Source organism: Anolis carolinensis, chromosome 4 (assembly GCF_035594765.1).
Source record: "Anolis carolinensis isolate JA03-04 chromosome 4, rAnoCar3.1.pri, whole genome shotgun sequence".
NCBI classification, from domain to species: domain Eukaryota; kingdom Metazoa; phylum Chordata; class Lepidosauria; order Squamata; family Dactyloidae; genus Anolis; species Anolis carolinensis.
The window spans coordinates 64,902,487-65,046,665 of NC_085844.1; the positions used below are offsets into that span (position 1 = coordinate 64,902,487).

At 39.0% G+C, this 144,179-nt stretch overlaps 2 long non-coding RNA genes across 6 annotated transcripts; both read right to left on the minus strand.

Moving 5' to 3' along the window:
* Nucleotides 1-39,230: 39,230 nt before the first annotated feature.
* LOC103278547 (uncharacterized) lies at nucleotides 39,231-97,501 on the minus strand. Of its 5 annotated transcripts, XR_010006052.1 has the most exons (5): nucleotides 95,682-97,501; nucleotides 94,455-94,644; nucleotides 78,034-79,250; nucleotides 77,169-77,287; nucleotides 74,386-76,493 (listed from the first exon to the last, which is right to left on the minus strand). It is a non-coding gene; the product is annotated as an uncharacterized LOC103278547 (long non-coding RNA). The 5 variants fall into 5 exon arrangements; XR_506130.3 differs by lacking the exons at nucleotides 74,386-76,493; nucleotides 77,169-77,287; nucleotides 78,034-79,250 and adding exons at nucleotides 39,231-41,082; nucleotides 43,077-43,232 and having other exon boundaries at nucleotides 95,682-97,478; XR_010006053.1 differs by lacking the exon at nucleotides 77,169-77,287.
* On the minus strand, nucleotides 84,730-86,730 carry LOC134298931 (uncharacterized). Its single transcript, XR_010006050.1, has 2 exons — nucleotides 84,840-86,730; nucleotides 84,730-84,805 (listed from the first exon to the last, which is right to left on the minus strand). It is a non-coding gene; the product is annotated as an uncharacterized LOC134298931 (long non-coding RNA).
* Nucleotides 97,502-144,179: the final 46,678 nt, after the last annotated feature.

Here is a 144,179-nt window from a genome sequence, read left to right on the forward strand (position 1 = left end):
AGTGAAGAAATGATATCTGCAGATATGACAGTGGCAACAATACATAAAGCTTGTCTTGTCAAGCTTTGAACACAAGTTTCTGCAGTGAAAGAAATCAGCATGCTGTGCCAACTTCAACAACACAAAGCATACAGCTAGGAAAAAGTACAGGATACAGGTAAATCACAAATTGACATAGCTTTGTACTTAGAAGACTTAAGACCTTATCTCTCCCATCTCCCCTTTTTAAAACATTTATAACCTATAGAGGGTACGATTTATGATGGAGCTCTTCCCATAACACAAGGAAACTTCTTTTCAGCTCCTTCAGGATCCATTAGGGAAATGTCAGAAACAATCACAAAGAGAGAGGGGAGAAGACAGGCAGAAATTGTCTTCTGGACTCTGGAAACGGGATATAACTGGAGAAAACACCCAATAACATGTGGGATGAATCGCTACAGTAACGGGGAGTAAGGGGCATTCCTTTGGGTGGTCCCCTGCCTATCATTGACCTTTCTCTCCCAAAATACTGCTTTATAAGCCTGGTGTGGCAATTTTTTAAAAATTAATGTAATAATTCAAAATGCTAAAATTTCAATATACAGTGTTACTTCACTTATTGTGCGGGTTAGGTTCCAGGACCACCCACGTTAAGTGAAAATCCGCAAAGTAGGGACGCTATATTTATTTTAATATTGATACATTATTTTAGTAGTTACACACTATTTTAAGTCTTCAACCAATCGTGTGTTGATAAATCGCCTCCTTCTCTTCCCGTTGCCACTTGGGCTCCTTTTTTCCCCCTTTAGCTTCTCTTTCTTCCCTTCTTTAGGTTGTAAATTGTAATTTTTTATGATTTATAATAGTCTTTTAGAGTTTATTGAAAAACCGTGAAACAGCGAATCCGTGAAATGTGAACCGCGAAGTAGTGAGGGAACACTGTATCTTTGTTTTTTTCTGCCTGCACTGCTAACTTTTTACATCTTGGACTTCTGCCATGGATAGTACTGAGATCAGAGAAAAGTCAATATCCTCAGAGTGCAGTCTCTTTAATTGTTCCTCACACTGCTTTTTCTGTCTCTTCTCCATGTAAATGCAAGTCAGGAAGGAAGACAGTGACTGGTCATCTTTTGTGAGTTCTTTAAGCTTCAGAAATAATAAATCCCCCACATTGTAGTGCTTTTGTATGGGGAGTTGTAGGGCGTAACTGAAAAACTGAAAGAAAGAGGGAACAATGAGCTTTGTTAAATTCTTCTGCCCAAGTAATGCTTTATGATGCAAGAGACACCCCAGCAAAACCTGCACTCCCACCTCCCAGCCGTATGAGGCCACTGTTGAAATGGGTGAATTCCACTGGGTTGTTGCAAGAAAGACTTCAAAGGAGCCCCCAGCTTTCCCCCTTCTCTCTCTCTCTCTCTCTCTCTCTCTCTGCCCCCCTCCCTCCCTCGCTCATTCAGAGATCTGAATTCCAAGAGATTTCTATATTGCCAGTACAATAAATTAGTGTCTCCCTTCTCCTCCAGAGCATCAAGATTGGGAGAAAAGGTAAAGCCAGAGTTTATTTTTCCCCAAGGTTTTCTTTTTTTAAAAAAATGAAAGAAACTTTTTTCCATATTTAAGAACTTTGTAGGATCTCTCATGTACGTAATTTGATTGATTTTCCAGGTGAGAAAGTTTGAAAGGAAGGACTTTAAAAACAATTACTAGAAGACATTTGTGTGATGAAAGAGAGAGGGTTTTTTTGGAGCCACACTTCAGAAAAGTTTCAATGGCTTAAAAATATAGCATTCAGCAAGCAGTTAAAAATACTTTCAAAAAAAAGAAAAGAAACAGAAGTTCTTAGGTTATCAAGTGGAGTAATTAAGGCCCCTTCCATGCAGTTGAATAAAATCCCACACTTTCTGCTTTGTTCCAATCAGAGCCGGCCCTAGGTATTTTTCAAGTGTAGGTGAACAGAATGTTGGCACTCCCCCCCCCAAAAAAAAACAATAACTGAAAAATAAAAGCGTTGGATAAGCTAAAATGTTGGATAATAAGGAGAGATTAAGGAAAAGCCTATTAAACATCAAATTAAATTAAGATTTTTCAAATTAAGCACCAAAACATCATGTTTTACAACAAATCAACAGAAAAAGCAGTCTCGACTGCACCCCTGTATGTTTGGCGCCCGAAGCGACTGCTTAATCTGCCTCATTGTTGGACCTGCTCTGGTTCCAATATATGGCAGTGTGGACTCAGATAACCCAGTTCAAAGCAGATATTGTGCGATTTTCTGCCTTGATATTCTGGGTTATATGGCTGTGTTTAAGGCCCTAAGTTATTTATCAATGCTTTTGTCTCTGTGTTGTATTGAAACAGAACATTTTAATGGAAAGTGTATAATTGCACAGGTTGCTTAGTGAGGCTCTGGTCTGCTCCCTTCCAACAGCTTCTTTGGTGAACCCTTTCAAATGCAGTTTTATTCTTTTGTCTGCTTTATTTGGCTAATTATTTTTCTAACAAGCAGAGGTTCCAGGTTTTGTTACAACCTTAATTTATCTCATTTTCCAATTTCATTCTCTTACATAATATGGCAGTATTAAAAATTAAATTTGTGTGCAGATTATTTTGGGTTAAACACTTAAGCACGTCTGTAATTGCCAACCATGCTATATTTTCAAGCATGCCATCATAAATGAATGTGTAATTCCATGTAATTGAAACCCTTCAAACACATGGCCCATCTATTTATAGCAATATGGATTAGTTTTACAATGCTAAGGTATTACCTGTATATTGATCTTATTACACTTGCTTGAGTATGTGCTGAGATCGGTTGCAGTGGGGAAGCTTCAAATCTGAATCCAATCCGTGTCATAAATGGATCTGCTAATATTCCATTTCCAACCAATTTTATGCCTTGTAAAGTAGGGCTGCTGGTATCTAAAAGCTGCCTATATATGTATTCAGAAACAATACTCCCATCATAGCAAAAACAACATGTTTTCAAAGAAATAAAAACATTCTTGTTTTATAAATTGAATATTTTCCCCTCAGACAGGGGGATCTAATATTAAAAATCAGTCACAATACAGGCACCTTCCACTTATGTGATAGAGTTTGGACTGGAGCATTGTCAGAAACTGGAATTGATTGAAAAGTGGAACACAATTATTTTAGTTTGCAAATGCATTCTGGCAGTGAAAAACATAAAAACACACTGTATACCACTTTTGAATGTGTAATAAAGTTAAAAATACTTTTGCATTCATTCAAAAGTGGTTCAAGCAGGGGTTCACTCTATCCGTAGGCAAGACTTGGGACCACATACGTGCATGCAAGCAGCCCCAAGTAAGGGGGGATCCCAAAGGCCAGATCCCAAAGAAAGAGAGCTAACCCTCAAAGAGTGAGTTATAGCCTCTGACTAGAGTCAGTACAGAGTAGGCAAAAAGACAACCACTAGAAAATTGAATCAAGGATAACATTGTTTACTCAGCTCGTAAATGACTAGCAAAGCCTATGCTTAAAAGGAACATTGGTGGCAATCCAAAAGGAGTGACCGATAGCTGAAATTAAGGTTATAAAGCTTCACCTGCTATAAGAACAACCCTAACTTTGTTGTTGTTGTTGTCGTTGTTGTTGTTGCTGCTGTTGTGTGTGTGTGTTTTCAAATAATTTCTGATTTTTGGCAATCCCAAAGCTTGGGGTGTTCTGGTGAAATTTGTTCAGAAGTGGTTTGTCCATATCTTCCTCTAATATTGAGAGAATATGACTTCCCGGTGGATTTCCATGATCAAACAGCTTTCCAGAGTCATAGCCATATTCAAACCACTATACTGCATCTGAACGTTTGTACTCAGAATTATATTTAGTGACTACATCATTGGGGGTGGGGTGCTTTAAAGAAATTGTGTGCATGATTATATACTTGTTTGGTTGACTTTGCTTTCTAATTTCATTTTACCTTGATTGTAAAGTGTGGATGTTTATATTGAATTAGGCCAGCCTAAAGTCCTAAAGTTAGACTGTGTTCTAGAAAGCTGATTAAGTCAATCAACTGGTGATCAAGGTAAATTAACAAAGCCTCAGCTAGGATAGCTAACCAAAGCAATTTCACTCCTATATTTCCAAAGGTCATAGATGCCCTCTCTTTATGCAGACTAAAGTCAGAAACAGGATCTCATTGGTTCTTGGATTATCTAAAACAGAATGTGTTTTAATGATATGCTTGTGAAAGTAGGTATTAAACCTGAATTGCTGGTTGCAGCAAGCTGATTTGATTAATATTGGCTGCCATTATATTATTATGTGAATGTGATGAGAATTGGGGGAGGCACAGAACACTACATGACTTATGTTTCGCAAAGCAAATTCCATTAAAACTTGTCTACCAAACAATTCCTCCAACATATTCATTTTCTTCATGAGATAATGCAACACCTTAATTAGACCATCAAAATCATCAGAAGTCTGTGCTGCATTTGTAGGATATGGTATGGTATCATAATTAAGATTTCATGTTATATTACCAGATTAAAGTATTAGGCAACTCAGCAGGAGGCCAAGGATGTTCATTTTGATGAAAGCCGTATAGGTCCAGACAATAATATTTTCAATGTATAAACTTTAGGGTGTAATTAAATCAAAATGTACTATTATTTATACAGTTATTTAACACTGCAGCAGGTTAGCTTTTGATAATAGGTTTTAGCTATGGCTTTGTTAACCAAGGGCCATGTTTGGATGATGTACAGTAGAACTGTAATGTATTAATATTTGTGTTAATGGCCAAAGGAATACAGTCTCTTAGGAACAGTCAAAAGGCTTTCTTGGCCAGAATCACAGGGATCACAGGGTAGTTGTGTGTTTTCCAGGCTGCATGGCCATGTTCCAGAAGCATTCTCTCCTGATGTTTCACCCACATTTATGTCAGGTATCCTCAGAGGTAGTGAGGTATATTGGAAAAAACTAAGCAAGGTTTGTATATCTGTGGAAGGTCCAGGGTGTGAGAAGGAACTTTTGTCTGTTGAAGGTCAGTATGAATGTTGTAATTAATCACCTTGATTAGCATTAATGGCCTTGCCAGATTCATGTCCTGGCTTCTTCCTGCCTGGGGGAAACTTTTGTTCAGAGGTGTTAGCTGCCCCTGATTGATTCATGTCTGGAATTTTTCTGTTTTCAGAGTGTTTTTCCTTATTTACTGTTCTGAATTTAGAGCTTTTTTAATACTGGTAGGCAGATTTTGTTTATTTTCATGGTTTTCTCCTTTCTGTTGAAATTGTCCACATGCTTGTAGATTTCAATGGCTTCTCTGTGTAGTCTGACATGAAAGTTGTTAGAGTGGCCCAGCATTTCTGTGTATTCAAATAATATACTGTGTATAATATTTGAGTACAGAGTACTCTGCTATGATTGACTTCTCTGGTTCATCAAGTGCTCTGCCAAGGTTGACTTCTCTGGTTGAATCAGTCTACTGTTATTTAATGTTCTGCTGTAAAGAAAGGTGAAACAGCCTATGACGGGCAAATTGGCCTGTCCTGAGAAACTACTTTTCTTGCTCCAAAAAGAAAACAAGGATTCCTTTCCTGTCCTTTTTCTTGTGCTTTCTCCTTCACTCTTTCTTTTTTCTTTCTTTCTCTGTCTCGACCTCCCCCACAGCTGCAGCAGGCATGATCCCAACTGCAATATTCTTCAATGGAAAAGAATCTCATGGGTGACAGAAGAAGTAGCAATAATGAAGATTGGTGTGGAGATGACTCTGAGCAAATAAGTAATGCCAATCTGAATTTGTACAGGGGAGATGTGTGACTATCAATCCAATATCAGTGCAATATATTATGAATAAGTGTAGTGCTAACAGTGTGACTCTCAGACACATCTGGGAGAGAAATTTCTGAATTGCAGGAGGGTAATTTGGTCAGAGAACATACTAAAATTTAAAGTGAAATGTGTCCCATCCAAGGAAATGAAACTGATATATTGTCCCATAAGAGTCTTTCTCTAGCAATGTTACAAAAGTAACAACACAAATAAATTAACACAAAATACACAGGTTAAAACACAATAAGGTAATAAAACAAAGTTAAAACAAAAGTTAATACAACAGTAATAATATCAAACAACCACCAATACCAATTTTGAACTGCTTTCAAAACACTGCTGCTATACACATAATGATAATTTGAAAGAACATTAGGAAGAACCTCCTGACTGTAAGAGCTGTTCAGCAGTGGAACTCTCTGCCACAGGGTGTGGCGGAAGCTCCTTCCTTGGAAGCTTTTAAATAGAGCCTGGATGGCCATCAGTCAGGGGTACTTTGTGGTTTTTCTCATGGCAGGAAGCTGGACAAAATGGCCCATGTGGTCTCTTCTAACTCTATGATTCTATGATTCTATAATGCTATAATTATTGATTAAAGTACTTTAAAATCATTCTTCAGTAGCAACTCTTTCCAAACACATCTTTATTAATATAATGATATCCCAGAAGCCAATTTTGTATGTAGAGCTATGCTCACATTTTTCAATTAGAAAAATGCAATGACATTTTAATGAATTAGTGGTCGATTTTCCACCACGGCCAGTTCGCAGATATGCTTTTCTTTCACATATTTTTTTACTCTGTGTTTAGGTTGGCACAGGTTTGAATTATTAGGAGGAAGATGGCTTGGCCTTTCACTCTTTTGTAGTAGCTTTCAGTGAAACTAGTCCCTCACTAGAGACACACCACCCACCCTCCGCTGCTCAGACAACTACAACTCTTTTCTTTCTTAAACTTAACAATTCTTATAATGTTTAAAGAATTTTCCTGAACAGGCTGCATGGAGTGGGGAGGAACTGCAGCATAAAAAGACAAAAGACAGCACTTAGAGGATTACATTTTCTCTGCAAAAATTATTAGACATTTTCTCTTCTAGGAAGCATGGGTATAATTTCATGTGTTTTTCATGTTCCCTGGGCCATTTTAGATTTTTCCCCCAAAAGGAAGTGACTATGAAGCCGTTTCCTTGATCTCTTTCTGTTGAAAAAAATACTTCTTCTTGATCCAAAATGGCTGTGGAGTGGGTGTGTGTGACAAAAATGTACTCATGTCCACAAGAGCCATTTGAGTTCATCTGGGGCATACATTGTGTGAGAGAGCCATGGCATATGGCCCACTGATCATACTTTCTTTATCTCTGGTGTACAAGCAATGAATGAAGCCAAACACTACTCCAAAGCCTATGCACTCACTTTGGGGCTTTGGGGCTGATTGGTGACCAAGATTACTGTTGCCTCACCCCCTGAAGCCAAAGGGAGAGACGGGTTGCAACAGTGGGCATCACCAAATGCCTATGCACTCACAGGATTTATGGCGTCTGGTGACCGAGATTGCTGCTGTGCCACTCTCCTGAAGCCTTGCAAAGAGTGGACCAACACTGACGGGCATCACCAACAGCTCTCTCAAAGTCTATGCACCAATAGGTTACAGGAGCATTAGTAACAGATTGCTTCTGCTCCACACACTCAAAGCAGTGAGGAGAGTGTGGGAGCGCCATCAACGTACATCCTCAATTGCTCTCCATAAAATTAGGCAATGAAAGTCTTTGGGATAGTTGATGTTTTTGTCAGCTATTGCTCCACCTCCAAACACAGTGAGGAGAGGAGAGCAGAGCAGAGCAGCAGTGATGGACATCACTAACTTCTCCTGCAAAGCCTATGCACCAGCAGGCTTTGAGGGGCAGTTGGTAAATGAGCCCTCTGTTACCCATTCTCCCAAAGTGGCCTTTTGAACCTGCAGAGAGAGTGTAAAGCCTGCTAGTTCCTAGGTTATAGTGGAGCTGCTGTTCTATCTCTCTGCCTTAGGTTTAGCAGGGGCGATTGGTTACTGAGTTTCCTTCTACCACTTTCCCAAAACTACAGAGTGAGCTGAGCAGCAGTGATGGGCATCATCAACCAGTTAACAGAAATCTGCCAGTCGGTAGGTTTTGGGGTGATTGGTGACTGAGATTGTTGTTGTCCACCCCCAGAGCCATGGGGGGAGTGGAAAAGCAGCAATGGCATCACCAACTGCTCCCACAAAACTCACATATTAGCAGAATTTGAGGACTGTTGGATAACTGAGATTGCTGCTGGCCCACCCCTAGAAGTAAGTAAGTAAGTAACTTTGTTCTTATACTCCGCCACCATCTCCCGACAGGGACTCAGGGCGGCTAACAAAGCAAATACAACAGTTAAAACACATTACAGTAAATAAAACCACAATAAAATCGACACTATAAAACAATACATTACAATGATCATAAAACTCATGTAAAAGCATAAAATGAGTACAGACATAGTAAAATGGAATGAACCACCAGGTTAATGGAGGGGGGTAGTATGGAGGGGACATTTGAACTAAATTGCAGTAATATTGTTATAAAGTGCTGTGGGACAAACGACAAGATGGGAAAAAAAAATAATTGTTTACAGGGGATGGGCGTCCGGTTAATTATAAATCGGGAACAGAAGTCATTTTTTTATTGATGTTGATGTTTTTTACTGGGATAATTGTTTTATTGCTTTGTTATTGTTATTTGTTTGTTTTATCGGGCCAGGCCCCATGTAAGCCGCCCCGAGTCCCTTCGGGGAGATGGGGCGGGGTATAAAAATAAAGTATTATTATTATTATTATTATTATTATTATATGAAGAGAGTGGAGTAGTGACCATACATATCTCCAACTTCTCCTCTGAAGACTGCGGGCTTTGGGAAGGAGGGTGGCATCTGAATTTTCTGATGCCCCACACCCAATTCTGTAGAAAGATCCAAGCAGCAGTGATGGGCATCACCAACCACTTTCCAAAGCATGGCCACCAGCAGGTTTCAGAGGGATAATTGATGACTGAGATCACTGTAGCAGCCCCTCACAACAATGGGGAGACCCAATCAACAGCCATGGGTGTCACTAACCACCTGACAATTTGGAGGATTCAAGTGTCAGGTAATGATTGTGATTGCTGTTGGGCCTCCCCATCCACACCCACTAAGCTGTGTGGAGAGTTGATCACCAGCAATTGGGGCTGCCAACACCCCCCCCCCCCCACACACACACACACACACACACATACACACACACAAAGCCTATAAACTACAAGGCTTTGGGGCCATTGGCGAGTGAGATAACTGCTGCTCTGCCCCCTGAAATCATTCTCGCTGCTGCAGGGAGAGCTTAGCAACAGCAATGAGCATAGCCAACTGCTTTCCCTGAAGCCAATTGGTTTAAAGGTTTGTGGGGAGGGGCAGTTGGCAGCTGAGACTGGTTCTGTCCTGACCCCCCCAAATAAATCCATAGGGAGATGTGAGCAGTAGTGATGAATGTTACCAATTGTTCCTCTGAAGGCTCTCAATTCATAGGCTTTGTGAAGGCATTTAGCAACTGAGATCCCAGTCCTGTCTCGCCAAAGCTGAAGGGAGAGCCTAGCAGCAATGATGGTGTTACCAACTGTTTCACCAAAGCCTACACACTAACAGGTGTCAGGAGACAGTTTGTGACTGGGATGGCTGCTTCTGCACATCCCCCCTTTCCCAAGCCAGAAGGAACGAGAAGCAGCAATGATGGGCAATACCAACCACCCTCTGAAGCCTACACACCATCAGGCTCCCAGAGGAGGTTGGAGAGGGAATACTGTTGCCCTGCCCCCCTCTAAAGACCCAGAGGAAGCAGAGTGACAGAAATTATCTGCCAGCCTCTCTCAGTAGCCCACTGGGGCATGGGGTCCTGGAAGTGACTGGCAAGGGAAAGCACTGTTGCTGTGCCTTCCATGAGGTCCCAAGGAGAGCGGTGATGACCCACCAACCACATCCAGATCCCCATGCAGTAGCTGGCTTCCAGAAGTGGTTGATGAGGTGGATTGCTAGTGCTGTCCCACATGAAGCCTGAGACCTCTGTGCACAAATTTACACAGCAGCTCTGGGAGGTGCTTGGCAGCAGTTATAACAATCATTGGTGTTTCCCCTTCCCAAATCCCAAGTAGCCATGTGAATGGACTTCTAGATGGATGAGGCAGCAAAGCCACAAATAATCAAATTCACAAATGTCAAATCTATGAATATAGTGAGCCAACTGTATTCACTCTGTTTAGGATTTTCTTCTTCTTGCATAATACAGTTTGCAGAATGAAGTGCATAACTTGTCAGTCAGTAGCAAAAGGAACCAAGAATTTTCAATCTGCAGTTGCATAAATTACGTGCTTGAAGAAAGAGCCCCGAGGCACTACAAAATGTAAAGTGGTAGACATTATTATAATTTGTAAAGTGGAGATGTCTTCTTGTTTCTTTCCACACTCCCATAGTTTTAACACAAACTGAAGAAAAGCTGACTTATAAAACACGCACAGTCCAATGCATGCCTATTCCTATAATCTGTTTTCAGGTTTAGTATTAAATAATACATTAATAAATCAATACTAGTTTCAGAGACATTTAGGTCATCCAACACGTTCCTTATGAAGGTACAGCAGATTGGGAGTGGGGAACTTATGGTTCTCAGTATCTCATGAATGGCAGCTCCAATCATCCCCATTATTGGCTGTCTAGGGATGCTGGGGGTTACAGTCAACAGCATCTAGAGGTCCAAAAGTCCACCCTGCAATGGAGCGGGAGGACAGTTTTCTTGTTCCTCTGCTTATTTAAAAGGACGAAATCCCCAGTAGACTGCCTGCTTATTTGCATGCCAGTATTTGAAACCAATTAATCAGCTTTTAATAACTGTTATTATACACTTACTATTCCGCTAAACATATATAAACATAGTACTTAAGACTCTGCTGGGAGAACCTTGGGGGATGAATTGATATTGGAGCCAGCACCATGGGTGGGTAAGATTATAAACCATTCCATATGAATATTTCCAATACAATCCTCAATGTACATAGATGTGGTATCAGTTTAACAACATAATCAACCCCTTGCTTGATTTTTTAAAAAGACGCACATGTGCTTGCATGCACACACACGCACACACAGAGAGAAAATTCAACCCAGACAAATTATGATGTTGATTCAAGTTAAATAGCTTACTAAAGAAATGTTCTTCTGGATGTGGATAAAATTACATTTCCAAAAATAATATAACGTGTTACCTGCTGTAACAACTAACATTTTCTATGCCCTTTTAATTGATATTTTAAGTCTTAAAATTACTTCGGCGGGATCTTTAATAGCATTCCTTATTTAATCCTGTTGTTGTTGTTGTTGTTGATGATGATGATGATGATTCTTAAAATGACAAAATGTTATAGTTAATGCAACAAGTAAGGGAAGGAATTGTAAATACTGGAAAGACTTATTAAATATTCTAATGAATTATGACAATGTTCTGCATATATCAAAAGTCCCATTTAGTGAAGATCAATTGAATCAATTGCTCAATGGTGTATCAATATATAGAATCAGTAGGTCTTCTACCAATTGTCCTGAGGCCCATGAGGAACATTTTGAATGACAAGTGACAGCTTTCCTTGGTTTGAGAGGGTTTTAAGTCTGGAGTAGTCTATGAAGCTTCATGCCCTAAAAGTGTATTTGGTTTCATCAGTGAAGAAACATATTTCATCCTTTGTGTTGTGAGCCAAGATTTTACAGTTTTGCTACTGATACTACTGATGAGTTCTGATTGTTTCAAATGTTGACAATTTAAATTATTTTCCCATACATTTCTTCACAATGCAAGGAAGAAAGAAGGATTCCCATTCAAGAGTAACCAGGACAACTATAACATTAAGGCTTCAAACTGTCATGAAATAAGAGACAACAGCTATTTAGTACACAAAAACAGCTTGTGCTCATAAGAGTAACTGAACAATATTTAGAACAAGAAATGAAAGGGGGTCATGATAGTTGAATAAAGCATTAGGATCCTGGGTTTTAGGCAATCAAAACTGAAATGGATCACTGAACTGATGTATGTCCAATCCTGCCAAACTGGAATTTTTTTTTACAAAAAGTCACTAAATTAAGTGGCATAGTATTGTGAAGTCATTGCAGCATCCTTATTTAACAGCCTATACCACAGTAAGTCACATAGAGTACGTGTAAAGAATAAAACAGATGGTCAGTTCCTTGCAACCCACACATTGGAATAAATTCCCAAAGTCAGATTGAATGACTGTAATATACAAAATGTGATGCTGCTCACATATTATTTCTACACTTCATTTGTGGTAGAACAACTTGATGAAACCAAGCTATCAGGAGGGAAAATCCCCAAGGAGTCATTATTATTACATCATGTAGCTGCTAGTGAATCATATAGTTCCATTTAGTTACAATCTTCTTAACGTGTGGTTCAGCATATATTCTCCCACCAAACTTACTGAAACACTGCTTTTTTTTTCAACTTTGCTAGCTTTGGAAACCTCCCAGTGATTCTGCTTCAGGCCAACTGTATAAGCAGATGAAAATAATTTGAAATAAGATATTTCAGGTTAGATGGGGTTTGTTAAATAGATATATTCCTCTAGCTCTTTTGCTTCTCATAATATCCCTAGGAACCCAAATGTCATATTTAATGCCTGACTTGGCATATATCTGCAAGGAAACATCCAATCTTTCTTTTATATTGGATTGAATGGCAGCATTTGTTTCTTGTCATATATACTTTATACACTTTAACTTGTACTAAAGTTGCCTGGGTTAGTGGTCATTTGTGCAACTTTGAAATATTGTGGACTATCCGTGTCTAAGACATTATCACCATCTCTCATGTGTTTACAACATGGAAAGTGTATATGCGTATCTGGCTGGATATCTATGCTGGGAATAATTCATTTTATGATACTATTTCCAATTCTGGCCCCATTGCCAGGGCCCCAGGTAGTAAATGTCAAGGAGTGCAATCTACTTGCCTATTGAAAATCTGATTTGAATAGGAACAATTTCTCTTTTAAGGAAAAACCATGCCAGAAAAATCCTATAATACCAAGAATAGTGCATTTCACATTACTCAGTGACACGTTACTGTTGACCATGTAAAATTTAACTGTCTGTCTCTTTTTAAATTTTGCAGAAAAACATAAGAAATTAGCTCTCTGCCTTTGCCTTTCTAGAATATTGGATCATTACAATCGGTGGAATCTTGAGATTTCCCCTCTGCAAATTTCCCACTTTAAGCTTCTATGCTTTCCTATCTCCCTTAAAATCTAGGCCAGCCCTCACTTATCGTATCTGCAGGACTGTGTATTTTCCTTGGCTTCCCCTCCAGATTCACTGTTGCTGTCTATTCTCTAATTACAGTATTCCAAGGCCACCGGGGCAACATCAATTTGCACGACAGGAAGAACAGAACAAGGCCGAACATCAGATAGGAGAATTCTAACAGGTCAGAATATTGGAAACCTGTCAAAATAAGATGTCAGGTCATAGGGGGGAAAGCAGGTGACAGCCCCTGGAAGCATCCTGAATACCATCCATATCAAACCAGCTCATTTAGCCTTCTGGCAGAGTATTTCTTTTGAAAGCTATAATGCTTACTCAGAAAATGTAGGCTGTGCCTTGATACAGCTTCACAAAATTCCTTAGAGCATTAGAGGAGATGTAAGCAAAGCTTATGAATACTTGCCAAGTTCCTAACCTTATTCAGTTGTTACTGTTTTGTGGGCCTACAAACTCTGTTCAAGTTACTTGATATTATCTTTACTTATGGCATCCTCTCTCTCTTCTCTTACTGCCTTGCTTCCCTTCTCCACTTGTCAACATCAGAGGACATCCCATTTTCATTCCTGTCAGTTTTCTGGGATAGGTATGTTCCAGGCATTCAAAGTCTTAGTTTCCAAAGACTTCTGCTGAGAAATGTTTTTTTTTTCCAGATAGGGCTTGTCTGCATTGATTGGGGGGGGGGGGGGGGAGGACGGCACAGATTTACCTTGACTCCACCACAGACTGTCTGCATGATGCACAGGAGACATAGGTGTGTCTCTCAGGTTTTCTGATCTTAACAAACTTTAGGCAAAGTTGAGTGGGGGTACTCTTGATTTGAAAGAAACTCCAGAGTATCCCGGGGCTGTGTGGCAATCTGGATCAGGTCCATTTTGTCCTGATTCCCTGTTCAGATACCACCATCGTGTGTTTCCTGCTCTGATCAACAAAAGGAATTAGATGTTTCATTTCCTATGTGTTACTACCACCACTTCTTGCCAGCAATTGAGCTTCCTGAAAACACCTGACCATCATCTTCCCTGTCTCTTGATGTCAGCATGAAATATCAATTTTGTTGTGGTAATCTCTGAGCGGTTAGACTCAATTTAACCCTCTCTGGGGAAGATTCCACCAAAATCAGCAGAGTAGCAAAAGCAAAGCTTTCAAATGCAACAGTTACTTACACGTGGGCGAGCAAGAGAAACCTTTGTCTATTTAGGATTGCAATGACTGCAGAGTCTCAATAAAAGTTCAAAAAGAATTTATTCAGGTAAAAAGAACTCCATTGTAGATAGAAAGGCTGTCTAGACTACTCTAGACTGGTTTCTAAGGAAAAATAAGAAAGGAAAAATAACAAACATCTAAATAGTTACATCTTGCCAAGAGAGATGGCAGGATGCTTCTTGTTAGCTTGAAGAACAAAGGGAGAAGAGGGAGCCAAAATGGTTCCAACCTCATGGTCCAGTTTATTGGGGCCATAAAAGACATTCTGACCAATGAGAAGTTAGTGTCCCTAGAGATTCACATTTCTACTAACTTCAAAGTAAAGAATGTGACGTATACAGGATAGAGTGAAAACACGGTAGAGACTGTCTAGGCATGCTTTGGAAACAGGGAAAGGATTCCCTCAATCTAACTCTATCATCTATCTAACTACATCTAGACTTGAGTAGTCCAGGATGATTCCCAACACATTTAACAAGCAAGAAGGAGAGGGTTGATCTACTCCCTCCTTCTTGTTTATCATGCAAGTGCCCCATTCAGAAATCAGCAGAGATGACAGGAGATGACCAGGCACTTGTAGCAATCTCTGCAACTGATGGGGAGTGGTGGTGGCAACAGGGAGGATGAAATGACATCCTAGCAGGCCCAATGTAGTCCTGGTTTGACTGGACCAACTGGACACCAGGCTCAGATTGAGAATGTATATATTGAATCCAAGGATGCTCTGGGGCAGGTATAACCAGATAACCGGCCCAGTGAAAAACTCTTAATAGCTACATTTATACCTACTTAGAACAATAGTAGGGCCACTTTATTTTAAGTATGGAAAAACACTGGTGTTCTAGAAGGCTTCCAGAAGAAACCTCTGTTACTAATACCAATAGTAAAGGGTTATGGTAGTAACAGTTCAACATGTTTGGTGATGGAGTGGAACTGTCACAGTGTAGTGTTTTCAACATGAGATTAGAACTCCGAAGAACAAAGTTAAATTCCCATTTGGTCATGGAAACCCACTGGTTGACTTTGGATGGGTCACATATTCTCAACCCCAGAAAACTCTGCAATAAGGTTGCCTTAGAGTAGCCATTAATCAGAAACTACTTGAAGGCACACAGCAACATGAATCACCACTCCTGATGCTTCTAAATACTGATATCTTTTATTACTAGGGAACTGTTGTATCTGTGCCCCCTGTAATTTATCTTTTTTCAATCAAAAAGTATGTCAGCAGACTTAAACCCCAAATGACAAAGTATTCAAAACTAGAAGAAAATTCTGAAGGGGAGGGAAGGACTTTAACAGTTAAATCTGTTAGTGAAATAAACCCAAATCAAAAGATTTTTCCCTTCAATAAAAGATTGTTTTGACAGCTTTCAAATTCAGAGGGTTCCTTTCTACATTTCCCAGAGCAGACACTTAATGCAAATATGACTCCTGTTTCCCCTTTTAATGGAGTGACAAAATGAAGGAATGCATTACAACACATCATGTTCGTTCACTTCACCCATCACTATTTTTAGAGAGGCTGCTGAAGTTGTCAGGGTTGTCATGAGCAAGTGTTCTGCTCTTGTTCAGGAACAAGAGCAAGGACTCGAAAAAGTAATAAACTTCAAGGAATTTGTATTCGGTAAGTTGTGATACCACCTGGCTGAGTTATTTCTCTGCTTCTGAGGGAGAAACAACAGAAGCCAAACTAGAGTCTCTGGATATTACATTTCTAGTACATGATTCACCTCAGGGATGTAATAGGTGAAAATAAACCAACTAAAGAAAAAAATCTCCTGGCTTGTAGCAGCAGCAACCACTTACAACAAAGAGAATAGTGCTGTGACAGCATCTGAATAATTAAGGGCAGATACTGCACATTTCTACACGATTTTTTTTTTTGAGGCTGGGTTCTTTTTCTTGTCATCTTTCTTTCTTTTTAGTTTTTTTTACTAAGTCTTTCTAAGTATTCTGTACACACAGTTTTAGTGAATTCAGGGATTGGGTTTGAGGACCTTTTAGAAGAATGGTTCCCAACGTTTTGTCTTCCTGATATTTGGGACTTCAACTTTTCAAAGCTCCATCCAGCTTGGCCAGCTTTCAAGAATCCTGGGGGTGATGCCCAAAATACCTGAAAGACCAATAATTGGGAGTCACTGCTTTAGGCTATTATTGAGACCAACCTATTAGCTGACGTATGACATCAAGATCAGTGGTTACAGCACCACTAAAATAACTGCTTAGCCTCCCCTGCCTATTCCATCATCTTTCTGGATAATCATTACTATCTTGGAACATCAGTTATCAGAGTTGTTCTATAGAATTGATGTATAGAGGTTGTAGTTGTTAACCAATAGTTTATTTTAAGCTCCTGTGAGTTACTAAAATCAGAACATGTTATGAAATATAGAGTTGAGTAAAGTTTGGCTCCAATGTCTTCAAAACATTTTGTTCATTTTTATACAAGTCTAATCTTTTATTTCTTCTTTGATAGATTCTGGAATTGGAGATGAGTTATTTGAGTTTGATCCAACTGGTCTTTTACCCATAATGGCTGTTGCGAATCACCAGCATATAAGGATGAGGGTGAAATTTAATAAGGATGTTTCCATGGATCCAGGAAAACAGAAGTATGAATTTGCCAATTATACAGACAAATGATTTTTCCCAAAGCATTCACTAAAACTATATATCAGCAAGTTGAAAAAGGTCTGAAGTGTGGCTTGTCCATCCTTAATTGCCCATTATATTAAAACAGGATTGGGTCTCCCTTGAGATAACAAATGTTTTAATCTACAACTTCCCAACTCTGTTTTTCATTAGCCATGTTGTGTGGGCAGCAATTTTTGACACTTGAAATATTTGGAAGACCAAAGATTTCCCATCCCTGTCTCCTTAAGCCTCACAAGGTCTGGATGTAATGGGCCGCTGATGTTTCTTTGTACCATTTCTGATCCTTCTGCGATTCACATTATATATTTGTGAAATTCATGTGCAACTCTGACTGTACCTAGTATCTCAGGTCGTCTTCTTCCAAGGCTACTGAGGACTCAGCAAGGCATATTAGTTATGATATCTGCAAGTCATAAGTCACTTGATGGCTTTTGAACATCAGCATAACTTACAAGTTGAGATGGTAGTGAACTACTCACTTTCTCTCCCTCTTAATAAATCTTCTGAATTCCATAGTTTTAGTTCAGAAACCTTATCCTCATTTCAGGTTAATTAGATTTCTGCAAGGTATACTCTTAACACCACTTTGCAAGTTATTTAGTTGGATTTTCGCCCTTAGGCTTCATGAGTTAAAATGTGGCATACTTTTCAGTAGGTTATGAATCTTTTATGCCTTTTCTGCTTGCCAAATCACATGGAATTCTATTATTTAATGAGTTTATATCGGATCAACAAGAGTTTACAAGCCAGGATATTGAATTCAATGTGTAATAGGATTTCTTCTAAACATGGACAGAGATCTCATCAAATTTCACGAAGTAAATTGGTTTAATAGGGGATTATGCAGAAAGTGTGCTTTGCAATTCAGTCGGTGGCACTTTTCCTTCTGTCAATACAGATCAAATTCCACAGTGTGGAGTTAAGAGGCTGCTGAATCTGTTAATGGTCCTTCCTCCACCCTCCACGAAGAAGAGTGCCTGCAGCCTTGTACACTTCTGCTCATTAAAGACTCGATAATTGTTGATGAACAGAATCTGTCGGATTCTTTCCCTCAAATATAATGGTTGCTGTCTAAGTCCTCTCGTATGCTTTTTAAAAATCAAGCTGTTAGCAGCGCCACTGAACACTGCTTTCATAGCTTCAGCATTTTGTATTACTTTGAGGGAAATTATTCCTATATGCAATCTGATGCTGCAAAAGGAACATCAGCATTATGCCATTAGAGATACTGAAAAGAAGCCCACCGAAGACGGTATGGCCCCACAATGTTCTCTCTCCATGTGGTCTTTGTAATTTTCTTCCGATGAAAATTATTCAGGAGGTGACAGATGCACTGATAATTTTCTTATATGGCAGCAACTGAAAAACTGAGCTATAGTACATTTTATTATGATAATGCTGAATTATTTTTCCTGCTTTTGGACATGCACACAGTAGCTTTTTTCATACACACACACACACACACACACACACACACACACACACACACGAGCTTAGGTACCCAGTGATGGGTGAGTTATGCAATTTGGAATAGTTAAATATTAGAAAAAGTTATTGTTTATTTTTGGATTTATGAATGATCCCATTACAAAATGCATAAGGATATGGGTGGGCTCGTCGTCCTCTGTCATTTCCTCCAAAACCCTGCCAGCATTTAAAGTAGTCATGGGGGGAGGGGGAATCTGTGTGCCAGATTTGGTCCAAATCCATTGTCGGTGGAGTTCATGGTGATCTCTGGATGTGGGTGTATGTACTGCATCTCCCATTGTACAGAGTCCATCCCCATAAAATCCCAGCAGGACTTAAAGTTGGTTGGGGGGGGTTGTCTGTGTGGCAAGTTTTGTCCAGACAACTTACTCACATTTTAGTGCCCCTTGATATGTTTAATGAAATTATAACTCTGATGGCGATTTTTGATCTTTTCCCACTTACGATCCACATACCTGTGCTTTGGATGGGCATTTCTGAATCATCTTAAAACTTGGTTGTTGATCTTTGGCTCTACTTCATAGAATCATAGAACTGGAAGAGACTGGAAGGGTAATCCAGTCAAACTCCATTCTGCCATGCATGAATACACAAATGAAAGCATACCTGACAGATGGTCATCCAACTTTTGTTTGAAAATTTCAAGAATGAAATTCCACCACACTCCGAAGCAGCATCTTCCACTTTCAAACAGTTCTTACCATTAGGAAATCTTCCTAATGTTCAGGTGGAATTGCTTTTCCTCCCATTTTAATCAAATGTTCCATATCCTAGATTCTGGAGGAGCAGAAAATAGTTCCATCTTACCGGCAGTGATGAATTGTGGTGCCCAGAATTGAACATAGTATTCCAGGTGAGGTCTGACCAAAGCAGAATCATGGTATTTTTACTTCTCTGGATCTAGTCACCTCGTTTGTTTTCTCCTCAGAAACTGAGTTCATTTATAAATGGCTAAAGCAGCTTAGTCTCAGTAGTTTATTTCAATTATATCATGCCTTTTCCACAACTTGGGATTGCTTACAATGTAAGTTAAAATAAGGCATGATTAAAAAGTTTAAAAACAATTACATTAACAAAACTTTAATCTACAACTGCTTGAAAAATATATAATATAGCAATTTTTATTCATGTTGATGAAAACATAACACAGTTCAGTTATGCTTTTAACAGTTCAGAAGAAGCCACTGGATAGTAAAAGGCTTGGGTATAAAAAAATGTATTTGCCTGCCAGAAGTAAGACAGTAGAAAAAGGGAAATGACTTTCAAAATAACCAATGTTAACCTGTAGTCTCCTTTTTTCTACGAATTCCAGAAGAAATCCAATGCCCAACTTACTGGGCAGGAACGTTGCAGTGGCAGGCACTCCTGCCTGCTGGCCAGTCACAAACAGGTCCCTCCCCACCTGATTGGTCAGGTCAAGTGCCAACTGGATCTTCCGGTAGAGTCAAAAGACATGGCCGGGCTGCTCACTGGCCAATGCCTTCTCAGCTGTCCCATCCCTCTCACCCTAAGATTGGTTAACTTTGTATTAAGATGTTGTTCTATTCCGGTGATTTTTTGTCACAACTTGTGGGCATTTGGCATGGGCCCTTGATCTGGTTTGTGTAACTCCTCCCCCCCCCCTCATTGTGTGTGGGGGCAATCAGTGGCTTACTGGGGGTGTAGAGGTACCAGTGTCTCAGCAAGGAACTGGTTGGTTAATGGCCGTGCCCCCTGACATGATTATTTGGCATCAGTCAGCAGCATGCTTCTTAATCCAAGACCTATGCACAGTGGCCAACCCTGTAGTCATTTGTAACCAATAAACAAATTGTGACCTTTGTTATCCCAACACTTTGTGCTTGTTTTCCTTTGGTTCTGTGGCAAAAGGAGGGTGGTCACCCCTACCCATACAACAATCCTGTGTTTAACAACTCCCTCCCTAAAATATTTCAGAATTAGTTAATCTGGATGGGATTCAATTTGATATATCCTACATTAAATAAGATTTTTAAAAATTGTTAAATAGCTGCATCTCCTCTTGATTTAAGGAGAGCTAAGATTTCTCGTTCTGTAGGTTTCTGGAATCTCAACTTTATAACTGAATAAGGAACTCTATACATTCCTGTACATGCAAATGTGGCACCAATAAATAAAAGAAGAGCAAGCACGGCAATCAGGAATATATGCACACCTCCTGGTCACATTGGCATTTCCATTTATTGATGAGGCATGGGATACTTGGGATTTTCCAGTCTTCATATTTTCAGTTTCTCACTTATGAAACATCAGACAACTCACTTTAATTACTGTGAACAATTCAGTTATCTCAATGGCCAGCTCACCTTTCATATTTTTGTACAGTAACTCTCAAGGCATTTCACTGTTTGAGGTTGAAGATTATGCTTTCTTGAAGTTGAAAAGACCTGCATGTCACTACGCATTTAACTTTGTTCACAATGTGATCTATTTTATCTTTCAAAAGTGTCAAGAAACATCTCAGTAACCCTCATATGCAGACAGATGGATACACAAAACAATATAAGCTTTATATGCTCATCCTGTGTTCATTAGATCGAAAGATGATCCACTGTGAACAACTTGTTCTTACTTATGAATATTGCTGTACATATTTGTACGGCAAAGTAGCAGAATAACTAATTGCACTTGCAGTTATAAAACCAATGGACCAAATTAGACATGATGTGGGCGATCCTTGCCTAGGATATTCAACATTTTGTTTAACTAATGAATCGCTATATGGGTTGTTGGTGGTGATTGTGGATGATTGAGCAGCTTGTTTAACTCCTCTCCTTGCTATGCATTTTGATACAGTTCTGCTTTTTACCTTAAGATAAGGGATACATCTACACTATAAAATTAATGCATTTTGCCATGGCCCAGAGTCATGGAATCCTGGAAATTGTAGTTTGGTGATGCACCAGCTGAGTTTGGCAGAAAAAGCTAGAGACCTTGTAAAATTAAAACTCCCATGATTCCATAGCATTGAGCTATGACAATTTAAGTTATGTCAAACTACATTAATTCCACAGTGTGGATGCATCTAGAGATTACTGGAAACTATTGGAAAAGTAATAAAATAAGAACTACTGAAGTTATTAAAGAGACATGCTGGCAGAAGGAAACAAAAATCTTTAAGACTTCCAGCAATCCCAAGATAAAAATACTCCAGAACTGAGACTACTGTGGATTGATTGATGAAACAAAGTGAAATCATGATAAACCCTTGGTTGTTCCTCCTGCATCTGGAAATGTTAACAGTCTCAGTTCTGCGAAACCAAGCACTTACAGGTCCATTAATGCAATGAATGAACAAAAGACTAATGTAAAGATTGCAAGGGGTGAGCAGACATTCTCAGCTGGATTTAAATTTATAAAGACAAAACTTAAATTGGAATGGAAGATTTGTTGATCTCTACTTACATGAAAAGATGTCTGAAACTAGATTACACTAGAAAAATAAAAACGTAATTTAATTATCTCTATTAGTAATTAAAGTGTTGCTCTTTTTTCTTTCTTGATAATGCTCCTGGGAGTAACTCATTTGTCAGAATTGCTAGCATGGGTATAACTGCAGGGTGGCAAAATGGTGACATTCCCCTCAAAATAAGAGTTTTGCCCTCCAATAAATTTTTGTTTTAAACCCCAAATTTCTAGAGATGTATAGTTTGAGACATTCGAAATCATGCATATCTATATCTAGTTCATTTATATTCACTGTGCTCCTATTCCCTTGATAACTTTGCCTTTCCCCTTTTTTGAATGCCTCACCAATATTTCTACATGCTCAAATGATATTTTGAATGCTAAGAATTTGGGTATTGAAGGAGAATTTCATTCAGATGAACTGAATTCTTACTGAGAAGGGAATGCCTTCATTTTGGCCCACTCCCCATAGCTACAATTCTGTCTGTTCAGACTGATAAAAGAACTGAATTATATTTGAAGAATTAATATCAAAATGCCCCCACAAATACCTGGGACTTCCATTTAAAAGTAAGATGTAACTAGAAAGCATCAGTCATTACACCAAAAGGGTAAATTCATTCCTTCTAGTAATATTTATTTATTTATTTACAGTATTTATATTCCACCCTTCTCACCCCGAAGGGGACTCGGGGCGGATCGCATTATATACATATAGGGCAAACATTCAATGCCCATATACACATAGAACCGAGACAGAGACAGACGCAGAGGCAATTTAACCTTCTCCTGAGGGGCTGTTCGATTCTGGCCACAGGGGGGAGCAGCTGCTTCATCATCCACTGTGACGGCACTTCCTCATTCCAAGTCCACCAAGTTTTATAATGTTTCTTTCTCTAAACAAACTCTTTAAAACAATCCCTCTTTCCTCCTCTGGCCCTGCTCTCTAAGTTCTCCAGGAGCAGCAGCAGGAAGGAGGTAGGGCAGGGCACCATTCCTTCCTGCCAAATGTCAAAGATGCTCAACATACCACACACAGAGCCATACCCAGCCCCACTATTTCACTTCTTTAACTGGTGGCAATGGGGTGCAGGGGGGGGGGGGAATTCTCCTCTGCTTCCCATCATTTTTGGCAATTGAATGGTTTGTCCTTATATCCTTCATTATGACCTGGATTAAAAGAGAGCATCAGAGTTACTTAAGATACCACTATTTCTGTGATGCTTTCCCATCTGTCGGCAGAAGAGAACTGAGTTTAAAGAGAGGGCTTAAAATATTACTTTTTCTGTGATGCTTTCCCCTCCGTCTGCAGAAGAGAACTGCGAGACAGGCAGCAGGCGAGGTGGACACAGTGTTCTTCTCCTCCAATTGGCCCAACAGGCAGGGCTCAGGGGGAAATAGCAATTCTCCATGGGCTGCATGAGGAGCACCACATGGTCCAAAAAGCAGGCGAGGAAAATGTACCCGCTCCTGCTTTCTTTCGTATTGAGCATATTTTCGTTCCAAGGAGGGGTTCCCATTTTGTGCTCCCACTCAAAACAAAAGTAACAAAAAATGAATGAAACAGGAGAAACAGGTACTGCACACACCTCTAAGAATACCCTGTAAAACTACAACTCCAATGATTCCATATCATTAAGCTAAGTCAGTTAAAGTAGTGTCAAACTTAATCTATTATACAGTGTAGATCCAACCTTCAGTTACAAAACACAACCACACATTTCTGGAAACAGGTAACTTTGATACATGAAGGTCATTATTCTGGGCCACAGAGAGAATGTGTTTCTGCTAATGCTGATACGCCTTGATCTTCATATTTCGGGTAATGTTTAGTCGAAGGCATTACATCATGTGACACTTTTGTTAGACGTTACCAAAGAAATGCGAGTTGACATCAGTCACTCACTGCGAGTGTTTTTGATATGTTTGTGCCTGTAATCTTCCATTCTCAGAACATTAATTTTGCAATGCTTAATTGAATAATCTGAGAAGCTGTTTCTGAAACAGGCACATATGACATCAATCCAGCTCTCACTATGTGGCCATGCTGCACAAACATACTGTGCTAATGCAATTAACACACTAACAAGTTGAGAAATTAATTTTAGTTCACAAATGTGGGAAGAAATAAAGTGAAAAGTATGCAATGTGGGTAGATTAAATAGTTATTATGAAGTTTATGAAGTTTATATTTTCTCATTAAACTGGGATTTATGTGACTTCTAACCTTTTGCAGAGGGAATAAGTTATATTGATTCCAAACAGTCAGAAAGTCAAATGTGACTCAAAATGCCATAAGTGCAGTCTTGCCCATCAGAAACAACACAGGCATTTTTGATGCTCAGCTCAGGGTTATAGCAAGCCTGTTGCTGTTTCATTTTTTCCCCTTCTGCCTGAGAAAATATGTGTTCTTTTAAAAACGAATTTATTAGCTGAAAGTTCCCATTGAAAGGTACACACTGTAATATCTGATGTTCTGTCAGTTTCAGAAATTGCACAATAATACAAAATACAAATGGTAACAATGTGAATTTTGTGATAAATTCCCTACTACCCTGATTTCACATATGAGCAGTAGTGGTCCATGTGGGGAGCTCCCCTGTTTATGAGTAATATTATTGCAGAACATGACCCATGTATCATCAGGTTATGTTTTTCTTGGGCCTGCTATTTTATCCAGGAATATGCTGGGTGTATGCTTGCGTTCCATACAGTCTTACTGGCCACATGATCTTGGAGGTATCTACGGACAACGCCGGCTCTTCGGCTTAGAAATGGAGATGAGCATCAACCCCTAGAGTCGGACACGACTGAACTTGACGTCAGTGGAAACCTTTACCTTTATGCAACAAATATGAGAAGGACAAGGGATACTGTAGATCTTCCTCTTCATGCATGGCGGATAATTTCTTCATGTGGAGAAAGTCCCCCTGAAGAGGAGAGCTTCAGCTGTCTAATAAGACTCTCCATGCATCATCATCATCATCATCATCCAGAATTCTGGTCAATGAATACTCTGGACCATGTGGAGGTTCTTCACATGTAGAGTGCTTTTTGCAACCCTATTTTCCATATAGGGAGAGCAATATGATAAAATGGGAGAGTTCATCACACTTTTCATTCTAATTTAGTCATTTTTTCATAGTGCCTAAGATTACAGATTTATACCATATGTAAGTTGTGTATATATCAGAGACTGGAATCCTATTGAGGCAATCCTTTATTTATTTATATTCTGCCCTTCTCACTCCGAAAGGGACTCAGGGCGGATCACATTGTACACATATAAGGCAAACATTCAATGCCATATAACATAGAACAGAGACAGAGACAGACGCAGAGGCAATTTAAACCTTCTCCAGCTTCCAGCTTCCAGCTTCCAGCTTCCTTGATTCCAGCCACAGGGAGAGTTGTCAGAGTTGAATTTGTATTGTTTTAATTATGTTTTAATTGTATTCTAATGTTTATTATTATTATTTAAATGGCTACTTTTGTACTTGTTTTTAAAGGCATTGAATTATTGCCACACTGTGAAGCTGCCTTGAGTCCCCTCCAGGGTGAGAAAGGTGGAGTAAAAGTATCGCAAATAAATAAATAAATAAATAAAGGTACTGAAATAATCTAAAATTGATACATGATAAGAATTGTAGTTGTAGAGGCAGTCAGTCTACTATTGTCTACTATTTATTGTAGCATAAAATAAGAGCATTTATATGGGAAATCCATTTCAAATTCAACAAATCTTTTCAATGGACTGTCTCTCCATCAGATGTTTGATGACATATCTTAATAATTTCGACTCACACATATACTTTTAGATATATTTGTAGGATGATTCAGAGATACTGAGGGGAAAAAATCTTGATGTGTATTATATTGCATATGTGTAAATGCAACGGTCTTCATAAATAATTTTATCCAGACTTGATAGTTGAAAAACAAGAATTTGTCCAGATATATTATACATCTGTTGCACTATGCAGTTAGCATTTTTACTGATGTACCAAGTAATTATTTCACTGCTCTGTGGTTCTCTCTCAGATGTCTTGAGCTCTGTTGCCTGCAAATTAGACAAGAAATGTGGAAGTTATAATCCAAGTACCTTACCTGGAATGGAGGTAAAAATGCTTTTCAATTTGAACTTCAGAAACTAAAGGGCTGCACAAAGGGGAAGAGAATCATGTTCTGGATCCATCTGAGAGCTGTGGTAAAAAGAAATCACTTTTCAACCTTTGGCTGGAAGTGCTTATTTCTGGTGTAAAATGGCTGGCCTTTCAGGAAGAAGCATTTAGCTTGATCAATAGAAACCACCTCTTATCAGTGCAGATGGCTTTCTCTACCACATAAAAACTGCATCGAAGTAGCTGAAAGTGAAAAGAACTTGGACTATGTTGTTGAATACGTGGAATTTACAAGAACATCTTGAATGTGGTGACAATAGGGATGTAAAAGATTTTGTGAAAAATGTCCCCACGTGCTCTCCCTCCTCCCCGCATTACATGTGGAGAATGAGACAAGGTGCGTTGGTGCCCTGTCCCCATCAGACAGGGGAAAGGGTGGCAACACACATTGCCCTTTTCTCCATCACATGAGGAAAAGGTTCCAAAACTGCAGGTAGCTCCATCGTCTTGTGGCTCTTCTTCGCCAGGAATAAATGGGGTGGGGCCAAGCCAGTGTCATGTGATGGTGCTTGGCAGACCCTGTCCCTGAAGTGTAGCAAGGGCCAAAAGCCCCAAGTGTGATAAAGTCCATATGTTACAAAAACCTTGTAACTAATGACCTTGATAAAATCCAAATCTGTTGGCCTGCAATCTCATTCACATTTACCGGGGAGTAATTCCATTAAACACCATTTGCTTAGTAACCTTGCTCAGAGTTATGCTGCAAATCATTTTACAAGCTGATCTGCATTTCATATAACAACACTACAGACTTGCTTGCTTCAGAATTCACAGTCCATGAGATACAGTTCTACAAAAAGATACTAGGTAGGTTATACAGTAGAGTTCCGGTTATCTGACTTAAACGGGTAGGCCGCGGGTCGGATAACCGGATCTGTTGGATAATAAGGAGGCCCGGCCTAGGGAAACCCAGGGCACGTTGCTATTTAGCAGTGCACTCCACATTTGCCCAAAGTCCCAGTCAGGCCTTTACCAAAGGGAGGAAACCCTTACCTTCAGTAAAGGAGCTTGACTTTGGGCAAACGTGAAGCGCGTTGTTGTTGTTTAGCAACACACTCCCCGTTTGCCCAAAGTCCAAGTTAGGCCTTTACTGAAGGGAGGAAACCCTTCCCTTCGGTAAAGGCACTTGACTTTGGGCAAACGTGAATCACGTTGCTGTTTAGCAATGCGCTCCACGTTTTCCCAAAGTCCCAGTCAGGCCTTTACTGAAGAGAGGAAATTCTTCCCTTCAGTAAAGGCCTGGGACTTTGGGCAAAAACGAAGAGTATTGCTAAACAGCAACGTGTTCCGCATTTGACCAAAGTCAAGCTTCCTCTTACCTTACCTTCCATGGCTGCCTCTGCCACTGCATCTGCCTCCCTTCCTCTGCCACCACCTCCTTCGTATCCTCTTGGGGCAGCCTGAGGAAGAGGAAGATAAACGTCCTCCTCCCTGTCTCAAGCTCCCTCCTACTCAGCAGTGCTTCCTTCCTCAGACTGCCCCAGGAGGGAGCAAAGGAGGAGGCGTGGAGGAGGGGGAGGCAGACGCAGCGGCAGAGGCAGCCATCAGCGCTGCAGCAGCGGGGGGAATAGGCCATGCCACCAAGCCCCTGGCGGCGCCTCGGATAATACAGAGTGTCGGATAAGCAGAAGACAGATAAGTGGAATTCTACTGTATATACAGATCTATCGTATGCTGAATGTGTTTGTCAGTGTGTATGGGTGTATTAATTAAAAACACATCCAGCACCAGATATAGCTAATATATCATGTGCTGAAGGTGTTTGTAATTGTTTTAAATCAATGTTTAAAATGGATTGAATGTTTAATGTTTTATTTAAAAAATGTGTATCATATTATTTTAGCCAGTTAGCTATTTCATTTTAACATGTATTGTAAGCCTCTTTTGATCCTATATTGAGAGACAGGAAAAATATAAATTAAGTTAATGAATTATAACCCCCTCCCATAACATTTTCCAGAATCACCTAGTCAGCATGAAAGTAATGTTCAGAAATTCTGCTCTGAACAAAATAAACTTTTTTTGGCAGCTGAAGAAAAGAGGATGAGTTCTGTTTAGTCCTTTGAACACTTTAATCGGGCAGCAGGCAGGATGCGTCTACTATGTATGTAACTATAATATATAACATCATCTTGTGTCAACCTTCATTTGTGATCTTTTGGGGGAGGGTTACATTTACATCTGTTTCTCTCAATTTAGGATGTGTTAGGAATGAACAGGTGGGCATGCAAAATGAACACATGCTACTTAATTTAAAATGGTAAGTAAACACGCATTCAAGTGTTTGAACCCAGAAAAGCTTGTTCTTAAAATGGGAACATATTATTCAGTGTTTTAGAACTGGAGTTAGTTTCTTTATACCATGAAAAGTCAGTATACAGTGTGAAAAACCATAAAGCCTATCAGGAAAAAAAAATCCCTGTATGTCCCTCTTCAATTGGATGGACTTCTTTTCAATATCTTTTGGATCATGTCTTGGGTATTGTCAACATTATTACGAACATAGAACCATTGTTGAATCTCTTGATTCCCGCTCAGAACCCCCCTCCCATTCCCTTGCTTCAATCAATCTTAAAATAAACATTTTAATATCTTTCTTGCTTTTGTAGTGTTGATAAGAATTAGATGAACACTTAATATCTTTTGCTACCTATCATTGCTTCTGTACAGCTTCCCCCCAAATGAACAATATTGTACAAAATCCTCCTTTAAAACATATTGCTTTATTGCTTCAATTCCACAGATCTGTCTTGTATAGAAACATAAAGTTGGAAGAGACCACAAGGGCCAGCCAATCTAATCCTCTGTTATGGAAGAATGCACAATCAAAGCACTCCCAACAGATAGCCATCCAGCCTATGTTTAAAAACCTCCAAGGAAGAAGACTTCACTGCACTCCAAGGAACAGATTTCACTGTCAAACCATTCTTACCTCCAGAAAGTGCTTCATAATATTCAAGTGGAATTTATTCTCTTTCAGTTTAAAGGCATGACTTCATGGCCTAGGGCAGATCTACTGTGACCATCATCTCAATTCCCATCCAGGGTGGCACATGCCAGCTTGCCCTGGAATGGTTTTCTCGCAAACACCACCAACAGCTATGGAGGTTGAGGGGAGTCACTATCAGACAGCCACCCTTGCAATCCCTTCCCATTCTCTAAGTTATGTGGATTGCGGAAAAAACAGGACGTGGAAGAGGGCGGACGATGGAAGACAAGAGGAGTGGCTAAGAAGATTGCAGCGAGGAGATCAGGACCAGGGCAAGGAGGACGATGAGAGGACTGGGAGAGAGGACCAAGCGGAGGAGTGAGAAGAGAGAACATGAATGAGGAGTGCAAGGAACATCTGCTGGTTGAGGAGTACCAAGACTGAGATGATCAGAAAGATTAGGCGAGATTAACGAAAAGTGGATAGAGATAGAAAAGAAGAGAAATATAAAAGACTATAAAAGACTGCAGTAAAACTGACAAGACTGGATCAGATTAAAGGCAAGACAATGTCTACATTCAGATTCAAGATGGATAAAGATAATAAAGACACAAAAGGGACACAAGGGACACAAATAAGATTTTCATTATCAGAAGATATTAGCCTCAGGGATGTGATGAAGGAGATGAAAGAATTGATGAAAGAAATTCAGAAAATGCCTGAAAATTAAGATGCGTACCAGAAAGTATTACAAGACCAAATGCTAACTATGAAGAATGAGATTACTGAGGAATTGGGAGATATGAAGAAAGAAATCAACAATGTACAACAGGAAATTTTAGAAATCAAAATGGACAAGCAAAAACAAGACAAAATCCAAACAAAGATCCAAACTAAGATGGAAGATCTGGTGAGTAAAAACCAAAAATTAGAGATGAAACAGGAATTGATGGAGCAGTTGAAGACAGTAAAGAGAACCTAAGAGAAATAATTATTAATTTAACAACCAAACTGACAAACTCTACCTACGAAGACATGGACAGAGAGATTGACAGAACTTATAGCAATGTAAATAGTTGTTTATGGTTCTGTCTCAGACTTCTGTTAATGCAGGCCAAGACTACATTAAGCTGGCCTTGCCCCATGTTACCCCAGGTCAGCTCCATGTAGCCTTTGATCACTATGGAGCTAATCTGGGGCCCTTTTGAAGTAAGTGATCAGTGCAGATGTGCTCCTAGTCTCAAATGACAAGCCTGCTCCATTCTTTAAAATATCATATCACCTCTTAATTCTTTTCTCCAGGTTAAACATACCCAGTTATCTAAGTCATTCCTTATACGGTATGGCTTCCAGTCCTTTTACCATTGCAATCGCCCTCCATTGGGAAAAGTGTGAGCTGAAAAGACAGATGCAGCAGTTTATATAGACTTAAAGGATATTAGCTCCATCCACGACCAAATCAGGGAGACCCTGCCCTTTTAGACCACGTGCTCAGGAAGAGCACACGTCCAGAAAGAAGCCCACCACCCCCAACAACACCGCCTTAAAAAAAAAAAGTGAAAGAGCTAACACAGCTCATGTTCTGCTTTTTCCTTTAGTCTACATCTATTGTATATGCTAGTGTAAAAAACAAGATGACGACAATGAGTTATGTATCTTGAACTTCCCACTGTTTGGGATTAATAAGGAGGTCTTTCTTTGCTCTCATTGCTATTCCCAGTTGCGGAGAACAGAACAAGGATGATACGGCACTATATATATATAACTTTTTGTGCCCAGCTACCAATAAGCTCTTTTTAATGCAAAGGTATTGACAAAAAGATTTACTAGTAAAATCAGAATTAGATGTAGGTTTTCTTGTGTCAAATTCCCTACATTCCATTTAGTTTGAGCTGTGTTTCATTTTTAGGATTTTAGGAAACCTTGCTTCCATGGAAGACATTTGTGCTGCAACTCACTGTTATCTTTTACCTTGTCCAAAATGTCATCTGTCTCTTCCTAATGATACATTTTTCAGTCAGCTTGTTGTCTAGCAGTGTGAAGGACAGCAGCAACTAACACTAAATTTATAAATAATGCATCTATACAAGTACACACAAAATGAAACCCTTATGACGTCATATTAGATACACAAATGATATAAAAAACCCCTGAAGGGAGGAAATATGACAAAGATATATAGTTCAACACTTCAATATAATAGCCAATTTTCTCAACATAGTACTGTTCGCTCATACCATTTTCTTTCTCTTGCTAGATCTGAACAGAAAAATAGCTGCTTAATTTCCTTAATATTTACAAAGTTAATAAATTAAACCTCCATGGGTACTTGGAGTAAGTTCTCTTTTCTTTTAGAACAATGTTCCATCACTCTGCACACACATGCATTACAGAGTTTTCAACAGCTTAAACCTTTTTTGGAAAAAATGAGTACTGCAGGCTATAAAACTATCTCACCCATTCTATGTGCATTTAATATGAAGATCAGCCCAGATACCTGGAGAGTATTGAAGTTCTAGTTCACTATGTAACACTATATTACACTTTAGGCAGACCAGTGACAGTATGTGAAGGCATAGTATTGTATTATTATATGTCTTAATCCCCCATAAAGAGCCCTGTTCGTTCATTCATTCTTTCATTTCTAAATATATAGGTGTTATTTATTTATACGGGCAATCCAAATGGTTTGGGGGAAAGTATAATGGGAACAAATTTATCTGCCAATCACTTTCTAGTTGCTTGCTAGCATAGAAAGCAATTCAGATTGAGACAATAGGGATGTAACTCCAGACTTCATTTCAAGCTATAGTAAAGGTAAAGGTTTTCCCCTGTCTAGTCGTGTCCGACTCTGGGGGTTGGTGCTCATCTCAATTTCTAAGCTGAAGAGCCGGCATTGTCTGTAGACACCTCCAAGGTCATGTGGCCAGCATGATTGCATGGAGGGCCGTTACCTTCCTGCCGGAGCAGTACCTATTGATCTACTCACATTTTGCATGTTTTCGAACTGCTAGGTTGGCAGAAGCTGTAGATTCTCACTTATCCAACATAAACGGGCTAGCAGAACATTGTATAAGCGAATATGTTGGATAATGAGAGATTAAGGAGAAGCCTATTAAATATCAAATTAGGTTATGATTTTACAAATTAAGCACCAAAACATCATGTTATACAACAAATTTGACAGAAAAGGTAATTCAGTATGCAGTAATGCTATGTAATAACTACTGTATTTATGAATTTAGCAACAAAATATCATGATGTATTGAAAACATTGACTACAAAAATGTGTTGGATAATCCAGAACGTTGGATAAGCGAATGTTGAATAAGTGAGACTCTACTGTATATAATTTTTGCAGTCTTCAACAATGTCTTTATTTAAAATTATAAAGTGAGAATGGAAAATCTAAAAGCATTGTTGTTATCTGCCATCAACTTTGACTTCTAGTAACCTCGTAACTAGGAGATTTCCAAGAGGCCTGTTGAAGTTTTGCAGACTCGTGGCTGTGGCTTCATTGATTCAGTCTATCCATCTGGAGTTTTCTTCTTTTCCTACTGCCTTCTGTCTTGCCAAGCAATATTATCTTTATTAGTGAATCATTTCTCATGATATGGCCAAAGTACAAAAGTTCCAGTTTAATCATCTTGTCTGCTGAGAAGAGGTCAGGCTTTATTTGTTCTAGGACCCATTCATTTTTGTCTTTTTTGATTATTTTTTATTTAACACTACATTTCAAATGAATTGATTTTCCTTTTAAGCATCTTTAGCATGAATTTTGTCCATGTATAAAAATAGTTAACACATGTCAAGCAGTAATATGATCAATAACAAAAAATACCATCTTGTGCAGCTTTTCTGGTTTATTTTGAAGATGGGTGAACTGCAAAGCATTTAAAATATTTAAAGAGCATATGATACAAAGTTTTAATACTGTCATTAAATGCTACTGTTGCTGATTGTGAAAATAGTAAGAATAATAATAGTAATAATAATAATAATGGCTGTTGTTGGCACAGCTAGCTATACTTGGATCTTACGATTGCGAATTACACACAAAATCTCTAGCAGTTTGCTTTTGTGCCTGCAATGCAGTGTAGTAACAGCTCACATCCATCACTGCAAGTTTTGCTCCTGGGTTAGCTGAGGTGTCATTTCCATCCAAATTAAAGAATTAAAAGTTTACCTTCTCTACCTCTAGGCTACTTCCATGTGCTCAAATGTCCTCTCCTTCTAATTCTCCTATCAGTCTTTGTCACCACAGGGTACAAAACTATAGGAGAGCATAGCGTGGACTTTGGCAGTTCCTGGGGAAAAAAAGAATAACATTTCTCCATTGCCAAATTCTGCAGAAGGAGGCCTTCGTGTTCAGTTAATGTCATTTTCATGGCTAGTATCCTATATTTTAATTCCTTATTTATTTATTTGTTTGTTTGTTTGTTTATTGCGTTAATATATTGCTGTTGATGCCCAGTCCAGCAAGGTCCTTGAAATGATACACAAAATGTATAAGCATTTAAAATACTAAAGACATTCACGTATTATTCCTTGTCATGCTTACTCTATATTTATTAATATGAATCTAATAAATATTCAATTAAATCAGTGTCTTGCTTAAAGATTTGCTATATTTACTCAGAGGAAAGTCTTCTTGAATGACATTCATTTTACAGTAGGGGGAAGTTTTATTAAGAATATAAGCACATCCAGCAAGGATCAACCATGACTAAAAATTATGTAAGTACTGGGAGGTCTGGCCACTTCCTTTCATTAGTCTGGAAAATGCTGGTGTAAAAAGTCTTAGCAGTATTGAGGAGGAGAATCTACCTGGGCTTCTGGTTGTGTTTATTTAGTGTAAGTAGACACCTTCATGCAGTTAGGAGCCCTGAAGAGGGCTATTGTCTAACAAAAGTTAAACCGGCTCCTTTTGTCCTGTTTTGTCTTTCAAGAACAGCCTTAAGACACTGTGGTAAGTAAATGAAAACTGCTTTACTTCAACAAAACATAAAGTACAGTACACTCTGTGAAATAATGCAAAAGAAAGCCAGGAAGTCTTACTTCAGACAAAGAAATAGGCATAAATCCAGATGCAGACTTGGAGCAGGCACACAGAGAGTAAAGGCATTGGAGTCAGTTTGTTACCAGGAAGAGCTGGCTGCACCTGCTTCGGCTTTTATAGCCCTGGGTTCCCACACAGCTGCTAGGGCAGTTCCTAATCAGTTGCATTTCTGGCAGCTAATCTAGCTGAACGACATCTCTGCTCTGTTTCCTTTCACCTCTCCTGGAATGAGGGTATTAGCAAAGTCTCCTCCTCATACTCCAACTCATCCTCAGATTCATGAATACTTTCCTGTTCCCCTTCCTTTTCTGAAGAAGAGGAATCCCTGACACCTTTGTTCATTAATTAAAAGTCGGCACCTAAATGAAATGAGCATTGGTATCAATTTGGACTCCAAGGAGAGGACATACCTCACTAAGAAGACCCCATGTCCAAACACAGTGGATTGATTGATGGGATACAAAGGAAGCCTTGCCCCCAGAAAATCTTAATCCTGGGGTAGGCACATAAGGGAAATTGGTGCTCCCTCAAACACACTAGAAGAGTATGTATGGAGACAGCATTCTTGGGTTTGGGGTCACAAGTTTACACAACTATCAACTTATGCAAGTCGAATAATTATAAGGGCAAAGTGAGATCCATTCATGATGGGAAGAATTCCAACTCTTTTTCGGTTACTACTAACTAGGCTTTAGGTAGCAATCCCATCTGGGGCTACTTATCATGGAGTAAATCAAGACAGAGGCATACCCAATTCAATATCAAGAGCCCGCGTTTCTAAGGCTTAGAATGGTGAATTTATGCCTCTGTCACACTAATTGGAGTTTGACACCAACTTATGCCATCAGCAACAGAAAACTGTTAACGGACTTTTCCATTGCATAGTTTGAGAGCAAGGTAATAATGACCTACAGTCAGTTGCTACTTCCAGTTAAAGATCTGTTAGATTAAATGAAACTTGGTAAATAAATGCCTACAGGAATCCAATTGATTCAGTCCAATTTCATTATTCCAGATCCAAAAATCCCAGTTTCAAGCCTCTGATCAAACATTTTAAAAAAAAATTTGGGTGCCTGTGAAATAAATTGAATTCTGAAAGCTTTTTTTTCTAGTTCTAGTCAGATTTCTTGGTCCAAATTCTATTTGTTCTTGCCTGGCAGAAATCTCATAACTTGATCTACCAGATTATTTGTTCCCTGGACATTATTAGTTGGCTGTAAAGAAAGTACCAAATGGCCCTGGTCTGGTAATAGTGACTGTGAATTGTAGAAGGCATATCTTCTCTGGGGCCTTTTTGGTAGGGTGACATATAAACGCTCTCAATACGTAAAATGTAAAACATACATAAAAATAACATGCCCTTTGAACCTGTTTGTAGATACACTCACTCAGAGAACAAACTGTTTGCCCAATGTTTTGGCAAGTCCTTGAAAACTGAAAATGAAATGCTTAAGTTGTTACCTGTCATATGGAAGTTTTTTAAGTGACTAGATGATAGATACTGATCAACCTGCTTTCCTTTTTAATCTCCTTTAAGAAACTTCATGCAAGAGATCATTTATTTTAATCTTACTTTTACACTGGAGCACTTCTTTAGACATCTTTTATCTTGAAGTATGTAAAAGAAAAAAGTGAATCAAATGGGCAATATGGAATCATGAGGTTTTATCTCTTTTAGTTACTTTCCTTTGACCTTGTAATGTTAAAATATTGGCAGACATATTGTCATGTTTTCCTCTAGGAGGTATTTAAATAACATGAAGTCATCAACTAACTAGGCAATATATTTTTTCTTTAAAAAATACAAGTTGATTATCTTTACTGTGGATCAAGCAAATATTTATATGTATGAAAATATGAAAATTAGTAATATGTAAAAAGTTTTGAACTACTTTCTTTATAAAATTGTATTTACCAGTACTTTCAATTATTAATAGAATAAAATAAAATAGAAGAGATGGAATTCACCGGATGCAGTCAAGTTTCACGGTTTACAGCTTGAGAAAACCATGTTTCCCAATAGTCAGAAACTCCACTAGGAAGCATGTCAGAAAAACAAGAGTTGTATATTTATTTATTTATTTCCCATATTTATATCCTGCCCTTCTCACCCCAAAGTGGACTCAGGGCAGCCTCACAACTGGGAGCAATTAGATGCCTGACATACAAATTCCAAAAATAACAATTACAATTAAAATCAAACATTAAAACATAGATTATTAAAACAGCAATTAAAATCATGTAAGTTCAAAATCATATCCAGTATCAGTCCATTAGTCAACACTTTAAAAGTTATCAATTATTGAACTGATATCATTATTGCTCAAATGCTTGGTCCCATAACCATGTCTTAAGTTTCTTCCTAAAAGACAGGATGGAGGGGGTTGTTCTGATTTCATTGGGGAGGAAGTTCCACAGATAAGGAGCCACCACTGAGAAGGCCCTGTCTTTTGTTCCCACTAGTCGTGCTTGCGAGGGTGGTGGGACTGAGAGCAAGGCTTCCCCTGACGATCTTATCATAGTGGATCATAGTGGGAGATATGTTTGGACAGGTAAGCTGGGCCAGAACCATTTAGGGCTTTATAGACTAAAGCCAGTATTTTGAATTGTGCTCGGTAGCAAATATTCTATAACTATTCTGCACAGAAAAATATGAGGGTTTTATGTAAAATGCCTTTGCTTTGTACAGAGTTTCTTTTCTATGAAGAAAGACAATGTTTCACAGTTTAGAATTATTCTGTATAACACCCGGAGTCATTCAAATACTGGGAAATTCATTTTCTGTTGCAGAGGGGTGAAACTATTATTATTATTATTATTATTATTATTATTATTATTATTATTATTATATTATGAAACAGCAAAATTATTATTATTATTATTATTATTATTGTACAATAATGAAATATTAAAGCTTTATATCCTTAGGTCAGGGTATTGTTTTTGTATCTCCACACTTGCATTTGGGTCCACATATAGTTCTAGGGTATGCAAACTTGGTAATAACGTATAAAATGTAAATCCAATAAATTTCTCACTTATCTCTAGTTGCATTTTTTTTTCAAAAAAAGATATTCAATTTAAGGGGTTCTTTCAGGAGCTAGCATTTCATCTGAAAAGGCAAAAAAGTCTTACTAAACATTTTTTCTGAGCTAAAAAAGAAGGCGTTATTCTGAATTCCCTCTTTTTAACCTTAATATTTGTATAATTAATTGCTTAAAAGTTTCAGCTATAAATACAAGATACTTCATGTCAAATTTGAGTTCATTATTCATAACCTCAGTGATAAGTTTCTTGCTTTCTTTCTCTGAAGTGTATATTATTTTTTCTTAAGTGTAGGTGAACAAAAATTTCAAACTTGTTCTTATTTCACCTTTAGGTCAATTTCTCCCTTAGGTTAATAATGATTAGAGGTTTTACAAATGACAATGAAAGATTATGCTACATTCATTAGAGTCTGAGTCAAATATAGTGCACTTGTGTGCACTGGAATAAATCAAGCTAAATATGAGAGTATTTTAATATTTTTCCAATACCTTAATTTCTTCCGTGATATATATGGAAAAATTCCAATAGCAAGAGAATCAGCCCCACCTCAACCCATAAAGAGAGGTGATAAATAAAAAAGATGATGATGATGATGATGATGATATTGTTAATATTGTATGTTTTATGTTGATTTTAATGATTGTTTTTACTGTAATTGATGTTTTTATTGGATAACTGTTTTATTGCTGTGTTTTGATATTTGATTGTTTTATCGGGCAAGGCCCCATGTAAGCCACCCCGAGTCCCTTCGGGGAGATGGGGTGGGGTATAAAAATAAAGTTATTATTATTATTATTATTATTATTATTATTATTATTATTATTATTATTATCAACACAACGACGTTGTATGGCACAGCAAACAAGATAGATATGCTGGATTTCGTTTCGCAAAACCACAAGTCGAACACTTCCCAAGTGTCTAGGACTGTGTGATGTATTTTCTGATGATGTGTGCAGATCCCAGTAGGGTGGCCTTTTGCAGTTGACAGATGGTGATTTTGTCAATGTCTATTGTTTCCAAATGCCGGCTGAGATCTTTTTATTATTATTATTATTATTATTATTATTATTATTATTATTATTATTACTACTACTACTATTATTTGGGGAAGGAAGATAGGCTAAGTGAGTGACTGCTTCTGTGTGCCCAATGAAAACATCTATGTGTCATACATGGCAGACACTGGTCAGGACAGCTTCCTTGGCATTAGGTGGAAAGAAGTAGTAGAGTTAGGTGTCATCTGCATATAGGTGGCACCATACTCCAAAACTCCAGATGACCTCTCCCAGCAGTTTCATATATATGTTAAACAGCATGGGGGACAAAATGGAATCCTGAGGAATCTCATAGGTCAACAGCCAGGGCTTCGAACAGGAGTCCTCCAGCACTACCTTCTAGGTATGGTCCTCTAGAAAAGACCGGAGCCACTGTAAAACAGTACCTCCCAGTCCCATCCCAGCGAGATGACCCAGGAGGATACCATGGTCAATGGTATTGGAAGCCGCTAAGTGATCTAGGAGAACCAACACTCCCCATGTCTAGCTCTCTTCGTAGGTCATCCACCAAGGTGACCAGCCAGAGAGAACAAGGATCTAGAATACCTGTGGTAGCTCTAGCTTCTCCAGGGAGTCTGTCCACATCCTCAGTCTGCACAAATTGAAAGGTATCCATCAACATTGGACAAGTAGGAGCCAAAGTTATATCCATTGGAACTGTATCAATAACAGCATCCAAGTCAAAAGAGATCTGAGACTTCATCTGCAAAGGGCTGTGCAAATTCTTCACAGCGAGGTGCTGAATAGTCAGGGATGTGTCCTTGAGGACCACTATGTAGTAGCCCTCCCACCACTCAAAACAGCTCATCTGGACAGTTTCTTGCCGATGCAATGGTGGTAGCAATGAATGATTTCTTTGCTGCCCCATTGCTGCAAAGTAGGCTTTCAAATACACTCTAGCCCGTGTTTGGTCAAATTAACTTTGAGTTCTCCACCAACATTGCTCTAGTCTCCATCTCACTTGCTTCATCGCTGCCAACTCCTTGGAAAACCAAGGAGCTGGTTAGGCAAAAGATTAAAAAAATTAACAAGAGAAGAAAAATGTCCAGACTTCATTTTTTGTATTTTATTTATGTTGGTCTCAATGTAGGCAAAGGCCACTCCCTTTTACAGTCATGCGGGAGCCACAATATTGGGCAATATAACATCTGTATTAAATTCTGTGATATCAAAAGATATAAGAGATTAAGACTGTCAAAATACCAGAAGTTATCAGACTTCAGAATTAATTTTGAAGCTTATTAAACCTTATTTCTGAACTAACCACAAGTTAACCATTCCCAACATTTGAGGGGTGTTGCTTTAACTGTGGTGAATGTTCAAATTTCATTTGGCAGATTGGGTTCAGATGGACATATTTTTCAAGTGCTTTAGTTTCCATGTGCAGCTGGTACATATTTTAATTTTTCTTAAGACAAGATAAGCTGATTCCTAGAGGGATCTAATAGGAATTTTTGATTTTCCCCTCTAAATTGGTCATGGGAAGTAAGAGATTCACCAATGGTGTGCCAACCATTGCCTTTGCTGCCCAACCCGAGGAATAGAGACCAGTGACAGTGTAGGGTAAGCCAATAAAGGGGGATTCCTACCCAATCCTGTAGTGACCAAAACCAGTATACTGCGTAAGGGTAAGCATGAGGACAGCAAAATGATTTCCCAACCTCTGTGAAAAATCAAATTGTTTGATCAAATAAATACATCACAACTGTCAAGTTTAATGTCAATTTGAAGAGATACTCAAAGGCATTTCTCAAAGCTTATTAAACCAAGATGACCTTCACTAGTTCTGTGATTTCATTGACTTCTAAGATTTATTATCTGAGTGTGAACTGATAGTTCATTGGCTTTAAACCTAGATTCTATACCAAGAAAACTCAAACCCTCCAAATCCAAACTTGCAAATATTTTCTTATCTTGCATTATTTTCCTTTAGGCACTTACATAAACAGTGAATTTTCTTGCCCTACATCCTACACCATGACCTCTGGAAATCTTGCTTTAGCACACTATTAGTCCATATAGTCTTGACCAAGTGGTTTTTAGCCTGCTAGCATAATCTCATGGCAGTGGCAGCTCAGAGCTTCCATGTTTACAGGAAGGAAAATATCCTTTGACTTTTAATCAGAACTGAAAGGATCTCTCTAAGGTGCTGAACTCTACTCCCCCAAATTTGTTTAGTCCTTTAAATTGTTTAGTCTAGAACCCAGAGCAGATTCAGCATTGCACAGAGAAGAAAACCACCAGTCATCACAGCCTGGATTAGAAAACTGAATTTCCACAAGGGGCAAATGAAATTCTCAAGGTGCTCATTTTCTGCTTAATGATGACCCACAAATACACACACTGTTCTGGGTATAAAGCATGAAGGTGAAACCCAGATTGAGCAATGGCACAATGAGCACATTGTACTAAGTTGGGGCCTGCTTTTTTCAGATGAAAAAATAAAAATGTAAGTGCAAAACCAAAAATACAAAATTCTCTTCAGCAGATTTGTTCTACTTCCAGCTCTTTCATCAATAGAATTTTGTTTGTTTGTTTTTGCAAAAATGTCTTGTTCCACACTCCCTTTCTCTCCCAACCGCTACTGACAAAAATATTACATATTGATTTCCTTGGGAACAATGCCTAGTAATTTCACCTTTGAGGAACTGACAACTTCCAAATGAAAACATATTTCATTGGAGAAATGCTCAGGTCTTCACAGCAGGTAAAATGTAATTTAAAGTGCACTATTTGTAAGGTAGTATTCTTCATGAGAATGAATGGAAATGCCAGCGGCTGGCTGCCTTCTTTCTCTTTGAGGCGGGCTAGCTCCTGAAATCAAGCTGACCTCTTCATTCTGCATTAAGGAATAGTGGTAGTTGTTGTTCTTCTGTAGAGTTTCAAAATATTTCACCTGAAACAACAAAAAAGATGCTTGAAAGTGCTGTGTTAATAAAGGCTACCATGCCTCTGAGATTTTAGCAAACAAACAAACAAACAAGAAAAAAGGAAGCAAAAAAATCAATGCCGTTTAAGCTTTCATTTTGTTTGTATCTAGTACATTTTGCAGTGATGGTGAGGTAACAAGGTGCTTCCATATGTTAAATTGCTGCATTTGAAGCTGGTTAGAACTCTCACTATGGAGCAAGTCAGCTTTGAAATAGTCGCACACTTCAGCACTCCTCGGTATATTTTCACAGCAGGTGAAACCCAGGAAGAGATGTCTGTAGGGAGATTTCTCTTAGTTGCTGTTAACGTTTGATGTCGGATCCGAGTCCATAAAATTGCTGCCTCTGCCCAATTAAAAGTCAGTCCTGACCAGCATCAAACAAATCAGGGCATCATATGCTCTGTTAGCTAAATTTATTCCCTCACTGTAATGTTAAACCTTACAGTATGTAGAGGTATATAGAAAATGAGTGTGCGGCAAGATTTATTAACACAGGGCATGGGTTGATCACAAGTTTCTATTCTGACCCAGATTCAGTTATTTATTAAGCAGCCCAAATTGGCTCAGACTGATTCTCAGGCCATCTGCCCGGAGTCTAGTCTGAATTTCAATTCAGAAACTCAGATCTTTATCTATCACCTTGACTGTCATTGGGAATCAACAATTTACAATGACTTTTTTTCATGATCCTCCAAACCAGGTTATCTTTTCAGGCTTAGTAACCATTCAGAAAGGTTTCACACCAGACAAATGTTGAGACAAGTAGGTAAACTGGATCCAAACCATGTAGGGCCTTAAAGGTAACAAGCATTTGTACTTTGACAGCCAGTGGAATATTGGTTCATTGATATTATTGGGATCAGAAAAAGTAAAGTGAATTAAAGAATGGGTTAAAGGAGGTGAGAAGGAGAAAGAGTGAAGGAATCTGGGGAAATATAAGCATTGCTAAACAAAGTGGCTGGAAGGTCAGGAGGAGATCAGGTTGACCCCACAATAATGGGAGGAGGGAGAAAAATTGCACAGAAAGATCATTTCACTTTCAAAAAAAGAGAAACACAGTATGTTTAGGAACAGAAGGAACAGACAAAGAGAGAATCTGAAGGATAGAGATGAGAGAGCTGAGGGGAAATATATAAAGTTACATTTTATTATTACAGACAGGAAAGAGGGGGGAAAGGAAGTCTTACTGCAAGTGTGCGTGTTTGCGTCAATCTGAGACTATAAAACCCCATAATACATGACAGTCAAGTGTGGTACTTCATCTTTGGTAATTTGGCAGCCACCCCTTAGTTCTACAGAATTAAACTATTGTATTTTAATCTCATTGTTTCTAGTCTTAGGAAGCAAAAAAAAAAACCCTAGAGATATTAGAGCACTGTGCATCAACAATATAACATGATCACTCCTTGATGTACCAGTAACCAATCTCGATGGCATGCTCTCTTTTTAACTAACTGAAATTTCTGAACGTGGGAAGCTAGCACATGTTGGAGAAATCCCACTAGTGTACAGCACACTGGAGAAATCCAGTGTTCAGATTCAGCACATGTACTAGTTTTTAGGTCAGAGGTTCTCAACCTGTGGGTCCCCAGGTGTTTTGACCTACAATTTCAAGTAATACCAGCCAGTTTACAAGCTGTTCGGATTTCTAGGAGTTGAAGGCCAAAACATCTGGGGACCACAGACTGAGAACCTCTTTGGATTCTTTAATTTTAGAATTACCTTCATTCTGCCCTGGAAGGCAAATAAAGCTGAGTTTTGAGAACCACATCAAAATATATAGCCATGGCCTTGTTTTACACTGTCTTGCACTGTATGTTAGCAGTGTGTTATCCTTGCCATACAAAGAGGATGCCATTGCTTTACTTATGATACCTTCTTTTGCACAACTATCTGCCAGTCAAAGTGCAGCAACAAAGTTATTTAGATAAAACCATATAATTGAATTCCTCATTCACCTTAAAATGTCCAGGTGGAGAGAACAGAGAGTGAGATGGTAATTCAGGAGTGGACCTTGTTCATCCTCTCCGTCTCTTTCCCCAAAGCTTCACACAATACAAATCTCCAATTTTCTTTTTTCTTGTTTTTGTTTTTGGTGTGATGTGAAGGAAGAACTGTAGGTTGACAAGACATTAATTAAATGTTAGTATTTATGTCACTGGTGGATAAAGATAGATACAACCTAGGCTGCTTAATATCCTAACTAGATGTGCAAAAGACAGGATTTCAGCAGGCGCAGCTAAATATGTGATTTCTTCCATGTGAAATTATCTCTTCTACATAATTTTAAAAAATCCAGAGGTGTTTTAGAATATGGTCATCCACTTCTCTCAAAAATGATGCAATTGCGGGATTTTTTTAATTGGCAGCTGTAAGATGTATTGTGAAAATTTCTGTGAAACTTATTTAGAGGCCTAGAAAAGATTCACCCAATTTGTAGCAACTTGGTCAATCCCCCAATGTCTTAGTAGCTTCCTTTCCTTCCTCTAAAGCCCCTTCTATACTGCCATATAATCCAGATTATCAAATCAGATTATCCAGATTATTTGCTTTGAATTGTGTTATATGACTCTACACTGCCATATAATCCAGTTCAAAGCAGATAATCTGGATTTTATATGGCAATGTAGAAGGGGCTTATGAAGAACATGGGGCACATTCAGAAAAAAGAAAATCCAAATGGACCCAACAACCACAGCCAGTGGGACAAGATCTCTCTCACACACAAAAAAAGCATGAGCAAATACGAACAATTAGTGCAGAGACTTTGAACGATCACACACACATGACTGCATATCTGGGAAGAGTGAATAAAGTATATCTAGGTCAAACACCTGAGCTAACTGCAAATGCTGCCACTTCATTTCCTAAGCACACCTTGTTAAAAAAAAATCAGAGTACACCAATAATTTTAAATCTTCCAGTCAGAGTAGCAATAATGCATGTCCTTGCCTTGGAGAGGAGTTATATAGTCACAGTACATGCTCTTCTTGAAGATTAGCATCATCCCAAGAATCCCAGAGTGGGAGTTGCCTGCATTATCTCAATGTGCATGGCAGTGTGAGAGTCCTTGTTCTGTCATTATTTCTTTACAGGTGTCTGCAGACTGTAAGAAAATTCTAAAGACAAGTCAATTTCCTGTAGCGATAAATAGAATAAATCAACTGACGGGAAGAGAGAATGGAAAAATTTCACTTTCTGGGGCAAGATAGGAACAAATGACTCAGAAAACTCACACTCTATAGCTTCACAGTAGTTTTCAAATGCTTTTCAGATTTCTGGAATTTTTGAACCTAATTAAAAGAAATGGTCTGAAAAGAAGTGTATCAAACCCAGGAAAACACAGAATCCGGGGGCTGCTCCCGCACATTAGCCACTTGGGCCCTCACTCAATTCTTCATGATAAATCATTTCTTCTCATAAATGCATTCAAGCTACAGCAATTTAGGAGTGCTATGCATCTGTAACTTTTAATTATCAGTTTAATCAGGCTGTGAACAAACTAAATAGGTTGATTAAAAAAAACCCTACTTTGAGCAAGTGCTTTAACTGCATTTGAAATCCAGCCAGCACCTGGCAAGATTACAAGAGTAAGGAATAAGGAAAGCGCGTCATCTGAAATTTATGAATCCCACATTTCAGGTCCTATAGCATCACTTTTCCTAAAACCTTAAAATTTTAGTGGTACCAGTAGCAATTACCAGAACTCAGAGTTTCTAAAGCAAAGGATTTTTCCAATATGTGGATAAAACTGATTGCTGTTTGTGCCGGCGAGTTTTCTCATTGACTCTCTCCCTACCTTATGTGTTTAGGCACCTGGGTGTTCTTTTTTTAAATGCAAATATAAATGCCCTCTGTTTGAAAAATGATGATTACAGCTTGGAGGAGTTGGTGACTGCAGTCTCTGATGATGGCTTGAGGATGATCTGTTTGCATATCATTAAGGAATAATCGTAGGCAGATATTTCTCTATGTGCATGGTTAATCTTGATGTTCTTTGTCTCTGCTGCAAGACTCCAGGGATCCCTGTTTACACTACTGTGTGAATGCCAATATCTTTCTGCATTCAGAGTGTCAGCAACTAGACCCTTGCCTTTTCAGAGGTTTCATATTGCTCTATTGTCTTAGAACAATATTTGTTGAACTGCTATCTCAAAAAAGACAACTGAAGTTTAAATAACATTTCTACCTACTCCATCGTGAGAATTTGCTATGCAGCAGAAATACAGAGAAATCCTGCCTCTGCTTTACAGCTTAGTCCTCTGTACATTTACTCAGAACTAAGTCACACAATCTTTACTGAAATGTACTCTCATGAGTGATTTTGGACTACAGGCTCATTTTTACTCTTTCTGCCCATCTTTGAAATCTTTTACTTCCGTTTCTGATTTAGGAAATCCATTAATATATGGAGGCACATATATAAATTAAATTTACCATTGCTTCCTAATGTTTGAAATAAAACAAAGTAAAGCCTCTTGATGATGAAAATGTACATAATAGGTAAGCTGATATGAAAATGGTTCTCACACTTTGGTCTGCCATATATTTGGAGAATCACTGTTCAAGAGTAACATTTAGGCTTAGAATGATATTAAATTTGACTAAATGTCTCAAAGTTCCAACACCCTGTGCCAAAGGCCAAATGAAAGCAGATAAAATTAAGATTCTTGTGAACCATAATATAATGTCTAAAATATAACAAAATGAGAAGAAAGACAGATTTTCTGAATGACTGAGCTGATTCACAACAATATATTAATTGCACTGCTTCATTTTATCAAAAAATGCTTTGAGATACTTGATTGGTTGTTTAGAGAAGAATATAATTTCATAATTCCCATAAACGATATGCCAGCATTATCTTCTCACCTGGTCACCCCTCCTTTGTTAATTTTGAACATTACCATTTGTATCAGCAAGATAATATCATATCATTACTGACATCATAAACCTATGTACATTAGACTTGTGCAGGTCTGTTTTAGTCATTTTCCTTTGGCTTCTTCAGATTGTTCAGCTTCTCCAGAGGATGCTTTCTTAACCCCATGGCTCAAACTCAGACTCCCTTGAAAGGAAGAAAGAAAAGGAGACCAGGAAGGATGCTTCCTTAGCCCTGTTCCTCAAACCAGGCTCCCTTGAAAGGAAAAAAGGAAAGGATCCCAGGAAAGATGCTTCTTTAACTCCATTGCTCAAACCAAGTCTCCCTTGAAATAGAGAAAGGAAAGGGCCCCAGGAAGGATGCTTCCTTTATCCCATTCCTGAAACCCAGGCTCCCTTGAAAGGAAGAAAAGAAAGGGCCCCAGGAAGGGTGCTTCCTTAACCCCATTCCTGAAACCCAGGCTTCCTTGAAAGGAAGAAAGGAAAAGAAAGGATCCCAGTAACAGGAGGGGTAGCCTCGTAAGTTCCTCATTGCCACCAATGGGCCCGATCTTCCCAGATCTACAGATTTTTCCATTAGCCAATTTTCAGGAGGCTCCTGAAAATGGATCTGGGTAACCAATGAAATTTGGATATCAAAAAAAGATCACCTTCCAGGCAAATTGCACAAGCCTACTATACATACCTATTCAGAAATAGACCCACATAGCAGATTTACTCTTGGCATGTGGGAACAGAACTGCAGCATGTGATTATAATGGAGGGGAAGTTGGAAGATGACTTCAGCTTTTGTTGAAATAGGATTTAAATATTCTAAGGTCTCATCTAAACAGACTATTGAAGTGGCTGTAGAGATAGATCAATTCCATGACATCCAAATTCTGCACAGGGTTGATCTGGGATAATGTGGGCAAAATGGGGGAGGAAGGCACGTAGCAGCTGAGAGTCTGCTGGAGTGCTCCTAACCATAGTGTGTCTCACTTTCCTCCCAAGATATGGACAGTGTGAGTGACCCCATCCTTATGCTGGGAGGATGGCTAGAGGAAGGCACATGGCAGCTGAGAGTCCTCTGGAGCACACTCAGCCACCGCCTGTCACTTTAAAATGTAGCTGTTCCGACTCACATACAAATTCAACTTAAGAACAAACCTACAGAACCTATCTTGTTCTGTTATCTGAACAACAGAAATGCTGGTTATGACCTATACAGTCATATATAGCTTAGGTTGAGGCTGACAGACTATCTCTTACCCTGTCAGCTTACCCAGCCCTTAAGATTTTCAGGAGAGGGCCTTTGTCCAGTTTAACTAACTTCAGAGATACAGATGGTGGGGACATGATGCAAGGTTTTTTAAATGGCTACCCCTGACCTCTAGAATTCTTAACTATTTTTATTCTAACAGTTTTTTAGACCTGGAAACATTGAAGGAAGTGTGTTTTAAGAGTATGGTGATTTGTTTTAAATTTGTTGATAGCTTAATTCTGTTTCAGTGTTGATATTTTGGGTGTTGCTAACTGTATTATAATCATTTTAGTATATCAGTTGCCTCTTAGGAAGATTAGAAATATGAATAATAACAACAGCACATCAATTTAACATGAAACAGATTGCCTATAAAAATTGTCGAAGCATTCACATCTATAGGAAATAAATATATCTTTGTGTGGGTTCACTCACAGACAAAGGTGTAAAAACTAAAAAAAAGGTGGGAACAGATTCCAGATTTTCAGTGTGAAAACAGGACTCAAGTTAGGACTTGATCTTTTCAATATGCAACTGGGATAGTGAGCATATTGAATTTTACTGGTAAATTCAAAATCATTAGGCTAGGGAGTGAAAGTTATTGACAGAGACAGATCTACTGAGACCTTTTCTATATTACACTTGTTGGTGCAATGAAGGGTTCTGCATTGCCAGCTGATGTGCTCAAATTGTGTTGGCTCAAGAGAAATCATAATAGGAGAGATGCTACATAGGAAGAAAATAAATAAAATGGCATATGGGATTTCCTTCCATCTCTTTCTTCATCACTGAAAAATCCATCTAATATTTCAAGACCAGTATTCAAAATGTCAGTTTCTTGTTGGCTGAAAGGATCATGGAGAAATTTGAATTTATTTTTAGATTGCTCTTTGAAAACTACTGAGCCATCAAGTGGCTGCAAGAATTAGACTGAATTGCCTTGTGACTAATTTCTGTTCTTTCAAGTAAATACATCACATCAGCCATATATATATATATATATATATATATATATATATATAGAGAGAGAGAGAGAGAGAGAGAGAGAGAATATTAAGGATATAGTTCATCAACAGAGCTGAAGGTTATCAATTTGGGGTCAGTTCATGTCTATGTTGGTATTGTAGGGCACATCTACACTGTAGAATTCATCCAATTTGACACTATCTTGTAGTTTTACAAGCTCTTTAGCCTTCTCTGCTGTGGAGGTGGGAGGGAGTCCTCACTATCCAGAAGCACCTAATGTTTTTTGATGCCATCGTGAAGTTATCCTAACTGTCCTGCCAATCCTCTATGTCACAGTAGTCTCTAGCTGCAACACAGATCCGACCTGTCCACCATAGTGTGCAGTGACATCAGCTAGGGCAATGGGGCACCAACGGATGCGGGAGAGTAGGAGACATCCCCCCTCCTCCCTTCCCAGTGTGTTATATCATTCTGGCGGTCATCACTGCATGTGATGGCAGACATGTATGGTCCATATTGGCATGGAATGTGGGGTGGGGGGAAGGGACTTCCATCCTGTATCCCCAGGCACCTGAGCCCAGGAAACATGGGGTGCCGTGGGGACCATTGCAGTTGATTCTGTTTCATTGCAGTTGATTCGGGTCCCAGGCCTTAGTTTGCCCATGCCTGGTCATGCCTTCAAATATTTGGCTACAAAAACACAGATAGATGTTTTAGTCTATCCAGAGCCGGCCCTAGGTATTTTTCAAGTGTAGGCGAACAGAATTTCGGCACCACCCCCCCAAACCAATCACTGAAAAATAAAAGTGTTGGATAAGCGAAAATGTTGGATAATAAGGAGGGATTAAGGAAAAGCCTATTAAACATCAAATTACATTAAAATTTTACAAATTTAGCACCAAAACATCATGTTTTACAACAAATCAACAGAAAAAGCAGTCTTGACTGCGCCCCCATATGTTTTGCGCCCGAAGCAACCGCTTAATTCGCCTCATTGTTGGACCGGCTCTGAGTCTATCATTGTATTTTACGGCATTGAATGTTTGCCTTTTATGTTGTAAACACCCCTGAGTCCCCATGGGGGAGATAGGATGGGACAGAAAAAAAGTTTTACTTATTTACTACATCATAACCACTGAATGCCCATAAGGACCATACCAGTGGCAAACAGATGGGTTGTGTTCATGGGAGTGGGCTTGATTGCAGTAACATGTGGCAGATCTTTACATTCAACCAGATCAATACTTGGCTATAAACATCCATTCTCATTATTACAGGTCGACACAAAAAGGAAATTGCAAAAGGTATCAGTGATGAACTGATTTAAGATGTCTCCAGTCATTACTGCTATGTGCATAATAAACCTGTGAGGAGCTGTTGTTCCTCCTCATCACACAATTTTGTCACCTTCTACACAGGAAGAGAGATAATCTCGGTGAAGATAATAGCTACTTCTTTCCATGGATGGACTCCATGTAGCCCAGCATACAGAGATCCTAGTGTTGTGAACAATGAACAGTCTTTATTCACACCAGGCTATAATGCGTCATGTGAAAAGGGCACTGATGGAAATCCTGATGGAAAATGCATTCTAAATTAGACCCTTCTCTTCCTATGTTTATTCTTTTCAAATTGATAACTCCTGAAGAGAGCTGTTTAATTTGTTATTACTGTTTATTTACATTTCTTTTACTGCATTTTAGCAGATATTTGTAATGCATCATTTTATATGTTTGCTATTTTAGGTTTGTGATTTTTAGGGTTTTTATTAACTGTTTTAAGTAATATTTTCACTGCCTTGACATCTGTTGCGGAAGCATAAGAAGTAGCAACTGAAATAACCTTAAAAATAGTAACAATGTTACGTGGGCTCAATAGTTTAAGCTCCTTTTCCTACAGGTGCAGATAAATACCTCACAACCTCTGAGGATGCCTGCCATAGATGTGGGCGAAATGTCAGGAGATAATACTTCTGGAACATGGCCACACAGCCCGAAAGACATACAACAACCCTGTGATCCCAGCCATGAAAGCCTTCGACAACACATTAAAATAAATAAAAACACGGTACCACAAAATCTCCTTAGTAGCTCATTTCTTCAACATCACTCTAACAGTAGATTGTGCTGAAAAATAAAATATCAAGGATCAGTTCTAGTTACATTCCTCACAGACTTTGTAAAAACTTTTATGGTCGTTTCCCCACATGAATTTTGGCAAAAAGCCATTTATGAGAATTGTATCCTACTGCAATTGTTAATAATTTTTACAATATATGGAAACACAAAATGCTATGTGTTGTTTTTTTTTTACCCACATTCCTGTTGATCAACACAGTGGAAACCAAAATAAAATAAACCATATGTCTTGTTTATAGACAGGTATCAATGCAGAGACCTTTCTTTCAAAAATGCTAAGTCTCAGCTGCTTTCTAATTGCATTAAGGCACTCCCAGGCTTGTCTCACAGTGCCTCAGAGATACGTGTTATCTCACTGCAGCACACTTCTTATTATGTATTATTTATTATTATTGCAATGAAAAATCACAGAGGTTTCATTAACAGGAGAACATCAAGCACTGAGCCATGGTAAATTTCTCCCCCTTTGCTGATTTATTTACAAACTTGCAACAAAAAGTGGTAGGAGTAACAGAACCCTTGAACTGATGTGCAACAATGGAAGGAAACAGGTTAAATCAACATTAAAAGCCTATTGAAGAAGATCAGAACTGATAAGAATGGTTTGAGATCTACTGCAGTAAAATCGCGATTTTAGGACTTTAGATCAACATATAATCTGTTAATCTGGCCAACTCAAAATTTAAGAACTGAATCCAAATCTCTATATTGTTGTCATGTTTGGCCTTCAAGTCAATTCTGGCTCGTAGTTGGCAAATTGCTTGGCAAAATTTATTCAGAGGAGGTTTGTCATTGCCTTCTGCAAGACTGAAAGAGAGTGCCTTGTCTAAAGTCATCCAATGGGTTTCCATGCCTGAGAAGGAATTCAAAACCTCATCTTCTGTACTGTAGTTGTAATCCAGCATTCAAACTACTGCATCATACTGGATGTCAGTGAATTTAAAATGAACTTCAAGGTCATGGAGACCAGTGGCATCAGGAGCAGCATGGAATTAAAAATCATGGCATAGAATATAAATGTATATCTATATCTCAAAACTCCAAAAAAAATAGACTGAACTTTCTGAGTTGGACCATCTTCAAAGTGATGAGTGAATGCTTCCATTTCACTTTCTCTGATATTTGATTAGGTGTGCATATGTGTCTCAAGATTGTTTCTGAAGAAATAAGGACATTCTGATTGCACCTTCTTTAAAAGAAAACAAATCCAGGTTCTCAGCCATCTACAATAATCAAATCCAGTTCTAAGCATGGAAGTGCATATGATTAGTCTGTCACATCTCTGGTAAAGTTGAAGAGCATATTAGAACTGGCAACTCTCTTTGGGTTACATATGTCGCTGAATATACAGAAATTCAGCGGTGGACTTTTAAAAGCTATGCACTCAAAGCTTTCCTTCAACTGAAAATCTATCAGATTTATTTCATATCATATTAAAATTCTTTAATTTCAAATTCTCTCACACACACACTTGTTCTTGTTTTTAAAAATGATATTAATGGAATGTTCACCCACTTCATACTTAAGGCAGCCAGACTTAACCAAATGTTACTTAGCTTGACAAATGTTATCTTTCTTTTGTGAAGTTGCTGCCATATGGAGGGTTTGCCATGTGTCCTCAGTGAAAAAATGATTATATTTGTAGATAAGGCAATATGTTTGATAAAATATTTCTTCTTCCCTCTCTCTCCCCCATAACGCTAGCTGCAAATCTTGTGGAATGTGCTCTCAAAGTCTCAGGGCTTGGTCAGTTAGCCTCTTTTAGGACATAACAGTTGTCTATTGGACTGGTGGAATAGTGCAGTATACTCTCAGTAGTATGCTAGACCACTACATGCATCCAAGGAATGGGCTAGGATATAACCTTTGGGAGGAAGAACACATTTGGTGAAAGGACCACTTTATCTTTTTGGACATTCTGGAATGGTACATCTGAATATAGGGCTGCCAATTTACTGGCACATCTTGCCTCTGTGGTGACAACCTTTAGAGCGGTGTTTCTCAACCTGTGGGTCCCCAGATGTTTTGGCCTTCAACTCCCAGGAATCCTAAAAGCTGGTAAACTGGCTAGGATTTCTAAGAGTTGTAGGCCAAAACACCTGGGGACCAACAAGTTAAGAACCACTGCTTTAGAGTGAGAAGTCTTGCTAATAAAGACCAGTGACTCAAATAGTAAACCCATCAATTGGGAGAGCATCAGTGAGAGAGACCAGGGAGCAACTGGTAAAAAAGGGCTGATATGGTCCAGTCCTTTCATGAACCTCTTTACTAAAATTTGTACAAATAGAGAAGTAGAGTTCATTGTTGCAGGTTAATGTGTAGCAAAGAAAGAGTCAGGTCAGGTCACAATCAGAATAGTGTTTGACGGCCATAAATGCATCCAAGATGAGGGAAGAGTGAGGGGCAAATAAATAAGATAGCAAAATAAAGCTTTTAAAAATATATAGGGTTAAAGAAAAAACTACAGTAATACTAAAGACTTATGAGAGAAAGAAATAATATTTTAAAATATATTTACAAGAAAAATGAATTCTGAAGAGCAAGAGATGATGTTGGTGGATGAAGAAAAACTGAGGGAAGAATAGCTTGGCAGTTAGGGCATGCACAATAAGAAGAGAGGTTGTTTTGCTCTTGAATTTTCTGGGTGGGATCTCTGCACAAGTGCAATCCCCCCCCCCTGTTTGTTTTTTTTTGGGGGGGGGGTTAGAGCACAGAGGCGCGATGAAGAAAGCATGGATCCAAACATCCAGTCTGGAAAACAGTGGATAATGAAAAATCAAGTAAACATTTTGTGCTAAAGACAAACCATACAAAAGATACAACACTCTTATAGGACAATCAAATAATATGAGAATTAGTAAAATTTACAAGATTGCCTAATGCCAAAGTTTGTCTTTACAGTTCTGTGCTCACTAATTGCTAGACTGCACATTTATTCTCTAGGGGTTCCGCACAGTATATATTTATAGTGACTTATTATTTATTTTACTATTCCTGTATCACTCTCTAACACACAGTTATTTCCCACTTTTCCCTACAATTCTTCCATTAGATCACATGTTTGATTACAGACATGTTTTAATAAATAAACCACTCTTTTATATCTTTTACAAAGAAGAATTTAATTGTGTCTTATTCTGCTTGAGAGATCCACTATTTCTCATATATTCCAACATATATAATATTGAATGGAAGACATGGTAATACCAGCCCCCAAACCAGCATTCAGTGGAAGACTCTTAGAAAGAAATACAACAACTTGATGGTTAACTGTACTATTCCTTAATTCATTTAAATTTATTTTTCTTATTCAGGAATGAGTGTGAGTATGCAAATACAGGTGTGTGTGATTTTCTAGTACTTTAAGAACTGTGTTTATCAACAAGCAGAGTAGAAACATTGAGTTAGATGCCAGCTAAGATTAAAATTCTACAACATGGATCACTGATAGCAGACAATGAAAATATAAAATTCAAAAATTGAATTCATTTCCATGGATGAACTCTCTGATCTGACCCGCCCCAATGAAAACTGGAATGAGTTTGATTTTGGATGACAGCTGACAAGATTCCCAAGTTACCATGGTGCATGGGAAAACAGCTGAAGGACGACTGTAAGGTGGTATGCTTAAAATCTATATGTGCCCAAGAAGCTATTACAGTTTTGAGAGTATTGTTAGTTACTGGGATGGCACAAGTCTGACTAATTAGGAGGAAATCTTTATCTTTTCTAGCTTCAGTTGGTGTTAACATCTGCAGCTGGGGAGATGTCCAAGGTCAGTTATTAAACATTGGAAGCATGACCTTCAAAAGCTAGCACAGTGGCCGACCTATCATAGGGTTTACAAACAGAGATACACTAATTAGGATTGAAACGTAAAATCATGTAGACCAAGGAACTTTTTGTGTTTAAATAAGGCTTCTTGGGCTTAAAAAAAAGTATTTTCTGCTAGGCGAAAGACAATAACACAGGCTGCTATCATCCCCAATAGCAGAATATAAGTCCCATTGAAATAAATGAGACACATCTGATTTCATGACAAAACTAAGGAAGGAAAAGGATGGATGAAATGTCTTACTCTGCTTGAGGGATCCAATATTTCTCATATTTTCCAACCTCTATAATATTGAATGGAAGATATGGTAATACTAGCCTCCAAACCAGCATTCAGTGGAAGACTCTTGGAAAGAAATACAACTTGATGATCAACTATACTATTCCTTCATGAATGGTTCCTCACCAAACCTATTTCCCTCTATTCCCTACATAAGTCATAACAGCACACTGTAACAGGGGACAACCTCCTAAAAAGGGAGAAGAAAATTCCTACCTATTCCCCAAATGGTCACCAGCAAAGGCCAGCATTGTCTGTAGTACTGGTGGCCACGCAATGAGCTGGTTCTGACAGTGCCTGTTTTCTTTGCCAGGATCCTTCATCTGGGATGCAACCATTCTTTCCTTTCCTCTTGGCTTCTATTCCTAAAGATTTTAGGTGCATCTACAATGTCGAATCAATGAAGTTTGACACCACTATCTGCCATGGCTCTATGCTGTGGAATCATGGAAGTTATAGTTTGACAGGTATTTAATCTTCTCTGCCCAAGAGTGCCAGTAACACACCAAATCCCAGGAATCTATAGCATTGAGCCATGACTTTTAAAGTGGTGCCAAATAGTATAAATTCTATTATTGATGCATTTTTCTCTCTTTTCAAATGGGCTTCACTGCATAAGATCTGATAAGGCACTGCTTCTCAGCCTGTGGGTCTCCAGATGTTTTGGCCTTCAACACCCATTAATCCTAACAGCTGGTAAACTGGCTCAGATTTCTGGGAGTTGTAGGCCAAAACACATGGGGACCCACAGGTTGAGAACTACTGTGGTAAGGTTTTCTGACCCACAAAAGAGAGTGAATTGCTCCTCGTAGAATCCTCCAGTAGAACAATTTTCTTCTAAATAGATTTTAAGGCCTCATTTGACTATTTGGCAGAAAAATGAAGCACCCTTCCAGCCATGTTGGGAGTTCTTGTTTTATTTTTCAATAGTCTATTATCCTTTTAAGGAACCTACAGCATAAAATTTTGCCCCAGACCTGCCAAAATTGGCCACCCTGCTGTAACGCATTCTTACTGACCTCAAACATCTGACTTATTCAAGTTGTCAGTGTGGGTTGGAATCCTATCATGTGGGAGGATCAAGCTCCAATCTGTTAGAGAATGATAGAGCAAGGCCACAAAAGGGAGAAAAAAATGAGTGTGGGGTTTTTTAACGGTTAAACAGCCTTTTTTTCCTGTACTGTCATAAGAAGGAAAAAAATACTTCCTGCCTGGCAGTTCATCATAACCTCTTTATTTAGTGCTGGACAGGCAGGACAGTGTTTAAACATTCATGATTTGAGGGTCTTCTGGGACTGGAGTTAAGTGCTTTACAGGAGAGATAATGCATTCTGTAGAGAGGCAAATGTGCCACGATTTCATCTAGGCAGAGTGCAAACCTTGTGGATCATCTTAGAGAACACAATATTTCCTAGTCTTGGAACAAAATAAATATGTATTAAAGCTCATGATTATATCCTTGGCAAGTAATAATGTTAACCATACCCTTGACATAGAAGCTCCCTGTATATCGTAATGTAGCTGCATGACACACATTTTAATAATATTGCTATCTGGACAAAGGTAATGAAACTGTCATAAAACTAGATGAAAAATTGGGAAAGTTTATACAAGAATTTGACCTTTGGGTTTTTTCCCCCTGGATGAAGTTGATTTGCAAAAATAAAGATAGGATTTTCCCTAGTCCAAAAAGAACTTCAATGGTAAGTAATAAATAATCTATTTAGACTGAAGGTCTAGAAATTCAGTTCAATTATGGGATGAATGTTATAGACCTTCTACATTTCAATACATAGCTGTCCTGCAGTTGAAATTTTCTTCAAAACAAAACAAGACCACCAAATTGTGATTTAAATTCATTCTGATCTGGCAAAAATTTCCATCTCTCAGATTAAATCAAGATTCATTTCCCCTTCATTATGTATGTTTCATTGCAAATGTCCACCACATTCATTGGTATCATTATCTGTGCAAAAAAATGTTTCCAGTCATGTATTCCTATAAAGCTTTTGAGACAGTTTTCAAATATCTTTTGTTTCATCCACCAGGCATATGAATTTCCCTGTGGATTGGGTAAACAAAGTCCCTGTCGCAGCCAACTGTGGAGTTTCTTGAAGAATTCATTATTGACAAATGATAAGAACCGAAATTCCCTTGAGGCTCAGAGCTGAGAAGAGAAACACTTTAGTGACCTTTTAACATTTTGATGTAATAAAAGTTTTTGTTTATAACACTGTTACACCACAGCCACACAACAATTGTAATGCATTGCGGTGAGTGAAAGGTAGTTAAGAAATAACTCCGGAGGAAAGACATGTTCTGGGGCTTCTGTGTGACTCTCAGCCATTATGGCTTCTGTTGAGTTTATCTAGAAGATGATGAGCTGACATTCAATCATATGCCAACTCAAAATTAAATCTTGTCCTCTGGGGTTGTTCCTGCTCATATTGCCTTAATAGTAGTGGCTTTTAAAGATCCCTCTGGCATCCTGGAAGGAGATAATGAGGAAAGAGTGTTATTCATTCTGAACTAGAAAGGTTCAGAAATGGAACAAATTCACATTATTCAACAGGAGCAGCATTTCCTCGATTTCTCTCAAAGATTCATTGATAACCTAAGAGGCAAAGATGGAGCTGAAGTGTTTCTGTTTACCTGGCCTTCCAATCTAACCTTTGTCTCACCAATCAGATTTTGATTACTGAAAGAGACATGACTTCCAGTCAAATGGTTCTGAGGTTAGACCTTGAACATAATGTTGGATTTCAGTTGAGAAAACAGTAGTTTCTTAGTCCTGATACCATTGCTTTTTTGATTGTATGATTTATTGCTCCTGATAGAAATGTATTTCTTTGTTCACTGTCCCTCTTTATTCCATGGAGAGTTCATCAAAATAGTTATTTAATTACACTGTGTCACAATCATATTGCTATGACTTTTCTATTAGAAATTTCTGTGCTATTTCTCTTATTCCTGCATTATCTTTAAACTCTATTAGTAATTTAAAGTGGAGGACAAAGGTTATGCACCTAGTAGGGCTGATGGAAATCTTCCAAAGCCACAGTAGGATATGAGCAATGGACTTCTTTCCTCTGCTAGGTGGGATGCATTTTCATGTATGCACAGCTAAAATTGCAAAAGGTGATTCATATAGTGACAGAAACAGTGGAAAGTTTGCATATTACCTTGTGTTTCTATTGTATAGTAAATCATAATCATCATAACCAGAATTTGAATTGCACCCAGATGAGAAACCAGTAAGGTGTTATAACAAATGAGCTGTATGCTTCCTGTAGCCAGACCTGGTTGAAAATCTTGCTGCCTCTCTCTGGACCAGATAAAGTTTTTGAATATTCTTCAAAGGCAGCCTCATGTACAGCATGTTGCCATAATTCAAAGGGAACATAACTAAGCTATGTGTCACTGTGGCCAGATCTGATATCTCTAGGAACTGCTGTCATAAACAAGCCTTGACAGTCTAAAAGGACTCCTGGCCATCAATGAGTATTCAGCTCAAGCTGTGAACCTGCATTTTTTTCCAGGGGAATGTAACCCTCTATAGCACAAGTTGAATCCCTATTCCCTGCTCTGCCTTTCAGCTGACTGAGAACATCTATCTCTTGTCGGGATTAAAGTTCTACTTGTTTCTACTCATTCAGTCCATTTTTGATTTCCAGAAATGGTTTGGAATCTAATGCCTGGGTTAGGGTAGAAAAGAATATTAGAGTATTTGATACCACTAAATCCCAAAACTATGAATGACTCTTTCAAGCATAGGGGGGAAACAGAACTCTGAGAGACCTCACAAACCAATGGCAAGGGATCAAGCAGAAGTCCTCTCGCACCACCTTCTGGGGTCAGCCCTCTAAGAAGAAACAAAGCCACAGTCTTTGTGGCTTTATCGCATTTCAGCAAGCCTTCCCAGAAGAATAGCAAGGCTAATGTCAAGTAGAATCCAGACAAGACAGAGGTCCTCCTGGTCAGTCGTAGGGCCGAACAGGGTATAGGGTTACAGCCTGTGTTGGATGGGGTCGCACTCCCCCTGAAGACACAGGTTCGCAGTCTGGGTGTTCTCCTGGACTCATCGCTGAGCCTGGAACCCCAGGTTTCGGTGGTGGCCAGGGGAGCCTTCGCACAACTAAGACTTGTGCGCCAGCTGCGCCTGTACCTTGGGAAGTCTGACTTGGCCACGGTGGTCCACGCTCTGGTTACATCCCGCTTGGATTGCTGTAATGTGCTCTACGCGGGGCTGCCTTTGAAAACGGCCCGGAAGCTACAACTAGTACAATGGATGGCAGCCAGATTAATAACTGGGGCGGTATACAGGGAGCGTACTACTCCCTTGTTAAGCCAGCTCCACTGGCTGCCAATATGCTACTGAGCCCAATTCAAAATGCTGGTCTTGGCCTACAAAGCCCTAAACGGTTCTGGTCCAACTTATCTGTCTGAACGTATCTCCTCCTACGAACCTACGAGAACCTTAAGATCATCTGGGGAGGACCTGCTCTTGATCCCACCCGCCTCTCAAGCGCGGCTGGCGGGGACGAGAGACAGGGCCTTCTTGGTGGTGGCTCCTCGGCTATGGAACTTCCTCCCCAGCGACATCCGGCAGGCTCCATCCCTTCTGGGGTTCAGAAAGAAACTGAGGACCTGGCAATGCAAGCAAGCATTTAAAGAATAAGTTTCGTTGGCTTCGATGTGGTCTGGATTAAGGTTTTTGTACAAGGTCTGGCGGATGAATGGCACAAGCAATTTGCACTCTTTTAATTTTGTTTATTGTATATTATGATACTATTTAAATGTTTTAATTGTTTTAATGTTATTTTATTGTATATTGGTGTATTGGCATTAATTGCCATTTTTGTAAGCCACCCTGAGTCCCCTCGGGTGAGAAGGGCGGGGTAGAAATGATGGAAATAAATAAATAAATAAATAAATAAATAAATAAATAAATAAATAGAAATAACAGACATGCAGTCGCTTTTTCCACTTTCTGACACAGGTTGAGATGACCAAAACTGTCTCTAGATTGTATTATGTGACATTGGCAAACAAGCATACGAGCAAAAGTCATGGTCCCTATTGCATGACATCATGCTATATCTGTCCCCAGCTACTGAAGGGCAAAACCCATCAATAGCCCCTTTTTACACGACAGTCCTGGGACTTACTTTGCGAGATGAGGTCCAAGCATTTCTGTGGTGGCATACTGGTAATGTCAGGGGATGGGGTTGTTCTCCTCTCCTACTCTCCCTGGCTGGAGAAAAATGAGGATTTGTGAAGTGTTTTTTAAAAAAAATTAAAAGAGGAGGAAGCAGCACAGTGAGGGAGCAAAATTAAGTTGTTTACCCAGAGGTGCAGCCTCACACTTTGAAACCATAATGATTCCATGAAGCCAGCAGTGGTGCAATGAAGAGGGTGTAAAATTGGTAAGCTGGCAATATCTTTGAATGCAGGAATATCCAGGGATAGCTGCATAATGTGATAAGATCATCTGTCTCATAGCAAAGAGTGAAATCAGATCACAATGAGTCTAGCTGATCTGTCTCATCAATAAACTCCTGGAGCTGACCCACCATGACATTATTTCAGTATCTTGTCCAAAAACAGAATAAAAGGTAAAGGTAAAGGTTTCCCCTGAAGTTAAGTCCAGTCGTGACCGACTCTGGGGGTTGGTGCTCATTTCCATTTCTAAGCCGAAGAGCCAGCATTGTCCATAGACACCTCCATGTGGCCGGCATGACTGCATGGAGCACCGTTAACTTCCCGCCGAAGCGGTACCTATTGATCTACTCACATTTGCATGTTTTCAAACTGCTAGGTTGGCAGGAGCTGGGGCTAACAGCGGGCATTCATTCCGCTCCCGGGATTTGAACCTGGGACCTTTTGGTCCGCAAGTTCAGCAGCTCAGCGCTTTAACACACTGTGCCACCATAACTAAAAGATACTGTGGGACCCAGGAAGGGATTATAACAGTCCCTTTTAGGCATGAAGAAACTGAATTCAACACTCCTCCTACCATTCATCCAGGCTTCTCTTTTGCTTTTTAAAAATATGGCAGTGTCCAGTATACTTATGATGGTTCTTACTTTCCCAAGACTCCTGGCCACATATTTAAATTGTACACATTTAAACGTATCAAATATCATTGGGCAAAGAGGTGCCAAAACTACTTCTACTGGATCAACATTAATTATAGCATCCAAGTCAAAATAGATGTAAGCAATTTTATCTGCAGCATGTAAGGCAAGTTGTGCACAGTGGGTTGTTGAGTGGGCTGGATTCTCCTCTCATGGGTCAGCATGTAAAACACCTTCTACCTTTTTCATTTCCATCTGCTGGAACAGAGGGTGACACAGAAATGGCCCCCTATTACTGTCTTCTTTGTGAACAGCCATCTGGTCAGAGCCTGAAAATTAGTCTTAAAGATTATTATAATGCCACCCTGAACCCAACTATACATGAGCAGAGAGGTGTCTCATCACTGCTCAGTTATGGGAGCATTTAGCATGGTGTTATACTCATTATTTATAAAAGTAAACTTCTCATGCTTTGCATTTGGCACAATTTTTTTCCAGAACTACCTCCAAGCACAGATCACTTCTTTCACTAATAGTCAATTCCACCATTTAATTGTTTAGTAGCAGCATAAAAAGTATAAAAGTATACAAGTATTAAAATGCTAAAGCTGAATTAACATATTTTGCAATGTGCTTACTTCCTTTCCTCCCCCCTCCTCTTTCCTCTTCCTTTTACAAAATTGCATCTCTTAGATTATAAACCATTATAAGAAAATGCAGACTGTCTTGAGTGTATTGGCAGAGTGGAAGTATATAAATAGAAGTGGTTAGTAAGTGAGGACAGGAAATACATGTTATGTTTCATACATAGCATGCAGTCACCCCACTTTTTACTCAGAAGTAAGTAAATGGGGTCACAAGACAGATCAGAACTACAATGTATGAAGAAAGAAGGTCCTCACTGATCATCTGTATCCCGTTTACCTAAATTCGAAATCCTGCCACTCCAAAAAATAGTACTTTGATGAACAGCTTTGCTCTTTGAATGAGGGATATCTTTAACACATAGAGGAATATCTAAAAGAGAACCAGTATTCCCAAGAAGTGCCTACTACTTATATCACTGACTATAAATCTTCTCCATGAAGATGTGATTCAGACCAAAATAAATACGTCCAATCATATCCCATTTGTGCTAGACTTCTGATGTGCGTCTTCTCTCGGCTGACAATCAGTGAAAGCTCTCCATTGTCAGCCAGCTCTGGCTCAGGGTACTTGCAGAGACAGCTTCCTCTGCATTGCCTCATTCATAGAACTTTGCAGATGGAGATGACATTGTCTTCACTCATTTTCCAATCTTTCTTACAAGAGAAAAACCAATAAAGATGAATGCTACAATAACGGCCCAATATCTTTTGATTATGATAATGAAAGACCTCTGTCTGGAAGCCACTTGTTAAAGCCATCAGTTTACCTGGCTCGAAGAAAGATAGCATCCAAATTAAATAAGTAAATTAATGAATAAAAGTGCTATACTTAAAATTCTGAATCACATGGTTCTGAGTCTTAAGTGCCACATCATATCTATTTTACCAAAGAGAGACCTTGAAAGGTCTCTGCATTGTATGATTAATGAAGTTTCATGCCAATTTAACTGTCATGGCTCAATACTATAGCATCTTGGTAGTTGTAGCTTTACAAAGTCTTTAATAGTGGTGTGTATTTGGGACTTACCTTGTCCCGATTTGTGTTCCAGCTTTCGGTGGGGTATAAGCTTTGGGCCTATGCACCCAGGCCTTGCAAGGCCTACAGCCAAGTCCTGAGTCCCAAAATATCATAGCTTTGAACTATAGAGGTTAAGGTGATGTCAAACTGCATTAATTCTACTGTATAGATACACCCAAAAAGTATATATGTGCACACACATGCACACCTTAATGCTGGTCATTGACCAAAATAAAATATTGAGTATTCTTATGCACACCCATACACACTAAGCAGAACAATTAAAACAATGAAACTAATCTCTTATTACTTAGGAGCTTAAGAAAAAAATATGAAACCGGTTACAGAAGGTTAGCCAGACATCAAAGGCAAAATAGAAAGAAGATAAATACCAGCAGACAAGTCGGGGGCGGGAGGAGGAAATCCCAGCAATGTTCACCAAACATTGATCTAAGTCATTGGCTGTAACTAGAGAGATATAACAGAGTATACTGTTATAACATTGAGATATAACTTAGTATTGTTCAGTATCTTGAGATGAAAGTAAAAAAGAAACCCTCCATTGAAAGACAGATACATCTTAATAGAAGTGTTCTGTAAAAGACACATATAAAACCTCTTGAGTAATCCAGTCATTTTCTCCTTTGCAGCTTGTCCTATATAATAGTGCTGTCCACAAAAAACACCTTGAAGATGCTGCACTTACATTTAAAATAGGCATTCATTCCATTCAAGGCTCTAAACTGGTTACTGGGGAGGGGATTGATACCTCTCACGAGTGTTGCTTCATTGTGGCAGGTAGCTGAAACAAATATATATATACCAACTTGTTCCAAATGAACATGGTATTGTTTGAAGGGGTTGTGATGAAAGCAATTTCTGTTTCAATAACCAATGTTTTGCTAACTGTTGCCTTCCTGCCTGAAAACATAGTGGGCAAACATTGCTGATAAGACCTTTTCAAGTGCTGCTCATTTAGTATTGTTGGCTTTTCAACAATATGACTCTTTGGTCATATTTACACGAACCACCAATGAAAGAATGCAATTTCAGTTGTGGAGACCATTTATATGGGTTTTATGTTTTGCTATTGTCATTTTTTTTTTTTTAAAAGTTGTTTGACTTCAGAGAGCTACTGAAATGAGGCTACAAATATTTAAATAACTAAAACAGATTTTTTTATTCCAAGCTAGTTTGGATTTGAGTACAGATTTTATAAGTATGATCACATAAATGCTTACCTATTAAGTTATGTACATATAATGATTTGACTTATTGACAGTTTACCTTTTACTTTTTTTGTAAAATAAAGCTAAAGGCTTTTTAAAAAGCAAAACAGGAAGAAATTACTTTTAGAGTGTGCCAAGAACAAGTACTATAGACAGACAAGGAAGTGAAAATATGTCAATGGAATTAGAATAATAATATCCTTGCATACTTGTTTCTTGCTGCTACTCTTTTCAGAGTGGTTCTCTGAGAACCTAAGAATATGTTTGCAAAAGCAGTTATAGTTTAAGATGTGATTCTGAAAACCCCTTTCTATTTACAAAGAAGATAACAACCACCTTAGAGACCAGGGGTGCTTCTAGACAGCACCAAAATCCGAATTTTAGAACCGAGTTAAAAAAATCCCAGGACCTGACAGCAGGTCCACACACAGACCTGTCAGTCCCGGGATCTGGTTCCCTGCTGAACCATATATGTTTATATCTTAATATAATCACAAGTAGGTTTGCATATGTGCATATGAAGTCCAGCGCATAATGGAGGGATTTTTTAAAGTTGGATCTTTCTTCCCCTTATTCTTAAGCCACAGAGCTACAAAGAGGCATGACCAGATGCCTTTGCTCACTTCAACAAAGTGCCCACATGGTCTGGGTCAAGGAGAGGGACCTCCATGTCCTTTTCTGCCTCCTTTTCTCAGGTCATGTGTATGAGTGTTCAATAGGAGTAAACTGAATTCAGCCTGACTAGATACAGGCCTGCACAACATACAACCCATGGGCCGCATGAGACCCACACAAGTCATTAGTATGGGCCACCAAGCACCCCCCCCCTTACTGCCACTTGCCCCAGCCCCTCCACCACCACCTGACCCTTTCCCTCACCATCTTGCCCCAGCCACCCCCTACCATCTGTGCTCCCCCTTGAACAGGCTATGCCTCTGAACCACAGTCTCTCAGCCTCAGAGGAAGACAAAGATAAATCTTGACAAGAAAACTCTGGGCCACCCTAAGTTTGAAGTCACTTGAAAGCACAAAACAATGACTCAGTTGAATCCACCTCAGTTGAATGCAGGACTGATCCAAAGTAGGAATGCTCTGGCCAAGCTCTTGTTTAAGGTTCCCATGTAGATGAGCTGTGTAAAATGTCATGAAATCTTTGACATTTCATGAAATCTATAACCGTCTGGATAGCAGGTTATAGTCTGATTAATTGTGATCTAAATTGATAGATACTGCATTCTGGAAATCTTTTCTTAAAAAAATAATCAAGATTTATATAAATGCCATAATTTTTCAACATTCTTTTACTATTACCATCACAAATCATTTTTAATCATCTACAATGTCTTGTTAAGAAATCGAGTGTGAAGGTGGGAATATGGGAGGTAACCATAATGCTTTGCTATTGTATGCAATTCAGTGAACTCTAGCCAATGACAACATCTCTCAATCTTTTTACTAGTTCCTGAAAACAGAATTCTTTATGATTAACACTCACCTTAAATACAAAATTGTCTTGTGGCATCTCACTAAAACAAAAAGTTTATTTCATTTAAATATGCATAGATGACAGTTTACTTTACAAGATATTTATTATATGTGAATTTTATTTCACTTCATTAGATATGGAACCCCTGTGGCGAAGTGGGTTAAAGCACTGAGCTGCTGAACTTGCAGACCAAAAGGTCCCAGGTTCAAACCCCAGGAGCCGCGGGAGCGGCCGCTGTTAGCTCCAGCTTCTGCCAACCTAGCAGTTCAAAAACATGCCAATATGAGTAGATCAATAGGTACCGCTCCGGCGGGAAGGTAACGGCGCTCCATGCAGTCATACCGGGCACATGACCTTGGAGGTGTCTACGGACAATGCCGGCTCTTTGGCTTAGAAATGGAGATGAGCATCAACCCCCAGAGTCAGACATGACTGGACTTGACGTCAGGGGAAACCTTTACCTCTTTTTCATTAGATATATGTTAGTCTTTAAGGTGCCACTGGGTCATTGATATTGGCCCACCTCCTCCTCCAAATTATTATAGCCATCTTGTAGAATTCATATACTAACTTTACATACCATGCATGCTTTAAAGATTCCTGATTGGGTCAGTGTAGATTATCTTTCTATCCATGCAAATATGACCATTGTGTTTATAGAGGTTGTGACAAATTCATCCCCTGATTACCAGCTGTATGGTGAAGAACACTCTAGGTTTAGCTACTTTGGTCCTCAGATGGCAAATGTATACTCTACCAATTTGGCTGCATGGCCCCTGATATGTAGTACCATACTGGATGGGTGAGAACTAAGGAGTTGTGCCTCCTCCTAATAGTGGCAGTTATAGAAATGTTAGGTCATCTTTAGTCCACAAAGAACAAGATTCTGCATGGTGAACATGTGAATATCGAACTCTCTGTTAAAGAAAATTAACATTCTATGACCTCTTCCCCCAACTCCAGACAGCAGAGAATTTTATTAAACCTATCTTTCAGAAATAAAGAGGTCTCCTACCTGGGCAGGAATGTCCCTAGTTTGTTATATGGCAAGGCCCTTCAAATAATTCAGACCAATCGGTCAGAGAGATACATTGTTTTGGTTTGTGCACACTCTGTGATCTTCAGACAATTCAGACCAAATGGACAGGGATATACTTTGTTGTGGTCTTCCATTTTACCTTGCCAAATTTGGCACAGGGAAGAGCCCTTAGGAGGATGAATAAGGTGTTTTGTAATTACCTAAATAGATAATTGGACCACTGTCTCACACATCCACCATTGTCTTTCAACAACCAGTGCTCTTCAGAGCAGACAGCTTTCAGCTTCCTCCAGGGGCAAACCAAGAATGGGCAACTTAGAAGTCCCTGAACAGACTCAGAAGTGGAGTGGGCAGATCAAAAGACAACTTGGCAAGGTGGCACTACCTGGAGGAATCCTCCACCTTGTGTGACTGTGGAGCTGAACAAACAACTCAGCATATGTATGCTTGCCCACAATGCCCTGCCTCATGTACGGAGGAGGAGTTGTTTAAAGCTACAGACAATGCGGTTGTTGTTGCCCGCTTTTGGTCCAAAACTATTTAGTTGCTTGTGATTTCTTTTTTTTTATTTCCATTATTTGAAATGTATTTGTTGTACAATGCTTTTGACATGAAATAAATAAATAGCTTTCAGTTTCAGAAGAGGTGATACATTGTCCTTGGGGAATTTGAAAGATGGAATGAGATGTCTTTCAGCAAGGCTGGTATGTAAAAAGGATGAAGCAGATGTTTGCTCCTTGTCAATGGCAAAAAGTACCAGTTATAGTGGACACCCTTTTGCATCCTTTGCTCTGAAACTGGCTCTTTTCATCCTAGGATCTGGGCTATGTGTGAAAGGAGACAGACTGTCCTTTATGTTGGCATGGGGGTTGTGTTCTCACTTAAATTCTATATTTGGGGGGGGGGGGGGGGGTCTGCCTTCCATTACATGGTGAGATAGTAGCAATCCAGTAACTGGGTGCCCTCAGGGCTCAGGTGCTTTGCCCATGGGAAGACTGCTGAGGAAATCATGGCTTGATGCTAGCCTCACCTGATCCCACATTAGGTTGCTCTCTCCTTACTCCTTTCCAGGTTCAACACAATTAAATAGGTTCTAGGTAAATAAAGTGGCCAATTACCTGTGTCTACTTTCATTATTCAATAGTTAGTCAGCAATCACATTTCTGAATACTAATGAATACTAACATCCTAAGTTTAATTTACAGTCTCCTTGTTTCACTTTGTAACCTTTACTAGTATAATCTGATATAGTGAGAGTATCTCTGTATTCGTTCGTATATATGAGTGACAAGTAAATTAGAGAATAGCTTCTGAAATTAGACAGACTCTGAGTCTCTTATTCACTCTGTGCAAGTATGGTGAATACATTCTTCTCAGCTTTGTAGTATTGATTTCTTCTAGAGGTGCTGACAAGGGTGCCATTTTGCTGAGGACAAGCACTACAGAGAGAGAGAAAGAAAGAAAGAAAGAGAAAGCTCATTCAAAATCACAGAAGTTCAAAGAGGCACTGCTTGTTTCTACTGTTCTCTGTTCAGAGAACCATGAAAACCATTTGTGATTTCTCCAATATAACTCCCACTCCATCTATTTTTCTAGACTGCTGCAATTAAGGGTATGCTTTTATGATAAAGATGTGTGTTAGATTTTGTTCTGTTTTCTGTGCAAAATAACTATGTGCATTTTTTGTACAGAATGAGTCTTAAATTGTGGTTTTTGAAGATTCTCTTGCAGTGGGAACAAAATAGTTGAAATTACTTGTTGCTACCTTTGAGAATAAATTTAGTAAAGAATTATATCCCCATTCCTCCTGAGTAGGAATGGCTGAAATCAGACAGAATGAAGCAGAGGCATTTATGACTCTGATGTCAGCATGGTAGTGAATGTGCAACAGATTTTAATATGAACTTTAAAGGTGTATCCAAGATTCTGATTAATATTTCCATTGTTTATGCAGTCCTTTGGATAGTTTATTTAAAATCTCATGTATAATCCAGAATAGATGCACTGTCCCTCTGAAATGGGAATTATCAGCTGCCACTGTGAACTACACAGATGTTTTATGTCTTATTAGACATGTATAAAATTGCATTTTTGAATTTATGTAAACAGAATAAGAACAATTGGATCAATGCAGACTGTTCTAACTTTGAAACATATTGCATCCTTCAAATAGTTTGATGCTGCTTATACACATCTGTTTATTCAGAGTATAAGTACTGGCTGAGAGCTACCCGATTTATTGATGAATTTCTCATCCATGTGCCCAACTTTTCTCTTCCTTGTAGACTAATGATACTGGATTCCTGACACATTTAAACATGAAATCTAATATTTAAAAATGAAAGCTTGGTTACCCAAGAAATAGCTAGTTGCTTCCACTTTGCCCTACCCAGTTGACCCGGTCAACATGTCTTGCTTCTTCAAAACATCACTAAAATTCTGAATTCAAGCACAAGAAACCAGGATCGACCATGGACAATTATTCCTGAATACATATAAATGTTGGAAATAATGCCTTTTATTGTTCAAGAAAGCTTTAGTCTGCAATGACTAAGAAGCAGTTCAGTAACACAAGGTTGGTATAATGTCCCATGAAAAATTATTTTACTGGGATAATGCTAGTAAACACTTAAACATTATCTCTCAATAATTTCTGTAATCCCTCTTTAATGTGTTGGATTTTATAGCCTACATGTAGCTTACTTAATGTGAATGAATTCTGTTCCTCGGTGTTTCAATTGTCTCAGAACCAATGGTTCCTTTTGAAGTTATTTTGCTTGTAGGCGTTATTCATTTGAAAGGGGGGGGAGAGAGATGAATCAATAAAGTTTTCATGCTCTCCTATTAGTCTCCATCTTTCTCAGCAAGTCGCACTGCATCAGAGTTTTGAATGGGAAAAAGAGAAGGACGGCCATTATTTTCTATAAAAGGCTGCCTCAGAATGGAAGGAGTTCCTCAGATCCTTACTAAATACATTGCAGGCTTTGCAGTACCTCCCTTTTAGATTTGGACTGGTGTTCAAGTATTCTGAGAAATGCTTCCATTATCACTGCAGCCATAAAAGAACATATTGTACAATTAATTGATAGTTCTCTTAGAGGGCTCTTCAGCCATTCAGTTGCTCTTTACAATTGTCTTTTATTCTTTCCTTCGATGCAAATTGTTTATTTCAGAATAGAATGCCTATATTATTGTCATGTGGACATAATGACTCTATTGCTGCTGCAACAGGCCTCATGGTGATCAGCGAAGAAAACAATGGGAGTGGGATGCACTACTCAGTGGAGCTTGGCACAGGCAGGATAGCCAGCCAGGACTTGAAATTTGCAAAGCAGGGAGTATTTTGGGTCTAATGAATGCAAGCAACAGAAGGAAGTAGGGGAGAAGAGAAAAACAAATTAGAAAAGCATGAAAAAAAATCAGAAGAAGGGAGCAATAGAGAAGAAGGAGCAAGGAGCTGCTTTTGCATTCCAACCTCCTTTCCTGTTGTTCCTGGAAGTTAGGAAAATAGGCTATGTCTGTGAAAAACCTACCTTGTTTGTTCAGCCTTTACAACAGTTTCCCTTCTAGTTTCTTTATTTAGTTGGTTGGTTTTCCATAAAAGCTATATTCTTTCAAGTGTTTTGAAAGGGAAAATTCTCATTTTCTTCTTGTTGTTTTTTAAAAACAGGGCAGTGGTTGAAGTCTCATAAAACTCTTGTTCTTTTCTAGATTTCCAGGCAGGAAGACAGCTCTCAGGGAGAGCAGCACTAGATGAGGAAAAGAAGGTTTCATCTCTGTGTATGTAGTGGTTCAAAACTGGACCCCATTTCTATTCTTTCCCAGCTAATAGCTCATTAGTTCTGTGTTACACTTGCGGGATGTTGATGTACCAAAGAGCTGGAGATAGGAGGGGAGGGGACTGTTAAGAGAGATTGTTGAGATATGTTCAGTTGGGTCTATTATGTCACTCAGGCCAAGACAGCATTGCAACTCATTATTTTTGTAACCAGCTAGCCTCTGTGAGAAAGGATCTTTTGGCAATGTGGACAGCAGATCAAGCCTGATCAGTTGTCCACACCTCCAGCATTGGAATAATTCCAGAACTTCCTGGAAGCTTTGAAGTAAATTTCGTATTTTGCTGACATGGAATAATGGCTGGATGGTATGTGACTGTATTATATGGTCAGTGTAGACTTCATTATATTAGTCTACATTGACCATGTAGTTCAGTTTCAAACTGCAGATGATGTCTCATTGGCACTCTGATTGTGTCAACCCATGAGCTTAGATAAATAAAGTTTTGCTCTGCTTGAACCCACTTCTCATTTTACTGTCTTCATGCCTGGCGCAGGGACAATCTCAAATTTCTACTCCACCTTTTTTATGATACCAACATTGACACCTACTTTTCTGGCACTTGTCTTTATGATATGATTGGTTTTACTTCTTGAAAATCTTTTATACTCCTGCAGAGAAAGCCTGTTAGTGCCAAATGATACTGAGTTCTAGTTCATTTCATGCCTCTTCTATAAGTAGTAAAAAAGTGGAAACTGAGAAAAGCCTGCCCCCACATTTTTGTGAAGTGCAGCGGAGGTTAGTAGTGAGAGCTGCTTGCTGAAAGTGAACACTTGATGGCTGTTTCCAAGTAGAGATAGACTATGTGTAATTAGTTTGGGCTCAGTATAGGCTCCCTCTAGACTCCTTACTACTTAACACAAGGAGATTAAAGTAACTGTAAGAGATTCCAGTGTCAGTGCCAGTATTTATGTTCTTCAGTGAGCCTGGAAAAATGTCCAAGATGAGAAACATATAAACATTTTATTTGCCCAACTGGCAGAAGGGAAGATAAAGTACAAATACAAGGTTGAAAAGGCAATCCTGTTTACATTCATTGCTTATGTAACTAATGGTAGCATATAGAATAGATTTATAGTGTCATCATATACCCACTTTTCTGAGAGTAAATTTTTGGAGGCACATCAGTGTGAATTCTATTTGTTACTCCCACCTTGCACTTAGCATTGTCATACAGAGGCTGTTTTTTACAGCAAATCTGTCTGGAATTTCCAGATTCAGTTAGGGATTCCTTTGACTCCAGATTGCAAAAAAGAGACTGTGTTCCTAGTGTTTTCTCTGAAAGACTTTGTCTTACAGAGTCGAGGGGTTGAAATCACGCAACTCTCCAGATTTGGTGAGCTGCAGTTTCTAGAAACCCTGGTCAGAATAGGTGATGGGAGTACTACTGCCGCAAGCAGTAATGAATTACATTTGTAAGTAATTGTAATTGTTACTTTTGGAACTGTATGTTGGGTATTGAATTGTTGCCGGTTGTGAGGCTGCCCTGAGCCCCCTTCGGGGTGAGAAGGACGGGATACAAGTATCCCATTATTGTTTTTATCTGGTATTATCTGTGAGCCGCCCCAAGTCCCCTGGAGATGGAGGCAGGGTATAAATAACATTATTATTATTGTTATTATTATTATTATTATTATTATTATTATTATTATTAAATAAATAAATATCCAGAATGATCCAAAGGGTTGCAGGTACCCAGTAACTGATATATTATGCCTGATATGCACAAACAAGTACAGTAGAGTCTCACTTATCCAACGTTCTGGATTATCCAGTGCATTTTTGTAGACAATGTTTTCAATACATCCTGATATTTTGGTCTAAATTCGTAAATACAGTAATTACTAAATAGCATTACTGTGTATTGAACTACTTTTTCTGTCAAATTTGTTGTATAACATGATGCTTTGGTGCTTAATTTGTAGAATCATAACCTAATTTGATGTTTAATAGGCTTTTCCTTAATCCCTCCTTATTATCCAACATTTTCATTTATCCAACGTTCTGCCGGCCTGTTTATGTTGGATAAGTGAGACTCTACTGTAGTTACTTTTTACCTTTTCATGATTTAAGTACAATAAGATAGTAACAGAAGCAGACATACAGTACATCTAGCATAATCATTATCTCCCATCAAATCCTACTTATTCTTTGTCATTGAATCTTACTGGACAACTGGTAGAATAAATAAAGCTTCTTAAGATTCAATTCTTTAGGTAAAAATAAAGTACACCCATCTGATTTGTATACACATTTGCATGTATCTGTAATAAATGGTAGAGTAATATGTATACCAAATAATTGATTTAAAATAAATTTCTTTATGGTTTATTATCAGTAAATGTTTGCTTTGTATACCTATTTTATACACCTATATACCCAGGGTCACATAGAAATTTCTTAGGTGGAAAAGGGTCACAAGTGAAAAAAGTTTAAGAAGCTGTGCAACAGAACAGGATAGTAAAGCTGTGTATCCAAATTTCTAACTTATGAGAGTCTCCTTGGATGTCATCACAACATGGTATCTTTAGCAGCAGCATCGTTACTGTAGGAAATGCAAAGCACAACTTGCTGGGCCACCATTATCATGAGAACAAGTGGTAATTTGAAGAATTATAGGATATAAACCTAGAAGCTTCTGCTGTGCCTAACAGTTGGCAGCTAGCTACAGTGCCTGCTGCTACATTTTTGTGTGGCATCCCAGTGTTTCATTCTTTTTGCCTTTAAAGAAAAAAGCAAACCATTCTTAGAAGGTTCAAGGGAATGAAGAAACATTTGGCAACTTTTTACAGTACAAAAATAGCTGTTCTAGACTGTTTTTTTTTAAAAAAAAAATCTGTCAGAATTAAATACGCTATATGAATATTTCACATAGCATGACTATATCATAACTCAATCCTACATAGATTTTCAACAGTTTGAGGAAAGTCAAGATAGCCAACCAACTTTGTTGGGGGGGGGAGTCGCAAGGGGGGGGTCACCAAAGACCATCAGAAAATACATATTGCTCTTTGATGGTAGGCTAACTATAAATCCCAGCAACTACAACTTCCAAATGACAAAATCAATTCAAATTGTATTCAAATTTGGGTGTATCAAGTATTTGTGCCAAATTTGGTCCAGATCTATCATTGTTTGGGTTCACAGTGCTGTTAGATCCCAGCCAGCCAAGGCACCAAGGCCTGCAGTGTTTCGGGACTTGCACTTTGACACAGATAATGCTGAGGATTTTACTGACATTACACCCTCCACGAAGGGGCCTTTACAGCTGCAGGTGCCCGAAGATATTGACTCTGGAGACTTGCTAATTGGAGCCAGATGTTGAAGAGACGCCTGGGAACGGGGTTTTTAATCGTAGAGATTTTGTAACAGAGAAAGAAGTGCAAAACAAGAAATCCGACGGAGCCAAAGACTGGCAAATAGATGGGATAATGGTTAGTGTTCCCTTGGGAAAGTTTTGGGAGTTTGTACTCCCTAAATTCTGAACAGTCCAGAATCTGTTAAAAGTGTTTTGCTCAGTAGATTTCCTTGCGGTGTCAACGTTGCTTTCTTGGAGAGAGGTTACTCCATCTCCAGCTCCTGTTCCCAAGCCAAGTATTTCAGTTCCAGTCAGGCTGTGCCGTGCTGCGACTCTCAAACAGACCTTGACTTTACTTCAGTTGTTATTCTTGTTCCTGTTTCAAGTTTGCCTCAGCTTTGACAACCTTGCTGCCTTGATTGTTACGAAGTATTTCCAGTGGATTGAATTCTGTTTCCTGACAACCTTGTTTCCCTGTTTCAACTCATGGACTTTGATTTCTTGGGAGAGCTATCAAGCTCTCATTGTGGATTATAATATTGGCCCTTTCCTTTCCCTTCACCCATTTGGAACCATCATTGACTTTCTAAAAAGAACTATTCCTTACTCAGACTCTATACCTAATTTCCTTTGGATTTATAATTGTTTTAATAAAGATATAGTGTGTTATATTGGCTCTTGTCTGGTTTTCGAGTGCTCACGCTGCTTTGGGGTGCAACAAGTGCTCTCTGAATGTAGGTGAACTACATTTCTCCAAAATCACTGTCAATTCTTCCCATATCTATCCAGTACTTTCTGTTGGTCATGGGGGTTCTGTGTGGGAAGTTTGGCTCAATTCTATTGTTAGTGGGGTTCAAGGAATTTTTTGATTGTAGGTGAACTATAAATCCCAGCAACTGCAACTGCCAAATGTCAAAGTCTATTTTCCCCAAACTCCACCAGTGTTCATATTTGGGCATATTGAGTATTTGTGCCCAAGTTTGGTCCAGATCCATCATTGTTTGAGTCCACAGTGCTCTCTGGATGTAGGTGAACTACAACCCCAAAACTCAAGGCCAAGGCCCACCAAACCCTTCCAATATTTTCTGTTGATCATGGGAGTTCTGTGTGCCAAATTTGGTTCAAATCCATCGTTGGTGGAGTTCGGAATACTCCTTGATACTAAGTTAACTATAAATCCTAGCAATTACAACTCCCAAATGACAAAATCAATCCCCCACCAATATTCAAATGTGAGCGTATTGGGTATTTGTGCCAAGTTTGGTCCAGTGAATGAAAATATATCCTGCATATCAGATATTTACATTACGATTCATAACAGTAGCAAAATTACAGTTATAAAGAAACAACAAAAATAATTTTATGGTTGGAGATCACCACAACATGAGGAACTGCATTAAAGGGCCGTGGCATTAGGAAGGCTGAGAACCACTGAGTTAGAAGAAGTCATATGGTATCACAAGAATGCTGTAAAGCAGAGATGAGCAATTGCCATAGATGGGAGAGCTGCAGTGATCTTTGTATAATCTCAGACAGCTGAAGCCGCTCCAACAACAACAACAACAACAACCATATAAACCATTATTCTTTTTTCTTTTCTTTTACTGCAAATGCTCATACAAACTCTCTCTATTCCAGCAATGGGGACAGAGCCCAATTTTACATGTGTTCTCTATCAGCCAGCTTCACCGGCATGCATGATATAATTATTAAGTCATATTGCAGTACATTCAGTTTTGCTTTTGGTTGATTTGGTTATTTTTGTTTGGAGAGCATTGAGAGGCAGAAAACCTTTGCATTTTTTAGAGCTTTGGGTACTTTTCTGAAGGCCTGTGGACTACATGTTATCTACCTATGCCATAGGGCATATGAACCAAATCTTGCCATGTCATTACCTCTCTTCGGTAAAAGACAGTAAAAGACAAATTAAATTATAGCTTTATCTAAATGTTGATTTCTGATTTTATTTCCTCATTGTACATGGCTCCTTTGGGAGCTAAAAAAGAGTCCACAAAACATGGCAATGTTTTACTCTATGTTTTTAACAGCTGTGAAAGGCATTTTTAGTTTTAAAATCCTCTTTTGAAATGAAGATGTGGATGGCCTACAGAGCCATATGTGGCCCACTTACTTCTCTTTGTTCACTGATGTTCATCATCACTACTTTCATGGAATTTTAGATTCATTAAGCCATAGAGTTAGAAGGGACTGGAGGGGAAACTAGACCAACTCATTGCCATGCAGCTTTAGATAGTTAAACATTTCTTAGGGCCCTTCTACACTGCCATATAATCCAGATTGTAAAAACAGATAATCCAGATTATTTTATTTGAAATGGATTATATGAATCTACAGTACCAAAGCAGTTACTATACTCCCAACTCAAGAACGGAAAATGGAATATTGATGGAAGCCCTAGCCCTCGAGCACTCTAACGAGGTCAGCTGTGACCAGCAGTGCTGTGGAATTTGAAAGGAATGAATGGAGGTGAACAGGGGGCAATGTACCAAGAGGAAGGTGCATCAAGCCAACCCTGACCGGGACCACCTTCCACCTGGAAACTGATGTCCTCACTGTGGAAGAAAATACGGATCAAAGCAGATAATCTGGATTTTATATGGCAGTGTAGAAGGGGCCTTCTTATTGTGTATACATTTATACATTTTGGATAATAAAGCAATTGCTTCCTCTGAATTATATATGCTGAAATTTATTTAATTAAATCCATTGTGGAGGAATTTTAACTATTCATCAGTTTTATTTGATTAGGGTATGGCTTACTATTTTGGTTCCCTAAATGACAAAATCTTTAAGTACCTTAATGCTATTAATTAACAGGGAACCTCTCTTTTCAAAACAAAGGAAAGTGTTATCATCCAAATTAAAACAAAATTTAAAAGGAAATGTGCTGTGCATTTTATTCTATCACCATGTGAAATATTTGACATATTTACCCTTAAATTTATCTAGACATTCTGATGGGAAGCAACAGTACATCACCAGAACAACAAATAAAAGAGGCAGTCAAATTAGACACAATATGCCTTATGGAATGTAGGCAGTGAGCACGAAAAACTCCAGATCTTAACAAATTTATGTCTTCCTGAAAGTCAACCAGATTAACAGCATGGGGGCATCTTTTGCAGCAGGAGGTAGAGGGAAAGAATCCTCTAAAGCTGATGCTCTACTCCCGCTGAGTTGTTCCATTTCCAGTGGTAAGACATCAAGCAGGCCCAGTAGAGTGCTCACAAATGCATTCGTGCCTCATGCCAAAAGTACCAGGAAATGAACTAACAGAATGAACAAGTGGTCTTCTGAAGGAAAGGGACCAACTGTATGTTTCAAAGTCTAAGTGCAAAGAAAATCCACTGCAACTTCTAAGTGTGTTTTGGTGATGATATTCTGATGGAAAGAGCAAAGAAAAGAGCAAACATAAGAAGTTGATAATGAGCTAGTACAACAGATACTATTACAGACAGAATACTAAAGACACTCTGCAAAAGAATTACTAGAATAAGAGCATGTCAGCAGGGATAGGAATCATGCTTAATGGTGTATAGGAGAGCTCCTGCTAGGAGGAAATTGAGCAATTATAAAGAAGAGAGCAGAGTGACAAAAACAGAAACACTCAGAACTACCAAGAGGTGGTCAATCATTGTGAGAAATCAATAGTATCTCAATTCTAAACAAGTTTCTTTCATTGGCTAAATATTGTTTCTCATTTGTGGATCTCTCCCTCCAATTTGGGGACTCCTCAAACCATGGAAGAATCAGACTTTTGATAGGCATATACAACATGGCTGGAGAAAATTACTTACCTATTAATTTAAAGATGCATTTACCCTCAAATTTCCCAAAGAAGCAAATAACTATCCAACTGAAATGAGAAATAACCTTATCACAGCTGTCACTATACATGCCTTAAAGCCATGGAACTCCCGCCCCCTCTTCCGAGTCCACGTTTCTCGGCGTGGCCGGCTGGAGCGGCAGCATAAAGGAGCCTCACTGCCTCTTCCATGCTCCTCTGCTGCGCCCAGCCTCACTCTCTCTCTCACCCTCCCTCCCTAGCTCACTTACCGGGCAGAGCGGCTTTCCTTCTTCCCTGCCTGCAGGAGCAGAGGCAGCCAGGGCAACATGGCAGACACAAAGCAAGGGGCCCGCTGGCACTGGTAAGAAAGGCTTCACTCTCCCTGGGGCTTGCAAGGGGGAGAAAGGCCACTTAACTATTAAAATAATGTTTAGATATTAAAATAAAAAGAGTGCCGCTACTTCGCGGATTTTCGCTTATCACGGGTGGTCCTAGAACGTAAACCCCGCGATAAGTGAGGGAACACTGTAGACATCATTTCCAGAAGAGCTATGTAGCAGCATTTTCTATAAAGTGGGAACTAATTCCTTGTGTTGGAAGAGCTAGGAAGCAGCATTCTCCAAGTTTCAATTTACTGAGCTACAGACCTGGAGAAACATATTTGCCCAATTAAAATGTAGATTGACAAATTAACACTTTAACTAACTTTTTTATATTTCCCTTATTTCTTTGGCACATTTCTAATGACCTAACAAATCATAGTAATTAATTTCACTCCCTCTGGCCTTTTAATGAGCTTTTAATGATATGAATAACTAATCATGTTCATTTTATACCTGTTTAATTATTTTAATGGGCTGCAAAGGTAAATATTTCTTGTGTACTGAATATGAGTGGTTTCTGAGCTGAATCTGACTTATTTTATATTTTATAGTAGAAATGCATTTAACCTTTCTTCTGCTATCAGGTGACTAGGTGGAAAGAAGAACCCAATTTCTACAGAAGGCCAAAGACTGCAAGTAGGCAAAATAAACCTGAAGAGGGAAAAATGGAAAGACGAAAGACCTCATCAAATGCAAGACCTCCACCCCAACCACACAAATCAACTTCTGGCTGTCATTCATGGTGTTTCACCTTTGTTCTGCCTTAGAAATGTAGATAAACTGAGGAAAGAGGAACCGGGAAGAAATCGTCTTCTGAGCTCTTGATGCACATGGACATGGGAGGACATGCTTCAAAACACATGGGATGCAATCTGTCAAATTCACTCATGTCATTTTGTTTCAGTGACGTGGAGCGATGGGTGTTCCTATGGACAGTCTGTTCCCAAGAACCGATGCTCCAATGTTTTTCCCAGATCTGTCTGTCTCTCTCTCCTTCCTTCCTTTCTCATAATAAAAAAATCACACACAAAAAAGACATCACTAGTTTGATATAGCTCCATTTTCTCCCCCATTAGTATTCTTTGGTTTCAAAATAGTGGTGTGCTAGCTTTTATTAATTTTTAGTTTTTTGGGTACCAACTGTACTCACTTTTGTAGTGCCTATGAAGTGCTTATGTATATTATTTTAATGTAGAAGTTGTAGTTTAATAAGGTTTTTATTTCTTCTCTGCCAAAGGAGCCTGGTGCCTCGGTAAACGACAAATCCCATAGTTCTACAGCATTGAACGAAGGCAGTTAAATTTCATTAGTTCTACAATATAGATGCACCCAAAGAAAAAGGAGACTCTTTTCTCTCTTTTGTCACTAGACTTGTTCCAGAGAAGCTGTTAAGAAGTCATTAAATGCTGCAATTTCATAGTTTCCCCCAAGCAAAAAAAATGTGCAGTGACTCACTCATGTGATGGTTCAGAACACAGGACAGAACGGGAGAAAGGCTGCAAAACATACAGCATCTGACGGGATTTAAAATGGTATGAGATCTTTTAAAACTAAACAGGACAATATGCTGCACTAAGATGATGCGCGCACACACCACTTTCCACAGCTCATGTGGTGAGATCTGAACAGAAGAAGCACACCTTGCATCATTGTATGTTGGTGACACTAACTTCCAGACCATGTGACACAGAGCCAAACTCAATGTAATTTCCCAATACCACCTTAGGAGATCTGCTCACCAAACTGAATTAGATTATGGGTACTTCCGGACCGTGTCAAAATACCGGTTTTAAAAGTGGGCCGAAAAGTCCCAGTACCTGACAGCAACTCCGCACAGACATGTCAGTCCCAGGAAATGCTCCCTTGCCATCTTCACACCTTCCTTTGAAGCAGATCAAGAAGGAGGGCAGGTGGGGGCATTGGGCAGAAGGATTTTTTTAAAAAAAAATTCTCCGAGATGCACTGGACCTATATATGTACATATACAAAGATCTCAATGTACAAACAAACAGATTTTTAAAATCTCCCTGTTTACCCAACTGCTAATTCAAACTCTGTTTAATATTATAAAGATCTAAAGAAATGAATGGTTGCAGAGAGTTCTAATTGATTTCTAATTGTGCTTCCCTTTAGCCACCTGTGTGTCCATGGCTCCACTTTTTGACAGCCTGATTAGCTGTTTCGGGTTTTTTAAATGTACTCAAACACTGGAGCAGTCCACACAGGGGGCTCAAAAGGAAGTCACATTTTCCATGACTGCAGAGATATACAGTCCTGTGAAGATGCATATTATTTGGGCGGAATCAGGGTTTTAAGCACACCTTTTAAACACGTGCTTTTAAGCTGTTAACCCGAGTCCTCCCACACTTTCCCCAAATGTCGTTTCGCCACTACCACCCCTTTATCCCGGTTACTTCCAGGTTTTACTACATGTGTAGAAGGGCTCTATATCTCAAAACCATAGCCCATCTTGGTGACTCAAAACGATATTTCTACTTCTAAGCTATCCAAACTACTTGTTGGTTTAAACATTTAACTCTCAGAATTCACTAATCTATCTGTAATTAAGAGCTTTAATAAACAGATTCCTATAGCCATTTGTATTTTTTACTGTGTAAGCCCCATTTAGACAAAGCGAGCTTTATTTTCAATCATTATTGCACAGAAATCTTCCTTACATTGCTCTGTGGGAGAAAAGTCCTTCTTTGTACAATATATGTATATAATTTAGATTTATACTCTCCCCTTTCTCAAGTGACTCTCAGGTGGTACACATATGACTTTCTTTTTCTTTGATTCATAAAATCCCTATGGAATAGATATTATAGAGAGATATACTAAGTGACCCAAGGTTATTCTGTGGGTTTCCATGGCTCTATGAGGACCTAAACCTAAATCTTGGTCCATATTTTCATTTTAGCTTAGATCAAATCAAATTAATATGGTTCGATAAATGAATTGTACAGTAATACCTCTTTATTCATTGCTATTTTAGAGTAAAAATAAACAGATTTTAACAGGGCTGTACAAACACATATTTAGTGCATATTTATCTTAGCTTCATAAAGTTTTAAAAAGTGAATTTTAGTAATGTTTAGAGTAATGTTTGGAAACGATAGTCTAAACCTAGCTTTCACTTGAGTATATTAACTAAACTAACGAAACGTACATACATATACATATATATACCTTTCAGCAATGGATTGAATAAGTTTGCAATAGTTGCGACTAGCAATTTTAGTTAAAACCGATATTTACTTTAAGTAGAAGAGAAAGTTGTCTGCAAGTATATTCTTTCCCTTCCTGTTTTTAAGTTTCTCCTTCATGTGGATTTCAAGCATAATTTCACTAAAAATTACTGACATCCTCTCAATTTTACAGAAATGTTTTAGTTTCCTAAATTGTTTATTAAGAATTGTGGCAAGGGTGAGAAAGGGTCTGAAATTGCATCTGCTAATTTCAAAAACCCTTAACAGTCTTCATCCTGCTAGAATTACTTTTAAGTAAATGCTTTATAGCCTAACTGCTGTAATTTGCCATCACTGACAAAGAGATGAATTTCACCCCCAAAATGCAAGACTTACATACTTAGGCTAATTAAGTTTTGGAAAAGAACTAGTTGGAAATGGAAATAAGATCATACTCAATTTTCAACTTAAATCAATTGTGTTAATTTAGAAAGTTGAATTGTCCTTTCCTTTCAGAATTTTTAAAATATTCATTGATAACAGTTGACATTATTCAGCTAGTTGCTATCACTAAAAAGTACAAATGTTATGGCTGTGAGGGGAGTAAAAGAAGTAGAAACTGGGGTGTATCCTTTGAAATCCACAGAGAAAGCAAGACATGTCTCAATATGTTCAAAATGTGGTGGGTTTAAGAGTATAAAAGCCGATGCACATCAGCCCATGTATACTTTTAAGACCTCCTTCGGGAGCTTATTAAAATCAATCTTCAGAAATTTCTGAACCAGGAACTCACACAGCATTTCTGGACAAGTGAAAATAAATGCCCTTAAGAAAAGAAGACAGACCAAAATGCATCGGACTTTCCTGTTAATGATACAGCCATCTTATATTTGTCTTTCCTTCCCAACTCTGAGTAATCCCGGAAAAAAGAGTAGCCATTAGAGCAAAACAGCAACAAGATTGAAACATTGGGGTCTGATCAGAGATATTCCGATAATTTATCCAGTTTTCAGGGAGCAGATGCTAAACGAGAACACGGGACTAGATACCTTCTAGGATTCTACAAATAACTCCTAAGATATGTATGTGCACTTCTACATATAAATATATGAGGGGAAGTCATAAGGTGGAGGGAGCAAGCTGCCCTAGACAATAGAACACAAAACAATGGTTTCAAACAACAGGAAAGGAGATTTCACCTGAACATTAGGAAGAACTTCCTCACTGTGAGAGCTGTTCTGCTGTGGAGTGTGGTGGAGGCTCCTTCTTTGGAGGTTTTTAAGCAGAGGCTGGGTGGCCATCTGTCAGGGGTGCTTTGAGTGCGGTTTTCCTGCTTCTTGGCAGGGGATTGGACTGGATGGCCCACAAGGTCTCTTCCAACTCTATGATTCTATATGATTTCTTTTCTTTCCCCATCAGATCAGATGCTTCCAGGCTTGAGGTGGTAGTATTGTACTTTTATGAATATCATGTTATACAAGTATATCCTTCTTATTCTCCCTTATCTCCTGAAGCTTCAGCTTACACAAATTCATAGCAAATTGCTTCCTGAACATTTTAATATTGTCATTTTATCTTATAACCTTCCCAAGTCAAGGATGACATGAAGCAAAATGTGGTCGTCACTATTGGTAGCAAAGTACAGAACTTGAAATAGATATGGGCCTTAATTCTCAGTCCACAACTTCCGTTTGTGTCCACACAGGCTGGGAGATTCTAGTTATTGTGTTTCAAAAAGAAAGATATCCAAGTTTTAGCAGAATGAGAAACAAACGGGAATATCAATTGGACACAAATAGTGCAAATTCTACTGCACATAATCTATTAAGTTACTAGCTGTGCCCGGCCACGCGTTGCTGTGGCGAAGTCTGGAGGTATGGGAAATAAAGAATTGAGGAATTGGTGGTAGTTAAGGTAAAGGGTCCCCTGGCCTGAGTGGGTTGCTAGGGGACCAAGTGAACAGAGCTTAGTCTTCTAACTGGTAGCAATTGGATAAAAACAATTATTCCTCTCCCTCTAATTAGGACTTTATTTTTCTTTTCTTTTTGTTGCATAAACGTAGAGGCATGGATGAGGGGTTGTGCTGTCAATTTTCGAGGTTGTGGGGTATTTACTTTTGTTTTTTTGTCCGCTGCCATGATGCCATCACTCTTTTATATATATAGACTAGCTTTGCCCGGCCACACGTTGCTGTGGCTTATGCTTTCAGAGTGTTGCTCTTTATTTACTGTCCTGATTTTAGAGATTATATTGTTCTGTATTATTATTAATCGCTTTGAATGCGATTTCCTGCTTCTTGGCAGGGGGTTGGACTGGATGGCCCACGAGGTCTCTTTCAACTCTACTATTCTATGATTCTATATCACAGTAATTATTACATATTATATTTATAATCTTATATTATCTGCTTAGAACTGGATTATATGAGGCCCCTTCTTCACAGCTATATAAAATGCACACTGAAGTGGATTATATGGCAGTGTGGAGTCAAGATAATCCAGTGCAAAGCAGATAATATAAGATTATAAATGGGTTACATAGCTGTGTGGAAGGGCCTTGAGTCTACACTGCCATATAATCCAGTTCAAATCTGATAATCTGTATCTTATAGGCAGTGTGGAAGAGGCCTAAGTGAGGCCTAACTCTGCCTGTCCCCTGGGTTGAGTGGGTTGCTAAGAGACCAAGTGGGCAGAGCTTAGCCTTCTAACTGGCAGCAATTGGATAAAAACCATTATTCCTCTCCCTCTAATTAGGACTTTATTTTTGTTTTCTTTCTGTTGTATGAACGTAGAGGCATGGATAACGGATTGTGCTCCCAAGTTTAGTGTTTCTGGGATGTGTAGTTTTGTTGTTTTGTCCTAGGCCGAAATTTCATTACCCTTTTATATATATAGATTTTTATCATTTTCCTCACTGAAATATTGCAAGCAATCCCTTCTGATTCTCTTAAATTATTTTTAATAGCTAGGGTTTTATATGAATTCCAGTACAGAAGGTTGAAGAGCCAACACTTAAAACCTGAAATTTTCTTTCAACTAAATGGGAACGATTAGAGTCTGAAGTAGATTTAATTCTAGTAAATATTTCCTTTCATTTATTCTACAGTTGTGTTCTGAAGTGGGACAAAAACCAGAGTCAAGCTCCAAAAGCAACACTCTTTTTATGTTCAACCTTGCAATATATATGTCAAGTGATCATGAAGTGACTCTAAGTATGGATAAATTGCTTTTCCAGCACTATTACGCCACAGGGAGAATAGTCATATTATCTAATTTAAAACATTTTAGGGCTGCAGTGTTATTCTGTGGACTGTCAGGTGAGAAATGTAATCACTATACTTACGACCTCATAACATGGGCAAAATCGCCCATTCTATGACACTTACCCCTCAGTTCAGGAGTAGAGCCCACTGGATCCCATCAGAAAATATTAGATCTATTTCCAACGGGGCTCCGTCCCTGAACTGAGGTGGATAAGAGGGAGTAAGGAGAACGTTAAGTAAGGTTGTTAAAAAGACTGGGATCTGTTTATTAACTTTTCACAACAATGATATGTCCTTTTAATTAATTAGTAGAGTGGGATTACATTATTCTTTAAAGAGAGTAGGCATAAGATAATAACCATCATACATAGAGTGACAAAGCATATATTCATTTAGGTTTGGTTAGTTGTAATGTATAGTATGTAATTGTGCTGTTTTGGTAGTTTTATATACTTAAAATGTTATGATTGAGCCTCATGGCTCTGTTACTGGCAGACGGGGGCGTAAGACTCCTCGAGAGTCAGATACTCTCGAGGAGCGAGAAAGAAAGAGACTGCGAGATATCTTTGCAGCACCATCTGACGAAGAGTCTTTTGAGGGGTTTACGGAGAGAATGGAGGAGGGGCTGGTTAGCTCGGAGGAGGATGAGATGGATTGGACTCGGGTGAGGGAGGAATTGGGTGCCACTGGCAATGATGGGATGGAAGATGAATGGGGACCTTCAGGATTAGACCCATGGACAAGCTGGAGGGATGGGACGGGATCCACAGCTGGGGATGCTGTGGGGCGTAGTCAGAGGTGTTCCAGCTCTGATGAGGAAAGTGATGAGGAAACGCCCGGGTTAAGGAGGGCAGCTGATAGTGATGAGGATTTGTAACTGGCATAAAATGAGGCTTGGGAGCAATTGCAAATTGCGTTGGGCAAGGTAATCTGGACGAACGCTTGGGATCTGTGTGGGACGCTTTCCTGAAGACTGGTGTGTTTTCGTGTGCTGATACCTTTGACCTTCCGTCGTCTTCTTGACGGACGCCATCTCCTGCTTTGGATTTCGGACTGAACTGACCACGGCTTGACTTCCCCCTACTCGGACTTGGTGAAACTACAAACGTTCTGCTTCTGGCTTGAACTACGGAAAGGAACTGGGTCTACTCTACTGCTTCAATCCTCGGCTGATCTGTGTGTATTGGAAATCTTGCCTGCTGTGTGGAGGAGTGACTCAAGTTACTCAAAGCACAGTGCTGGCAGCAGAGAGGAATCTGCTGCCAATTAATTGCATTCTTTTGAACACTTTGTTCCCCGGCTTCTGTTTTGTTTATCCCCAGGCTGAAGCAAGCTGTTTTGTTTTTACCCGGATTAAACTCCGGTTTAATCCGGTTTATCTTTTGAACGTTTTTCCTTGCCCCTTTTTGCTTTTAAAGGCTAATACTGCCTGGCCCTTGTATTTTACGGGCATTTTGAGTTCTGTTATCCAATAAACTCTGTTATCTTTGATCTTGTGGCGTTCTGTCCTTGACATAAAATGTATCTCTGTGTGTTTTAGTTTGTGTTTTCCTTGAATAAAATTCATTTTAAAAATGAATAGATGGATGGTCTGTCAATATATAACCTGCCCTTCAGCATAAGAACTCTCAGGGAATTATGAAAAAATAACTTGATTGAATGAAATGAATAACAAGAGACATGATGGATTGGCAGGTTCTGCATGCTATTATATCATATTGCAATATCATATGCATGCAGTTGTTCACTTCTCACCTTTGATCTCTCTTTTAAACAATGGTTAGTTTCAAAGAGGTGTCAAGACATATTTGTAGCCATGTTTTGCAAAATGCAATACCAGCTACTGTGATCATTTCATCAGTATGCCAGGGGCAGACATCTGTTGCTCTCTGTCACCTTCACTTTTTGACATCTTCTGAACTTTTCCATAAAGCTCATGTACTCCCTTGTGGTATTTTCCATCTTACTCATGTCAAGTGTCATTTCATTTCTAGCATCTTGCATAAACTTACTTCAGACATTATTAGTTTGTTTACATTTTCACTTAATTCACTATTCCTTTTTGCTCTTAGCCTCCCTCTTGTTCATTACAGTTTGTGTTGTGACTATTGTTACTATATTTTAATGGTTTGTGGCCTGTTACTTTAAGTAATTTGAATCTTGTTGTTTGGCAGATAAATTGAATTTGACGAGTGGATGGCATGAGCGTCTTAGTAATTGCTGTGGTGTTATTGATATTTATTTATTTCATTGTTAGATATACAGTAAGGATATGGGAGGGCATTTTTTATTCTAGTGCAGTGATTCTCAACCTGTGGGTCCCCAGATGTTTTGGCCTTCAACTCCCAGAAATCCTAACAGCTGCTAAACTCACTGGGATTTCTGGGAGTTATAGGCCAAAACACCTGGGGACCCACAGGTTGAGAACCACTGTTCTAGTGGATAACATTTATAAATACAAACTGTGCTTTACATAATTCATCCTTTTATTCATTGTATTTTATTGCATTTGTTTTATTTAAACCTGTTTTGAGTTCCAGTCATTGACTTAAATGATAGGCCAAGATTCCTGTACATTATATTCACATCTACACTGACACTATAATGTAGCTTGGAAATGGTTTGAGAGGAAACGGTTTTGGTTGTGCGGGTGATTAAACTTGCAGGTCTGGAACTGGATTGAGACCAAGAAGGTGGTTTCGTTAACCATAAATTTCCTAATGTTTCCATAATGCATAAAAATTAGTATGATTCTTAATATATATAGTAAATTTTTAATAATTGTGTTTTGTTGTGAATTTTGTACTTGCTGGGCCTGTGGACTGTAATACAGAATTGTTTGCTTGTATCAGAAAATTCAGAGAAGAGCAAAACCTAAAACATAACCATGTTCTGGTGTACCTATTAACTCAGAAATCATAGATCACTTTGGTTTGCTTAGAAATGCAGACCAAATGATATTGTGGATAGGTGATCACACTGATCTGCTCTCTCTCTCTCTCTCTCTCTCTCTCTCTCTCTCTCTCTCAATCTCTCTCTCTCTCTCTCTCTCTCTCTCACACACACACACACACAAAACTATTCCCGGTATTGATTTTCTAGTAGAGAACATGGACGTAGAACTCCCACCACCAGTTTCAAACAGTATTATGAGGATGCATTGCTGAGAGCTGGAAGCTATTTGACAGCTTTTTGATTGTAAAATGAATGGCTCAGAAGTGAGATCTCTTTACTCTTAAGGTCTGTGATAGTTTTAATCTTGGGAATATATAACATTAATAACATAGATCATCTCTAGAGAGCTATTTCTCCCCAGCAGTTTTACTGACTGCAAAGTTCCCTTGAAAAGCCAAAAGCATATTTGCTTTTGTAAAGCATTTCAGTGATGGGTTAAACCATGGAATTCAAATAACTCAGACAAATGTATATAAATCAAATGTTAATATAACCTCAGGAGGGTAAGCCTGCTATTTTTATAACAGACTGAACACAACATTTCCAAAACAGCGGGTAATTCCTTGTATCAGGTAGCATAATATATATTCCTGAAATTATACTTTGTAAAACATTTTTGTCAGTGATACTGCTGGAGCATGCAGATGATGTTGAAGCTTCCAAAAGCAAGCTACAATGATGTGTGTTTACTATTTAAGAAATGCAAACCATACTTCACTGCCCAAAATGCAATCTAGTTAACAGGAAACATAAAACCCAAGTATGCTGGTATATCATTTGGATGCATAAACATTATATGTGAAATAATTCTCTATGCTTTCAGACAGGAATATGGTTAGTGAAGTCTGTAGCTTCTTTTGAAGCCTTGTTTAACAATCTGCATCTTATGCCAATAATTGGATTAAACCTTTGTTCTTCTGAATGCACACAAAGCAAATTAGTGATTATGTTCTGGGGAAGGAACTTTGCAGAATACTTGTCTCTGGGATGCAAAACTACAGCAGCGAATGTTGTATATAGAAAAACCACTAATTCAGAGGTTGACTTTCCACCTGAGCAAATGAACACTGGATTAAACTATACATGACTAAACAGAAGAACTAGATTAGATCTGGAGATGGGCAAAAAATTCTTTGTACATGGTTGCTTATATGAAAGTAAAGTCTTGTGAATAATAGGGTTATTTTGTAATTCAGGCATTACAGAACCTCAGGGAACTAATAAGAGAACTACTACAGTGTCACCTTGGATAACATATTTCACCCAGAGCATTGTGTCCTTAATCTGTTATCTCAACAGATGACAATAAGCCAAAGAGAAACTGCAAAAGATCCACCTCATGCAGGAATCAATGGACTAGCATCACACAGAAATAACAGTCATAACTACCCACCAATATAATGTTTTTGGGGCAGGGAAGAGTTAGCTAGATATTTACAGCAGTTTACAAGGAGATGGGATTTCAAACAATATGTGTGTATATGTATGTATATGTGTGTATATATGTGTGTGTGTGTGTATGTATGTGTGTGTGTATGTGTGTGTGTGTGTGTGTGTGTGTATATATATATATATATATATATATATATATATATATAGAGAGAGAGAGAGAGAGAGAGAGAGAGAGAAAGAGAGAGAGAGAGACTATTTCAGTTTTAGCTGTGTATTATGGGAGCGGACACAGGGGGTCGACTTGCTATAACACCAAGATCCCAATATACATGCAGCTCTGATCCATGGAGCTTTGATGTGCTGGCTGAGCATCAGTTTTGAACAATTTAGGATTACTCACTGTAAAGTACTACTGAGCTTTAGAATCTTCTTTTTTCCTCAGAGGTTAAAATCTAAATTGGTGAAAATCCTTGTTTTCCCCATGTATTGATGATCTGATACAAGAAAAACTGGGGAAGGGAACAAAACTTCTCCCCTCCCATGTCAAGCCCACTTAGTTCTATGTTCAGTGTTCTGCATCATATGTAATTGTGTGTGTGTGTGTGTGTGTGTGTGTGTGTTTGGAGTGCATCTCCAATATGTGTTCTGTAAGAATGAGGTAGAATTTTATTTGGTCCTCGACAACCACATAATTCATGTTTTCTGAGTTAAGAAGCAGGTTTGAACACAGATAACTTTCATTTTGCACATTTCTCAAAACATGGCAATGCAGTTCTTGGTGTAAATAGTAAAGGAAATGGCATATCAAATGTATATATTATGAAAATGGATATATGAAAAAGTTTCTGTGTGTTTTAAATCACAGGCTACTCTGGAAATTGGGCACAATGGTTTTACGACGCTGCCCTCCAAATATGTGAGCCTGTTCATGTTATGCTGGCTCCAATGGAGCCAGAACACTTCTGCACCCTGGACAACACTTCCTTGTGTGGATGTAGCATATCTACATTTTGTTTATTTTGGCCCAATTCTCTAACCTGATAAGGTCATTTTGAATTCTTATCCTGTCTTCTGGAGTATTAGCTAATAGCTATCCCTCCTTATTTGGTATTATCTGCAGACTTGATAAGCATGCCCTCTAAATCTTCATCCAAGTCATTAGTAAAGATATTGAATAGAACCAAGCTCAGGACTGAACCCTGTGACACTCCATTAGTTACTTCTTTCCAGGATAGAGGAATCATTGGTGAGCACACTTTGGTCGCTTAACCAACTACAAATCCACCTAACAGTAGTATTGTCTAGCCCACATTTTACTAGTTTGAAAAAAAAGAGGACCTTGTCAGAAGCCTTACTGCAATCAAGATATGCTACATCCACAGCATTCCTTGCATCTATCAAGCTTATAACTCTATAAAAAAAGAGATTAGTCTGGCACAACTTGTTTTTGAGAAATCCATGTTGACTTTTAGTGATCACAGCATTTTCTCTTTGTGATTACAGACTTCTTACTGATCTGCTCCAAAATCTTTCCTGTTGTCAGGCTAACTGGACAGTAATTGTTTGGGTCCTCCCACCCACCCACCCCTCTTGAAAATAGGGACATTCCCCCCCCCCCTTGCCGGGACATCTCATGTTCTCCAAGAATTCTGAAAGATTATGGTTCAAGACATGACTTGAGGGCACATACACGCACATTGCAAGACATATCTGCAAGCTAAATCTGTTTAATTTTAAAATTAGATATTGTAAGAATAACTGAATTGAAAGCTTACTTGACAGACGACTTGAAGGTGCAACCACAAAGACCTATAAAGCCTCCATCTACTTTGACCTGGCATTTACATTTCCAAAATATATTGACTACTGTCAGAAATGCTGCTGTGTTTCAAACTGCCTCTGCAATCTCAACTGCATAATACTCTGTTTTGTATCAGCTTTGAGGACATTGTGATCATGCTAATTAAAAGCAGCTTGAAAATTAGTTTTTGTCATACCTTGAAACCTCAATCAAAAATTTATCTGGTGTTCACCACTTCAGGAAGGAAAAAGACAATAATATAAGCCTTGAATATCAAAGGGACTCTAATCCAATGACTATTTGAAACACCTAAGAACTCAATTCTATAAACTTCTTGTGCTGAGGAAACAAGCTGACATTGAGCCAGACACTGGTGACTAGAACAAGAGCCATCAGGGACTCTAAAGAGGATGAAAGCTTGGGCTAGAAACAGATGAAAGACTTCATTTGGGCTTGCACAATTTAGTCCTGTTCATATGTGCACAACCTGATAAACCAGCCTTTTTGTGCTTGTAGCCAGATAAAACAGCTATGGCAGACCTGTTCATGTGTACAGATTGTCATCCTGGAGAGTTCTATTTGCATTCAGGCAAATGTGAAGAAAATTTCTATTCAGACTTTGCTATTGAACGGAGCAAGATTTTAGTGTGTGTGTGTGTGTGTGTGTGTGTGGCTCACCCTGGTCATGGTAGTGCAAAATGTTCTCTTATATTAAACCTTTTCTGTTCAGGGTGAACATATGAACAGAACCTCTTCTGGCCACCAAACATGGATTATAGATCCTAAAATCATGCAAAATGAGACAATTCAAGGAGCTGTAATAAAAAAAATACTAATGCTGCTGAGTTCTGTCCTAAACCTTACCGATATACTTATATATAGATCTACAGATTTTAATTTTTAAAATCCCCAAAAACGTGACCAACTTATCCATAGGTCATTGTGTGTGTGTACTATACCCTAACTCTTTTCATAAAAAGAAACATTTCAATCTCTGAGTAGAATGGTGAAAGACAAGAACTTTGTCCACCCTGGGAGAACCTAAAAGAAGTAACAAGTCCCCTCAGCTCTCCCTATCATGGTTCCACTTATAGCCTTTTTGAACACCTGGGTGGTGAAATGGTGATGGCATCCAGGGAAGTTATTCTCAGAATTGGCACTGATGTTTTCCCTTCTCCGTGGAATTGTCCTCACCATATCCATCGGTCCTATCAAAACTCATAATTTTGCCCCCAGAAGTATTAGATAAAGGACAAAACTCAGAAATACTGTTTTGGACTCCAGCTCCTTGAAAATACATAGAGAGAGGGAGAGAAGTATTTGGTTGGTAATTTTTTTTTAGTATTTGTAAATCAACAAATGGCACTGGTGCAGGAAATCAACACTGTAATAAAGAAAAACATCTACATCTGACAATATATTGACAATTCCCTGTCAAAACGAATGTTTACTACATACTGGATTGCTCTCCTTATTTACACTCTTATCTAAAGAGTGAGAATAAGCTGTGGAACATTGCCTGGCAATCTAAAGCTCATATGTTGAAGTCAACATTACTAGGAAATCTCCAAAGCTTCAAACTGAGCAACAGAAGTTTGCAGATCACAAAGTTCAGCTCTGGTTGAAGAGTAAAAGGTGATAGCAAATCCTTTCTGAATAACTACTTTGGAAGAAATTATTCTTGGAAAAAGCTTAGACTCTGCAGAAAGTCATCTTATTCACTTTGCGGTGGCAGCACAGGAGAATTTCTGTCTGAACTTCAGCTAAATAGTGCAGCATTTTGATATTTTATGCACTGAATTTAGGTTAAAGAGCACAACACATGGAGATCAAAAGCAGGTGAAATATTATAGCAGAGAGCTAGAGCTGGTGGCTGATTGGTATGGGAGGTCTAACCTAGACCGGCAACAAGGGTGCAGAGGGACCAATAAAAATTGGATGGCAGCTTCATTCTTAGACAGGAAGCTTCTGGGTTCTTAGAAGATAAATTAAGAGAACAAGGGAAGCTCACCTTTGAAAGTCAGCTTTATCCTGGCTGAGCACTGACAAGGTGATCTGTGCTTGATGTGAATGCTGAGACATCAGCTTTTGGACTCCGATTGTGGGTGTTAAATGTGAAATGCTTTTTACAATGCTATTTATGTACCTGATTTGCTTTATGTCATTTTGTTTCACTTCCCCTGATTGGTGGGATGGTTAGGGTATGTTTTGGGGGTCCCTTTCTATTGAAGGTCACAAACAAGGGGATTTTTTTTGGAATTTTGGAAATTTCTCCATATTCAAACTTAGATTAAATGTATTTTCATTAGTTCAAATGTCAATTGATCTCAGATTTTTTTGCAGCCAATGTAGAATGCAATTTGTGCTGGTAGAAGGAGATTTATCACCAGGCTCTTGCTTAATCCTAACTACTTTTAAGTTGAGACATCTTTAAATTAAGATTGGGCTAATCCTTTGGGCTATGCTCATTAACAATGGTTTCACATAGTAACTACCAGCACTCCAGAATCTTTGGAACAGAAGCTTCTCTTTTTGAAGCAGCAGGGCTGACGTGTAAAATGCCTTGAATATTATTTTCCAGCAAATGATGTCTAAGATATTTAGACAAATAAAATGGGAAGCCAAGTTGGGGTTGCCAAGTCTCAGGGAACCATTGTTTTTCTCCAGTTTTCTAACAGTTTTCCTGCAACATGTGAGATAGTTTGAAGTCTGGACATTCACCTCCCGTTTGTTGGCAGTACCATCTGGCCTAGCATGAAGGTATGTGTACATTTGTTACACTGGTACAGCATTGGTGTATAATCAGAAGCCAGGTGAGAGAAATTGAAAGAGATATGATAATTGTATAGCTTTGGTTCCATCATTCCATTTGAGATCAGGCATAGAGTAGAATATTAACATTGTGTCTCAAAAGATTTCATGTTGAATAAGTCCTGAGATCAGGAGATCTTGGGTAGAAAGTTCCCTGGGAGCTGATGGAGGACCAAAATCTCTAGCACAGCCCAGAGAACTAAAAAAAACTCCCTCATATCATAGGTGCTGTAGGCAAGGCCATGCAGGATAAAGCCCTGTTAGGAATGACAGAAACTGGGCATATTTTGCCCTCAACTGAATAGTTGAAAAATGCTGTCTTCCTACCTTCCTCTCAATCACCAAGATGAAGAAGAACAAACTGAAAACAATTTCAGATAAGACAGAGGTGCTTACAATTAGAGGTCCCAATCTGGGGTTGGAGGTGTTAACTCGTTTTGGATGGGGTTGCACTCCGTCTGAAAACCTGTATTTGCAACTTGTACATGCTTCTTGATCTTCTTCTCCAAATGTCAGCTCAGATAGATGTGATGGTCAGGAATGCTTATTATCAGCTTTGGTTTATAAGCCAAATGTGCTGCTTCCTATAATTTGAAGACCTAAAGATGGTAGTGCATGTGCTGGTAATCTCAAGATTTGATGTATACAGTGTGTTATACATTGGGCTGCACCTCTGTACCAAGTTTGGAAACTCTAATTATTCCAAAATATGGTAGCCAGATTGGTTATTGGTACATCTAGGAGTGATCAAATTACACCTATATTAAAAATCACTCCACTGGTTGTCATTAGTTTCCAGGCAAAGTGTTGGTTATGACCTTTAAAGCCCTACATGGTTTGGATCCAGGTTACCTGCACAATCACCTTCTCCAGTACAATCTGCCCTGCACTCTCAGTTCTTCTGAGAGATGCTTACTTCAATTGCCACTCAGAAGACCTTTTTGTTGGCCACCCTTAGACTGTGGGGTGACCTGCTAAAAGAGATTTGACCACTAAACGGGTAGTCAGAAGGGCCTGTCTCTTCTAGTGGGCATACCCAATCAGTGTTAACCTATGCATTTTAAATTGATATTTTATAAATATAATTGATTTCAATGTGCATTTTAATCTTCTGTGTATGTTATGCGTTTTAATCTGTTTGTTTCAAACTGTTTAATTTTAATCTATTTGTCTACTTTAACTATTTTTATCTATTTTAATTATGTTGTACCCCATTTCAAGCCTTAGCGAGGAGCTGGAATTATTATTATTATTATTAGTAGTAGTAGTAGTAGTAGTATTAGTATTATAATTATTAGTGTTGCTATCACTGTCATCATCATCATCGTCATCGCTATTTTATCTAGATTTTATTTGAATTTTGGACCCATTGTCCTCATACACATTTCCTTCACCAGATGCCCTGAACGCAGTTCAAGCTGATTTCTCATCTCCTGCTTGTCCCACCTCTTAGAAACTGTAAGGATCCCTGCATGGCATCATAGGGTGTTCTAGACTTTGCTCTTGAAACATCAGGAAATGAAATACTATCATCTTAGCAACCACATTCAAGATTTAATGCAAAAGTCCAGACTAAAATTTATGATATTTGAAGAAAAAAGTAAAATATATAAGAAACAATCAGTTGTGGTTTAGCTTATGCTATCTTCCAACTATGGAATATTGTGAAATGATTACATGTGATGTAAAATAGTCTAATATGATTTTTTCTTGTTATAAATTTGGCTGAGAACATGGATCACAAATCAGGTGCCCTGCTTTACCTTCATAGGCAAACTCTGGATGAGGAGATCAAAGATGGTAGGCTTCAAAAGAAGAAAGTAGAAGAGGCTACAACTCCTCTGGGCTCTTCAGCTGGTTCAGGATGAAGGTACTGTCACGGAGGCCAGAAAAGTCTGCACACCCTCAGGAGAAGTGGTCACAGGAGGGACCATGTGCATGAACTTAGCTGTACTGAAATACACAAATGCAGCAGAGATTAATATGCTCTGATGAGCAATAGTTAGCTTGTTCTAGTAACTGCTTATTATAAGCACTAATTCTTCAAATGCTGACTGCTGGATTCAATATCTACTTTGCTTTGCCAGGAAACATGCTTCTAGCACTCCTCTCTGCTTTTGGATTTTCTTTATTAAATTTGGCAGTTTTTCTGGATTCCTGGTAGACTTGGTCCCTGGTTGGGTTTTTTTTGGTTTTTTGTTTTTGTTTTGACCAACCAGTAAGGCATTGCTAAACTTGGACTGCTTACTTATGATGTTGTCTCTGTCTACTGCTACTAATGCTGACATTCTCATGGCTTTCTGAACTTCCACTCAGGCCTTGGGTCTTCCTCTATTTGCCAGTCTCCTACATTGCCTGCTTGCTCTGAGGAATTCCCACTAAGGAATTCCTACTTGGCTAAGGCATTACAGCCACAAGAAACAAGACATTCCTTCTGTTTCCTAATACCTAAACTCCTAAAGCAAAATTCGACAGCCACTATGGTCAGAAAAGCACTATTCTCAAACATGAGAAATATAGTTCAAGTGCTGCATACTACCTAGCAAATGTATTTGATGCCTTAGATAATTTTTCTTATTTGTGAAAGAGTGCGGTGACCTATAGATTATCTTCTGATTTAAAAAAGAAATACTAAAACAATCAAGGAGAGGTCAGAAACATGACAAAACAGTTACCCATGTCTTCAGACCATTTAAATAAATTTAGACTTTAAAAGGTTTTCAAAACGGCATGCAGTGGAAGCAGGGCCGTAGCCAAAAAAACGTGCACACACACACAAACACGGGTACAGGCCTGTCAATATCTGCTTGAGATAATGCCAGGAGGGACACTTATTTTTTTGTGTCTCATAGATATCCCATTCAGAAAATCTGACTACTCTATCTTGGTGGAGGCATCCCCATACCCTCTAGCTAAACACACAAACTCCAACCACCAAGGAAAAGTTCCAACTTGCCTAAAGGAAGACTGCAACTCCCATGAATCCATACCATTGAGCCATGCAGTTACAAGTGGGGCCAAACTGTATTACTTCAACAGTGCAGCTGCAGCCTTGCTCATACAATGAACCATCCGGTTATCCATGCACCTTGTTGCACTTTGCCAGGACACTGAATTAAGTCAAGACTTCCAATTTGCCAAATCCACTTCCTTTCCAACCAGGAAAAGAGGTTCTCTCTCTGCTGGTATGTTTGCATAACTACTCCCCACGAGTCATGACTCTGCATTTCAAGTGCCTACTACTGAGCTTCAGCTTCTCCTTCCTTGGATACTCCCCTGCCCACCCTGCAGAGCCTGCCTCCCTCTGAAGGAGCAGAAGACTTGCACACAGCCCTTCTCTGGCCCTTTGCCAGGAGACACAGCTGAATTCCCCTCCCTTTCAGCAAGACTCCAGAGAACACACCCTCAGATACAATCACAGGCCACCTTCCCACACCTGTGAGATGGGCTTCTGAAACACTGTTGCATCTGCGACTGTCAGAACATTGTAGTTAAAAGCAGCCAGCCATAGCCTTTTTGAGCAAGTAGAAGAAAACATCCCAGCCACCTTTTGGACAACCTGACTCTGTGTAATATTCTTACTGACTCTTCTCTGAATGAGAATTTCTGTGTGTTTCTCAGCCTGCAGGGCCAGAATCCAGAGATATTCTCTCCTGACATTTCACCCACATCTATGGCAGGCATCCTCAGAGGTTGTGAGGTATACTGGAAAAAAAAACTAAGCAAGGAAGGTTTATATTAAACATCTGTGGAAGTTCCAGAGTGGGAGAAAGAATTCTTGTCTGTTGGAGGCAGGTGTGAATGTTGTTAATCACCTTGATTAGCATTAATGGCCTTGCAAACTTCATGTCCTGGCTTCTTCCTGCCTGGGGGAATGCTTTGTTTGGAGGCGTACGCTGCCCCTGATTGACTCATGTCTGGAATTCCTCTGTTTTCAGAGTGTTGTTCCTTATTTACTGTTCTGTTTTTTGAGGTTTTTTTAAAATATTGGTAGCCAGATGGTGTTCATTTTCATGGTTTCCTCCTTTCTGTTGAAATGGTCCACATGCTTGTGGATTTCAGTGGCTCCTCTGTGTAGTCTGAAACGGTGGTTGTGAGAGTGGTCCAGCATTTCCGTGTTCTCAAATAATATACTGTGTCCAGGTTAGTTCATCAGGTGCTCTGCTATGGCCAACTTCTCTGCCTGAATCAGTCTGCAGTGCCTTTTGTCTGCTGGAGCAGGAAAGGGAAGGTGGCATCTCTGGCCCTTCGGATGTTTTGGACTTTAACTCCCACAATTTCCAACAGCCGGTAGGCTGTTAGGAATCGTGGGAGTTAAAGTCCAAAACACCTGGAGGGCCAGAGTTTGCCCAGGCCTCTACACTGTACATATAATGCAGCCCAACACAGCTTTAACTGCCATGGCTCAATGCTTTGTGTTCCTGGGAGTTGTAGTTTTACAAGGTCCTTTAGCCTTCTCTAGACTGGTGCCTCACCAAACTATGAATCCCATGATTCCATAGCCTAGAACATGAAACCTATCCACATCTTTACTTTATTACAGAGTCAAGGATGGAGAGAACTTGGGGCCCTCCAGATGTTTCCTGAACTGTGCATCCCATCATCCATCATCACTGTATTTTGGATGATGGGAGTTGCAGTCCAATATACACCCCAATATACACTTTACCTTAGGTTGTTGTGAATCATGCCATCATCGCCTTCACAAAATGATCCCTAGTCTGTGGATGCATCTGTAATGTAGGATTAATAGTTTGATATCACTTTAACGACTCAATGCTATGGAATCATGGAGCTGTAGCTTTGCAAGATCTTGTCTTCTCTGCCAAAGAATGCTGAGGTCTCAGCAAACTACAACTCCCAGGATTCAATTGAGCATTGGGCCATGGCAGTTAAAGTGGTGTCAGACCAGGATCACTGGGTTGCTGTGAGTTTTCTGGGATGTATGGCCCATGGCCTGCCTCCGCAGCCTGGCCTGGCCTTCGCCCTCAAGGCCAGGTCTCCAGGCTGTCTGGCCGTCTTCCAGAAGCTTTCTCTCCTGACCTCAGAGGTTGTGAAGTCTGTTGGAAGCTAGGTAAGTGGGGTTTATATATCTGTGAAAAGTCCAGGGTGGGAGAAAGGGCTCTTGTCTGTTTGAAGCTAGTGAGAATGTTGCAATTGGCCAGCTTGATTAGCATTTAATGGCCTTGCAGGTTCAAAGCCTAGCTGCTTCCTCCCTGGGGGCATCCTTGGTTGGGAGGTGTTAGCTGGCCCTGATTATTTCCTGTCTGGATTTCCCCTGTTTTCAGAGTGTTGTTCTTTATTTACTGTCCTGATTTTAGAGTTTTTTTTAATACCAGGGGCCAGATTCCCTTTTGGTAGCCTTTTAATTCCTACAGATTCCTAAGGACCCTCAGGGCTCTTCCACACAGCCATATCACCCAGAATATCAAGCAAGAATAACTCACAATATCTGCTTTGAACTGGGTTATCCGAGTCCACACTGCCCTATATCCCAGTTCAATTCGCAAATATAGTAATTCCTACAGAACATTACCATGTATTGAACTGCTTTTTCTGTTGATTTATTGTAAAACATGATGGTTTGGTGCTTAATTTGTAAAATCATAATGTAATGGGATGTTTAATAGGCTTTTCCTTAATCCCTCCTTATTATCCAACATTTTTGCTTATCCAATGCTTTTATTTTTCAGTGATTGGTTTTTTGGGGGGGGGGGCAAAATTCTGTTTGCTTACACTTGAAAATTACCTAGGGCCGGCCCTGATCAGAATGCAGCCATAGTATCTGATAACCAGCACTTCTTTCTGACTTGCCCAACTATTATTTAATGATGCATGAAAACACATTTATATGAATGACTATTGCCTTTCCACTACAATTTCAGAATATTAAGTTAGGTCTGGACAATTTATCAGCACAATTCTTCTTATTGGTGGATTGATGCTCTATCATGCAAGCAAAAGGGGCCATGAATAACTACATAACTGGCCATGTGGAATTTCATAATCCTTATTAAAATGTCATGATTTTGGTATATTGTACTGAAGCACCTGTTTGCCAGAAGAGAGCTGGTCATAGTTAGGCCCGTCAAGCTATATGTATAATCTCTGTTAAAAATGCACTATTGCATATTGTACCATTATATATCTTTGTTCAGCTATTCATTTCTAGATTAAATTGTCTTATATGTTTTAGTATTATATAACAGTTGACTACTTATTGTTTTGCTTTTTGATATTTGTTATAGATATCTGTGCCTCTTGGATACTTATGTTACCACCCTGCTTGTATTGAGCAAATGATATTCATTTGAATATGATTTAAATGCTTTGCACCATTAGAATTATTTGATTATTGGTGTCCTTGATCAATACAGCGATTCTCCTGGCCCATTTGGTCAACATTGTCAATAGGGTTGCAGGGGTGGAACTTCAATGCTTTTGTACACCTAGCCTGAATATATCCAGTGTGTTATTAATTTATTGATTGGGTTGTTGTATGTTTTCCGGGCTATATGGCCATGTTCTAGAAGTATTCTCTCCTAACATTTCGTCCACATCTATGGCATCCTCAGAGGTTGTGAGGTATGGAGAAACTAAGCAAGGTGACTTTGAATCATCCAAGCATCCTTCAGCTTATATATCTGTGGAAAGTCCAGGGTAGGAGAAGAACTCTTTAAATAAATGAATCTTATTGATTGGTTTCTTATAAATCAATCTTATTAATCAATTTAATAACTCTTTAAATAAATCAATCTTATTGATTGGTTTCTTTGAAGTTCTTAAAATGTAATATGCCATACAGAGTTGCCATACATCAAAATCACCTCAATGGCAATTAACAAACAACATGACATCATTTTCAAAACACTACTGGATAAGAATATTTCAACTTATCCCAGGGAAAACCCTCTCTCAGTTACCATTTTTAAAAAAGCTTGGCACTTCTGATCTCTTCTGGAAGAGTCAAGGTATGAATTTCATTTCATAGTTTGTGCTGAAGAAAGAAAACTGAAAACAAAGTCATGTATTTTAAGTATCTTGAAAATCTGTATGTCTTTTTCTACTTTTATATTATTTGAGTGTGGAAAGCTTAGAATAATGACTATATCTGGAATAATGATTATAGAATGGAATAGTCAACAGCAGCATACTATTGCAAAAAGAATTACTGATCCATACCTATTGGCCATGCTGGCTGCAGTTTTCCAGAAGTTATAGTACAAAAAGCTTGGTGAACTACGCATTAAATAAATAAGTATGCTGCTAGAGCTGACTTTAACAAAACATTAAAGCAAGCATGCATGCATCTATTCAGCACTGGTAAGGGAAAATTAAAACTTCATGTCATTTTTTTCTCTGAAATCCCATGCTCACCCTTCACACACTGGATTTTAAAGAGGAAGGCTATTGTCATGCTATCAAAGTGACCCTTCATTATTATCCCCTTATGAATGAGGGCCCTTCTACACTGATACTATAATGCAGCTGAAAGTCTGCCACAATATCCACAAAACACACACCGCCAATGAGTGATGCATTACACATCAAAGATAATACAGCAATTTAAAAGAATTCCAGGGAAGACTGATTGTCAATCTAATCACCTGCAGTGAAACCAGTCCAGGTTATCTGAAGGACCACATCCCTTTTTATGAACCTGGGAGACATCTATGATCTACTGGGGAGGGCCTTCTCTCGGTCCTACCATCAATTCAAGCACTCTTCGTGGGACCACAGGAGGGGGCCTTTTCAGTGGCTGCTCCAAGGCTGTGGAACTCCCTCCCAAGAGAAACCAGTATGGCCTCATCCCTGCTGACCTTCTGCAAGCAGGTAAAGACCTTCTTCGGCCAACAGACTTTTGGGTAAGGGTAAGGTGGCTTTGTAGGTCAAAACTAGCACTTTGAATTGTGCTCGGAAAGGTGTTGGCAGCCAGTGGAGCTGTCGCAACTGAGGAGTTGTCCACTCCCTGTAGCCATCCCCAGTTAGCAGTCTGCCTGCTGCTCTTTGGACCAACTGAAATTTCTGAGCACTTTTCAAAGGCAGCCCCATGTAGAGCCCATTACAGTTGTTCAATTGGGATGTAACCAAAGTATGTATTGTGGCAAGATATGACTTCTCCAGGAATGGGCACAGTTGGCACACTAGCTTTAACTATGTAAAAGCATAGTTAAAGGCCCAGGTATCACTGCTGATACCTGGGCCTCCAGGTTCAGAGCCAAATGCAAGAGTCCTCCCAAACGGTGAACCTGCATTTTCAGGAGCAGTGTAACCCCATCTAACACAGGCTGACTCCCTATTCTCAGACGTCTTACAACTGACTAGAAGCACCTCTGTCTTGTCTTGATTAAGCTTCAATTTGTTTGCCCTAATCCAGCCCATTACAGCTACCAGGCACCAGTTTACCACAGGAAAAGCTTGCTTGGAATTAGGTGAAAAGCAGTGGTACAGTCGGCTGTCATGTGCATATAGATAGCACCACACTCCAAATGTCCGGATGACCTCTCCCAGTGGTTTCATGTATATGTTGAACAGCATGGGGACCAGCACAGAGCCCTGAGGGACCTCACAGGCCAATGACCAAGGAGTCAAACAGAAGTCCCATAGCACCACCTTCTGAAAATGTCTCTCCAGGAAGGAACAGAGCCACTGAAGAACAGTATCTCCAAGCCCCATCCTAGAAATGTGACCCAGAAGGATACCATTGTTGATGATATTGAAAACCACTGAAAGGTACAGGAGAACTAACAGGGACACACTCCCTCTGTCTAGTTCTCTGTATAGATCATCCACCAAGGTGACCAAAGCTGTTTCTGTCCCATAACCAGGACTGAAACCAGACTGAAATGGATCTAAATAATTTGCTTCATCAAGGAACCCTTAGAGTTGTGAAGCCACCACATGCTCCAGAACCTTGCCTAAAAATGGGAGGTTGAAGACTGGTCTGTAGTTGTCCAGTATAGAGGGGTCTAAGGAAGGTTTTTTTTTAAGAAGTGGTCTTACCACCGCATTCTTGAGGCCTGAGAATGGCATGTTAATTACTTCCCTGACCCACTCCACCATTCCCCCCTTGTCTGTTTTGTGAGCCAGGAAGGGCAAGGGTCTAGAGCACATGTGGTGGCTCTCATCTCTCCAAGAATCCTGTCCACATTCCCAGGCTGTACAAATTGAAATGTATCCATCAACACAGAACAAGCAGGTGCCAAAGTTACATCCACCGGAGCTGTATCAACTGTGGCATCTAAGTCAGAGAGAATCTGAGCAATCTTATCTGCAAAATTGAGGTGTGCTGTTGTATGGTCAACATTATCTTTCGGGCCAGGTTGGATTAGGCCTCTAACTACCCGAAACAGCTCTGCTGGATTGATTTTGTGCTGAAGCAATAGTATTTTGCTGGTTTTATTGCACCATCATAGATCTTCAGATACATCTTTACTTATTTTCAGTCAGAACCACTCTGAGTTCCCTGCCACTGTTGCTGTAGTCCTCATCTCATGCGTTTCATTGCTGCCAGGGCCTTAGTGAACCAGGGGGCCGGTTTAGCTCCACTTTGTGAGAAGGGCAATTGTATCTACCACCCTGCTCATTTCCCCATTCCAGAAATCGACCAGGGTTTCAACAGGATCACTTGTTCGGGTAGTGGGAAATTCCCCAAGAGCCATTAGGAATCCATCTGGATCCATAAGCCTCCTGGCGCGGGCCATCTTAATGGGTCCAAGGCTCAATGTGTTTTGCAATAACTCATGCTCACTATCTGTTACCATCTCACTATCCATCATATATTGGAGCCAACTGATTTTGTTTCTTCCTTAACCATCTCACATTTGTGGAGAATTTTCAAATAAAACAAAACCACAGTGAGGGTTTAAATCTTCCACAATCATTCACACTGATCTTTTAACCAGTCTAGAGCCATGTGTGCTTTCTTTCAAGTAAATAATGAGCATGTTCTTGAAACTGCACAATTAGACAGTTTTTCAGCGGAAGTTTTAAGTCTGCTTACCACTGTTATATGTGTTATAACACACTGTGTACACTGTGCAATTAGACTTTGTTTCCAAATTTGTCATCAGGTCATTTTTTCATATAAAAGTATGTATCTCATCAAACAGCATATGCTTCTTCTCTGAATAGAAATAAATAAATTTTGCAATAACACTAATAAAATCGTTTCTCATGAATATTATTAAAAACCAGAATACTGGAATTACTGTTATTAAACACAGTTTGTATAGCTTTGAATATGTAAAATTGTACTTAATTATTGTATCTATTTATTTACTTTTTCGTTCATTTCTTTTTCTTTTTCATTCATTACCTTTTCACCAATTTCTTCCAATTGCAGTTTAAATAACATCAAGAACAACCTGTAGTCTGACAGGAATCTTGGGAATTGAGCAATTTTAAAGGATTAGAGAAACTTTACCTCAGGCAAATTCTGCAGTGGAATTATGGGTTTATGTTTTTAGTAGACTTTGGCTGTAAATTCATTTAAAATGTTAATGCAGAAAATTAAGAGCCAGCAAAGGATTTGAGTGAATAAAGAAATTAATCAGGAGTTCTTAAAAATGAAAAATCTCTTCTTGTGTATCTTGTGAATATCACACAGTGGCAGGATGAAATCCCAAAATGTTTTCAAATGTACTGTCAAATAACAAAAGTCCAGATGGGCATAAGCTTGAAATGTTTCATACATCAGGAGGGGGAAAATGATTTATTAATGAAACCAATTTTCATTACTTAAAATTGCACATTATACATGATCTCTCCCAAGGAAGCTGGTAATAAACATGGCCACAAGCTTGTTGGACATACCTAAATCCTAATGCCAGCATCGTTTTTTAAGTGCACAACATTTTTAATGCTTCATTTCTCGTCTCTATAATTTACTTTTCCTTGTGAAGACTTCTGCCATACATAAATTGCAGTATTTCCCACAGAGACGAAAGATGGAGTCCTTACACTGGATCATTACTCCAGCTATTCCCATTTTCTAATCAGCCTGGAGCTGTCAAACCAAATGGAGTGGTTGCTCAGGAATCTCCCTTAAAATGTATCATAGACGATAAGTAAATTATATCTCCTCACCAACTGAAGTACATATTACATGTCCCTAAAAAAGATATGTTTTAGAACTTCAGTTTTCCATAAGCAGCTAGGCTATCATTGGCCATGTCTATCAACTTATATTAGCCAACTGTCCATTCATAGGTAAAGGTAGGTAAAGGTTTTCCCCTGACGTTAAGTCCAGTCATGACCAACTCTGGGGGTTGGTGCTCATCTCCATTTCTAAGCCGAAGAGCCTGCGTTGTCCGTAGACACCTCCAAGGTCATGTGGCCGGCATGACTGCATGGAACGCCCTTACCTTCCCGCCAGAGCGGTACCTATTGATCTACTCACATTGGCATGTTTTCGAACTGCTAGGTTGGCAGGAGCTGGGGCTAACAGCGGGCACTCATTCCGCTCCCGGGATTTGAACCTGCAACCTTTCGGTCTGCAAGTTCAGCAGCTCAGCGCTTTAACACACTGCGCCGCCACCAGGGGCCATTCATAGAACACAATAAATGAGAACATTAATTTTTACATTTTAATACAAAGCTCTGGCAGTTACACATGAAGACCAATGGAAACTGCCCCATTAACAATGTGGTAAAATGAAGAACATTTTTTAAAAAAATATCAGAAACAATTCAGCACTTGATGCACAATACATAAGCCCGGCTTGACAGTTTTAACTGGATTATAGATAAAGCCTTGTGCTAGGTAGTTTCAGAAAAACATCTATTTCTGTTTTACTGACTATTCTAAAGCCTTCGACTGTATGGATCATAATAAATTGTGGCAAGTTCTTGTTGGTATGGGGATACCAAGTCACCTTGTCTATCCCCTGAGAAATCTGTATAATGACCAAGTAGTAACAGTAAGAACAGACCATGGAACAACAGACTGGTTCAATATTGGGAAAGGAGTGCGGCAGGGCTGCATACTTTCACCCTCCTTATTCAGCTTGTACGCAGAACACATCAAGTGACGTGCAGAGCTTGATGAATCCAAGGCTGGAGTTAAAATTGCTGGAAGAAACATTAACAACCTTAGATATGCAGATGATACCACTTGATGTCTGAAAGTGAGGAGGATCTGAGGAGCCTTATCACCAAGGTGAAAGAAGAAAGTGCAAAAGCTGGGTTGCTGTTAAACATCAAGAAAACCAAGATCATGGCAACTACACCTGGCAAATAGAGGGAGAAAACGTGGAGGCAGTGACAGACTTTATATTTCTAGGTGCGAAGATCACTGCAGACACAGACTGCAGCCAGGAAATCAGAAGACGCTTACTTCTTGGGAGGAGAGCAATGGCCAACCTTGACAAAAAAGCTTTACTAGAGCTTTTAATCTATGTTAATTTTATCAATATTTGTATGTATGTATTTTTATCATTTACAATTTTATCTTGTAAATCGCCTAGAGCATCTTGGATGGAGGGCGATTAATAAGTAATTAAATGATGATGATGATGATGATGATGATGCCAAAATAGTGAAGAGCAGAGACATCACACTGGAAACGATGGTCCACATAGTTAAACCAATGGTATTCCCCATAGTAACCTATAGATGCGAGAGCTGGACCTTAAGAAAGGCTGAGTGAAGGAAGATAGGCGCTTTTGAATTGTGGTGTTGGAGGAAAATTCTGAGAGTGCCTTGGACCGCAAGAAGAGCCAACCAGTCCATACTTCAGGAAATAATGCTTGGCTGCTCACTGGAGGGAAGGATATTGGAGGCAAAGATGAAGTATTTTGGCCACATAATGAGAAGACAGGAAAGCTTGGAAAAGAGAATGATGCTGGGGAAAATGGAAGGGAAAAGGAAGAGGGGCTGACCAAGAGCAAGATGGACGGACGGTATCCTTGAAGTGACTAGCTTGACCTTGAAGGATCTGGGGGTGGCGACGGCCAACAGGAAGCTCTGGAGTGAGCTGGTCCATGAGGTCATGAAGAGTCGGAAGCAACTGAATGAATAAACAACAACAACCATTAAAAACCATGTAAAACAACTGCTCCAAATATATCCATAGATGTGGTACAGTCATTTTTGACACATAGCAACCACTCTGATTTGGCAGGAAATGTCCCAATTAGTTCTTTGGTGTCCCACTCTTTCAACTTTTTTAAATTCCAAATTTCTCTCTCCACATCTCACTTTCCCACCTCATACTCATTTACTTCCATTGGTTCAAACTGAGCTAAAAGCAAAAAAAGTAGTTTGTATTCAACTCTTCAAAAGAAAACTTCTGAAGCTTCTGCTAGCTTGACTGTTCTTCCTCTTTAATTTTGCCATCTTGGCCTCAACTCTGATTTTGCTCAGTCACATGTGTCCAACCTTTTACCTGTGAAATGTTGGAGGATATGCATTTTTTTCCCATGAACTGATTATTGATACGTAATCAGATAGAGAAAGTACAGTGAAAAGGGAAAGCTTATATGGACTCATTTTGGAATGTTTATTTTAGCTTTCATTTGTTTTATTTATGTTCAGTCTTTTCCCCAATAAGGGACTCAAGGTAACTCATACTAAGGAAAACCAAAGAACAGTACAACTTCCCTATGCACATATTTGATATCCATGATTTCTCCTCCCAATGTTGCAACACACACACACACACAGAGACACACACACGGGAATATTTGTGGGTCTCTCTAGGTCCCCCACTGTGATTCTATGTATGCTTCCACCCTATAGTAGAAATATAGGATTTGCAAATATAAGTATAGAGGATGTGGCCAAAATATGGCGGGCGAGGCAGTTTCACCACCACCTAATATACTTTATATATTTTTCTTTGCTGCCTCCAATTTATATTATATGCTTCTTTTGCTGCCAACGTTTAAATCATATACCGGTATGAGCAGGGCCGTAGCCAGAAAAAAATTTCGGGAGGGGTTTTGAAAATTTCGGGGGGGGGGGTTTAACCCCTAGCACACACCCCTCCCCGCTACAAACCTGTCAATATCTGCTTGAGATAGTGCCTGGAGGGACTCTTAATGTTTTGTATCTCATAGACTTAGCATGGGGATTTGGTTAACCAGTTAAAATTCATGAGTAAACCAGGTTTTTTTTTTATAACCTGAAAAATTTGGGGGGGGGGGGGGGTTGAACCCCTAACACCCCCCCCCCCCCGGCTACAGGCCTGAGTATTAGTGATGGTTAATAAGCAGACAGGCCCCCTCTTTATTGTGATGAACAGGAAGACACTTGAGGTGAAGTTAAAAACAGAAATATGATGTTTATTTGTACTTGAAAAGAAAGGTTGCATATTGGTTTCAATAAATATAACAGGTTGGCTACTTAAACAGAGATTGGTTTCTTTAACTTGAGTTGCTTTACAAGTATGTTCTCTCACAAAGAAATATAAACAGGCTTTTTCAACCTTTGAGTCCCCTCTAAACACAAGCACTCTAACCCTTAGAAGCTGACTACAATCCTTAGCACTTCTCCTTGAAGGCTAATTTAACTTTTCCCTCAAAGAGGTTTCTCGATAACAGTTCCCAAAACCTTCCTTCCTTCCTCTTCAAAACTCAAACTCTATAACTTCAAACATCAAAACCTATCTGACTAATTTTCTGGCTGAATAGTTCTTACTGCCTCTCTGGCTCCGCCTGCCTCCTGTTGCTAAATAACTCCCTCCAATTTCATCAACCAATCAGATTGCACTTCCAGATATGAAGCTACTTGATCCCTCATCCTCCAGCTTTGCTTCGCCTTTCCAAGCAAGGCCTTGAATTGCCTTTACACACCAACCATACAAGGTAGGCCAGTCTGTTACAATAAGCTAAACTAGAGGGTTACATTAACCACCACAGTGGTCCTAGAGAGTTGTACCCCTTTCTTCAACCCATAATATAGCCTAAGGGGTACAAATGTGACATACCCTTCACCCATCCTTTCTTTAAAGCCAAATCTCATGCTCATAAACTCTTTTTTCAGTCTGACCTAACCTTAGATTTCTATTTGCATATTAATTTCCTGATCCTTCTGCCCTAGAGCTAGTGTCCTAGCAATTCAAGCACGGTTATTTGTACATCTTCTCTACCTGGAAAAAGTCTCCATATAATTACAAATACTCACAATAATGCATAAACATTCTGGGAGTGAAAATAAAAATATAAACAAGCTTTCATAAACTGCTTGCTTCCTCTTCTCTTTTTGTCCTGCTCAGAAATAGGTTTTAAATTATTTCCCTGCATTGTTTTCATGAGAAGTGCCCTCCGTTGTGAGCGACAAGGACACATTGTATGGGAAACTAATTATTATAATTACCATTCCTATAAAATGCTAATATTTCAAGCCCAAATTTGGTTCAACCTTCATAAATTATTCTGACCGCAACATTTGGCCTTTCTTAGCATTGTTTTCAAGGACTGAGTGCATTTGTTTAGCAGACCTGTCTAGTGCTGCTGTGGTATGATGAAGGGCGACATTATTTCAGAAGAATTTCCATAGTGAGAAGCATAAGTCCAATGTATTTATCTTATCTGCACCGTAAGGTACAGTGATTAACAGCTGGTGTGCGTTCATAAACAACACTGCTATCCAGATATGAAAGATGATATAAAAGGAATGCAAAACATTTCACTCTTGCATAAATATATGTGGCACAACCTTTTACTTAATTCAAGAAATGGTAAAGTATTGATCTAAAGCACGAGTGGCAGACCTCCCCCCCCCCCTTATTTATGCTGTATTCCTTTAGGAAAATGGTTTAAATTCTCTAACGTGGGGGTGTCAAATTCATTTTCACCAAGGGCCACATCAGCCTGATAGTTGCCTTCAAAGGGCCATTTGTAATTGCAAGATGATAAAAATGTAACCATGTTGCCCTGGCATGGAAAGCTTTGTGGGGCATATACAATGAAATGGGGCCTGTGGATTAGGCCTGTGGATCTTGTGTTTGACACATGTGTCCTAAAGGCATCAGGTCCCATCTGTTCTTGACAGCTAAGTAGTATCAGCAGCCCTGGTTTTAGTACCTGGAAGTGAGACCAGTAACTAATGCCTGATGCTCTAGGTTGTATTTCAGAGGAAGGAACTGACAAATCAACCTCTGAGGCCCCTTCGACACTGACCTTTTATCCTAGGATCTGATCCCAGATTACCTGTTTATCCCAGGTTATCTGGCAGTGGGGACTCATATAATCCACTTTAAAGCAGATAATCTGGGATCTGTTCCTGGGATATAGGGCAGTATGGAAGGGGCCTGAGTGGTCTGCTTATGCTATTGAATTCATGAGGTCATCATAGGTCAAGGGGTGATTTGAAGGCACATATATGCTCCTTTGAAGTACTGCAATCTGTTTTGCAGGATTTGAGATTGAAACTAGAGTTAGGAAAGGCCACAGCCAAAAATGGTTATGGCCACAATTTTCTTTTTTCTTACTGTCACTCTTCTATACCCTTTCCCACTCCTTTTCTCTCTTTTTTTCTGTAATTCTTTCTTTACCATCTCTGCCATTCTGTCATTCCCCTTTATCTTCTACCATTCCTTTCCACTGCTATGTTATTGTTGGTGAATCCACTCTGGCTCTAAGAGTGCATTTACATTGTAAATTCAGTACAGTTTGAGATCACTTTAATTTCCGTGCCTTGGTGCTGTAGAATCTTGGATTTGTAGTTTTACAAAGCCTTTAGCCTTCTCTGCAAATAGTGCTAGTGCCTGGCACAGCTTCTACTATTCCATTGCATTGAGCCATAGCAGCCAAAGTAGTTTCAAATCACATTATTTTAAAAATGTAGCTGCATCCTATATCAGAACATGAACATTCACAAAATAGGTTCAACACTTGGAGAACTCCTTGAAAGTTCAGAATAACAATCGCAACTTCTCATCTACTTCGGGGTATGTGGCTCTCGTCCATGGGCCCTCAGATAGGACAATTCCAGCTTTGAAAGGGGAAATGGCATGAAAGACAATGTCTTTACAGCATTACGTTTAACATTTCATTGACGAAAGTTAGATCACATGTGACCAAACAATATCAGAATGTAGTCAAGCTGAGGCGGGTTGCTTTTGCCTGGGTCTGCTGCCATCTCCTTCCCCTTTGTGTGTTATTTTTTCACTTTGCACCAATTGAGATAAGCTGGGATAAACGGGAAAATGGGAGGAGGAAAGAGAAAGTCTTGCGAGATGGCACCATACTGATTTTTCTAGGAGAATCCAATGGCTTCATTGCAAAAATTATTGCTGAACAATGGCATCCTGGCTCACAAGTAATCCTATTAACCATTGTGCTGCACTTGTTCCCAAAACAATATCTGCAAGTAATTCATTTATCAATGAGAATATCCTTAAATGCACTCTCCTTTACACAAAAGAAGTGGCAAATAACACAATTAACAATAAAAAAATACTTACAGAATTCCTTCCGCCATTCTTTCTACACAAAAACTGCTATATAAAATGTCACTGTTGGGTGATTTGTATTCTAGATCCCTCCTTTAAAAGGAGACAGCTGTATGCAAGCTGTATATTAAATTTACAAATTATTCATCATTTACATGATAAATAAATATAAATTGCCCAATAATATATAACTAAGATGAGTTTTGCCCTTGGAGTCAACAAACAAGCTTGCTAAAATTAAACATGAGAGGAGGGGGCTATGTGTTTGTGTATAAATGTATATATGCTTGTGTGCGTGTGAGACAGACAGAGAGGCAAACAGACAGATGGACAGAAAGATTAAGGAGAAAGGGAAGTTTCAAAAGAGACAGAATGATGAGTGGGGGGAAAGTGAAGGAGGATGACCAACAGAGAATTTAAGTGGCGTAAGCAGAAAAAAATAGGATTAAGCCGAGGAAAAACAGCAAAGAGACAAGAAACAGATGGACAGGGGATAGGGGAATGAAACATTTGAGCCAGGGCAACAGGACACAGATTGGAGGACAGAAAATGTGATGCTAGGAAGATAAGGGAAAGGAGGGAGGGATGGGAGGGAAGAATGATGGAAGTGGCATCGGATTTTTCTGTCCCAGGCAAATAAGAAGAGTGAATATGTCTGAAGGACAATGAATCTAAAGGGGAAAATGTAATAGAAAACAGTTGCTGCAATTTGATAAAAATGAAAAGATGCAAATAGGACAGGAGAAGTAAATGTACTTACTAGGGAAAATATTAACACAGCTATCCCTATCTTCTGCTTAGAGAAAAGGATTGTCGGACTTGCTTTCTTGCTTAGAAATTAAGGCTTTTCAGCTTGAGTTTCCATCCAAATAAGGGGATTTGCATAGCCACCACAGGGAAAGGCTACCAAGCGGACTCTTAATCTGTTTATTCAGCTAACAGCAAGGCTGCGATCCTATGCAGACTTACTTCAAAGCTAGCCCCATTGAACTCAGTGCAGCTGACATTTTGTAGGATCCTGATATTGGTTTTGGTTAAGGCTTGATAAAATGGATGGGGTGGCAGGAGCTAGATACTGCATGACCAAACAAGAACAGCAAGCCTTGCCAGTACTTGCTTTTATCTCTCTCAGATTCCTCTGGCGCTTGGTCAATGGTTTCTTTTCTATATGACAGGACTAAGCAACCTGGTAACATATATATATATTGTATGACAGCTCCACACAATTCCTAACCATCAAGCATGCTAACTTGAGTTATAGGAACTGTATTCCTCATCATTGGAAAGGTGCAGATTTTTCTCATCTTCTTTTACAGCTATAAGCAGCTTTAATTCAGAAGCATTGCTTGGAGAAAGACAGAAAGTGAAAGGCTTAACTCTACTTCCCTAAGGCCCTTTCTTCACTGCCCCTATAGCTCAGGATCTGATCCCAGATTTTCTGCTTTAAACTGGATTATATGAGACTCCAGTGCCAAAACCTGGGATAAGAAGATAATCTGTAATCAGATACTGCCATATTGGGAAAGTGTGGAAGGGCCCAAAGTGTCATGGTCCAGAGCCAAATTGTGATTTTGTTTAAGTTCCCTGCAGTTGATTTTCAAGAAAGAAGAAACCAGTGGGAAACCCATGCATGGGTCACCTATATCACTTTTACTTTGGGCCCTTTATGGTGGCTCGCTAATAAGTATGGGCATTCTTTCAGTGTGAATTTCTTCTCCTACTCTCCAATAGCTAACAGGAAGCCAGTTTTCAAAAGACTAAAGCATGAAATATTGAGAACAGGGCATGTGATATTGAAACACATTATTTTGAATTCAGTGGAAGGATTGCATTTCCTCTCTCCTGGAAAATCTCTGTTCCAGATGGGACATAATTGAAATAAAAGAACAAAATATTCTTAAGACTATACTATCTTCAGCAAACTTTCTAAGACAGTTTACCAACCAAGATTTCCTTTTTTAAAAAAAGAAAAGGAAAAGCATAGTATAAGAAACCACGGAATATTCAAAGATTATTGGTTAATAGAATTGCAGCTATCCTCTAAAAACGTCAACAGTGTTGGCTTTTAGGAGTTTGAGGAGAAAAGTGTATGAACAGGAACATTATCTCGGGGAAATACTTTCTCTCTGCTTCTCACTAGTCTTACCTTAGAAAATGGAGGGGACTTGGAGGAGACGCTTGGAAAGAACTTCACTATACCAGCAAGCTGCTATGGAAGCTCATCTTTCTTCAGATTGCAGCTATCTCCTACCTGATGTATGGGATGGTGTACTGAACTCCTCAAAAATGGAGGAACCATCTGCGATATGCCAAGCATGAGTTTAGTGTCCATTCTGAGTTAAACAAACTTGACATAACTTGTAGGATTTTCTAATGAGATGATGAAAAAATATGTTAAGTCTTAAAAGCAGCATTGGTGGTGATGCTACGTTTTCAGAACTCCTTCAGGTGTTTCTATTTGATAAGATATATTAGTCTTTTTTATTCTGAGCTGCATATTTCACTTTAGCCTTACCAATTCTGGTTGAAGGCTGGACTTCTTTGAATATAAATCCAAAGCTTCTTTCTAAGGTAGACATTTGTTTTCTGTTCAGAAGACAAAGCAAAGAAATGAATGAACTCTATGTGATCTCTGCTCAACAAAGACATTTTATTATACCTTCTGTTCTTTTGACATTGGCCTAATTATAATGTATTTTGTTCTGCAGGTTTATTTTAAATCCATTGAATCCAAAGATGAAACAGTACTTAAATATTGTTATAATCCAATTATAACAACAATGTACAAGGGCAATGAAAAGTCACATTTCTTTTGCATTATTTACTTATAAGCATGCACAATTAACTTAAATAAAGGAATGAATATTTATTTCAGCCCATTTTTGTAATTTCATACATTTGTGTTTATGTATACATATTTCTTGAATATGTATAAATCTCTGTATTTAAATCTACTCACCAGTACCACTCTCAAAGCCCTACTCCCCAGATATAGCATTTTCCCCATAAGTATAGATTACAAGTCAAAACTAGATTCATTCATCCAATTAATGCTGCTGTAAAATTACATCTGAAATAAATATTTCTTCATCCCTCACTTTTTCTTTCCCTCCATCTAGATATCAATTTAAATAAGGATTGGATACAAGATGTTTGTTCCATTGAAATTAATAATTACTTTTTCATTTTGATTTCAATGCAACCAAAAGACAACCAATTTAAGTCTACTTTAAATTCAGTTGTAAGGCCCAACTGTAATAATCCCATTGGTTGCTATTCCCAATGGAATTGAGACTAGCAACTGGATTTGACCTTAGTCTTGAGCCAGTCACAAGAGTTGGAGACACACTAACACTTACTTAGCGAAGTTCTGCCTATGCTGGGGGGAAACTGATTTTTATTATTGCTTTCGTCCCCTGCCAACTCTCAGGCACATCTTTAAAATATGTTTTACAAGACTGAGAGAGTTTTTGGAGCAACATGAGAGTTAGTATAGTAGGTTGCACAGGAAACATTGTCTTCCATCTGTTTTCTCCAGGCTTCACTGGATCTGAGTATCTTTTTTGAATGCAAGAACTCTTTTCTTTATGGAATCCAATTGTGTTTCTTTTCATTCCACTAATGAAATGCCCATATAGTAATATGTTCTGGAATTATGGGTAGCACCAATAAATCAATCGAACACTGCAATTTTTACGAGTAGTTTTAGGTCCATCCTTGTACAGTGTATACTGTTTTTCTCCTGTTCTATATTAATTTCTGCAGTGAGAACTTTTCAGCCCATGGACACTTTCTGTACAAGTTCAAACCAAGCTCCTCCAGAGATATTAATTACACGAGAAGCCTCCACAAGGAGAAATATGATTCCCAAATGCTGGTGTTCATACTGAATACAGGAAATGTTGCGAGCCATGTAAAGTTAGAAATATAGCTAAAGTATGGCCCAGCAGTCCTTTTCTACTCACGTTGCCTCTTCAACTCATTTTGCCTTATCACCTGAAAAAGATTAATGTTGTTATGCTATGAGTACAGCAGCATTCATATAGATTATACAGCTACTGCTGGTCCTCCAAGAGTCCTTGTCAGTCATGTAGCTAGAGGACAGTGACCAAAAAAAAAAAAAAAAAAAAAAGGGCAAAATCCTAGAACTTGACATATGAAACAGCAATCCAGTGATTTTTTTTAAAAAAAAGATGCAGGGAGGGAGAAGAAGAGGCCCTAACTTGGTTTGTGTTATTCCCTTTGATTTAAGAATGGAAATGGTTAAGGAGAGCCTAGAATTTAAAGTAGAGAAGTACGACTTATTCATTACTTAAGGAAACTGTGTGCTGCTTGGCAGGGGTGTTGTTTCCAGAGCATATTTGTTGGATCTGGCTGCCCAAGGAGCATGTTTACCAAGGGCAATGACCATCAATCAATGGTACCTGCAGAGCACTCTTACATTCCATATTAGTATAGGAACAGCATGCCCGCCAAACAATGTGCTTGTCCCTTACAGTGTGCAACTGTGATTTGTAGAGACAAAGTGCTGGCAAACTCTGTTGACCTGTCGGAAACTAACCTCAGATGATGGCAGTTTGGCCTTTCTTCTTGACAGATGTTAGGTCCAGACACTCAGAAGTGTATTTAACCACACTGACAGACAGCAAAGATAGTTGCAAGTAACACTCAAGCATGAAGTAGATGGCTGGGTCTTCTAGTTGACAGCTTGGATAGCATCCAGGGCTGCCTTAAGAAATGATGCGCATTCCCCCTCTGGTTCCACCTCGTTTTAATGCCAACTTGCATTACCCGGAAAATATCTTTATGGGAGAAGTCAGAAGGAAATAAATCTATGTCCAAATCTGCTGCTACTAGATCTCCTTTTAAAAAGTGCCATATGATTTCACTAAAGTTAATTCTAGGGTACAGCTAGGACAAAACTTATGGAGAACTTTCAGCAGAACCCTCAAATGGTTTCAAGAAGAAGAGTTATAGCGTTTATTGTAATCTGAAAGAGTCTAAATGGTGTCATACTTTGAATGCTGAATTAGGGCTCTAGGAGACAGCTTCTTAAACTGTGGGTTCCAACTACAAGTGAGATCCCCTTAGCTCAATGTTCAGGTCACAAAATTTTTTGCAATAGTAAAATGTTTCTGAACACCACCTATTTACACAAATTTGTTAGCAACAACATGCAGTGTTTACAATTAATTCTGCAGAAAATGCTTTAGTTGAATTTCACAAAGAGGAAAATCAGCTTGTTTATTAATGCTTATTAATAATTAATTAATTAATTAATGCCTTATTAATGCTGACTTATTGTCAGTAAAGGGGCCTCTGGTGGCACAGTGTGTTAAAGCACTGAGCTGCTGAACTTGCGGACCGAAAGGTCCCAGGTTCAAATCCCAGGAGCAGAATGAGCACCCGCTGTTAGCCCCAGCTCCTGCCAACCTAGGAGTTCGAAAACATGCAAATTAATAGGTACCGCTCCGGCAGGAAGGTAAGGGCGCTCCATGCAGTCATGCTGGCCACATGACCTGGAGATGTCTATGGACAACACCAGCTCTTCGGCTTAGAAATGGAGATAAGCACCAACCCCCAGAGTTGATCACGACTGGACTTAACATCAGGGGAAACATTTACCTTTTATTGTCAGTAAATGTTTACTTTTATATCTATTTTATGTATCTGAGATCATTGAAACATTTCTCAGACAAAAAAGGTTCATGGGTGAGAAAGGTTTAAGAAGCTTTGCTCTAAGAGGCCAAGGTTTTTTCTGATCAATCCATGAAATAATGAAACCATATGGGTAAATTGGGTTGAAATATGGGCCATTTTAAACTGTTACCTATTAGTTATTCCTAGAGATGAGCAAATAGGAACATCAGACCTTCTTCTCAGCTTCCTCTGGATGAAACATCCAAGCTCCAGTTTATAACTCATCTGGCTTTACTAGCCAGCCATCTCCTGGTAAGCCAACCGAGGCACAAAACCCCAATTTAATGGACTTTTGTTGAGGGCAAAACCCTCAGAACAGCACCAAGGACACTCTTCACACTCACCTTCATGTCACATGACATGTAGGGGCAGTTAAAATAGCTAGATAAAATAGTCAGATGACATTTCTGTTGTCCTGATACCTTCTGTGATAATCCGCAGCTTGAACAGCAACATTTTTTTTAAAAAAAAACAAACAAACAGATTTACATTGCAGTAAAATAAAACAACAAAAACCCTAAAGGAATATGCATATTAGGTTTTTTGGACATTTCTCCACCTTGCTGGAGGGAGAAGAGACCTCCCTGACAGTATAATGAGATTTTGAAATCATTGTTCCTTATTTTAAAAAAGTAGGTATGCTTACATGGCTTTCACAGCATGTACCAATTGTAAGAAAAGGCATTGAAAGAATGTGAGTTATTATTAACCAAATACTTGTAATATCAGACAGATTCCCTTTTCCCTATCCTTCCTGCTGTCTTCTACATTTGGTACAACTACACTGACCATTTAATGCAGCTTGAAATGAGTTTGAAAGTGTGGTGATTGTTATACAATGCACACTGTGAAAGAGTTTTAAGGGCTTTAAACCAACACAAGCAAATTGTAGCTAGGGTCGTTGTATGTTTTCCGGGCTGTATGGCCATGTTCCAGAAGTATTCTCTCCTGATGTTTTGCCTACATCTATGGCAGGCATCCTCAGAGGTTGTGAGGTATAGATGTGTCGTAGATGTGGGCAAAACATCAGGAGAGAATACTTCTGGATCATGGCCATACAGCCCGGAAAACATACAACCACCCTGTGAACCCGGCCATGAAAGCCTTCGGCAACAAATTGTAGCTAAACCACATCGCATGAAATTGGTTATGCAGAATGCAGGTTCCTGTATGAACACTCAAAGCACGCAACTGATCTGCACTTGCACATTCTTCCCAGGGGAATTTAAATATAACTTCATTCTCTGTGGCTACCAAGCCATGGATCCTATGGATCCTGGAACCAGTTCAAAGGCTGCCTGTATAGTTTGTGTAATCACCGTCCAGAACGTTAACTAGTTTCAGAATAACCAATATAATCATCTGCACCCTGCTTTCATTGATGCCGGTTTGAAAGTGACATAAATGGTCAGTGTGGATGTGCCAAGGGACTGTATTAGAAGGTCTTATAGATGTCAGCCACATGACCTATGGACAATGATGGCTCTTCGGCTTAGAAATGGAGATGAGCACCAACTCCCAGAGTTGGACATGACTAGACTTAATATCAGGGGAAAACCTTTACCTAACCTATATCATTGGTTCTCAACCTGTGGATCCCCAGATGTTTTGGCCTTCAACTCCCAGAAATCCAAACAGCTGCTAAACTCGCTGGGATTTTTAGGAGTTGTAGGCCAAAACACCAGGGGACCCACAGGTTGAGAACCACTGCTCTATATTTTGAGAGCTCTCACTTCTTTACACTAATTTGGAAGAGACCTGTAATCCATATTAGATATGTATTGGCCCAATGAAAAACTTTGCATGGCAAAAGATGGAGATTCCTGTGCACTGTAGCTATGACTTCTTACATGTCACCACATGATGGATGTTTCATCATACATCTTGGCCATATTTCACTTATTTTTTTTCTCAGGAAAAAATGACAGATAACCACTTCATGTCAATATTGGAAATGAACCAATGAATTTGATTCCCATATTTTATAGATGCTGCTAGAGGCTGCATCTTTTCCCATCGCAAGCAAGCATATATTTAAAGAAGCATACCTTTCTATGTTGTTTTCATCCTAAAAATATTGGCATTCTTCCTAGACTAGGGGGCAAATAAATCATTGGATGCACAGGTGCTGTTTGTTTTTTTTAAAAAACGTGTGTCTCTGAATATATTTTCCAACCTAATCTGCATCTTTTCTGCTTCTTCTATCATCACTGGACACCAGAAACATCCATTTGGCAGTTCTGCTGATACTGCCCTGAGCAGAATGTGTCACTGACTAGATTTGAGCTTCTGCTACAGTACAGAGGACTGACAGAGCTAAATTTGGGAGGTGAGGCAGCTGTCATTCAAAAGAGAGCGAGAGGGATGAAGTGATATGCAAATTGGTCTTCTCTTGTCACTGTCCACTTTAAATATTACTCATTAAAATATATACCTTGCCAAAGGAAGTTGGAAACTCTTCTTTGGATCCTCCCCACAAGCATTTTAGGTAGTTATTCTTGATTATGAGAATGCTGAAATTATGCATAGCAAAATTATCTTGAATTGAGGGGAGGGATAAAATTGTTATAGGAAGTGATTCCTATAATTGGGGGTTGGAGACAATTATATATACTTTTCATATGAATGTGAAATACCAGGTTGTATTGAAGGAATACAACAAAAACAAATGGCGTTTCTCCTATAAAATCCGCACCAAAACCCCGTTTCCATTTTATTGCTTGATTCTTTTTCAGAAGATATAAGACTGGAAAACTGGGGCTATTTGAACCACTAAGGCTGGATCTACACTATCTTGTGTCCCAGGATCTGATCCCAGATTATCTGCTTTGATCTGGATTATGTAAGTCTCCACTGCTAGATTATCTCGGATGAGAAGATAATCTGGAATCAGATCCTGGGATATAGGGTAGTGTAGAAGGCGCCTTAGTAAATCAATTGTCCATTAGCTACATATCCTTGATAGTGGCAGCTCTGATCAGTCAGTTATACACCTACAATTGATGGATGGATAGATGGATGGATAAACAAACAAACTATAGTCAGGTATCCAATATATTAGTATAACCCTAAATACATAAGGAGAGGAATATTCTATCCTTGCCCTCTTCATTGTTTCCCTCCACTTTGCTTTTTGAACTCTAGTTCAACAGTGCACTTTCGACTAGTTCCTTTCATGTGAACATGAAATGTAGACCTAACACAGGGAGACCTCATACATTAAAGTAATCCTATATACTAATGGTGCTAACACTCTAAAGGTCTCAGGACCTCATCACATAGACTTCTAGCTCCATCCTAGGATGCTGTCAAGACAGAATCAGGACAGAGTCAGGACAGATCCGAATGGAGCCCTTCACATGACTTAGGGATTCCTCTGGCAGGACTCCATCCTGGCTCCACCTTGGAAGCTTTCTAGGACAGAGCTCTGAGAACATAGGTGGCTACCTGTGTTCTCATCACACTACAACTGGGCCAGAGCAAGGGGAAGGCTCCATCCTGGCTCTATCTTGGAAGCATCATAGGATGGAGCCAGAAGTCCATGCAATGGGAAAGGTGGTGATATGAGTGATGTCAGGTGCAAGTTGACAATTTCCCCCACTGCCCCATGGATTTGCCATGCTGTCCGATGAATTCCCTTGCTGTTGCCCACATTAGGGATCTTAATGCAACAAGGCCCTCAATATTCAAGTCTGTACACATAGCACTATGTTTCCACTTTAAGCTACATCTCATGGAATCCTGGTGACTGTAGTTTGGTGATGCATTGGAGCTCTCTGTCTGATAATTCAAATTACCCCTCCTTAAAGTTAAAATCAAATGATAGAGAATGCTGACCCATCACTACTACTGAAGTAGCAGTCAGCTATGGGATATGATCAGCTTCTGTACTTAAATGAGAGGATCATTATCTTGTAATTATCCACCTGATGTACCAAATATCTCAAGTCAAACCAGCACTCGTAACATTTGATACTGTACTTTTGTCAATTGTTTCCCAAAGGCAGCAACAAATATCCTTACAGAAAAGTTAACATGCACAATCCATATATATATGACATTTTATTGCTTAATTAAGATGGTGTAATATCAACTTTGTACCATGTTTGCCTTGTCTTTGCTTCCAATGGCTGTGTGTGTTGCTTACAAGATACAAATTACAGCCAGGAAAAAGTTAACTAATCTTTTTCAAGGTGAGGAGAGACACCCTACAATGCTCTTGGGGAAAGAGCAGCTGTCTTCCCTCAGATCAAAAAAATATACCAATGAAAAGTAGACAGGTGGAAGGGATGGTAAAGTGCACTGGAGGATGTACTTTGATATGAGCTATAGGGGAATGATGTATGTAATCAATCTTGAGATTAAACAGTGAATACTAATGAGCATGAACAGTGTCAGATTAGGGCATTGGGGTTCATTCGGGAAAGACATGGAGAGATGAGGAATTTTTCTTTAAAAATATAACACAAGAAATGCATGAGAATGATATAGCTGGGAAAGTTTAAATTTTTGTCTTCCAGGTTTTAGAAATTTGAAATTATTAATTCTGAAATCTGTAGTCCAAAAAGTATCTTTTAAAGCTTTGGTAAAAGCATGTGTAAGAGAGATGCAATGCTATCTAGCTGCATAGCTGTTTCAAAAAGCAGTCAAGACAAGAAACACTGCCAGATTTTGATCCATAGCTACTGTAACTGCATTCTCAAGGAAGTTTGATATGGAAGTTTGGTATTGGCTGTTGATATGGCTGTAGTGGTCCATACCAGCAAAGCAGCTCTAGCAATTTCCATCTGAAACAGATCTTTTATAAACCTCCTGTGCCCTATCTACCCATCCAAGACCAAGCTACCCCAAAACAGTGTACATAATAGTCATAGTGCATTGACAATTAACAACTTTTAAAAGCATACTTCCCATATCCAGAATCCAATGACAAATTCATATTCACTCCTACAGGCTACTATAGGGTTACAGATGAATTCAGGGTAATTTAGGATGCATTTAGAATGAATGGATTTTGAACCACTTTAACCACCATAGTCCAATGCCATGGAATCTGGGAATTAGTAGTTTGGTGAGGCACTACTACTCTTGGGCAGAGAAGCCTTAAGGCCTTGAAAAACTACTACTCCTGTGATTCCATTGAGCAATTTGCAGTTAAGGTGATGTCAGACCACATCGATTCTTGAGTAGATTCAAGGAAGAAGTTAGAATTATTGTTCCAAATTTATTGTTTTAAATGCTAGTGCTTTATTCTGAAAATCTGTAAACTGAAAATCCTGGCCAACTGTATCACTGGATGAGTTACAGCTACATATTTACATATGAGGAGAAGGAGCCACGTTCTTTTATTTTTTTTCTTCCAGCCCTGGATTAATCCCAGCTGTGTCATACAAAAATCCTTTCCTTTGGCATAATTATTTTGTGATTTTCAGAGAAAAGAGGAAAATTTGTACATCACACATGGGTTCTCTCCTTGAGCGAGGATTCATTTTATAGAAGGCTTCTTTAGTCCTGCAGGAGTGCCACTAGGAAGAACAATATATTGGATAATGCTGCTGTCTTATGGGCTTTCCCTTCTTTTATTTATATACTAGTTAAGCTAGTAATGACAGATCAGTGTTTGTATGGATAATGTTTTCCATGAGCTTCCCTATCCTTCTCTTCCGTGGTTGCTGAGCTGACTACACAAAGTCCAAAGCTTCGCAATGTCAGTGTGTTGTTAATATCTCTACAGTAAACTCTTAAGTGAATCTGACAGTTGATAGTGATTATTAACCTTGCGCTGAACCAGTAATTAATCCGTTCAAGCTGTAAAGGAGAGAGGGATGGGGTAGGGGAGAATGCAAAGCAAATTTGCCTGCTGTGGCTCAGTGATTTTGCTGAATCTGAGTGCCCTAATCTGATATTGTTTAAACTCATTAGTATTCCCTGTCTAATCTGGAGATTTATTACATACATCATTTCCCTATAGTTCATACACTCATTTGCAATCTCCAAGACATTTTTTTCCTCTTGTACGCACATTTCTGTCTTAGCATAAACGGAATATGCCAATCATGAAAACATGATGTTATTTGCTATCACAAAACATTATTCCATTTGTACCTCCAGACTATTCTCATAGCCAAATAATGTTTGTTGTCATGCAACAGTACCTGACAAATCAGTTTTCTGCAATGAATTCCTACAAAAGTATATTTTCTAACAGGAAATAAAGATAGAAGGATCTGTTTCTACCCTCTCACAACTTGCCTTTGGTTAATGCTTGAAAAGTAAAGTAAAGCACAGACACCAAAGCTCTAGTATGCTATGAACCCTTAATTGAACTCTGCCACAAGAGGAGTCAATCATATTCATCAGAAATTGTTATCTTCCTACAACAAAAAGTTAGCATGGACAGTAAACACTGGAATTGTACATAGCCTCTTCTTGCAGTTCCTGTATTATATGCCTGTCTTACCAAGTGAGATAGGGCACCAAATATGAACCAAACACACAAACATGCAACTAGAGTCTGATATACTTCAGTATGTAATGCATATACAAGTCTGCTTCCATGACTTTGTGTTCAACCTTGACTTAGGCGATCCCTCGCTGAGCAATTATGATGGCCTTCCAAGTGCAGCATCCTGGTGATGGATACGTAGGTGACTGTAGAGCCCTATTCTTGACATGCATGTTGTTCTACAGTGGGGACTGGTTTCTAGGTGGAAGGCCATCCCGGTCAGGGTTGGCTTGATGTGCCTTCCTCTTGGCACATTTCTCCCTTTTGCCCTCCATTTGTGCCTCTTCAAATTCCACAACACTGCTGGTCACAGCTGACCTCCAACTAGAGCGCTCAAGAGCCAGGGCTTCCCAGTTCTTGGTGTCAATGCCACAGTTTTTAAGGTTAGCTTTAAACCCATTTTTGAATCTCTCTTCCCGTCCATCAACATTCCATTTTTCATTCTTGAGTTGGGAGTATAATACAGTAGAGTCTCACTTATCCAAGCTAAAAGGGCCAGCAGAAGCTTGGATAAACTAATATCTTGGATAATAAGGAGGGATTAAGGAAAAGCCTATTAAACATCAAAATAGGTTATGATTTTACAAATTAAGCACCAAAACATCATGTTTTACAACACTTATCGACTAAACTTATCTCATTTATGATGATGATTTTTACTTCCTGTTTATTGATGCAACTCCTGATGGATCCAAGACATAAGCCAGCAGCAGCATGCTTATGACATAACCTCCTCCTTCTCCTCTCCCACTTCCTATAGGTTAAGGTGGGACACAACAGATTAACCACTTCTTCCCACTGAACAGGTCAAGTATTTAGGAGAATTTGTTTACCATTCAGCTTAGTCATACTCCAATTGGAAATTATATACATGATTTTCCTACATTCATCATACACCTTTCAATCTATCCATTTTACTCAGGAGTTCTCCATAGATTTCCCATCACACAGTTTAGATTTGTCCTTGCCTATTATCCCTCCCCAATTTTCTTTGTGGAAAAAAAACCTCAAGAAAATTTCTGACAGTGAAAGACAGCTGCTATTATGGAAAGTTATGTACTATTACAAATATTTAAAATCCCTCAGTCCGTAGCATCTATCCATGGCAGTTGAAGTGCTGTCAAACTGCTGTAATTTGACTGTGTAGGTGCACTCATATACTTACCTGCCCTGGTTCCCCAAACTATATTAACAGCCAAAAGCTATGTCTAGCAGCAGAAATCGGTTGTACTAGTGATCCTGTTTGTTAGCCAGACAACCATTTGTTAGAAAGGACTAGAATCCAAATGAATCAGAACCAGGATCACCAGCAGAACAGATCTCTTTCACCCAGTGCAGCTCCTGGCAATTAAGGGGATGTGAAGAAGGAATAAATAAGCCAAAAGCTTTGAAACATGTTCAAGAGTTTAATTAAAGTTTAGTATACCCCCCAGAGTGCTCTTCTTGGGAAAGAAGAGTCTGCTTAACAGAGGAACCTGCTCCCATCCCCAATCATGTCCAGTCTAGTGGAAGCTGTTCCGAGGAACTCTGTCCTCCTTCAGTGAGTGGAACTTCTCTGTGGCCCAAAAGAAGCCTCCATTTGACCCTCCTCTTTCCTTCCCTCCTTAGACCTACATTGGCTCCATCCCTGTTCTGAATTCAGGTCCTGAAGTTTCTTTCAAACCTCAGCTCTTTCTTTGTATAGCAATCAAACCTCACAGATGCAACCCAATGACAATGGAAAGGCTCAAGTTAAGCAATGTGCATATTTTTTAAAAGAAAGAGAATGCCTGGAATGGCACTGTTGTGGGATCCAGTCAGGTAGAAGGATTTGAAAAGGGATACAAGGATGAAAGAAGGGATAGAGGAGGGGTACAAGGGGTATAAGGAAGGAGGGAAGGTATCAAAGAAAGAAGGGAGGGAAGGGGAATGAAAGAAAGGAGACAAAGAAGAATGAAGGGTTAGAAGAGGGAAAGAAGAAATAGAAAGGAAAGGAATAGAGAAAGATGGGAGAGAAAGGGGAGGAAGAGGGAAAGAACGCTGTGGAGGGGAAAATAAGGGACATACAGGGGAAAGAAGAAGGAAAGAGACAAAGAAAGAATGGAAGGAAGGAAGAAGATAAAAGAAGGGAAGAAAGGTAGAAAGAAAAAAAGGGTAAAGAGAAATAATGTATAAAGTATGGGATGTAAGGGGAGAAAGGGAAGAAAATGAGAAAGAAGAGATGGAAGAAGAAATAAAAGGAAGGGAAGGAGAAAAAATTGAAGAAAGGTGGAAAGAAAGGATGGAAATGAGAAAGAAGGGCGAAAGGAGGGAAGGAAAGGAGAAAGAAGTAGGGAAAAAGAAGAGAAGGGAAGATGGAAAAGAAAGGAAAGGTGAAAGAAGAGAGGGAAGGGGAAAGGATGGAAAGGTTTGGAATGAGAAAGAAGAGAAGGAAGGGGGAAGGAAAGGGGAAAGAGGGCAAGGGAAGAAGAAAAATGAGAGAGAAGAGGGAAAGAAAGGAAATGAGAAAGAAAAGAATGAAGGGAAATCGGAGAGAAGAAAAGGGAGAAGGGGAGGAAAAGATGAGGAAGAAAAGAAAGGGGAAAGAAGGGAAAGGGGAAAGAAGGGAACAAAATGAGGAGATTTCTCTCTCCAGGAGATGAAGCCAATGCCCCCTTCCATAACCATTTCATTTTAAAGCAGAGAATAGGGGGAATACATTTATATGACAGAATTGGCCATTTTGCCCATCTCTATGTGGATAATTTACAAAAATGTCACTTGTCAACCAGCTTAGAAAATGTTTGAAAAGATAACCCTTTAAAACACTTTGAAAATGCCAAGATATCTCTACCCCACATTTAAAGTCTACATCATGTGATGAACACAGTAGGTTGACATTTCTTAAGTGGGTGGCTCAGTAGAATTTAACAAATGTGATGAAGTGGTTAGCTAGAGCAACAAATAGACACATAACACAGTTTAAAACATGGACATGGCTTTAAAATACACTCTTAAAAAGCATAACATCAATTTAAAAAACATACATCGTAAAACAATCAAGTCATAATTTAAAACTCATAACTGAAAAATCATCTGGATTGACTTGCCAGAAAAAAAGATCTTTATGTTATTTTAAACTCAGAGCTCATCTACACTGGCAAATAATTCAGTGTAGAAGCATGTGGTGTAAAAATAACACCCTAGGCCAATGACAGCAAACCTTTTAGAGACTGAGTGCAGAAACTGGGAGGGGGGGCACTCAAGGTGTGATTGCAAGCAGGGGGGGCAAGCAAGCAAACAAGAGGGTGAGTGGGGGCATGGATAAGTGAAGGTGGGTGAGTAGGTGGGAGGGTGAGTAAGTGGGTGAGTGGGAGTGAGGTGCTGAGCAGGGGATAGGCAAGCAGGGAAAGCAAGTGGGGGCAGGATAGTGAGCAAGCAGGGAATGAGCAAGCAGGGGGGTGGGATGATGATCGAGCAGGGAGTAGGTGGGTGAGCAGGAGGTGGGATGGTGAGTTTGCCAGGCGAGAGGGCACTGCATGCTCCTTCTGGCACAAGTTCCATAGGTTCACCACCACTGCCCGAGGCTAATGCATTTCAACCTTGAATAAACCTGTTATTCCAGGTTAGAATCTTTTTTACTTTTGGGTGTGAAACGGAGTGCAAGGAGGGAAGCAAGACAATTACCTTTCCCCCCTGTGTCAAGACCACATCAACATGGGTGGGTATATGGCCATCCCCCAGACAAAAAGGTAGGATCTCCCCCCCCCCCCCCCCAATGTATGGCCTTAAAATGCGACACAAACTGGCATTTTAAAATGCTGGTTCATGTTGCATTTTGGCTTGTATAGGAAGGCCCTCTGATGACATATGCAGATATTAAAACTCTTCTGGCAGGTCATTCCATAATTTGGGAGCAGCTGAAGAAAAGGTAATTGGGTTAGTTTAGCCCTAGATGAGCATACCCTCTTTTAGGGTCCATTAAGGATATGGAGTCAGTAGGCAAAGATTCAAACCTTCCCAGTTTTCTGTTTTACCTAGTATCCAACTATCTGTATGGTTCAGTGGTAATAAACAATGTATCCTAGTACTGAAGTTAGTTACGTTATGGCACTTAAATAGATTCAAGATCTGTTCATGAAATATAGACCTATAGACAGAAAGGTGCTAAAAGCTAGATTTCAAGGTCTTGAAACCAACTGCTTTCAAGAAACTCAGATCCTGCAAGTGTACTTTACAAGAAAGAGTGATTCTATGTATTAGAAATGTACCTTTTAAGAAGGCTAAAACAATTATATCTCAAGGTTTGCTGTTACATCACTAAACTAATCAAGAAATAATAGCATGTTATCTGGTTTGAAAATAATTTGGAAATCCAGCTAGAAAACTTCAGTTTCTGATTTTCAACAGAGAAAACCACCTCAACACATTTAAAGTCGTCTTCTCTATGGTACCTTGCATTGGGACCACTGCCAAAACAGGACCACCCTGGTTTCCCTAATGCATGCTCCCTTCCCCCAATAGGTCCTCTGTGAGACAAAGGCATGTCTTCCATTGACCACATTATAAATAAACCATCAGAAGGAAATATGAATTGGTTACTTCTCTTTCTATTTTAGAAAGCCTTGAATTAAAAAAAAACTAGTTACAAAAGGTAGAATGAAAATAGCTACACATTAAATGGGGGAAAAAGAAGCTGCTTGAGAAGTCTTTCTTGACTGACCTTGGGAAATGTGCTCCGTAAGAAACACTTATCTATGCCTTGACATTTTTATGAAGAATAACAGTAAGAATGCATATGTAAACATTCTATCTCTGTATGTTCTCTGTCAATTATTGGATGTTCTGAAGAAATGCATTGTAATATTCTTTTCTTCTTGTCAAGTAGCCACCATGGCTTTTTATTTCTTTTTTATTTTTATTTTTTATTTCTTAATGATAGTGCTTGTTTCTTATGAATTGTAATAAGGTTCTTTTGGGAGATGGGGATGAATGATTAAAAAATCATGCCTTGCTATCTGTCTTGTGAGCAGGTTATACCAAACACTTCAATGTTCAGTAAATGAAATTTTAGCCAGTCTTGACTTGCAAAGTATGTGCCTTAGTGAACAGTTATTTGTTTGTTAAAAGGCCTTAGAGATGCAAAGGGTTGTGATGTTTCTGTTTCATTAAGCAACTGGTGTTAAAAATCTATTTTTCAAGTTTTGTTGTTTTCAGACAGCCAAATATCAATCAAGAGTGCCATTTAAAGCTTATGCATAAAAACTTGCAAAATAATTCACAGTGCAAATGCTGTATCTTAAGGTAGATTGTATGTTTTACTGACAAGTCCTTTGCACATTGACATGGTGACAATACTTTATGGTTTAACTTTCAGGGAATGAATCTTTCCTCCACACTCCCAAGAAGAAATGATCTCTGTTGAGAGCATTTTATGTGGAAACCATCCAAGTTTTTTGGTTTTTTTTAGTTGCCAAGCAAGGATGTTAATGACATTGAAGATGTTAAGGTATGCTGTATTTTTTAACTGATGAAAAATCATATTGATGCTAACCTGCTGTCTCCATAAAAAAAACACTAGAAGGAAAGGAATTTTGTTTGTGGACACAGCTGGGTGTTATGCTTTGGCAAGCTCATGACATTGGAACCATCTGAGCTGAACATAAAAGATGTCAAAAAGTTCTAATTAATGTTGTTACTATTTCAACAAAACAGACTTCCAGTATACTTGTTATATTTTTCTGTCCCTCTACCATATCCTGTAAAATCTCATTCCCCCCTTCTCATTATCTTCCACTTGTGGTTCTCAAATTGCTCCTTCCTCCCCATTTTTCGGTAAGCATATATTTATATCTGACTATATTTGTTTTCTCCGCTGTATCCATTTTTTTTATTTTACACAAAATATTTAAATTTCTTAGAATCTAGAACAATATGATAACATCTTAGGACACTGCATTGTCTTTTAATATCTAAGTGTTAAATATACTAATATATGCTTTAAAAGATAGAATCATAGAGTTGGAAGAGACCTTGTGGGCCATCCAGTCCAATCCCCTGCCAAGAAGCAGGAAAATCACATTCAAAGCACCCCCGACAGATGGCCATCCATCCTCTGCTTAAAAGCCTCCAAAGAAGGATCCTCAACCACACTCCGGGGGAGAGAGTTCCAGTGCTGAACAGCTCTCAAAGTTAGGAAGTTCTTCCTAATGTCCAGGTGGAATCTCCTTTCCTGTAATTTGAAGCCATTGTTCCATGTCCTAGTCTCCAAGTTAGCAGAAAACAAGTTTGCTTCCTCCTCCCTATGACTTCCCCTCACATATTTATACATGGCTATCATGCCTCCTCTCAGCCTTCTCTTCTGCAGGGTAAACATGCCCAGTTCTTTAAACTGCTTTTCATATGACTTGTTCTCCAGACCCTTGACCCTCCTCTGAACACATTCCAGCTTGTCAACATCTCCCTTAAATTGCAGTGCCAAGAATTGGACACAGTATTCCAGGTGTGGTCTGACCAAGGCAAAATAGAGGGGTAGCATGCCTTCCCTACATCTAGACACTATACTCCTATTTATGCAGGGCAAAATCCCATTGGCTTTTTTAGCTGCCGCATCACATATCACGTATTGTAGATGACACAAAACCGAAGATAACAGTGAAGATAACTTACTGAAATAAAAGACTTCTGCTCCCAAGTGCCACAAAATCATGCTGGACAATCTACAAAATAGAGATGTTAGGCATGGATAAATTAAACTGGGGGTAAAGATCCCACTAATCCAAGAGTTACACTGCATAAGAAACCATTGTACATGAGACTTAAACATTGCAGTTGGGAGCATTCTACTGCAAGATAATAAAATAATAATAGATGTGCCTGATTTTACTGTCTGAATGATATGGATGGCAACTTCACTAACTCAAACTAAATCAAACTAAATGCACAGGTAAGATATAATGGTGCAGGAAGTTCAAGACAAATGAAATGCAAATCTGAACCATTTCTATTTTCAACAGCCACTGTGACCCTCTTAAATCTGCCTTGAAACAGGTTCTGGAGTAGACTAATGGTAAGCCTAGGGTCAAGTTAATCCCTGAGCCTAGTTAACTCCCTCTTCTCATCAAGTCCTTGGTTCTAATCTTCAAAGAACATTCTATAGGAAACCAGTTCTCTCTATGAGCAATACTAACTTGTGGTGAATTGTTAACTCACTTTAGCTCCTATTTAATGATAAAGATCAAGTCAACCAGAACGAAGAATTTGAGAGTGGAAGATAAGACGATTTTGGTCATGGGGATCTGACTAAGGAATAAACTTCAAGAACAGATTAGAATAATTCAGCATCTGGCCACCTTTATGGGTCATACTTCAAGACCTTCTTCTCTGATAAAGCTTTTCCATCATAATCACACTGACACTCATAACATCTCCCATATTTCTTAGCCTTCAAATAGGGCTTCACACAGCTAGCAAGAGAAATGAATCCAAGGTTCCCTGAAGGGCATGAAGTGCCTTGCTCTGGAAATCTTATTAACCTGGAAAGTTTTTTTAAATGGAAACTTCACAAAAGTTCTCCTCCTGAAAAAGCTAATTCATGGTGACTCCACAGTAATGGGTAACATTTCTATTTCAGTTCCAGATAACATTTTAATATTTTTCTCTTGAAAAAAATAATTAATTTGCCATTAGCTACTATAGATTCCTGTGTATTTGTAAAAGATTGTAGAAATAAAATGGAACACTGAGTTATTTCACATTACTGATCTTGTGAGTTGCAAAATTTTCACAACAGCAACAACAACAATAACATACCTATTCATTAAATATATTAGAAACATTTATTACAGTGCATGAGGATCAGAGCCTCTTGAGGAATCTAGACATGCAATTTATAAGCATTTCTCCAGGACTTTATAGTCTCATTAGGTGAAATAAATCTTTTAAAAATATTGTTAGTCACATATTTAGGGTGTTCTCAATTATGATCAAATTAATGTTAATATCAGATTGGCTGGAGAGTGCAATCACTTCAGCATGGCCTGGTTAAATCAGCTGAAATGTAAACATGCAGCTAACAAAATGAGATATAATTAATCAGTCATTGGATGGGAGCACAGAAGATATCTTCATGTCCTCTCTATACCTTTTGCAGAACAAATTTTGTGTCACCTTAGAATGGGTCATGACTTGGTGGCACTGCAAAAGGTGTAGTGGTGAAAAGCCATGCCTCATACCCCAATCATATATGCCATAGGTAAAGGTAAAGATTTCTTCTAGCGTAGTCGTGTCTGACTCTGCGGGTTGGTGCTCATCTCCATTTCTAAGCTGAAGAGCCGGCATTGTCCATAGATGCCTCCGAGGTCATGTGGCTGGCATGACTGCATAAAGCGGCGTTACCTTCCCACCAGAGTGGTACCTATCGATCTACTCACATTTGCATGTTTCTGCGCTGCTAGGTTGGCAGAAGCTGGGGCTAACAGCGGGCGCTCATCCCGCTCCCATTATTTAAACCGCCAACCTTTCGATCAGCAGGTTCAACAGCTCAGCAGTTTTACCTGCTGCACCACAGGGGGCTCCACATATATGCCATAGATATCATTAATATGAGAATATTAGTAGGACACATATGGAGTTTTTTCCCCCCTAAAATGTAGCAAATCCATCTGCACAAAGTGATTTGATACATTTCGATAGTTTTGATCTGTACACAATATTCTATTTCTAGCCAACAATATGCTGCCACCTAGAACATTTAAAAAATGGTATCTTTAGGAAATAAACTCCACACGTGCATCCAATCAAATGCTGTATTAGGTGAGGGCCCATTCCATCCATGTCAGTGGGGAAATCAATCCAATCTCGGGTTCAGTATATTTAAAAGATATATTCAAGGTCAAAGAGTCCAACACCTTGGATAACTCCTTTAAATTTCATACTGAAACCACTAGACTGGATTCATTGCCCACTGATATGGAAATCACAATTGATGATGATGGTACAGATCTCCTGATCCTAACCACTCCGTCCCCAAGTTCCTGCTATGTTGTATTTCAAAAGACACCAAGAAGAAAGTTTCAGAACTGGCTTACTGCCTTTTGAGTAGCAATGAGAAAAGGTTAAATTTGGAGGGAGAAATGTGAACATTCCAGTGCACAGATGTTTGATTCTGGGCATAGACAACAAGAAGAACAAATTGTCTGCTCCTGAAGGCCTCTGAAGGGTGCAAAGACTGTCAAAAATGCCCCCTTTAATTTGTTTGATGTTAAATAGTACTGGGAATCTGCTAAATATTGATAAGCGGAATCCCTGCTTCCGAAGACTTCTAAATGGGTCAATTCACTCTCTTGAGGGACCACAAGATGACAAACACTGGGGGACCAAAAGCCACAAAAACAGCTTTGGGTGGCCCCACATGTCTGTCCATATCCATGGTTCACTGACCCAGGTGAGAGGTACCCAGGTAAGTGCATCAAGGAAAGTGGAAGTATCATTCCAATATTGCACAGAAGAGTTGTTTTTAAGTACATAGCAGAGGTGTTTGCTTTTTTCTAAATGGAGTTTGAGTAGATTTGATGTTTTTAAACAGAACATAGTAAACAAACTTTAGAACTTCTCCAGATTTCCTAAGATAGCTATTGCTTGGCTTTTCTATTGGATTCCTGGATCTCATTGTGCAGAGAAAATTGCCTAATCTGCATGGCAAGCTGGTGCTCATGAATGGCTTGCTGTGTGAAGGCAGCCACCATGGGGAGCACATGGTAGCCCTTAATGTACAAGAATCTCTCACAATTGCTTTTCCTTTGCTTCTCAGTTATCACGTTTGACACTATATCACAAGGGTGCCAATGCTTTCTATTTCCCAGACAGAGTTACCAATGTTATGTTCTTCTGCCATGCCCTGGGCTAGGTTTTATGAAGATTTCAAGATACTGATCTTACATGCATTATCACAATATTTTTCATTCAGAAAACACAACTGGGCTAACGGTTCCTTTCCTTAACTGGAGTCACTAAATGCACAGTGTAGTTAACCTGCTAAGAGTGGTGTCTAGACTGCTCAGAGGTCAGCAGTTAGGGTGTACTGCCAAGCAATGCTCAGTGCTTTGTACCATCCTCAGGAGATGAAAAGCAACATCTGCTTCCTGACAACTTGTGTAGTCCTGAAGTGAGAGATTGATTAGGTTAGGCTTGATCTATGGTCTCCCATGAGGCTGGGTGTGTTGCATTACCATGCAGCCATCAGGCACAGCTAATTCAGCATCCTAAAAGGTGAACTTCAAAGGTTTGTATTAATTAGAAGGGAAAAAAAATAAATCCACCCTTTCTCCCCTGCCAGTCAAGGAGAAATGCACAGCTTTAGAATGACAACGAAAGCACAGCTAACAGCTCCAAACAACTGAAGGTCAGCTTCTCTTTCTCTTAACTGCATATACAGAAAGCTTTCTAAAATTTCTGAACTAACTTCTGGCATTCCTTTAATACTGTGCAACTCACTTTGACAAGGTAAAAATGCATTTATTGCTACAAAACAAATCACCATCAAGGCCAAATAAGTCATGAAAGCCAAATCCTCACCTGAAATGGGAATTACAGGATTCTTCATGAATGTTCCCTAAATTCCAGGAAAGACTTTCAGATATGGTCCAGGCATAGAGGAAGATTTTGGTCTATCTGGTGTTCTTCCATGGAAATGTAATAATAAGGGGTTTCATACTATTTCGATAATCTTCAAACTGCAAAGAGATTGGGGGAAAGAGTAAAATTACTTATTTAACAGTGGATGCTTCTAGGTGGGAAAATATATAGAATTCTTTGTTTTGTTTCTATTTGTTGTTTTGTGCCTACATGATGTTTCTGGTATGATGACCCTAAGGTGAAATTGTCATGTTTTCTTTTCTGAGTTTAAGAGTGTGTGACTTGGTCAAGGCCTCCCAGTGTTTTTTCATGGAGGAGTGGGGATTCGAACCTTGTTGTGTAGTCCAACACTTTACGTATTATGTTATATTATTGTGCAGATCCAGACAATGTTTTCCTCATTCTGAAACATTTCCAAGCTAATGACAAGACTTTTTATCCTTGGGCCTTAGGACATTTTAAATTAATCCAGTACTTTCTAAAGTGAAATATAACTGTACTTCTATGCGTGTTCCTACTCAATAATAAACCAGAAAATTCTGCATAGATGAAATGACATTGGAAAGTAAAAGAAACAACAAATCAATTGATTGGTGGCAGTAAATTATTCACCCAGTCATATAGAGAAGCACTATTTATAACTGTGAAAACTGATATTTTTGATTTGGCAGGAACACAGAGGACGGTCTTCTCAGGGCCCTTCAAGACAGGCCCAAATCACAAAAGGAAGTGGGATTTAAAATCCTGATTCATTTCACAATTTAGGCCACACATAGTGCCCAAATCCCAAGTTTTCCCTGGAGGGATGGGTTGACCTGGGGCCTGGCTGCATCAGGAGCTCTCTCTGAAGGGCCTGTGGATGCAGGCAGGCCCCTCTGGTAAGTTTACCAGAGAAATAGGGGAGCTGCGAGGGGAGGGTGTGGGCGGCTATTTTGCTCCTTTGGGCTCTTAGAGCCCAAAGAACAGGGATGACAATGGAGACTGGTCTCCGGGATCGTGGAAGGTGGTCCCGAGAGTCAATCCCCACAGGCCCAGCACCTGAAAAGATCTGGTCCTTGCAGTAATGTCCGGATCGTTTCAGGTGTTTTTTAAATCCAGAATAAACTGGGAAATCCCAGTTTACTCTGGATTAAATTGGATTAACCTAAGGCATTGTTTGGATGCCTCAGGTTAATCCAAAATCCACCACAGGTTTTGGGCCTTTGTGGAAGGGCCCCAGTGGCTGCTCCCAGGCTGTGTAACTCCCTTCCCAACAAGCTTAGCATAGCACTTTCCTGAACAAACAAGTTGAAAAGCTACCTTCTTCCCCGCAAACAAGTCCTTAGTGGCTGATTGTTCAGGGAGGAAAGGACCTTTCAAAATTGTTTTTTTTGTTGCCGCTTCTTTTTTCATGTTCTTTTAAAAAAACCTATATATATATATATATGTGTGTGTGTGTGTGTGTGTGTGTGTGTGTGTTTTGAGGCTGTATTTCTTTTAACATAAGTTATCTAGAGTCCCAGGCCAGGAAAAAGACAAAGTATTCAGAAGCAGTAGGAGGTGGTGGTGACAAGGGGAAAAGCTGGATTCAAAGACATTTAAGCTCAACTCAAAATGTGTCAAAGTGTTTCCAGTTCAGGCATTCTGAATTCCCTTAGGTCTAGGCTTGCCATAATCATTACTTACAGCAACAGACTTTTAAATCTGTTGTGAAAGTAGAAGATGAGACAGATACAGATCATTTTATCCATTCCTTCTGAGACTCTGTTGACTGTTGAACTGCCCTATCTGTTCTTGTAAGCAGGTCTACCAAACAGATGTTGTAAAAGGCTATGAAGTTCAACTCCTCCAATAATTTGCTTTTAGCAAGGGGCAAGGAGCTATGTAACGGGGGAATGTGGAAGAAACATTGCAATTAACTCAAGCGAACCACTCCTGTTTCTGTGAATCAAAACATGAAAACCTTTCAAAATGAAGGTAGATTGTGCTTTTCAGAGGGGTCTACTATTGGTAAACTCTTTAGCAATTAGAATCAGTAACATTTTACAGTTGCAAAATCTGTGATCATTATTTTAAGAAACTGGCCATGGGGACATTTTAATTTATCCTGCATTATGCCCTTTTAATATCAAATTGAGGACACCAGATCTAAAAAGCAATGCTATACACATATTCTCGTTAACTTCTCACCAAAAAATGAACTGAAAGAAATGTGTGTTAACTGAAATCAATAAATAGAGCTATTCTTAGCAGGGACTTGCATGTTCTAGCAAAAGGGCTGTCAAAAATAAGGGGCTAGCCAGGACTAAAAAAATGTATCCAGTATAACATAGCACTACAAATATGGATGAATGCAGTAGGATTCAGTATGGGACTCAAGACTGTTCGTTTGGATGAGTAATTTTTTTCTATTTCACAATTATTGTAATGTCAAGTTCTTTTTAACAGATTTATAAAAAATATCAAAAAATAAAAATAAAAAATAAAATTCTAGAAGCTTAACAAAAGCAATGACCAATTCTGAACAGGAATTCCAAAAATCACTTAAGGCAAAAGCAAGAAACTAATCCAAGGTTTGTTGCACTTAAACTAAAATTATATCCAAAAGCTTGAAAGCATGAACATGGTCATAATCCAAAGGCTTGATACTTGAATTTGACTATAATCCCAAAGGCTTGAAACTTGAAACAAGATTTGTAATCCAAACAGGAGGCATGGAATTTGAACAGGAAATCAAGATACAGACCCAAGAACAGAACTCCTGACTCAGAGCTTCCATGACAGGTAACTTGACACATGAAAATCCAACATTGATGTCCCCCTCCCCCCCTCCCCCCGGAACATTGACTCCAGTTCCTTAAGAGTACTCCCCTTTGCCCATGACATCACCTTTTCTTACACCTTGTTTTCCCTTGTTTTTCTTTCAGTCTCTAGGATTTGTCTCTGTTTTGCACTATCCCTGCTGATCTCTAAACACAGGGTTATCTGTAACCCTCTTGTGTCCCTCACATTCCTTTCCAAGTCAATTCCTGGCCGATTCTCATGAGAATCATTGCCTGTTTCCCCAACAACAGATCTACTCAAAACATTCCCATTGTCTCATAAAACACTTTAGTTTTACCCCACAAAAACACTAGGGTCAACCAGAACATTCTTGTCTTCATCCTGAGAGGCTTCACAGGCCTCAACAAATATTTTGTGTGTATCCCCAATGAACAAAGGAACAATTTATACTCTAAGGAGATCAAGGATGTCATAGGCACTGTTGTCACTTGATTTCCTTTGAAAGGTTTTTTAAAATCTCATACATGATGGTTTGTTGTGCACCTTCATGTTCAATCCAATTTATAGCAACTCTACCATGGGGTTTTATTGGCAAACTGTATCCAAAGGAAGTTTGCCCATTTGCCTTCCACTTAAACTGAACAAGTGTGACTTACCTAAGTTCACTCATGCCATTTACATGGATGCATGGGGACTTAAACCCTGGTCTCCCAAACACATGATTTAACTTTCAAACCATATTGGCTCACATAATGATATACAAACAGAAAATCAATACATGGAAGAAATATTGATTATTATTGATGCTCCATTTCCATCCCACTTTTCCTCCATTAAGCTCATGGTTGCATATATGGTGCTGTACTGGCACATCTTTATCTTGAAAATTAGGACCTTATCAGATGGCCCTTTTTAAAGTGGGGGAAATCATGGGCAGTGTTGGGGACACCCTGGCTGTGTTCCTTACTGTCAGGGTCCATCCTCTGCTTTCCCACAATGTTTACCCACTGTCCTTGCTTCCTCTTTGGCTCCTCTGCCTTTTTTGGATAAAGAATCAGCTGGGCTTCTGGGCTTCTCTGCTACAATGCTGCCAGCGTGGAGCCTCAGTGAAAGTAGCTCTGCATCATGTGATGGGCTCCAGGGGACTCCATGCTGGCAATACAGGGAAGTGGGGATAAGATGCTTCTCTGCCTCCATCTGACAAGGTCATAACTCTATCAGGTAGATTAAAACAAGATGGAAAGAGTTACATTGCTGACTTGAATCTGGATTTCAAAAATATTATCAAACAATCCAAATTATCAAACAATCCAAGCATTACACTGCACTGGCAACAAAAGCAGCAGCAGCAAACAATCAATAAGACAAACCCACATCCAGAGAAAACTTGCATAGTAGTTAAAAGCAAGAACTTTCTTATTGTGTGCTGTCATTTCTGATTTCTGATTACCCTAAAATGAACCTATCACACTTTTTTCTTAGCAGGATTTGTTGGACAGTGTTGCCTTTGCTTCTCTCTGAGGCTAAGAGACTGTGACTTGCTTAAGATCACCCAGTCGGTTTCCATGGCTGGATGCTGATTCTAGAGTCATAGTACAACATTCAAACCAGCTCTGCCCAAAAGCAAGAACTATCCACCAGAAAGTCCCCTATTCAAATATCAGTTATCACTTAATTAGCATTTGTTAATAAATATCCATGAGAAGGTGAAATTGTTCATGACCTTCTTCTTCATTGCCAGCCAGTTCATTAGTAGAAAATCCTAGTTTTTCTTAGGTGTCTGCTAGGGTTATCGTTTCTAATGACATTCTTTTTCTTACTGAATGAACTCATTCATTTCACTCCTCCCCTTGAAATCAATAATGCTGGGCTTCAGAAGCAAGGTCCTGGAGGTGTGAATAAATGGCTACAAACTGTCCTTCAGCAACTCGAGATTAATCAGCTTTTCAGCTTTTCTTTCCCTTAATGGAAGCTTTAGCATTTTCATTTAGCAATGCCTGACACAGGCTATCACAAGTGTAATGCTCTATGATGGTTTCTTGCAATTTGTGTCTTTACGTTTGGGATACATTTCACTACGAAAGATTTCGCTAGAGCTATGAGCAAGCATGATGATGATCTATGAACGAGTTCCTTCCAGTAAAACTGTTCTGGCAAACATTCCCCTGCGATTGTTCATTCGGAAGTGTTTAGATCAAATGTAATTTCTCAACCAGAAGATGGGCAAGGAGTGGAGGATTAAAGAAAGCAAGTAAGGAAGGGACTTTTTTTTTGCTAAGAAAGGAGGGGGGAAGCAAAGTAAAACAGTTTAAGTGTTGTCAGTACTAGTTAGGTGGTGTTTCTTGATAATTATCTTGAGGGATGCCTATAATGACTTCTGTTCAGAACCCATTAGAAATGAGACCATGCAGTGCAGCCCACAGAAATGCAGCAGTAACCATTCAATCTTACATTAAGGACTTGTGGGGGTACATTAAACTTAACACATCATTTCACATACAAGCTCTACCCAAATACAGCAGATCCATATTTCCACTTGTGGGGAGTTTGTTGCAGTGTTTTCCCCATTGTGATTTTAAAATTTTGACAGAAATGAAGTGTTATGAAAATTAAAAGAAAGCTAATAAAGTTACATCTTTAAAAATATATATAACTGCTGAAAAAGAGCATTAGGAATGTTATGGCTGTTCACCATCTACATGATTTCCCTACTTGTGTAGCTGCTCTATATGTATATACTTGCTTTGAAGAAGCTTTATATGTGTACCCTGATGTCACATAGATGTCTCTCACACTGGCTGAATTATGACGTATTTGTATGTGTATATGTATGTCTTAGCTTATTTTCAGTCAATTCATTCACTTAATCATGTATCCATCCATTCAAATATTTTATAAACTGCCCAATGGAAAATGCCCTAAAAGTAAGTAAAAGTTTCCCCTGACGTTAAGTCCAGTCGTGACCGGCTCTGGGGGTTGGTGCTCATCTCCATTTCTAAGCCACAGAGCCAGCATTGTCCATAGACACCTCCAAGGTCATGTGGCTGGCATGACTGCATGGAGCGCCGTTACCTTCCCACCGTAGCGGTACCTATTGATCTACTCACATTTGCATGTTTTCGAACTGCTAGATTGGCAGGAGCTGGGGCTAACAGCGGACGCTCATTCCGCTCCCAGGATTTGAACCTGGGACCTTTTGGTCCACAAGTTCAGCAGCTCAGCGCTTTAACACACTGTGCCACCAGGGGCCCCAACCTAAAAGTAGCTTACCAATATTTCATAAGCAATCAATAAAATCAACTATTTTACAGTAGAAGTAAGTAAACTAACTGAAATGGCACTTATATGTTCAACCACTAAAACACAAAGAGATAAAAAGAAAAGCAGAAAAATAGATAGGACCTGAATTCCTGTCAAAAGAGTAAGGTCTTAATTTAAAACGCAAACAGTGAGAATGTCAGGTGACTCTTTCTTGGCAAGATGTTCCACAATAAAGTGGGACAATACTAGGGTGTTTATTTTATGGTGGGAGCATTGTGAGCGGCCGCTGTTAGCTCTAGCTCCTGCCAACCTAGCAGTTCGAAAACATGCCAATGTGAGTAGATCAATAGGTACCGCTCCGGCGCTCCATGCAGTCATGCCGGCCACATGACCTTGGAGGTGCCTACGGACAACGCCGTCTCTTCGGCTTAGAAATGGAGATGAGCACCAACCCCCAGAGTCAGACATGACTGGACTTAATGTCAGGGGAAACCTTTACCTTTTATTATACTTTTTTACTGTGTCACCTACATAGAAATATGGATGGAAAATATAGTAAAATAATTGAAAAAATGTCAAAACCCAAATATTGAGAAATGCTGAGAAAAATTCTGAATTGCCAGGAATCTTCACAATTTGGAACTAAATTCAAGCAAAATTTCCATATGGTTATTTTGTGCAAAAAACTGCATTTTCTGCATGAATTTTTTTCAACATAGGAATATTAACTCTTGTGCATTAAATGCTATTTTCTGTACACAGATGCTGTAACTGGAGATTTATTTTACTCTGCAGTAAATGCTGTTTCCAGCACAAAAATAATCCAGCTTTCTGCACAAAACAATCACTTGTGAATGTTGCATAGAATGTTGCAAATTGCAAATAGCCTTCAAAAACGATTTGATTCTTGAAAACCTTCATATAGTAGGAAGAAAATTGCTGAAATTACTCACTGCTATCTTCAAAAAGAAACTGTGAAGAGTTACATCCATTGAGAAAACTCTCTAAAGCTGACCTTAGCGAACAGCAGGGATATATGAGAGTAATGCTTTTTCATGTTGATGAACATGTGTGCCATTTTTAGTGTTTGCATTTTTCTTTCTAACCTTAGTAGCCTTTTATTCTTTTGTCTCATGGCAGATTTCTCTGGGTTTGTCAGATGTAATACTGCTGGAAATATAAGCTGAAATAATGTCAGCCAGATCCACAAATTAGGCCCTTATTGCAAGAGAATCCACTATATTTCTGATAGTGTTTGCTTGGTACTTGAATGCAGCCAGAAGCTCAGTAAAATAAATCTGCCTCCCAAATCCCTTATCATTAAGTCTGGAAGACGAGACAATGAAATCAGAAGCACATGCAGTGTTTATAAGGATATTATAGTAGACAGATTTGACAATTTGTCTCTGGACCAAACAAACGTATTGACAATCATTTGGCATCCTGAATAACAGCATGCAACACTGTCAAGGAAACAGGAAAGAAGAGTTGTGCATCTCTGTCACCACACTCCTCTACAAGCCAATGATGGCAGAATGGCAAAGCATTTTGAAAATTCATATTGCACTATAATCTCAATTGGATCATTACATTTGATTTATGGTGCCTTGCATTTAATAAGTATGCAGATATTTGCATCAAGGGGCAGTGCAATATTGTACGGGGCAAACTATCCCTGTATAATGAACACTATGAATCGGTATTTACAAGCAATTTAATTTCCGAGGTCAAGAATCACAAAGACGTTATGTTCCTTATTAATTCATTAGAGGTGCAGGGCCATTTTATTGGAATATAAAAGATAACCCTAACTTTGATTTAAACAAGCTGGTAAATCCAGGACTTAAATGATTCTGCTATAAACAAGGAGCTTTTTAAAGAGAAGAGTCTATTGTGCATAGCAGTTCTATTTCTAACAACATAAATGTTAATGTGATAATAAAGCTGCTGCTAATACATTGCTGTTAAGACAGTCACTTCATATAAACAATGCTGGGGTTTCCATATTTACTTTGATCACATTGTGGATGTTGAGATGAAGTGTTGATTTTGGGTGCTACCTTTGCTTTCTATAAAAACAATGTTACTTTACATCTAGGTTGAGATACTTCCTTCCATATAACAGCAGCCTTCAGTGACATCCTAGCTTTTGAGTGTTCCCACACTCCTAAAAAGTTGAAACACATCCCCAAATGGTCAGATTCTTCCAATAAGCCAAAACAGAGTGTCTTTTTGGTTTCTTTGTTTTGTCTTTGGTCCTACTCACCACTGGAATAGTTTTTCTGATAATTTATTTCAGTCCTTGGGTGGACAATGATTACCCACCATATGCTAAATCAGCACACAACCATCAAGCAACCCACCAATGGCCTGAGTAATAACAGATTCTCTTTTAACATTATACATTCCATGTTGGAATTTTCTTTTCTTCCAGGAATTTTTTTTTGAAGAGTTCTCAATCTTTCATGAATTTTAAATATTGAAGGGTCTTTTATCTGATGACATTTTGTCAAAATGTCCATGTCCATTTCCACGATTTCAGCTACTTTTACTATCTATTCTTCCATCAATGGTGGGGGTTTTTTGTTTCCATGTTCGCGCGTACACAATCCTTGCTGCAGTTGTCATCAGAGCGAAAAGTCTTTCATATGTCTTCAAAAGTGATCTATCTGTTACAGCTAGTAAGAAGACCTCTGGATGCATGGCTATTTTTAGTTTTAATACCTTTTCTATAGTTTTATGTTTCTCAATGTAATCTTCCAGGACCACCACAAATGTTGCTTGTTTACATTTCCAACAGATATTTTTCAATAGTGGCTGCATTTTGGCTATTTTTACAGGTGTCATGTAACATTGATAGAACATTTTGTAAAAGTTTTTCAACTGTGAGTAATTTTTTAATATTTTTATTTTTTTACTTTCAAGAGGCATTCCCACTCATCTAGACTAATCGTATGGTTAACATTTTTGGCCCGTTTTAGTATACATTCTTTGATATATTCATTTTAGCAGCAGGGTGTAGATTTTAGATAGTTGTTTATTTCTTACTTGTAGTATTCTGTCGAAACCGGTCTTCTCTTCCTCAAATCTTATGTGTGTGTCCTTTTGATATTGATGGTGCATTTGTGTAAATTCAAATCAGTTCAGGTTGTAGTTTTGTTGGTTTATGTCTGTCCTTGTTTTAGTTGGAAATTGCCTCTTGTCTTCTTGAGTAAATCCACATAAGTTAACCATCTTCTGTTACCCTTGAGATTTCCACTTTGCTTAAAGGCTTCCTGAGTCAAAGTCCATTGTAGTATTTTTGTATAAATTTTTATTTTGTTTGTTCCAGGTTCTCGTCAGAATTTTCCTAACTGGGTGTTTATTAAAATTGGGATCTTAGGCCACTTTTCCATAAACTAAGTAGGCATGCAAGCCAATTTTAAAATTTGTTTCTTCAAGAACAATGAGGCTTTGGTTATCGAGACTGATCCATTCTTTTAACCAATTCAGTATAGCTGCTTCTTGGTATAATTTTAAGTTTGGAAGGGAAAATCCTCCTCTTTGTTTAGGATCTTATAATTTTTTTGTCTTTATTCTAGGTTTTCCCCCTCTCCAAACAAATTTTGTGAGTTCAACATTCTGGGTTTTTTGTTGATTTTATCCATAATAAGCTTCAATGGTTTACAACCCACATGACTGTTATTTTATTAAGATTATTGTCTTGGCCCTATTTTAATGGTGAGTTGAACGAACACATTATATCATTAAAACCATAGATTAGGAGTTTCTTCACTGTTTTGTCTCCACACTATCTTAACTACTTGGAAGGTGAACTGGCTGTGCAGGAATAGATAGGAGACTATATAGTTGAAACAAACATTAATTTATTAACTGACAGGAATTTTAGACTTCCTCTCTTCCTGAGTCTCACTATGAAGTCTTTATGAGGAGATATAAAGTCTTTGAGAGATAGACACCGTTCTGGCCAACTAAGGTTCTTGAATTTTTATTTCTTCTTATTGTCTCTTTCTTGTATGGTGTTCAACTATCTCTAAGATTGTCTCAATATTTAACTCCGTTTAGGCTTGAATACAGCTCCAACTAGATTTGAACTCTGACTGGATGTGCTATTTGTAGACCTTCCGACCTTCCTTTCGCTTCACCTTCCAGTCACGAAAAGCCTGACTCTTCCAAGGACCAGAAGTGCCTTGCCTGAGGCTCCACCACTGAGGGAATTCTTAAAGGGGCAGGGTGATGGAGGCTTCAAATGCAAAGAGGCTGTCTAGACTGACATCCCCCCCCCCCCAGAAACTGTTCATAAAATATTAATCCTTCTAAAATAGGCTTAACTAGGAGTAAACACTGAGAGTCTTCATGGGGCATGACATTCACATTACACAATTTTAAAATAATGATTCTACTTTAACTTGCTGGACCTTATAGAATCCAGAGACTTCTGGCCTAGTGAGAGCTCTCTGGTTGAGAGCCATTAAAGCACAAACATGAACAATTTAATGGAGGAAAAATGGAAAACTGCTGAAAAAAACAATGTAGCTGCACAATAAAACTGAGGAAGAAGTTTAAAGAAAAAGGGAGTAAGTTAAAAGATTGGAAGGAAGGTCGAATTACCAAGAAAAACTACAAGCTTGCAGGAATAGTGTAAAGAAAGCTTACTATTGAGTTCTAAATGAGCTGAGACTGGTTAGGCAAGCAAAAAGCCAAAAGAGTGTGTAGCGGGGGGGGGGGGGGGTCAGATACATTTGAAGTAAGAGAAATGATAAAGCCACTGTTCAGTGATGATAATAAAATGCTAACAGATCACAAGAAAAATGCAAAACTGCTCAATACCTGTTTTGGTTGAAATTTTTTTCTCAAAATTATAACTGGAACTATCAATATGGCCTTCAATTCCTAGGGCCAGCAACTGAAAAAGAAAACTGTTTTTCAAAATAGGCTTCAATGTTAGTATTTTTAGAGTGGAGATATAAAGTAAGGTAAAAGGTAAAGGTAAAGCTTTCCCCTGACGTTAAGTCCAGTAATGTCTGACTCTGAGGGTTGGTGCTTATCTCCATTTCTAAGCCGAAGAGCCAGCATTGTCCGAAGACACCTCCAAGGTCATGTGGCCGGCATGACTGCATGGAGTGCCCTTACCTTCCCGCCTGAGCGGTACCTATTGATCTACTCACACTGGCATGTTTTCTAACTGCTAGGTTGGCAGAAGCTGGAGCTAACAGCGGGCGCTCACTCCGCTCCTGGGATTTGAACCTGGGACCTTTCGGTCTGCAA